The 144,179-nt window shown below is 29.5% G+C and overlaps 4 protein-coding genes and 1 long non-coding RNA gene across 7 annotated transcripts in view; 1 reads left to right on the top strand and 4 right to left on the bottom strand.

Moving 5' to 3' along the window:
* Nucleotides 1-9,604, bottom strand: part of LOC107455713 (uncharacterized) — a 16,259-nt gene extending 6,655 nt beyond the window's left edge. Inside the window, exons 1-3 of the mRNA XM_087165209.1 lie at nt 9,371-9,604; nt 6,221-6,273; nt 2,388-2,492 (exon numbers count right to left, since the gene is read on the bottom strand). Of these exons, the coding sequence (XP_087021335.1) occupies nt 2,388-2,492; nt 6,221-6,273; nt 9,371-9,512 (300 nt within the window). The 5' untranslated portion in view covers nt 9,513-9,604. The remainder of the gene's footprint in view (nt 1-2,387; nt 2,493-6,220; nt 6,274-9,370) is intronic.
* A 13,120-nt stretch (nt 9,605-22,724) lies between these two features.
* Nucleotides 22,725-47,548, bottom strand: LOC107444166 (uncharacterized). The gene is made up of 6 exons (XM_087165208.1): nt 47,355-47,548; nt 36,694-36,746; nt 35,144-35,254; nt 30,952-30,999; nt 23,833-23,889; nt 22,725-22,915 (listed from the first exon to the last, which is right to left on the bottom strand). Exons 1-6 carry the CDS (start codon nt 47,488-47,490, stop codon nt 22,865-22,867), a joined length of 456 nt encoding a protein of 151 aa, XP_087021334.1. The 5' UTR covers nt 47,491-47,548; the 3' UTR covers nt 22,725-22,864.
* A 5,735-nt stretch (nt 47,549-53,283) lies between these two features.
* LOC107443531 (uncharacterized) lies at nt 53,284-68,132 on the top strand. The gene is made up of 2 exons (XM_087163417.1): nt 53,284-53,641; nt 66,990-68,132. Exons 1-2 carry the CDS (start codon nt 53,454-53,456, stop codon nt 67,579-67,581), a joined length of 780 nt encoding a protein of 259 aa, XP_087019543.1. The 5' UTR covers nt 53,284-53,453; the 3' UTR covers nt 67,582-68,132.
* LOC147808564 (uncharacterized) lies at nt 54,787-59,738 on the bottom strand. The gene is made up of 3 exons (XR_015433611.1): nt 59,489-59,738; nt 56,496-56,645; nt 54,787-55,000 (listed from the first exon to the last, which is right to left on the bottom strand). It is a non-coding gene; the product is annotated as an uncharacterized LOC147808564 (long non-coding RNA).
* LOC107455712 (uncharacterized) lies at nt 68,061-137,529 on the bottom strand. Of its 3 annotated transcripts, none has more exons than XM_087163414.1 (16): nt 137,344-137,529; nt 134,416-134,523; nt 129,827-129,946; nt 127,605-127,718; nt 125,082-125,189; nt 123,253-123,366; nt 121,714-121,857; nt 93,120-93,173; nt 90,608-90,673; nt 89,374-89,478; nt 84,087-84,191; nt 80,622-80,855; nt 78,449-78,515; nt 75,266-75,324; nt 73,331-73,421; nt 68,061-68,367 (listed from the first exon to the last, which is right to left on the bottom strand). In XM_087163414.1, the coding sequence occupies exons 1-16, from the start codon at nt 137,420-137,422 to the stop codon at nt 68,316-68,318; spliced, it is 1,620 nt and encodes a 539-aa protein (XP_087019540.1). In that variant the 5' UTR covers nt 137,423-137,529; the 3' UTR covers nt 68,061-68,315. The 3 variants fall into 3 exon arrangements, with proteins under 3 accessions (XP_087019540.1, XP_087019542.1, XP_087019541.1); XM_087163416.1 differs by having other exon boundaries at nt 127,605-127,725; nt 137,344-137,508; XM_087163415.1 differs by lacking the exon at nt 84,087-84,191 and having other exon boundaries at nt 137,344-137,519.
* Nucleotides 137,530-144,179: the final 6,650 nt, after the last annotated feature.

Genomic DNA, 144,179 nt, shown 5'->3' with positions numbered 1-144,179 from the left:
ATCCGGCTTTCAGTAGGGGAGAGTGGGGTCAATTGTAACAGGGTACGATTGTAACAGAGCAAAAATTTCGAGTGTCGGGTTCTAGATTTGGTTCCTAGGTGGCGCACAAGGTGTATTTAATAAATCTACATGTACACCCCTGATGGCAACCATTTTTATGTACTTTTGAAAGAGTTACATCACAAAAGATATTTTCACGCCACGCAAGTACTTTTTTTGGTATTAGAATATTATATTGTAACAAAGTAATTTTGTTTAAACAAATAAAAATTAGTAACCGAATATGTAAGTGGACACTTTAATTAACATCTCAATAAAAAAAAGATTGGTTTTGCTAATTAACTAGCATTGTTTTTAACAAATGAAGATGAAATGGCGTCTTGGGGACAATTGTAACAATAAGTAAAGGGACGATTGTAACAGCTGAAATTAAATAATCTTATGTTTACAAACCATTACTTAACTCTTTAAGAACCACCAATAGTTTCCTATATCATTTATATTATGTTGCATATGCATTATTTTATTTGTCACCTTTCACAGCATAAATTAAGATTTTTAACCCCTTAAAGTTAAAAGTTTAACCCTTTAGGTTTCTGCTCATTATTATTTTTACTCCTAAAATATCACTACTATTTTGATCAATAAAAAAATATATCACAACTATGATAATATGTATAATTAACTATGTTTTAGTTGAATTTTTGAACTGTTACAATTGACCCCGTAAGTGGGGACAATTGTAACAACTGCACGACTGTCAAAAATTGTTAATAACTAATATAATAATATTTAAAATCGGGTATTTATTTTTTTTCTAGTAGAGGGTAGTCTACTTTACTCGTCTGTCAATTAATACTAATAATATATTGGATTTTTTGTTAGTTAAAAATAGTTAAGTAAAAAATGTTACAATTGACCCCACTCTCCCCTACTATTTCATATTGTTTTACAACACATGGTTTTAACACTCTGGTGGGAAAGACTTTAAAACAAAACTTACAACAGTTACTTTTCTGAACAACTGAAATTTAGAATAGTGTGATTAAGAAAAATATGTGAACTGCTTGCAATTTCAAATTAATATTGAAATGCACAGGTTTAGAATTTTCTACAGTGAAAAGTTTTCGGAACTTCAGTGTTCAAAAAAGTATACAAAAGCTAGACGTTAAGAACGTATCCAATGAGCGAGCATCGGATTGCGAAGCAATCCGAAATGAACTGCGAAAGCAGTTCCGGGGGTTGGTGAGCGCTAGCGAGCAGGGGGCGAAGCCTCCTAGTAGATAATATTTTATTAACAATAGATCGCTTATTGGAGATAGAGCTCCAAAAAAATGTAAAACTTTCGTCATTTCTTAACTGTAAGAGAAATGCAAACGTTTCTAAAAAAAATTATAAAATAAGAAATCATTAAGAATTTAATTATTTAAAGTGAATTCTGAAAATTATTGCTACTAAATCTCTAAAAAAAATATTTGTATATAATTTAAAAAGAGACTAAACATAGATTTGTCTTAGAATTTTTTAAAAGTGAACTTTATATTTTTTAAATTAATATTTTTTTTAATAACAGTCCACTATAAAAAAAATTTCTTGAAATTCCTGCAAATTTTGTAATTAGAGATGCCAACTGCTTCATATTCGACGTAATATTTTTAAAAAAACGGTAGAGAACTACAAACTAAGCTGCAACTTTTCAGTTAATGTTGTCAATTTTTTAAAAGGTTCACTCAACATGGGCTGAATTCCGACAAATTGGTCTCTCATATAAGCTCTCGAATCACTAAGATGTAATGGTAATTAAAAACCGTGTATATCCAATTATTAACATCAAGAATCATAAAGTAAAAGACTATTACTCGAGAATATTTATCTTCCGACCGGAGCAAGCTGGCATCTCTGTATATTATATATATATATATGGTATGTATATATATGTAGCATGTATATATATAGACACAAATAATAAATTAAAATGAAATAGTATAAAGAGAAAACTATAAATGGGAAAATCCAATAGTCTTCCTCAAGACACATCTATTGGAATAATATATATATATATATATATATATATATATATATATATATATATATATATATATATATATATATATATATATATATATATATATATATATATATATATATATATATATATATATATATATATATATACCTACATACATAAATTCTCATCACATTCTCTAGCTGTCTTTCAGGAATTATCAATATAAAATAAATCTAATCAACATAAAATAAAATAGAAAAAATACTAAAAAACTGTTTAAAAATATCATTCTGAGAGGTTAATTAAAACAAAGTGTAGTATTCGAAGAGTATGCTCTTCACGAATTCTACAATGAGGAGCATTCTCATACAACATATACCTGTTCTTCTCCATCCATTTTGCACATCTCAAGAAACGCTGTTTCTATGTCTGGCCAATCTTTTGAGGCATAACTCGACACCCGTTTTACGACCTTCAAAAGTTTCTAAGGTAAAAAAAAAATGAAAAATATTTTCAAGATTTTAGAATTCAGTGCAAGATACACCAGATAAATAAACACAAATTTTTATTTCAATTTTTTTTACCAAAAAATAAGGAATAAATCTGATTCATCAGGTTTCATGGATAATTTTATTTAATTATTTATTTTTTTTTAGATATTTTTATTTGCGGTTAAATGCTTTCGTCTCTTAGGAGAGATACAATTGTGGAGTGATTCAGGAGAGATTTCTTTTTTTTTCCTACTAGTAATTAAAAACAAACTTTCATTTCAATTTTTACCAAGCCATTTAAAAGACATCAAGGAAGAAACTGCACCGTCAGATTTTGCGGGCGATTTATTTTTTTTCTAGAGAATGCTAACTATTTCGTTAAGGAAAGATACAATTTTAGAGTGATTCTGAAAATATTTATTTCTTGCTACCAGATAAATAAATAAAAACTTTAATTAAAAATTTTGACAAAGCTGTGTAAAAATTACCAAGGTGAGACTGAGGCAGAAATCTGCAACGTCTGATTTTATGGATGATTTCTTTTTTCTATTCCTTATTGACTTGGCTTGCGCCACGTTTTTTTTGTTAAAATTACAGATGTAGCTTTGAATCGGGAAATTTAACAAAGCTGTTTAGTATAATGGGAAACCTACAAGTGACGTAGTGTAGGGGAGAGTGGGGTCAATTGAAACAGGGCACGATTGTAACAGAGCAAAAATTTCGAGTGTCGGATTCTAGATTTGGTTCCTAGGTGGCGCACAAGGTGTATTTAATAAATCTACATGTGCACCCCTGCTGGCAACCATTTTTAGGTACTTTTGAAAGAGTTACATCACAAAAGATATTTTCACGCTACGTAAGTACTTTTTTTGATATTAGAATATTGTATTGTAACAAAGTAATTTTGCTTAAAGAAATAAAAATTATTAACCGAATATGTAAGTGGACACCTTAATTAACATTTCAATAAAAAAAATTTGTTTTGTTAATTAACTAGCAGTGTATTTAACAAATGAAGCTGAAATGGTGTCTTGGGGACGATTGTAACAATAAGTAAAGGGACAATTGTAACAGCTGAAAATAAATAATCTTATGTTTACAAACTATTACTTAGCTCTTTAAGAACCACCAATAGTTTCCTATATCATTTATATTATGTTGCATGTGCATTATTTTATTTGTCACCTTTCACAGCATAAATTAAATTTTTAACCCCTTAAAGTAAAAAGTTTAACCCTTTAGGTCTCTGCTCATTATTATTTTTACTCCTAAAATATCACTACTATTTTAATCAATAAAAAATATATCACAACTATGATAACATGTATAATTCACTATGTTTTAGTTGAATTTATGAACTGTTACAATTGACCCCGTAAGTGGGGACAATTGTAACAAGTGCACGACTGTCAAAAATTGTTAATAACTAATATAATAACATTTAAAATAAGTTATTTATTTTTTCTTCCAGTAGAGGATAGTCTCATTTACTCGTCTGTCAATTAATATTAATAATATATTGGATTTTTTGTTAGTTAAAAATAGTTAAGTAAAAATTGTTACAATTGACCCCACTCTCCTCTACGTATCGTGATCCTGATTGGTTTTTGAAACTTGGAATTTGTTTACGTTAGCAACTGTTCTTTCCATTATATTTCGAGTAAGCCAAGCCCGTCTTTTAACTATATTTCTTAATTAACACAAAGACAGATATTAAGCGATGTAGAACGTAAGACAACTAATTATGCATTGAAGTTGCCAGGTACACAAAACAAAAATATATCACGGCTACAATAAAATGCATTGAACAAAAAATAAATATAAATTAAATAAAAGACGTAGAAGAGAAAGAATTATATTTCAAGAAATTGGATGTGTGATACTGCGCTGTATTTAATTAATTTCACGTTAATTATCACTCTAACTTATGAGGAAACACTTAGATCAATTTTAACACTCCAATTACGGTCTTTTTTTTTGAAGTGCAAATGCCCAATTGAAGTGAAGAGAATGGTGAATATTGTAGAATTACATATTGTTTATAATAGAAAGGTGAACAGTAGTAACGTAGTTATACTATTGGAATCTCTTCAACACGGCAACAGAGGTCTGCATGATTGTTCATCGGAAATTGCATCAGGTTATATTAGTAGAAGACTTTAAGAGTGTGTACGGTACGCAAATAAAAGACGTTATTGAAGTTATACTTCCTATGAGACTTCCAACAAGGTTGCGTTAAACGTTTAACGCTACATTTTTATTGACCGGGAAATCACGTGGTAGGATCCAGTTTTCCCTCATTCATTTCCATATTGTTTTGGTTCTCACTAGCATAAAAATAATAAAAGTCATAAAAGTATTGTTTTTCTATAAATATTTTTTTAGTTTGTTTTGATACACACACAATTTAATAGGGTAGTATTTTTTATTTTCAAATTTAGTGGATAACAATCGTAAAAAATGAGTGAAAACAATCCCACGGACAATGCGACGGATTTAAGGTTATGTCAAGGTACGTCTCTTGTGAATATCAATTGATTGTTCGGTTTTCTCTTCTGAAATTACATTATGACGCATTCACATGCATTATTAATACAAATACATTTTCCATGGCGAGACGATGAGGCAACCACAAGCACTTCCACTGGTTCGAGAGGTCCACGAGGGAAAAATGCACAATATTACCGTGATTACAGAGCACGGAAGCGAGCGGAGCAGGAAAAAGAGTCGTTGAATAGAACTAGTGATCCTTCTACGACTGCTGATTCTTCTACAACTAACGTCGCAGATTGCGAAGTTTAACTTCTTCCGCGCGGAGGGACTCCACGCACTATTTTTTTAGTCGATTTTTTTTCCTTTTTTCTTATTATTTTAAGTTTAAAAATTAAATGCTCTTATTATTTTGTGTACTTAAAATATTAAAGTAAATTATTCACTTTTAAGGATTTTTTAAAATCAATGAATTCTCTACCGTATTTTGTATTAGGAATGTAGTCATAAATTGTTGTTGTTACTAATGCTACTTGCCAATACCAGCAAGCCTGCTATGGGAAGCAAGCGATTTGAAGGCAGAGGGTGTTTTTTTTTGGTCATTCGTGGTGCCATCTATGGCCAACAAAAAGACTTAAAGCTCACGGACGTCGTATCCCGTTTTACAGGGAAGATCCATTACTACTCCATTTATTCATACACACATCGTAATTTTAAACTGAACCAGAGAATAATCAACCTCTAATTCAGTACCCTAATAGTATTTTATTTTATTTTATGACCGTCGTTGAACATGTCGTTTTGGGCTTACGACTAACAATGTTCAAAACCCGTAGCCTTGTAATTTTGAGCCCAATGCAGAAGACAAGGGAAATCCTGGATCAAGTATCGGGAGAAATTTGTCTTTGTGGGGGACTTTTTGGTGAAACAAACCGGCATTTGCGTCACATGGAGAGGTGAACCGCGAAAACTTCCCACTTGTACCGCAGAGGTATAGATTTGTCATGGGAATTTAAAGGACTTAAAGGACCCTGATAGATTTCGCACACATCAGTCACCATTTAATATACTGCTATTCCGCGGCTGGCGGAATTCAAGCTCATGATCTCACGAGCACGAGCCCAACGTCCTACCAACCGAGCTATCCCGGCTGATATGTATATAAAAAGTTATTCAAACAGTTTAATTTTGCCTTTATAAAGACTGATATCATATTTATAAACGAACTTACCTCTTCTGGTGTAATCTTTACACATGCATCATATTCATCATTTATCTCTTTATCTGAAAGTAAAATATATATTTTATTGGACAGCAGCAATATCTCTAGGTGATTCAATACTAGTGAAACAATCTTCAATGAGCGGTAAACTTCAAATGCAAGAAGATGTGTATCTAGAGGCGGCTAATTTTGGATGACCTTCACAGTATTCCGTCTGCTGCAAACGATATGGGTAATTAAATAATCAGGAATGACATAGTAAGTTTATAATCAGAAAAGTCAATTTATTTTCAACTTATAAACAATTTCAATTTTCACAATGGATTCGTTTTTCTTTCCATGATGTCTGCGCGTGGCTACTGATTACGAACCGGTACCAGCTTCTAAATATGCCATTTATAGCTTCCTGCGATCCTGCTTTGTTACATAGTACCGGATATTTATCTGAAATTCACTCATTTTCGAAGTTTGTTATTTTTCCGTAAAAGAATTAGCTAGTATGGCATAATCCTTTCCTGGAACATACCATATTTGACGCACCGGTCATTTATTTGTATAGCACTCCTTTTTGAAATTTGGTTATCTTTTTTTCATAACATAATAAGCTTGTATGACATAAAAATTTGACGTACAGGGAGCGTACAGGATGAGACGTACCGGACGTTTATTTGTACTGCACTCTTTTTTGAAATTTAGTTCTCTTTTTTCCTTACATAATAAAAGCTTGTATGACATAAAAATTTGACGTACAGGGAGCGTACAGGATTAGACTCACCGGACGTTTATTTGTATTGCACTCTTTTTCGAAATTTAGTTCTCTTTTTTCATTACATAATAAAAGCTTGTATGACATAAAAATTTGACGAACAGGGAGCGTACAGGATTTTACGTACCGGACGTTTATTTGTACTGCACTCTTTTTTGAAATTTAGTTCTCTTTTTTCATTACATTATAAGTTTGTATGACATAAAAATTTGACGTACAGGGAGCGCACAGGATTAGACGCACCGGACGTTTATTTGTATTGCACTCTTTTTCGAAATTTATTTCTCTTTTTTCATTACATAATAAAAGCTTGTATGACATAAAAATTTGACGTACAGGGAGCGTACAGGATTTTACGTACCGGACGTTTATTTGTACTGCACTCTTTTTTGAAATTTAGTTCTCTTTTTTCATTACATAATAAGCTTGCATGACATAAAAATTTGGCGTACAGGGAGCGTACAGGATTAGACGCACCGGACGCTTATTTGTATTGCACTATTTTCGAAATTTAGTTCTCTTTTTTCATTACATAATAAAAGCTTGTATGACATAAAAATTTGACGTACAGGGAGCGTACAGGATTTTACGTACCGGACGTTTATTTGTACTGCACTCTTTTTTGAAATTTAGTTCTCTTTTTTCATTATATAATAAAAGCTTGTATGACATAAAAATTTGACGTACAGGGAGCGTACAGGATTAGACGCACCGGACGTTTATTTGTATTGCACTCTTTTTCGAAATTTAGTTCTCTTTTTTCATTACATAATAAAAGCTTGTATGACATAAAAATTTGACGTACAGGGAGCGTTCAGGATTTTACGTAGCGGACGTTTATTTGTACTGCACTCTTTTTCGAAATTTAGTTCTCTTTTTTCATTACATAATAAAAGCTTGTATGACATAAAAATTTGACGTACAGGGAACGTACAGGATTAGACGCACCGGACGTTTATTTGTATTGCACTCTTTTTCGAAATTTAGTTCTCTTTTTTCATTACATAATAAGCTTGTATGACATAAAAATTTGACGAACCGGGAGCATACAGGATTTGACGTACCGGAAGCGTACAGGATTTGACGTACCGGACGTTTATTTGTATTACACTCTTTTTCGAAATTTGTTTATCTTTTTTTCATAACATAATAAGTTTGCATGACATAAAAATTTGACGTAATTGACGTAAGGGACGTTTATTTGTAGCAAGCAAACTGTTTTTTAAGTTATTATTTCATGTTTTGATAAATTTATCTCTTTTGTATTAAGTAAAGTTTCATGGAGTCATTAAGATAATGTGTCAAGCATTGCACACCAACCACATTTACATCCCAGACAAGCTGGTACACATCGATCGAAATGGGTTAGTCCAAGCAGGTTTTGGAAGTTAAACTACTACCGCAGCTGAAACTTAAGTTCTTTACAATAACTGTTACATGTTTTTGTATTGTTTTTACTATAACAGTTATATATTTTTGTTAAGAGTTATACGTTTTTATAGAGAAAAGGTCAGCTGGTTAAAGTGTGTTAGATGTGTCATCTCTAACAATTGCATGCAGTTCGCTTGAACTTTCTATCTGTTTGAACAAAATCTAGCATTAAAAATATTTTACTAATTATAATTTATGTTTATGTTGTTTTTAGTTATTAAATTTCTGAACTTTCTTGAAAATTTTGAAAAAAAACCTACTTGAAATGTCTAAGGTAAATGTGATGAGAAAAATTTTTTTGAATTACTCCGTGCCTTTTTTTTTCCTTTTTGTATATACAATTTTGCAGTTCCATCAGCACACTAGCCGTGAATAAAAACTAAAATTTAGATGAAATAAAATTAAAAACAATGTAAGTATATTTTTAGTAAATACACTACGCTGTTAGATATTGACCACTTTGAAAAATATTCCCTTTTAAACATACTTAAAGTAGAGTCCTTGCATCGAATTAGAGGTTTAAGAGTAATGAATTCAATCTCTCATTGGCTGAGGAATTGTCTTATCTTAGGGATTATCTATCTTTATCAGCGAGCAAATTATTTTCTCAGAAATTACCTCAAGTAGAAAGCTTTGCAGACGTACTAAAAAAAATTTTTATATACCTAAATTTCATGCAGTTTAGCGTGTCTTTTGGCATCAGTAATAATGATCTAAACAATGTGATACTCGAAACAGTTAACACGATTTTGATCTGGATTACGAAACGAGTTTTTTTAGAAAAGTTTTCATTAGCTGTGATGACTGTCTGCGATACTTTTGGTTTTCGGACAATTTTGAAGCTGCAAGTCGAAACTCTCTAATTACATTAAGTATATAAACTCTAGTTACAAACACTGGAGCAGAATTATTTCAGTGCATTGCATCGAAAAGTTGAACATAAATTTAAAAATTATATTCACCTCCTGAAATGCATTTAATCCATTTCCTGCAAGGTCCAAAGTGTATCACTTCCCCTACATCGTCTGAACGCTGGGGCTTAGGCAGATTAAAACCCCGTGCAGTGTTGAAAACCATGCACATTAATATCACGTTAATAAGCATCTTGCTCACAATACTCCTAATATAATATGAACTTAATTTAGTATCTGTTCTCAGCTATCTATAGATTTTACTTAGCTCAATCATCTTTAAATATGTGAAAAATAGCTGTGTAAACAAAACAGCGAGCGTGCTTAAAACACATATTGGATTAACTGGATGGGGAAGTTATGTTTAAAACAATGCAAAGATCATTCCACGCTGGACTTATTTTCCTGGTACTTTGTTTCTTTTTGAAGAACATTCAGAAATATATATAATAACTTTCATTTTAATATTAAAAGAAAGTTTTTTATTGAATCTTGTATTCTAAAACATGCGCAGCTGATTTCCAATTTCTTTTGTATTGCAGTAATAAAAGAAACATTGCTTTGCTGCTGCGAATTTCTATTGCTATTTTTTTTCCTGTTTATTGAGAGTATTTAGTTTTTTGCGTTTGCTTTACTAAAAATTAGTTTATTATTTACTATGTATTTATTTTACACAGACTGTGATTTATTGGAAAGAAAACTTGCATGGACGGAAGAGGATGGAATAAATTGTCGTTGAATGAAATTATATTCTTTGAAATTTAAAACCTGCATCTTCCAATTTAATATTGTAAAATTTAACCCGTTTTCTTTAACTCGAAGCAGTTGCGAAATATTTTTGCATGCCAAAGTAAGTAACCAACAACTATTATCTGAGATTAAACCATCTTTGTTCATTTGGGTAGTGATTACACATGTACAGAACTCAAAAACTCTTAGAAGTACTACTTGCCCTGCTGGGCACGATTATCTTTTTCGATAACCTAAAAATGCCTATGAATGCTGCTATAATTAATCTGCAGAAAAATATATTATTACGATATATTAATCACATAGATGAGATTTTTATTTTAAATATGAACCTGAACCTCGAAAAATATTAGCAATGAAGCTGAAGTAAGCGAAGATAGCTCCTTCGAGATACTAATATTTTATTGATCATATTTACATTTATATACAAGTTGATTTGAATTACAAGAAGCATCATCACAGCAGGTGATGAGAGAAATACTGACAGGCTGTCATGTGCGTGCTGGTATTTATACAATTCTAATATAATGACGTCAGAACTCTTATTTCAGTTCACTTCAAAAATAAGTAAAAACACAATTAATATGAAATAAATTTGATTTTACGATGAGCAGCGAACCCATCACCACAAAGCATTATTATTAAAAAGGAAGTTTTAAGTATTGTTGACAAGAAAGAAGTATTATTATCAGAATTAATATGTATTATCGGCATGTGTATGCACTTTAACCTGATACTTTAAGACGAGGACATGAACTTTTACTATATTATTTTCTCATGCACCGTGATTGGAGTGATCTTTTTAAAAATTTAAAGTAAGCTTGGCTAGAGAAATAAGAAAAATCAAAAACAAAGTGGGTTTAATTGATTCGTCTGAATAATTTTATTAAATAATGTTTATGTTTTATTAAACTATAATCGATTATCCTTTTTCCTTCTTTTTTGGTGCAATATTTATTTGACTCAAAATTTGAGGGATCTTAGTCGGTAAATTATGGTATCTCTGGTGATAAATTTTAGTCATAGCTACTTCCAGTCCTAATAACAGACCATAGGCAAATTTATTCATTATTAATGATTTACTGAGTTAAATTATGCTAATTTTTCATACTTTTCATAAATAATTGATAATTAAATCCATTGATAACAATTGATTTTTTGAATAAACTTTTGAGTCACTGGAGTGATATGCAAATATTATATTGTTTTCATGAAAAGTTCTGCACCGATTACAGCAATCAATTAAAACAATCGAATACAGTTGTAATCAGTTAAATGTAATAATTACGCAGTAATCAACTACATAACTAACAGATAGTAAATATATGTAATCATGCAAAGTAATCATCACAATTGCGAATTACAAGCTTTTATGATTATTTCTAACCACAACAAGAAAATATAATCAAGTTATTATCATGATTATAGATATTTATTATGTAATCCCAATTCTATGTCACCATAATCATTTTCATTCAAATATAATGCAAGTAAGTAATCATGATTACCTTTATTCATAATCTAATAAGAAATCCTTAATGTAAGTAATATTCGATTACACTAGGAATAAATGTAATCATAATTTCAAGTGATTTTGATAACAATATAATAGCAATTTTAAATAATTGATTACTTTTAAGCAGAATACATAAATTGTACATATAAATTGTATGAGTTCCACTGTTTAGTTTACTAAATGAAAACACTTAACCATTGTATGCAAATGCTATTAGGAAGTCATATACTTATTGAGGTTTTACTACGCTGGAAAAATTCATTACATTGAATATTATTAGGGATAAATTTTATTAGCTAAGTTTACTTATACCGCTTGTAAATACTTGTCGTTACATTGTTTTCTCTGTATTATTGTATCCTGGAACTTACTGGGTTTTTTTTTCTGTTATTCACTGCATACTTTCTTTTAATTAACGAAAAATTTCTGCTCCAGAGGGAAAACGGAATTTTACATGGAATTACAGAAATTTTCTGTTTACCTTGAAGTGATTAACAAATTGTTTCCGTTGATCAGAGATTGAGGGAGCCACAGTCAGTGAAAAATAAAATCTATCCGGAATAGAAGATATTGTCAGTATACTCAGCAATAGCTGACGGTAGATCGGCATTGTTCATTGTTATTATGTCATTATGATTCAAAGAAAATGGTTTGATTTTACTTAAAAATCACCAGAGAGCAATAATTCTTAGTAAGAAGTAAGTTAACCAACATTATTTATTTCAATTTTTCTATTATAAATGACTGTGACGCTAATAGAAGCATTACATATTTCCTAGCTTTGAAAACTTCGTTAATTTGTTAACTTTGATTTTTTAATATAATTCTTCATCTTATTATTCTTAAATTAAATCAATAATTTAATTTTAGAAATTTTTTATGAAAAACGAATTTGAATATTTTTATTATTTCCTTAGCAAATATTAAAATCTATTTTTAACTATATTTTTATTTAAACTATTTTATTTCTCTAACATTAAAAATGTTTCGGCTACCGGGTTATATTGAATTGTAATGGTCTTTTTGGAGATTAAGTTGTAGCCAGATTATTTAAAATTTAAAATTCACAACACGAGCTTGGCATTAGTTTTGACTATATAAATCGTCAAATTTTTTTATCTCTTTCCATGCCCTTAAGCATCGGTTAGCAGCTATGCGTTTACTAGAAATTTGAACTTGGTGTAAGATCTGGCGTATTTTATTTTGTTCATCATTATTTTTTTAATTTTATATCTGATGGCCTCTTCAGCGTTTTTGAAGTCCAATGGTGTCTGACCTTTGAAAGGGTCACGAAGTTGTTTTATAACATTTTGAAAAGAAACTGTCTTGGTATTAAGAGATGGTTTGAGAGATGGCTTAACATTTTATTTTGATAATAAGTTGTTTTTTTAAATTTTAAATGTGGCCATATTTGTTAATTTTTAAATATGTTCCTTAAAAGAAGCAAGCTGTTTAATAATATATCAGAGATAACCCTCTTTCGGTACAAATGCTATATACAAAGAAATTTCACTATTACCAAAAGACATGATAATGAGTCCTAAATTAAACCCCCATTATTTTTAATAAATAATGTGTTTCTATTACACACGCATTATTAAACCCCCATTATTTTGAAACTTAATAAAACCTCCATTATTTTAAATACAAATTAGGTTTTTATTGAACCCGCATTATTAAAACCCCCATTATTTCGAAGAGCTTAGTAAAAAACCCCATTATTTTAAATAAAAAATGCGCGAAAAATCCAGGTTAGATGACTTATGGTTCTTTTTTTTCCCCTTTTTCTCAGAAACACAATTAAAATTAGCTTTTATTATTTTCCTCCATCCAATTTCTTCATGGCTTATTATTTCAGTTTATTTGACAAGGTTTTACAGGTGTTATCCATGTGCAATCTATAGCTCTTAGTCGCACGAATATATATATATATATATATATATATATATATATATATATATATATATATATATATATATATATATATATATATATATATATATATATATATATATATATATATATATATATATATATATATATATATATATATATATATATATATATATATATATATATATATATATATGGGTCATTCTCACAAAAACAGTCATTTTCATGTCCCCAGTATATTTTATGTTTGTTTTACAGCTTACGAAAAAAAAAAATTCAGGGAAAGTGTCCTTCAGAATGCAAGCTAACAAAAGAATAAAAATAAAATTATCAATTTTTATTTATTATTTATTTTAGGTAATTAAAATATACCAATATGTCATTCCCTCACTTGTCCCCACTGCTGATTTAAAAAAAGAAAAAAAATGTTTCTGAAATAAACATTTTTTTTTTACAAATTCGTGTTTTTTATTTCAGAATACTGAAATACAGAATTCAGAAAATCAATTTTAAATTTAATTTCTGATAAAAATATTAACACAGCACTATTTTAAACTTTGTCCCCAGTGTTTCGCGTCATTCCCTCACAACAATGATCTTATCACCTGCAATCTTCTTAGAATAAAAATATTTTAATAAAAACTTCAGAAGTTAACAACTGGCATAATAGAACAAAATTGCAGTATGTTTCCATCTTCAACTTAAAGAAGCTTTGCTGTGGAATAAATTTGAATGAATCAAACCAGGTAAAATTTTTTACATTTGTCATTCCCTCATGTCATTTTTTAGAGTAAAATAAAATACAACTTCATCGAGAAAGTGGATAATTATATGTTGCTTTCTTGTATGAATATAATTGTATGTGATTGACTTCAGAAATTAATTAGGCCTAACTGCTATTTTTAAATTTTATTGAATTCGTCATTCCCTCACTAGTGTATAAAGTGAGGGAATGACGCTGAAGTGAGGGAATGATTCAAGATGGGTATATTGTCAAATTGTTTTTTGTTTAATCGTGCCAGCCAATTTTATTTCTTAAACCTGTAAAAACTATTAAATATATAAGACTAAATTATAATAAATATTAGATATACTTAGTATGTTATCATTTTCAAACTTTAGGTAGATGTAACTTAGATAAAAACATGTATTAAAATAAAATATCATTCCCTCACTATTAGTGTCATTCCCTCACTTTTTAAATAGTGAAAATAATTAATTTACTTATTAATTAATTTGAAAAATAAATTAAAAAATTAATAAATTAATTTATTAAATCAATTTATTTATTTATTAAATTAACTAATTAATTATTATAAATTAATTAATTATAAATTAATTAATTATAAATTAATTAATTATAAATTAATTATTTAAAAAATTAAATAATTTAAATATTAAGTATAATTTATAGGATATATTCTTTCTTTATAATGCCATTACATATTTCTATTAATATAAAAAGTTCCAGAGCTTTTTATTCACTTTACTTTTTTGGGATTTTATGAACTGAAAAATGACAGTTTTCGTGAGAATGACCCTTATATATATATATATATATATATATATATATATATATATATATATATATATATATATATATATATATATATATATATATATATATATATATATATATATATATATATATATATATATATATATATATATATATATATATATATATATATGTTGTGTGTCTGTATATGTGAATGTGCGTATAAAACATTTGCTCACACGATTTATCCTCAAAATAATGTTTTCCAATATTGTATTAATATAGCCAATAACAAAATGTATCAATACAATAGTGTGAAGAGCACGAAAAGAGAGAAAGCGGTTCGTTATCAATTAGACCGGCTCAATTAACAATTGAAAAACCGGCTCAATTAACAATTTTTGATTTTTCTATTTTATTGTTTAAAATCCCTTGTTTCGTTCTTGTGAGAGCTAATATCAGTGAACTTTTATTAAATAAATAAAAAAAATTAGATAACTTATATTTTGTTATTGTTTTTCAGAATCCCATTCTTGATGTGCTTAAATTTCACAATATGTTTGAGAATTAAAAAAAAAATTTTCATTGAAATATATTAACATAGTTAAAAGTTATAAATATAATAAACTCTTAGTTGAACGATTTTTAATTATATTGATATTAGCATAAAAAAAGGAAAAATTAAATTATCCCATTATAAAGTAGAGGAATTTTTGGAATTTATTGATGAATATAATCTAAATAGTATTACTGATATTTATCATTGAAAATTCAGAATAAGAAATTCAACGTGAAAAAGAGCAAATTTTAGATATCTTTACCATATATAGATTCTAAAATACGTTCTAAATGATTCAAATTATTTTTATCTATAGATTATCAATAGATTCTCTCTACGTTTAGGTCTGTTTACAGAATGGAAATGGACAATTTATTAGAGCTTAAGAATCTTTCTTCTCAATTCTGAAAGAATTGTAAATTACTGTAATAATTCGATATTTTTTTAAAGTGATGTTGGTATTAAAAAAATTTTAAAGAATTTTATTATAACCCTCTTATATTAAGCTAACTACAATTATGCTATCTTCTGTAAAAATTCTAAATTGAGCTTCGAAATCAGGAGTAAATAAATAGTAAAAATTTCAAGTTTAACAATGTAAATTATATTATGATTAAAAAACGTTTTTTTGATACCCGGTTAATATTTAAAATTAATCATTTACGCTTTCCATACTCATTAATCTGTCTAAATTCTCGTTACTAATTAAATTTAGTTTCGAACAATTACTTGTGAATCTAATATTTACTTAATTAAACCTGACGTTTTTTTTAGTATTAACATTATTATTAAAGAAGGTTTTTCTTTGATAATTGATAATGAAAAACCTACTTAATACTTTATTAAACACAACTTAATTATATCTATATCGACATTTCAGTTCCAATTTCTCTGTAATGGCATTCCACTTCTCAAACTAATTTTTTTTATTATTATTTTTATAAAATTATCCTTAATCGCAAAATTATTTACTGGGAAATTTTAATTAATCTGCCAGGATGTGGTGCCTTTTTAAAAAGTGCATAAAGGTGCTAATTTTTGACTTACGTTTTTTAAAAGTCCTTGGGGGTGCTTTTTTTTATTTGGGGATTGTAAAAAGAACTTAATTTAAAAAAAGAGATATTTTTCTTTGCCGTGTCGATTGTCGTTTTAAATTACAAAAAATACATGATTTTAATAATTTTCTCGGCAATATTTATGAAAATCTAGTTATATTATCATGATTATGCAAAGTTTTTGAAAATGTTTTTAAATTTTATTGTTTTTATATTTATAAATTAAGAGCCTTAAGCGATAGAAAAAAAATAATTTTTATACCTGCACAGATTCCTATCATGATTTCTTTTTGAAAGTGATTAAAAATATTTTTTGTATGCTTGAAAAGTATTAGAAAGTGCTTATTTTTTGTTAAAAAATCTGGCTACGCATCCTGATCAGCATTTTTTTTAACAATTATCTATACAATGGAAAGTATTTTTTATTCAAAATATGTAACATCGCAAGGATCTAAAGTTGCAATTAACTTTAGCCGTGTAGGCTCAGGGGATAGAGCATTCGCCTTCCCGGCGATACGAATTCTGCACCGGGCTTGCACCGCCCACAGTGCTGACTTAAGATGTCCTCAATGGTAGACGGATCATGGGTACATTGTTTTAAATTTTTTTGGACTTAAATATTCAAAAAGAAGAAACTATCTACATTGTTTTCCTACACGATAAAAAGAATGATGTTAAGTTTAAAATGAACTAATTGCTGGGAAATTTAATATATCTAAAAAGATTTATTTAAATACCTTTGTGATCGAATCAATAGAATTGAAAGAATTTGCCGAAACAAATATGTCCATTTCCAGTAGATATAGGTTAACCGAAATTCTTAAAATTTGACAAATTCAATACTAAATATCATAAAATTAAAAAAAAATAGTGATGTAAATTTTTAAATGCGTTTTTACATTTTTAACAATGTTCCATTTCTGGAATATTGACGTTTGACGTACTTACTTTTTTACTGAGGGAGGGGAAGAACGCTTCGGCTGTATTCCAGAACTAGCCAACGAACTCCTTCAATATTCAATTAAATGTTTAACCATCTATTTAAAATTATTCCACCTTTTATTAAGTGTAAAATTTGAATTATTCACACTACTGTATCATTATCTTGCACAAATGCAGATTACAGTTCAATGTAAGGTAACAAAAAAATCAAATGCATTTCTTTATAAGCGCGTCATAAAATTGTCTCCCCGTAGTCTCTACCAACGCTTTAATTTCATACTTTGTAATCCGGCAATTGAATAACGAAAATATTTTAAATCATTTTTGCAAATTATTCATAAGAACTTGACTACCTTTCTCCCTTCATGTGTTCCTCTTTTGTTTCATCTATAAAAATTTTTGAGTTCTATTGAAAATTTTATGTGAATTTTTCTGGAATTTTCGTGATACTTTCACTTGTTAAAAGCTTGTTTACCAATCAGTCTCTTTCCTTTCTAATGTCCCTCATACTATTATATTAATATATTTTGATTTGTTAATACAATATTTGAAAGCACTATGTTTGTGGAAAAAATCGTGTGTTTTGATAACTGTATTATACCTCTTCATCTAGGTCATTTTGTTAAATATTCTAGTTTTAATTAATTTTGTCTACTTTCTTTCAAATTTTCAATATTTTTTTCTCTTTCAAGTTCTGAATGTTTTTCTTTTTTTCTTTGCTTTTTTTGTGTTATTATATTATATTATTGGCTCTACGTACTTGTAGCAACTGCGTAGTAAAGAAACTTAATAAATTTTCGAATTTTTTAGAATATATATATATATATATATATATATATATATATATATATATATATATATATATATATATATATATATATATATATATATATATATATATATATAGATAGATAGATATAGATATATAGATATATATATATATATATAGAAAGAGAGGGATAGATATACGTTTTTTAATTTCCTGTCTTTAGGACGTTACGTGTGTTAGGACGTTGCTCTCCTGGTAAAAAATGTGTTCAATATTTAAATTATTCTTCATGTTGTACCCGGTACGGAGAGCCTAAATCAGAGGGGAACTCCAGATCGACATCCTGCTACTCTGAAAGCAAAAGCGAAAGCAAACGACTTTTTGAAATGCATCCTATTCCCGAAACTTTACCGTCCTATAAAGTGTGTGGTGATAAAAGATGCAACACTTGCCCTAATATTGACAAAAAACATACATTTCTTTATAAAGTTAGCTCCAAATCTTTTCGTAAAATTAAAAATGTTATTTATATGTTACCCTGTGGTTTCTGTAATATGAAATATGTTGGACAAACCAGTAACTCACTTAACATTCGAATTAATCAACACCGTTCTGATATAAACAGTAATAAGACTATCAATAACCAGGAATTGAATCATTTTAGAGTACATAAATTTAACAGTGTCAAAATTAATATTTTAGATACTATAGAAGATTTAGATTTAAGACTACAGAAAGAAAATTACTACATGCTTTTCAACAAAACATGCAGTTTCGTCGTATGGGCAAAACGATACCTTCCAACATACACAGATTAACTTTAATAACTCCTCAACTTATTCACCTTTTTATATTAAAGATAAGCGTACAAATTGAGGTAAACGGGGTTCAAGAAGTAATAGAAACTCTCTTAATAGTGAAAAATTAAATATAAATTCTCTTTCTAATATGGAAAAAGATTTTAATAAACATTATAACATTTAACCAATTACAGATTTTGTCTTCTTCCTTAAGAATTATGATGTATATAAGTTCTACGATTTTATTATTTACTTTTCTTTTATTAATTTGCATTTCAAAATTCTTTGTTTCGATCTTATAAAGGCCAAAATGAGCAAAATTTTGCCAAATAAAAAGAAAAGTTCAGATAATTTATATTTCGTTATTAACTTTTAAAATCCTATTTTTGATAAGATCAAATTTCACAACATTTTTGAAAATTTCAAAGCTTTATTTCCATTAAAAGATTTTAACATAATTAAAAGTTTCAAATATAATAAATCTCTTGGTAGAACTATATTTAATTATAATGATATAAGCAAAAATTTAGGGAGTAGTAATATATCCGATTATGAATGTCACTGTGAGGAGGATAAATATTTTGATTTTGTTGATAAACATCATAAACATATTATTACTGGTAATTTAAATATTATAGAAAACTTAGAACTTAAGAATTTAATGATAAAAGGCACAAAATTTAGACCCATTTACCATATATCAATCAATAAAATTCTAAAATACTTTCTTAATGATCTCAATAGTTTTTTTTATAGATATCAAATAGATTCTCTTTACCTTTACCAATCTTTATATATCTTTAGGTATGCTAACAGACTGGAAATGGGGTGTTTATTATTACTTTAAAAACTTTGTTTTCAATAATAAGGATAATTTAAATAAGAGTAACAATCCAACAAATTTTTCTAATATTGTCCAATCAATTAAGCAACTTTAAAAAATTTTGTAATTACTCCCATAGACAAAGCTAACAATAACTATGCGATATTCTGTAAAAAATTCTATGCTGAACTTTTAAATACGGAATTAGAAAATAGTAAAAATTTTAAACTAAGTAATTTCAATAATAATATTGTCATTTTAAAATTTTAACCTTTTATAAGAGGTTAAAAATTAAAATTGCCAATGTACAATTTCCTTACTTAATTATCAGTCCTAAATTTCATAAAATTCCTGTAAAATTTAGAACTATCGCATGTGGATCTAATACTTATTTAACTAAACCTGGCACCATTTTTTCCAACTACTTAAATAAAATTATTAACAATATTTCTAAAGAAAGTCTCTCTTGGATTATCACTAATAATCAACCGATTTTAGATTTCATTAAACATAATAAAATTAATTCTATTGCGACTTTTGATTTCCAGGATCTTTTCAATAGCTTTCCCCTTTCTAATCTAAAAGATGTCCCTTTGAATTATTACTATGATTTTAAAAAATATCCTTTGTTGCAATTTTGATTATTGGAAAATTCTGATTAATTTTTGTCTTTTTAATACTTATCTTTACAATGGAAAGGTTATTTTTCTTCAAATTGATGGAATACCACAAGGATCTAATTATTCATCTCTCTTAGCTAACTTATTTTTGCATTATTATGAAAAAAATTATACTCTTAGTATTAAATTTGTTTTTACATATATTGATGTTTTAATTATCTTTAATTTTCAAGATTTTACGATTTTATTGAATGATATTTTCCCTGAGGAATTAATTTTACTTCGAAATCATGATGATAATATTAATTTCAAATTTTTGGATTTGGGTATTATAAAAGTTGAAAATATCTGCTTTGTTGATTTATACGATAAAAGAAATGATTTTAATTTTGATATTAATAAACTAATCTCTTGGAATTCTAATGTTTCTAGGAGCATCTATTTAAATACCACTTTTAATGAAATGAACAGAATTAAATGAATATGTAGTAATATTTATTTATCCAAAAAACACATAGATAAACTCTTTCAAAATGCGATAAAAATAATGGATACCCAACTAAAGTTATAAAATTTTATGTAAAATCATTGAATTAATCGTATATTTTTGTGGATATATTTACTAAACATTTTCTTCGTTAATTTATATTATTTTCCCATGTGCCATTTCGGGCAAATCCGTGGTCAAAATTATTTACTAAAAAATTCCTTTACAAAAAATGTCCTTTGTTAATCTATATAATTTTTCCATGTGCAAATCCATTTCGGGCAAATCAGTGGCTAAAATTATCCACTAAAATTTTTTTCTTTGTTAATTTTTTATCATTTTTCCATGTGCAAATCCATTTAGGACAAATCCGTGGGTACAATTATTTACTAAAAATGTCTTTATTAATTTTTCCATGTGCAAATCTATTTCCGGCAAATCCGTGTTAAAATTATCTATTAATTTTTTTTTCTTTCATAATTTATATAATTTTTCATGTGCAGATCCATTTCGGCAAATCCTTGGCTAAAATCATTTGCAAAACAGGCAATTTATGTTTCTCTTTTCTATTTTATATTTTTTCTTAAATATTTATTTTCTGAAATTATTTATGGTCAACTTTTTTTAATTATCCAGAATAATATTACCTTGCGCATATCCATTTCGGGACCATCCTTGGTAACTAACAAATCAATGCACAGCTTAACAAAGTACTTCAGCAATGCAGTAAGAACGGCACTTTAAAACAAAACCCCTCTAGTTACACTCAATTTGCGCTTTTGTTTTCATATTTTGTAATCTAGCAATCTTGTTGAGAAAATATTTTTAAATCATTCTTGAAAAATTTCCTGTTTATGTAAGTACATCTGATTTCGCTACTCGCCTTATAGTTTTTGTTATATATTGTTTTTTCTTTTTTCTTTTCTTTTATTTTCTGTTTTTGCGTGCTATTTTTACTTATTGTGTTCTATTTTATTTGATGTAATTTTTGTAAAAAAAATTTTGAGTGCTCCTCACACTATTGTATTAATATATTTTGCTTTAGCTATATTGATACAATATTAGAAAGCACTCTGTTTTGCGGATATAATCGTGTTGTTGGGAGATGAAAAGGTTCCCCCATTTTCATATGTCTATAATTTTCCTTCGTTTTATCTTCATATATATATATATATATATATATATATATATATATATATATATATATATATATATATATATATATATATATATATATATATATATATATATATATATATATATATATATATATATATATATATATATATATATATATATATATATATATATATTTCTGTCATTTTAGAAGTTCAAAAATAGCATGTCTTTTTTGCAACCTGTCTTTCAATTTTGATAATTCTTTTTTCTACTCCTTTTTAGAATCTAGTGTTTTCAGCACAGATTTGAAGACCGATCCAGAAAACCTAACTCCGGATCGGCTTAAAGGCTAAAAGCTATAATTATAGTACTAAATGGCAAAAAAAGTATATCAGTAGATATTAATTAAAAAAAGGCAGTTTTAATATTTTTTTTGTTTATATGTAACCGTTTGATGTACTTAAACACTTATTTCAATTTTTATTATCGTTCCTAAATCAAAAAGCTTGTAAAAGTTAAAAAAAAGAAGAAGAAATAAAAGAAATTCTGTTTTGGACGAAACGCATATAGAATTGAAGAAGAATTAGCTTCTTGAACTTGCTAAGGGTAAATTTTATTTTTTCGAAAATAATTAGTTAGCAAATGCTTAAATGGTTGAAGCTCTATATTTGCATTATCGAAGAATATATTAAATCGATGCTATAATTTGAGTCTTCAGCATTTTCCTTCAGCATGAAGTCTGTTTAATATTTCTGTGCCGCAGCTCTATAATAAGAAAAAAACATATGTAAAAATTAACTAAAAAAAATCTTAAATGAAATTTAATATGAATTATTTTTCGTATTTTAAATAATTTTTCGACGAAAATAACAAGTATATAATACTATTTGAATAAATATGTCGACACGACAGCGTGGTTTATAAATGATTAGCAAATAAACCATCCCAGCTTGAAACAATTTTAAATTTAACTATCATAGTTAACGAGCATGAAGTTCGTATAAATAGCCTCTTCCTATCGAAATTGGATGCAAAAACATAACACGTCATCATTAAAAAATATTTATAACAAATAAAGGAAGAGGGGAAAGAAATTTAAAAAAAAAACAATTTTTTTAATAAAAGCTTATAAAAATATATTTTTGTAAAAATTCTTGAGTGTCTATGTTTAATCTTTTGAAAAAAATAAAATTATCATTCAAGCATGCTTGCTGTGTAAGAATAACGTTAAACCAATCAACCTTAGTAAATTATTCAAAAAAGAAAAAAAAAACATTTGCTGCAAGGTTGCTTGCTTTCGGCGCCTTACGTGTCAAAATAATTTCTTTACAGATTAGTTACTATTCCGTTTCTGGAAACTATAAGCAGAATTATTGTCACAATACTTATATGAAATAGCTATTTTAATTTATAAAGTACTTATAACCCATTCCCAATGTATTTAGTGTCAGTAAGTCAATAATAGTTCGAAAAAAATTTTTTTTATTTTTTTTTATTTGAATATCTTTTAAATATAGCATCGCAATATTGATATAGTATGTTTGATACAGTAGAGCAATCTGAGCTAAACTTTAAGAACAAATTTAATTAATTCTTCAGTGATTTCTGGATAACTAAATACTATTTCTAAAGATAGCACAAAATATTAATTTATAATAACATCAAGTGATACTTATACTTACACTTGCTTTTTCTATTCCATCACATGCTTCAGATTTGGTGAAATCAGCACACGTTGACTAAAAAATTATAATTTTTTTTAAGAGAAATACATATTTAACACTAATAATACAAATATATTTCTCTCCGCTTGTGATTTGATTTATTGATTAACTATCATTAATTTTCAAGATTATACAATTAATAATGTTGCTCCGTAATCATGATGATAATATTAATTTTAATTTTTTGGATTGAGTTATTAAAAAAGAAGAAAATAACTGCTTTGTTGATTAATACGATAAAATAAATGATTTTGATTTTAATATAAATAAGCTTATTTCATGGAATTCTACAGTTTATGAAAACAACTACTTAAATACCACTTTTAATCAAGTGAATTGAACTAAAATACTATGTAGTTGTTATATACCTATCCAAAACTCAAATAACCAAACTCTTTCAAAATTGGAAGAAGAAAAAAGCAATACCAAACGAAAGTAATTAAATTCAACATAAAATCATTGAGTTAATTGTATGTGATTATTAATCAATTTACTCAAAACTTCTTTGTTACTTTTTAATTTAACCATGTGCAAATCTAATTCGGACAAATCCATGGGTAAAAATCTCTGCAAAACGGGCAAATGATGTTTTCCCCTCATAAAAGTTAATTTTCCAAAATTATAAAAATTGTATTATTAAATATCAACCTTCTTAATCATAAAATTCTTTAAATTATCCAGTATAATATTATTACCTTGCTCACATTCATTTTTGGGCCAATCCTTGGTAACTATTCCTTGGTACACGCGCTTCAGTACTGCAGAAAGAACGAGCCATAAATAAAATCTCCTGATTTTTTAGCTCTATTTCTGATTCTATTTTCATATTTTTTTTATCTGGTAATCCTATTATGAAAATATTTTGAAACACATTCTTGGAAGGTTTCCGTGTATATAAGTTTATTTGAATTCGCTACTCACTTTATAGATTTCGTTCGGTTCCGTTTTTTTACACGATATATTTTTTTACTTAATGTGATCTATTTTGTATGAATTTTAATTTTCAAGTGCTTCTCACACTATTGTTTTGATTTATTTTGCATTGGTTATGTTGTGTATATATATATATATATATATATATATATATATATATATATATATATATATATATATATATATATATATATATATATATATATATATATATACATATACATATATATATATATATATATATATATATATATATATATATATATATATATATATATATATATATATATGTAATACAAAAATTAAATACTTTTGTATTAATAAAAGCATTTAAAACTTCATTCGTTTTCATAAAATATCTTTGGTAAAGGATAAGGGTAGAAATTCTATTTTGGGACTTCAAGGCTAAAAACATGCCAAAGAATAATAATTAGATTTATACTTCAAAAGAGAAGTTATTTTAAGATCTTTCACTTCCATATAAGGAAAGATGAAACGATTTGCTATGAGTAATAAATAAATTGATGAGGCGTAGGAATACAGAAAAAGGCAATAATGACTGACCTCTTCACAACTTGTAATCATCCTTTAAAACGCAGGACCGAATATTTTTGCGCGGCTTTTTGGTGTATAATGTTTACCAACTAAACTCCGTCAGATCTGACTGTAACTCTGTCTCTCCCTCTCCGTCTGGAGAGGGATGAAACTGCTATTTCACCATCGTTTAGTAAAATAAAAGATTATGCCGAAACTTGACTCGTTAATCATGCTACTTGGATTGTAAATAACTAAAAAATAACGGTGTGGTTCCACCGTTATTACAAGCCAGGCAGGATGTTGGCTTCGCGGAAGAAACTTAGCAATTCTATATATTGAGAACTAGGCCTAACGTGACTGCTACCTCGTCGAGAAGGAAGGATCAGTTTTTCACCCCCTTGGATTGAAGAGAAAAACTTACTTCATTGGATTCCTGATAGAGATAAAAATGTTTTCGATTAGAAATCCCATCCCTTTACAAGTGACCTACGGAAAGTTTAGTTATGCCTGTGCTACTCTGGATTAATCGTCGATGAAGTGTTTTCTCCCCCGGAATGGTTTACGATGGTCTACTTAGATGTTCGACATTCCCTAACCTCCTACTCAGAACTCAAAGAAAAATAAGCTTCAATTTCTCCTTCACTATCGCATTCACTATAATTATGAATCATTTTAACGAACAGAAAAAAGAAGAAAAAAATATTTTTCTCCTATCAACTTTTATCTGATGTTGTGGCTATCAAGATATATTTTGGATTAATTCGAACTTTATCCAGCTACATATCCTTTGAGTATTTTTTTTTAAACAGTTATTTTGTTGATTTTTAATGATTAATAAGAAAAAGAAAGTGAAGTGCGCGAATGATTTTTTTTTCCTCTTCGCCAAATATTGAAGAAGAAAAAGTGATATATAAATTTTTTTTTTTCTTCTTTCTCAAAATTTGTGATACTGTTATGATTACATATTTTAGTGAAGAAAAAAAAATTTTTTTTTTAAATTCTGAATAATTGAGTATATTACTAATGTTGGATTGCATTTCTTATATTTATATTCGTTTTATTTTTAAATTATGATATTTTTTTTTTTCTCTTCAACGAAATTGATAAAGGTCGACGTTGGAGAGTAGGGTGTTCATTTTTTATTGAAATTAGATATGAGAAATGAGAAAACTTTTTATTATGAATAATTGAATAGAATGTTTTTAAGAGTTAGATTGCATTTCTTGTGTTTATATTGCTTTTTTTTAAAAATATGATACGTTTTTATAGTGCATTTAAAATGTTTTTGAAGGAAATAAATGCGGTTCAAACGTCAATTAAATTAATAATGGCAAACAAAATTAAGTTATTTTTTTAAGCTTTTGTTTCCTAATGATTTATCACGATTAAATCGAAAAAAAAAAAACTTTATAGAAATTTGTAAAAATTTTGCTTTATAGGACTTGGTCAAAACTAAATATTCCTATTAAGAAATGTGAAAACTTGAATGCTTCCCAAACAAAAGGACAGTTAACACTTAACAAAATTTGTGAGTTTCCCTTATTACGATAGGCGAAAATTTTAACTCAGTTAAGTTTTTATACTTGATACTGATTTTCCATATGCTTTAGTAGGGTTGTAGACTTGCAAAGATTTTTGTTTGCTTATTGATTGTGTCGGGCCAGTTGTTACTTAATTTGGTAAGAGATTGATCACCTCAGCTAATTCAAACAATGACAACTTAACTTTGCACATTAGACAGCAAACTTCTAAAAATGTTAAGGTTAAAAATTGTGCAAAAAAAAAAGTTTGATGTTTCAGTAAAAGTAAACATCGAAAAAATAAAAAAGTTGAGGATGTTTCAGTAAAAGTAAACATCGAAAAAATAAAAGGTTTGATGTTTCGGCAAAAGTAAACATCGAAAAAATAAAAGTTGAAGATGTTTCAATAAAAGTAAACATCGGAAGAAAAAAAAGGTGAAGGGTAACAAAAAGAAAAGAAAAAATAGGAAAAAGAAAGAATGACCAAGAAACTGATTGATTATGAATTAAATAAAATAAAAATGTAAGAAAACGAAATTTTGAAATAGTACATTTATCAAAACTTAGGAAATATCACAGCCCACAAATGTTAAAATTAAATCATGAATAATGTCCAAAATAAATGTTTTTACTTTCTTCAAAGAAAGAAGTAATCCCTATATTTTTGAGAGATCCGAATCGCGTGTGGAGATGTTTGGCGAGGAAACTTGAACTTTTTTTTCTCAACACAGTGAAAAAAAATAAATAATTAAAAAATATTATAAACTATTTTTCTTTATGTCCAGTCTGGATCTCTCATTTTTAATGTGCTTCATGAAATTCTGTTTTCCTCCATTTCAACGGGGAATGCTGAATTTCATCTAGTAAATAACCCCCATTAACCATACAGAATCTTAAATTCTGAATAAATGACACTTGTTGTCCAGTTCGTTTTGCATAAAAATTTTGTATATTTTTGTGTGGAAAAATTTTTGAAAAGTTTAATAGAAAAGTTATAAATTTATGTTTAATTTTTCTTTCTGTTTAGTTCACTAAACATATAAATTTTATTATTATGTTTTATTGTTGCTACTGCAAATAATTTTTTTTCACATGTTGAAAAAAGGTTATTTGTAAGAAAGAGGACAGTCATACCAACATAAAGTTTATATTCATAGTATTCTAAATTTTTATTTTGGCTTACCAAAATTTTTTTTGGGGGAGATGTAATACAAAAATTAAATACTTTTGTATTAATAAAAGCATTTAAAACTTCATTCATTTTCATAAAATACCTTTGGTAAAGGATAAGGGTAGAAATTCTATTTTGGGACTTCAAGGCTAAAAACATGCCAATGAATAATAATTAGATTTATACTTCAAAAGAGAAGTTATTTTAAGATCTTTCACTTCCATATAAGGAAAGATGAAACGAGTTGCTATGAGTAATAAATAAATTGATGAGGCGTAGGAATACAGAAAGAGGCAATAATGACTGACCTCTTCACAACTTGTAATCATCCTATAAAACGCAGGACCGAATATTTTTGCGTGGCTTTTTGGTGTATAATGTTTACCAACTAAACTCCGTCAGATCTGACTGTAACTCTGTCTCTCCCTCTCCGTCTGGAGAGGGATGAAACTGCTATTTCACCATTATATATATATATATATATATATATATATATATATATATATATATATATATATATATATATATATATATATATATATTATTCAATGAGAAATTTTTTTTCTTTTTTCTAACTGGAAAACTTCTACAAGCAACAAAATTTTTCTGCACACATTTATAAAGAAAAATTTTTTTAAGAATCATTTAGAAAAGAGAATCATAAAAATTAAACAAAATGGCTGTGTAAAGAAAGGTACTTTTTGAACGAGATTTAGAAACTAATAAATAATTAGGGAAAGAAGAATAATTCTACAAACTGTGTAACTTCAAAACTGTGTAAAATGGGAAATTTCTAAAATGATTTAGAAACATAAAGATTTAAGAAAATAACCAAATAGATCAAAGCTATGAATAAAAATGAATGTATGTGTGTATGTATCTCCTTTATAGACTCCTAAACCATCCGACAGAAAGCGATGAAATTTAGCATACAGATAGTTTCAAGCACGTGGGAGGTCACTGTCAACATTAGAACATTCTACGACAAATCGTTTAAACAAGAGGAGCGAAGAACCAAGTGAAATTTTCTGATTGGTTAATCGTTAGTGGTAAACGTGTTTCTGAAAAATTACTTATTTAAAATCAACGGTAATGGAATAGAAAAAAAAAATATGTATTCAAAATCAAAAATTAATGGGAAAGTGGTACTAATTCAATTTGGAGAAACATGAAAAAATTTCGCCAATGAGGCTTAATTAAGCCAAATATGCTTATTTAATTAAGGTCATATATGGATACTGAAATAAAAGAAATAAGAAATATAGTAGAAAGCAAAGGAAATGGAGTAAAAATATTTATTTGTCTTGAAGAACAGTAAGAAATCGTCATACTATCATTGACGACAATGATGCTTAATTCATGTTGGTAATATGTATTAATTGAAATAAATACACTGTGGCATGTCTGCGTTTTAAATGCATATGGTGTCAGAAATATAAATCGATTTTTATTTTTTCATTGTTACGGTTTTTTTCCTGTTATAGACTTTAGTTTCAAATTTGAATCACTTGAGGAATATTTTTATCAAAATAAAAATAATAGTGCGCTAATATTTTTCTGATTTCGTTTTTATCGTTCGCATTCTTTATTAAAACCCTCCGCGTGCGCCTTAGTTTTTATACTTTCCGGTCTTAAAATATGGAGCGATATTTTTTATATATTTTTTATCTACATATGTTACGATTCACATCTTCATTAGTTGTTTTTAAATGATGCAAGAATTTTAATAGATTTTACGTTTTCAAAAAATGTATAATATGGCGCCCACTATTTCAGTGTGCAGGAATTATGAGTGAAAAAATTGATGCGCTATTTTTATTTTCAGGTGAATATAATTTGTAAGCATTTTGTCTCAAAAAATTTTACAGAAATTTTGTAATAAACAGAAAAAAGAAAAGAAATGCCCTGATTTGTGGAATACTCCGAATCCGAATCACTATTTTCATAATCAAGATATTTTCGTTTTTTATTCCCACATGTAACACCGCTGACACTCGGCAAATCTATATCTTTCAATAATGCTAATCGCGTGAAAGAAAAACAAACAGCAAGCAAACTCACAAATACACAGGGGACATGTATCTATCAAGAGAGGAAGCAAAATTCATGAGCTCTCTAGTGCATACCTGCCAACTTTCACTCTTTCCGAGAATGGATTTTCAGAGTGGCAGTAAAACAATAAACGAAAAACAATCTGCCTCAAAAATATACCCACATTTTGATTCCGTTGAAATTCGCTTAAGCATTGATTATTATGCTTTCATATATTTATTATAATTATTTATATGTAGTGGTGATCAAACTCATTTATAATTATCATTATAATTCAAAAAGTTTATTGGAATAACCTGAGTATTGCTACCACTTTAAATGTGAAAATAAAATCTTCGGGAAAATCCGGAAGAGTTGACAGGTATGCTCCAGCATACCTGCCAACTTTTACGCATTTGGCGTAAAATTTTATTTTTATATTTAAAGTGGTAGTAAAAATGTACTATTTTTTCATTTATAAACTTTATTTTTAAATGATTTTGATCACAACTATTCTTTCAAAGATTAAGCATATATATTAATATTCGTTGTTATCATGATTGTCAGCTGATGTTTCTTCAAATACAACGTATTTTTCTGCTTACAATCGAAATTTTAATTCCATGTTACTACCACTGGGAAAAATCATAATGGAAGAGATTAAAAGTTGGCAGGTATGCTCTAGTGTCATCCAGCAGCGAAAATAACCATCAAATAATGTTTTTTTTCTCTCTTTTTTTTAATCTACACGGTGAAATAGCGGGATCAGTATTGAAACAAGGGAAAAAATTTCTTCGACCCCGCTCAAATCGCAGGAGCCGGACTCGGACAGTTAAAAAAATCTGTTTAATCTCATCGGGATAAGTTAACTGGCTCAATACTTACTACCCCAACTTCTGTTGCATACTGAACAGCTTCTACAAACAGTTCTGCCTTAAAAAGAAATAATTTAGTTTAATTTGGAGACGACAATATTTTTTTTAATAAACATTTATAACAATGATTTGAAATCACATTTTTCAAACATCACTGTTTCTAACACACTTGAAAAATTTTACTTTCCTGACTTACGTTAGAATAACCGCCGCAATATGTCCATCTACAAATCATAAAGTTTACGTAAAGAAAAGTTTTTACCTTTACGATTTTGAAACCGTGAACAACTAGTATGGTTAAAAAAGAAACACGAATACAAAACTGTTCTGTTCCTCAACCATTTGCAATTGGCATGGTTTCAAAACAGTTATAAAAAAAACTCTACTGGGCATTGGTCTTTTTGTTAGGTAATAGGCATTAAAGTTACATTTTAGTTGAGTTGTGTTTCATGAAAAAAACCATGGGATGTGATTTTATTAGTTTATTTGATTGTTTCCTCTCCCGTAAGAGATTGGAATTGCAAGTCGTTTTTGTGTTAAGCAGTTTTAAGGTGCTGGCGTCTTTGTGTGAATAGAGTTTTATATTATAATAGTCCACGGTTACAAATAGGGAAGTGCGGGGCACTCTTTAAGTGTTGAAGGGAATGGAAAAAATATAGTGGAGTCAATGCTGGGGCTCGAACCCAGTTGTAATTTGTACAAAACTGCAAAAGAACTAATCGGCTTCATTAGGTCAGCTGAGTTGCTGCGATGGTTATTTAACTTCATTAGGTGAAAGGCCGATATTGGTTGTAAAGTGACTGTAAAATATAGGGAGAATCGGGCAAATCTAAATAGGATATATAGACCAATGTGACTATAGGAAATATTGGCCTTTTCCAAATATATAGACTGATATCGGAAAATAGCAGCAATTTGAAACATTTGTGAACTAAGATTAGTGAATATTGGCCCGATGACGACCCAAGTCATTTTGCTGCTAGGGCGGTTTGAGCTTGTCATTCCGCCTTTTGTTGTGGTAAGAAGAAACGTACGATTTCTTGAAGAATTTTGATAAATATTCTGACATTTTCTTTCTAACAAGTGCTTATGAATGGAAAAATGGTTGTTTCTTTTCAGTTTATGATATTTTCTGCGCAATGTACGTTAAATACATAAATAATCTTCCCAAAACCATGAGACAGACATGCGTGTATCTACCACTACAAAAATACAATCCCAATCCAGTAGTACATAACGCATGTTAACTCGAATCTATGGTCTTATTAATTGAAGACTCCAATTCCTATGGAGAGGTAAAAGGCCCCTTCGGGGCCTAAAAGCCTCGAGCAATCCGCGACGACGACGACGAATCTATGGTAATTACCAGAATGAACCACCCTAAAGATCACAATTGAAGACGAATGGGAAAAAGGCGGCTAACGGCTCCAGGCGCTCAGATAAATATTGATGATGATGATGAATCTATGGTGGGGTACCTTTTCATAGAAGAAGGTTGACATTATCGATAACTACTTTCTCCACATTGGTGACCTTCGGTCGTGATGTGAACACGCCTACTTTGATAGAAACGCCTACCTCGATAGATATTCCACATTGCTACATTAGCCACTTCCACGCACTGGTGCTACTCAGTCTCGTATCAATCTCACACAATGTTAGTTTGCATACATTCGACTGCTAATGGCAACACAGGGAGCAACCACGACCGTGAACATAATACAACACTTACAATCAGCAAAAAAGTACGGTGATCTTAATACAGTTCACCCGGCATCTCACAAAAAACAGTAATCAATCAACTAGTGGTATCCGTTCATTGAACTCTATAACAGATATAATTCTGGTGGGGGAGTAATGTAGTGTATCTACCATTACAAAAATATAGTCCTAACTCACTAGTGTATAAAACATGCTAATCGATACTATAGTGTGGTACCTTTTCATAGATGAAGCTTGACACTGTAGATACCAACTCACTCCCCGCAGAAATTTACATTACCATGCATTTGTTTCACTTCGAATGTATGTCGAAAATGGTTTTACTATATGTTTATTTTTATATTATTTTTGTGAAGAAATTCAGAAGGAACATCGAAGATTACTTGGACCATTTAAAAAGTGGTTGTCTATCAGAAAATGCTCTTGATGACGAAAATTCTGAAGACAAGCGCCGCGTGGTAGCTAAAATTATATGAGCGTTGCAAAAGAATAATAATAAAAATATTTTTTTTAAAATTATCATCAGGAAGAAAAAAGATGTACAAAGATATATTATTTTTTATGCACTTTATACAGTTATTGATATTTTCACCATACTGTTTTGGATTTATTTAATATTATACATTTATGATATGATTTTTTTAAAACATTTTTCCTTCATGAATTATGTAGATCAATTTGTTTTATTTCACAAAAAATAAGAAACCATGCAAAGATGGATTAATAATTATCCTAACAACAATTTTACCTATGCCCCAATTGGGTTTAAAAATGCATCCTAGGTCCTATAAGAACATGCACTGAGGGACCAATATTGCGATTTATTAGACTTTTTAATATTGCTCCTATAATGGCCAATATCGGGCGTAAGTTGGCCAATATAGAACCTACGTTTTCTAACTAAGGATATAAAATATCGGATATAGCAGTATTTATATGATATAGCAATAATTTTTTAAAGCACTTTTCCTTTAATCTATTAGACCATGAATTAGATCAATTTGTTTTAATTCTTAAACAAATAAAAAAGAATCATCTAAAGGAGGGTTAAATAATTACCCTAGCAACAATTTTACCTATTCCTTAGTTGCGTTCAAAATTGCCTCAACATGGTTGATATATTGAGATTTGCAGACTTTTTAATATTGCTCCCGTAATGGCCAATATAGGGCCTAAATTGGCCTTTATAGAACCTATATTTTCTAAATAATGGATATAAAATATTGGGTGGATCTCATAATTTACATGGGACTAATAATGGTTGTAAAGTGACTGTAAAATATGGGGTGAATCGGAAAATTCTATCTACTGCCAATATCAGAAAAATAACGACTATTTGAACATTAATTGAGCCAAGATTTATGAATGTTGGCCCAATGATGGTTCAAGTAATTTTTCCTGCTATTGCAAAATATATTTAATTTATTGAATTAAGTTTTACATAGGATATAAAACAAATCATTTAGTAACTTTGTTACTTTTAAATTACAGTCAATTTGAGTTTCCATGGCCAATTTTATAATTCGAGAAAAAATTTCGTGTTCATGTTAATTAGTTTAAGAGAGGGAAAAATGTATAGACTTGCTTATGAGCTTAAATAATTTATGTATTTATTTTGATTTCTCCTAAAGTAAAAATTCCAAACCAAAGAAGTGAAAGTTACCTTAACGGGGACTCTTTTGTCACCAGGACAATTTTTCTATTATACACTGGTCCTAATTAAATAAATAATCCATTCTTCTCCCTTTGCACTCATTTTGAAATTTTAGTCTATTACTCCATTATTATAAACTATAAAAGTAAATAAATGCATCATATATTGTAATTTCATGTGATTCGAAAAAAAATATTCAAAAAGATTTGTTTGAATTATCCACGCTTTCATGATAGTTGAAAAATCTTCGTCTTTGTGTACCAAATCAATTATAAATGTTTAAAATGTTTGTAAAGCAATATTTTAATTTTTTCTCGTTAAATTTCTCTGCTGTAAAATTTCCAGAAAAAAAGTTCAGATATCCTTCATCAGTTTTAACATTTAGTTCCTATTACAACCCCGCAGCTTTTGCGCAAACTGATGTCAAAACAATCAGTAAATTTTTTAAACTACTTCAATAATGGGCATTCCCCGTCTATTTTATGAAATGTCATTGCTTACTCATTTGTGCAATAGACCTTCTTTTTTTATTCACGGGGCATTAATCTTGGATTGCTGCTTCTCTGTCAAACCTGAACCAGTACAATATTTTAACGTTTTTTTTTCGGCGAAATTTCCAACGACAAAATATTCCGCAAATAAGTTCCGATATTTTTTATTCATTTTTATATTTTTTTCTAATTTCTTCGTGGAGCTTTTTTTCAAGCTGAAGGGATAACTTTGAGAAATATTTTTCTTGTTTAAATTTATTCAATAATAATTGCTGTCATTCCTTATCTATTTATATTTTATAAATTGTCATTATTAAGTCGATTGTGCAAGGTACCTCTTTTTCTTCATCCATGGCACACCAATCTTGAAATAAGGCGTTCCAGTTTGGCCAGGACCAGTCCATTGAAAGAAAATCTGCGAAATGCTTTATTGCGCTCACACCATACTTTAAAAAAAAATAAGAAATATAAAGCTATTGTGAATTTTTACATTTTCAGTAATTTTACATGGAACCAAAAGAAAAAAGATCTTAAATAATTATTGTTTATCGGGCCAATGCTGCCGTATTTTCATTTACAGAGTGCATGAAAAATGTGCAAACCTGAATAACTTTTTATTTTATGGTTAATGCTTTCACGTTCTTTGACTCATTCTTAATAGGTTAAAGCATCGACCTCAAACATGCTAATTACTAAGTGTAGACAGTATTTTATGCGACGTAATCAGAAACACAAACATACTTAATCTGTCAGCTAAATATACCTTTCATTTGACGAACTCTGACTTCTTACCTCTAACGTGCAAGGGGGTTGCTGCAATTCAGAAAATATGATCCTCATAGTTTAGTCAGGAGAGCAGTCCGAACGTTTTACCCCTTAATCATAATATTACTTTTTGTGTATGTTGCTATAGCTCGAGAATAATTATAAAGATCGTTTGTCCAGAGATGATTCAATGCAAACGGATTCTACACAAGCATTGTGGTCAGTGTGAGCCAAGCTTCTGAATTCGTATCGACCAGCCATTGAAGGGATTCGATCGTGGTTTACCTTAATGGGACGCTAATGCTCTATATTCAGAGCCACCACGGCATTTACAAAAATATTTTTTTATTTTATGACCATCGTTGAATAGTCGACTCAATTTTTGGGTTTACGACTATTAATGCTGAACTCCGTAGTCTTGAAATTTTGAACCCAATCCAGAAGACAAGGGAACTCCTGGATCAAGTATTGGGAGAAGTTTGCCTTCATGGAGTTTTTTTTAATGGAAGTACACCACATTTGCGTTTTGGAGTTTACTGATGTATACGCTATTTTTGAATGAAAATTGTTTACATCGGATATGGCGAGAGACATTTCTAAATAATTATGTCTACAATGGTATGTGCATTGGTATGTTACATTGCTTTTTGTCCCGCATTGGACTGATCGTTAAGCTACGGTTCCCAGCACCGACGTCAAGCTTCACTGGTTGCTGTCAGTGTGCGGGTGGGTGGCCACTTGAATCAGTCTGCGTAGGGATCCAGGGTGTGCCGCATTGGTCCTCGTTAAACTGTTCTACCATAAAGTGCCCGACTTCGCACGCAGGTTGTCGTGCTACCTAAGCGAGGGTACCATCCCCTCTGCACAAGATCAAAATTGTTATGGCATGTCTTCGGATCATCCTAAGGGATGTTTCCCAGACAGTCGCCAATAGCCCGTTGTGCCACTCTAGTGCGACGTAAATGAACAACTACTACGCTAGATTGGTTTTTAGTTTCTCACGAATTTTATTATCAACAAAGAATCACCAATTTATTGAGAATTTGATCATAAAATGCAATATATAAAATAGTTTAAATTTGCTTTAATCAACATTGTTCTACGATATATATAATCATACCTCTTCTGGTGTCAATATGATGCATGAATCCAACTTATCATTAATTTCCTTATCTGAAACAAAATGTCTTCAGATTATAAAAAAAAAAAATAATAATAATACAAGTGTCATTTTCAAAAATTAACCGATTTTTGTGATTTTATATGAAATAGAAAAAATTAAAATGTTAAAAATATTTTGTTCACTGGATTCAAAACTTTTTGGTTATAATAAGCTTATTAAAAAATATAAGGACAGTGTGGCTGAATGCGACACGATTTTATCTATTGCCATTTAGGTCTAACTTGGTTTTTATGGGATGCATTCACTGAATAACTGGAGGGAGACGATTTCAGTTCCAAACGAATTTTTTTTGATGAAATTGAATGACACTCCTTTGGCCAATAAAATTGTTACACCAGCAGGGAATGCAAATAACAGAATGATATTTATTGGGCACATACGATTACAGTTGGAAGAAAAAGTGATTAAATTTTCAGGATATTTGGATGTATTGATCCTGAGGAATCAGTACTCAGAGTAGCCTTCCCAGGCAGCAAGTAACAGCAGTTATTCTCCTGGGCATCGAGTCGAACAGAGATTAGATAGCATGGACGGATACAGCATTCCATGCAGCTTCATCATGATGCCTTAATTAATCGATCGTAGTGACTGACGAGCAGTGGCATGCCAGTCGTTCTAAAGCCATTGACCAGATATTTTCAATTGGTGAGAGATCTGGAGAAAGTGCTGGCCAGGGCAACAGCGAACATGATCTGTGTCAAAGAAGGACAGGACAGTGCGTGCAACATGCGGTCGTACATTGTCCTACTGAAACGTAGCGTTATGGAAGCCTCGAAGACAAGACAGAGCAACTGGCCCTAACACATCTAAAATGTAACGACTGCTGTTCAAAATGCCGGCAATGCAAACAAAAGGTGATCGAGACGTGTGTCCAATAACACCCCATACCATTACTCCAGGTGATGGGTCCGTATGACGATGTCGAATGTAAGCAGCCAATGGGCATTCTCCACGATGTCACCTAACACGGATGCGGCCATCATGATGCTGTATACAGAAGCTGGATTCTTCTGAAAGACGACGTCAAGCAATTCCTGCGTCCTGGTTCGTCGTTGATCACACCATTGGAGGAGCTCCTACGTGTGATGCTGCGTCAAGGGTAGCCGAAGCCATGGTTGCCGTACTGACAGTCCATGCTGCTGCAAACGTTGTCGAACTGTTCGTGCAGACACTTGTTGTATTGCAAATGATCCTATTTGATGACTCAGGGTTCGTGACGTAGCTGTGTGATCCCTTAAGGCCATGTGGATAACATGTCTGTCTTCTCGGCTGTTAGTAATAGGGGGCCACTGAGATCCTAGACGGTGTTCATATGATCGTCATGAACCCATCGATTCCATATTCTGCTAACAGTCATCAGATCTCGACCAACGCGAGAAGCAATATTTCGGTATGATAAACCGCAATCCCGATAGGCCACAATTAGTCCTCGATGACACTCAGACACGGGCTGGTTCTTACACGAGACATAACAAACACTTTTTAACCCCAAAGCAACGCTCAAATTCAATTTCTGAATGAGAAACGTACTGTCAAATCTCTTGTTTTATACACATTGTAGGTGTTGCTACCTCCACCTGCTTTGAATGAATGCGCTGATAAGCTTCAAAATGTTTCAACTGTTTTAAAATGAAATAATAAGAAATGTTTATTAAAAATTGTATTTTGCAGAGAATTACCTTTACTTAATTGAATTTTGCGATTCTATGCGAGATATGGAGGAAGACGCAAAAAGTAAAATTAATATTAAAGTGCACAAACTTCGGACCGATCTCCTGACCATATATGGCAGTACTTTTACTTTCGTTACTTGTACCGCCGGTACAAGTAAAAAGTACGTACTTTTACTTGTACTTCGTTACTTTTTAAATTTAATACTTTTACTTGTACTTTCGTTACTTTTTTTGGGAAAAAGTACAAGTATTTGTAACGGAAATGTCGAATGAAATCGTTACTTTTTTCTAAAACTCGGTAAGCTTTCTAAAAAAAAAATTTTAAAAATGCTGTCAAAATGCAATTATTTTGGAAAATGAATAAAAATATTAATTAAGAAGTTATTTTCATTCATTTTCGAGTTTTATGCATTTGTTTAATACATTTTAAATAAAAATTGTTGGATTTTGTTATTACGTTTTTCAATTTTCTTTTTGATCTCACTAATAATACATTTTTGTCTTAATACATTTTTTACTAAATACATTTTTACCTAGTACATTTTTTCCTAAAATTATGTTTATGCCCGACCTTGTCAAACAACGCCAGTCAAATCTCTAAGAACTTCGGAACTATTTGTGCAACTGAAAACTATTTTACTATTTTAACTCTTGAAAACTCGAAGGTATTAATTTTGCCGCTGATACTAAAATTCGTTTACAAATTTTAATCATTCCGTTTGGCAGAAATGTTCGGAAAATGATTTTCTCGCATGACTTCAGCATAAGCCATTGTTACAAATAAAACTGTAGACTGTTCTGTTTCAACTTATACTGCACATTCAATTATTTTTTACCAGCTCAAAGATCACAAAGCTATCTGAAACCCCATGTTTGCTTTGTTTATTTTTGTGCTTTTAAAACGCGTTTCTATAGAGTAAAACAATTTTATATCAATGGTAATTTAAATAAATAAAAATAATAAACTAAAAATTAAAATCAATAGATAAAATTTCTTTTTAGTGCAAATCCATAACAAGTTTGATATTAAAATTATATTTGATTTTAAAATTATATTATACGATTATATCATAAAATTACAGTGGTGGCCAAAAGTGCGGACACTTTTTGAAAGTTTCATGTTTTTCAACTTTGTGTGCTTGTAGAATATATTAATTTTCACTTAAATACAAACATTTATATATCAAATTGAAGGTAATTTAATGTAGAATTCAATAATAAATACAGTATTACAATATCTGTATTGCAAAAAAAGTTATGCAGTTAATTTAAGATCTATCTTAGATTTGCATTTTTTTAAAGTGATACTTCCACAATCAATACTTAGTAGGATAACCCTTATTTTTTGAGACAGCTTCACAGCGTCTTTTCATCGAGTGAACGAGTGTTTGGAGTTTATCTTTCGTAATCACATGGTGCCAAGAATCAATTATAGCTTTACTTAGTTGTCTTTTATTGGATGGACGTTTTTTTCGTACAAGAATTTTCAAACGTTGCCACAAATTTTCAATTGGATTGAGCTCAGGGCTGTTTCCTGGCCATGGTAATATATCTATGTCTTTATTTTGAAAGCATGCTTTGCATACTTTTGCTGTGTGGCATGGAGCTGAATCCTGCTGAAAAATAAATGGTTCGTTGTTCGGAAGAGATTCCTGATGGATGGTATCAATTTTGGTTTCAGGACAGTTTCGATGTATTTTTTGGCATTCAGGATGCCAAATCAGGCCGGAAAAAAATGCACAAGTGTTACTACCGATAGAAAAATTAAATGGATGGCCATCAAGATAGAAAAATGTCATCAGATGCCATTAGATGTGAAATGAATGCAGCTGATATTGCAGTAAGTTCAAGAACAATAAGAAGAAGCTTATCAGGATTTGGTCTACAAGCTAGAATTCCAAGGAAAAAACCATATTTAAATCAAAAGCAACGCGAAAAACGAGCTAAGTCGGCAAAAGAACACATTAAATGGTCAGAAATACAATGGAAGCAAGTAATCTGGAGTAATGAGAGTAAAATATCGCTCTTTGGAAGTGATGGTAGAAAATACGTGAGACGTAGAGTAGGTGAAGCGCTTCATCCTAATTGCATTGAAGCAACTACTAAAAATCCAACAAATGTCACGATTTGGGCATGTATATCTGCAGATGGTGTGGGCCGAATTCAAGTGATTGATGGTATCCTGAATGCCCAAAAATACATCGAAACTGCCCTGAAACCAAAATTGATACCTTCCATCAGGAATCTCTTCTCCAACAACGCACCATTTATCTTTCAGCAGGATTCAGATCCATGCCACACAGCAAAAGTATGCAAAGCATGGTTTCAAAATAAAGGCATAGATATATTACCATGGCCAGGAAACAGCCCTGATCTCAATCCAATTGAAAATTTGTGGTGACGTTTGAAACTCCTTGTACGAAAAAAACGTCCATCCAATAAAATACAACTAAGTGAAGCTATAATTGATTCTTTGCACCATGTGATTACGAAAGATGAACTCCAAACACTCGTTCACTCGATGAAAAGACGCTGTGAAGCTGTCTTAAAAATTAAGGGTTATCCTACTAAGTATTGATTGTGTAAGTATCACTTTAAAAAAATGCAAATCTAAGATAGATCTTACTATTAATTGCATAACTTTTTTTGTAATACAGATATTGTAATACTGTATTTTTTATTAAATTCTACATTAAATTACCTTCAATTTGATGTATAAACGTTTATATTTAAGTGAAAATTAATATATCCTACAGGCACACAAAGTTGAAAAACATGAAACTTTCAAAAAGTGTCCGTACTTTTGGCCAACACTGTATACTATAACATTCCTCCGAATTTGAAAGTAAATTAATGTCCATAACTTTCAAAATTAAAAATAATTAAATAAATAAAACCAATTTTGCAAAAACATTGAAGAACATAAGAATATTATTCAATGAAATTTTAGGTTACTTTGAATTTTCGATTTCCTAGAAATGTACTTTTAAATCGTTACTTTTTTTGTTTAGTACTTTACTTTTACTTGTACTTTTTACTCGTTACTTCTTAAAATAAGAACTTTTTACTTTTTACTCGTTACTTTTTTTAAAAATACTTGTACTTTTACTCGTTACTTTTTAAAAGTAACGTTGCCATATATGCTCCTGACCCATCAATTGAGATCATATTTCCTAGAGTGTGACTGCTCCATATATTTTGAGATTTGTAAACTCGAATCAGTAGAAAAAATGTATGTTTTTTCAGGGAAAGTACAATAATGTGCTTGATTATGTTACTTGAAATATCTTCTTCACTTATTAATTAGCATACTTTAAATAACCCCCTCGAGTCATTAAGTTTGAGTTTTTGACCGTTAAAATCCTATCATTAGATCAAAAGTTATTTAGAGTAGTCTGTTTATTTATTTCCGCAATGAACATGCATATGTTTTGTGTACATACATACATTGATTGGAAATACAATGTACCTGGATGTATATGCACGATGAATGTGCCAACGTACATTTTATGTGCCTGCATACATGTATATTCTATGTAGTGTGCTAAAAAAAAACGGACCATCCTGAATGACTTTTGATCTAAAGATGGGATTTTCACGTTCAGGGACTCAAATGTATAGGGAGGGTGGCCTCAATTTATTAGTGCAAACGATATTCTAAGTTACGAAATCAAACTCTAAAATAATATAATAAACGTATTGAATAAACGCACCTTTTTTTCGATTGTTTCGGATTTCTGACTCCTATAGTACGGGGATAGCCGCAATCAGGGAATTAAGATCCGACTAGTTTGGTCAGGGGAGCTCTCCATGGTTTTGACCCCTTAATGTTAATTTTATTCTTTTGCGTATTGCGCAAAATCTCGAAAGCTTTTTAAACGAGTTGAAGACTTTTTTCACACAATTATAAAATTCATTTATCCAAGGATAATTATTTTCACGAAAAAAATATATTTCAGTAAATATTTATTATTTTATATAAAAATTATAAGAAAAATTTTGTATTTTAAGGTACACAATTTTTGACCATTTTAAAAAATGTAATTACGCATGGCGAAATTCTATATCTGAGCAAAATTGTTCGAATAGTTTTGAGATATAAAATTATTTTCATAAGAAGAATTTAAAAAATTATATACCTTCAAAAATTATTATATAAAATAGTAAAAAAAATTATAAATATTTAATATAGGCTACTTTTTGCATGAAACTATGTTTGGGTAAACGAATTTTATACATGATATTTTTTTAAACTTCTCGTGATGTAACAAAATGCGCAAGAAATGAAATTAACATTAGGGTGGTCCAAACTTTATAGCGTTCTTCTGTCCAAACTATTTGGACCATATTTTCCAGATTGCGCTTATCCCTACATTTTGAGAATCAGAATTTCGAATCAGTCGAAAAACCGGTATATTTATTCAGAGAAAGTACATTTTCGTGTCGGATTTATATAACTCAAAATATCGTCTGCACTTATTAATTAGAAATACTTGAAATCCCCCCCTCGAGCCATTCAAATTTAGTTAAAGAACGTGAAAACCCAATCATTGGAACAAGAGCTATTCTGTGCGGTCTGTTTCTTTTTGCGCACTGTACATACAATGTTTGCATGTTCGCTTATTCAATAGTACCATTATATGCATGTACGTGTTTGGTATAAGTTGTTATTTGCAATAAACTGCAATAAGTTTCATAAACTTAGTCTAAATATTTATGAAAATCTAGACATTTTTATTTATAAAAAAATATTTTTTTTTATTCATAAAAACTATTTTTTTGGTATAACTTCAAAAATGTTGAATAAAATTAAACAAAATATTTGGAGCAGTTTAAAATTAATTGCAAAATTGTTGTTTTAAATTGCGGAAAAAATTCGTTAAAAACAACAAAAGATGTGAACATTTAAGATAAAGTAATCTTTAATACTGCACATGCGTGGAAAAATGGGCGAATTGTTTTTTGATGGTTTTGTAGTGAATCGTAATTTGCAACTAATAAAAAAAAGTCTGATTTGAAGATCTTGAAAGTTTAAAACTCTTTAAATAATTTTCTTTGTAGTTTTTGTATTTTTTAAAAGTAAGCTCAAAATGATCACGGATTTTCCATAAATTTTATTTTTAACTAAATTTTATTAAATTTTGTCTTATGATACAAACATGCGTTGTATATATGGACATTATAAACACACATACGCTTTCCGCTCTATCGTGGGCCAGTTTATTTGGCTCGGCGTTAACTTTTTACTGAAGAAAGCAATTGGATGCTCTGTTCCATACTCGTCATTTTGTGCAAGGCAAGCTCCAACGATGGTAGCCGAAGCATCTGTATACAGCTGAAATGGGAGATTCAGCACAAAAGGGTATAGAGACTACGCATTTCAACTAAGTTTTCCTTTAGTAATTGAAAAAATATTTCGGCGTTATTGTCCCAAGGAATCTAATTAGCTATCTTCTTTTTAGTCTAGTTTGTCAAGGGTAAAACAATAGAGGAACAGTTTTTTGTGTAGTCACGATAATAACTCGCTAAACCTATCAGTCCTCGCAACTCTTTTTTAGTTGTAGGTCTTAACAATTTGGACATCGTTTCCATCTTTTGTACATCAGGGACATGCTTTCTGGAACCAATCGCATGACCTACAAATTTTACTTTGGTTTTCCCAAAATCGCACTTCTCTAAATTGACGGTTAGTCCTACTTCTCTCAAGGTCTTAAAAACATTTTCTAATTGTTTCATGTGATCTGACCATGTTTCTGAAAACACTGCCACATCGTCGATGTAGGATTGACAGTATTTCTGAAGAGGGATCAACACTTAGTTCATAGATTTTTGAAATGTGCTACCCGCATTTTTCATTCCGAATGGTAGAACTTTCCACAGATAATGTCCAGTATGGGTAACGAAAGCTGTAAAGTGTTTTGATTGTTCTTCCATAGGGATTTGCCAGTACCCTTTTGTGAGGTCTAAGACTGATACAAAATGAGCTTTGCCTATCTCGTATATTAAATACATCGCATGCTTCATTGGATATGCATCAGATATTGTATAACTGTTCAAGAGTCTAAAGTCTATGCACAACCTAATGCTTCCATCTTTCTTCGCAACACACACCAGAGGATGCGCCCAATCATCATCACTCGGTTCTATCAAGTCCATTTCCAGTAATTCTTTAATTTGACAATCAACATCTTTCTGGAGGGAAATAGGCACTCTATATTATTGTAATAGTTTCGATGAACAATCTGCAGTAACTTTAACAGAGTGTCCTCTCACTTCGGATTTTCCAGGACGCTTACAAAATATATCTTTTTATTTTCGTAGCAGACTTTTTAACTGGTATTCCTGTTGGTCATTCAAGGTATTAGTCATTTGTTTTAATTCAATGTCATTATTTTTATTCAAGGTGGTTTCTTTATCCGTTGGAGTATAATACAATTCCCCAAAATCGCTATCTTGATCAAATATAATTCCAAATTGTTCAACTCTAGCTATATAAGGTCTCAATTTATTTACATGTAATTCTCTTGTACTACCATCCTCCATTTCCACTAAACAGGAGTGAAATCTAGCGAGCTTGACTACTTTGGCAGGTCCTATCCACTTATTAAGCAATTTATGAGTTGATGAAGATATAAGAATCAGCCCTTCCTCGATATTTCTGATTTTTAGAACTATTTTCTGATGCTATTAAGTGGGCATCTTGCAGTTTCCTTTGCAATTGTTTCAAGTGATCTTCAGCAGAGCGAGCAGCATTAGTAGGAATTCCTCTTTCACCAGTCCGAAATTCTTTCAAAATGGCTAGTGGTCCAGTAGGTAACCTTCCATAAGCCAATTGATATGGCGACCCTCCAGTGTTTCATGAGGTATTTCTCTGTATGCAAAAAGTAAGCAAGGAGCATTCCATCCTTTCCCATATTCTTGGATATTTTTGCTCAACATGTTTTTCAGAGTTCTATTCCATCTTTCAACTGCTCCCATACTCTCAGGATGACCTGGAGTGGAAAATCTAGGAGAGACTCCCAGTATGTCATGAAAAGCTTCATTTAACTGTGCTGTAAAATTTGTTCCTTGGTCAGTACATATAGTCTTGGGGAAGCCAGTTTGACAGAAAATCTTGACATCAGCACATCGCAAGTAATATGTTTCATATTTGTTTGCAGTAATATGTTTCACCCGTATGGCTTCCGCCCATCTTGAACACAGATCAATAGCACATATGACGTACGAGTGTCGTCTTTATAATTGGGGCTCTAAAGGTCCAATACAATACACGCTCCAAACCTCAAATGGATTATTAGGCCTTACAATTGGCTGTATAGGAATTCTATTATATGCAGCACGACTACGCCACTAAAACTTGCTGGTTCTTTTTCAAATTTTCATGATGTGAAATAATTTTCTCACTAAACCTTTTTCGGTATAAAACAAATTTATTTAAACACATAATTATGCCACAGCACAAACATAAAAGGAAGTATATAGAAATAATAGTAAATAACATCGTCAAAAACGATTCGCTCCTTCCCACCACATTCTAATCCTTTCAACACCAAGCTAATCAAAAGAGAGATATTTTTTTAAAATTAATTCTTAAGTTTTGCTTGCATCTCGTAGCGCCATCTTGTGGTGGCAAGCCTTACACTTGGTTGCTAAGAAACCAAGCTCTGACTGTAAAAAAAAATAAATTTAAATAATGTTTTGTGATTGCTCAGAGAGGTTTAAATAATAGTTGATAGATAATATCTCGAAGTTTCTAGGCAATAGACAATTTTTAACAATATTCTATCCAAAAAGCAATTTATTTTTTTTTACTTTAATCACCTTTGAAAAAAAAAATTGAATCTATTTATGAAATATTTATGATTTTCTAATCTTTCAGAATTTAAGTACATGAACTTTTTATCTGACATTATTTAGATTATGTTTTTTTTCTATATTTATTCGAGGATTTCATTCTAAAATCAATGTGATTGGACGAGAATATAAACGGTAGTCGATTATTTGACAAAATGTATTATTTTGTGTGAATGATTTAACAAACTAGGCAATGAAACTATTGTAAAAAGCATGTATACATTTTAGTTACATAACAAAGATAGATATAATTTCATAAAAAGATTTATATAAATCTGTCAATTGTATAAAACAATTATCTAACTGCTAATCATTTCAGTTATATCAAGTCTAATTCAACTTCATATTGTTATTATTTCTGCTAAGATTGTATATTTAATTAATAAATAAATTTTATTTAAAGAAAGATGGTGCAAATGCATCCTAATTTAAATTTATAAGCATTCTTAGTTTAATATCCAACTTAATATTGTATCGCAAAAATAATTTTACTGGCTTTTATGCTTATCATATCTTACAGTAATTATAAATTCAATGTTATGGAATGATGACAGAAATAGTGGCGTCTATTTTACGCCAAATAATATAAAAGATCATTGCTGGAGCTCCTCTACACCAAAACCTATCATTGCTTCTTGATGTAGTGAAATCCTTAGTGGAACACCACTTTGTAAAGAAGTTGATACCCTTTCAAGATACTCGGAAATATTTTACTGGGTAGAAGTTGATGGAACAAAATAGCTTGAAACAAATTTATTCGATACATTAAACCTATAAATATTTTCAGCATAAAGTAATTAATCTGTCTAAAAAAAACAATTTTTTTCCTATAAAAAGACCAAAGAGTTTGGCGAACAAAGGAAGTAAGGTATAAAACATCTTTGAGTTAAAGTTCAATTTTTTTCCACTTTCAAACTGCTCATGAAGAGTGGGTAACAGAAATATGTAATCGAAGGAAAATTATGTAACATTCAAATCATTAGAAAAATCATTCTGCTATCAGTCCTCAACTCAGCTTTAAATACGAAAAAAACTAGGTGCTGTTACGCGTAGATTTAAAAATATTCTTACCCCTTGATATGCACTTTATCCATTTTAAGCAAGTTCTTAAGTGCTCACCGTTACCCACGTCAACTGGATCTGAAGGCATATTAATACCACGCACAATATTCAAAACAGCAGCAGTAAACAAAAAATTAAAAAGCATGTTAACCGCAATAGTTTTTACAGCCTAACTTAGCATCTTACCTATCAAAACTGCTTTAAATACATAAAATTAGCTGTTTAAACAAGGAAATTATTTTTGGAACGCAGTGCTGATTGACTGAATAGTTATGTTTAATATAAAACATTGCAATGCTCCCGTGATTGCGGTCTCTATTTCCCTGTTCTTTGTTTGGATCCTTGGATTTCAAAGAAAAATCTGAAGAAAAAAATATGAACAATTTACATTTGTGTTACATTTTAGTCAAAATATAATGTATTGTACTTTGTTTAAACTTTTAAAGTTATAGATAATGACATATTTTTCCCTTTAATTCCATTTCCTTTTATTACTATCACAACATTTGTTTTTTTTATTTACAATGTTAAACATATTTTATGTTACAGTTTATCTTTCAGTTTCCTTATTCCTTTCTTTTACAAATATTTTTTTTAAAAATACTTACCGGAGAATTTTTAAACAATACAAACTTCAGATATCGCATGATCAAAGATGGCATGATCAAAGATTTTGGTAAATATGTAGATTTTCAAGCGTTTCGAAAGTTAAAGTCAACCATTTAAAAATCCAGACAACATGTAAGTATAAACGAATATTGCATATATAACAGTTTATTTTTACCTTTTCATGTGGATTTTAGAAGTAGATTTATTATTTGTTTCGCAATTTCAGTTCTTGGGTGTTTAGAGAAATTTTTCAGATTTTAAAAAATTGGACAGTAGAACCAATTAGAATTTCGTAGTGTTATTCAGTACTGAGAGTTGTTTTTTTTTCATTCACCTCGTATGAAGAACGGTTATTAAGCATAATTTGAGTGGTACAATTTACATAATTAGTACAATTTTTTGAATTCAGAAAAGGAAATTTGTGTGATAAATACTTTATTTTAAGGATTAATTCGGTTATAATGTATGCATTAAAAAGATCGGTATTTTAGAAAAAACATTTGGAAATCCGATAATAACCTCTTAAAACACGATCGAAAAGTCACTTAGATTAACTATAAACTGGACACAAATAAAGGGCTTTAAAATTGATTGTCAAAATTTGAAATTCACGCATTATAATTTTGTCGAAATAAAAATATTGGGAATTTTAAAATTTCGCTGGTCAGAAATATGCCGCGATAATCACTGAAAAAAGCAAATGAAAAACTACATTGATTTATTAGATTTGACTCGAGAAAAAATGCGCAATTCAAAATTTCTTATACTATTTTTATTTTCCAAAAAAAATTATAAATTTTCTTATTATATTCTGGAGTGCAAGGCCGCAAACTGGGCACCCTTATCATTGTGTATCATTTCTGGATCATACGCCCCCCCCCCCTCGGACCACGGCGGTAACGGGTTTATTATTTATATAGAGGGTTTATTATTTATTAGTGGATTTATTATTACACACATTTAGCGGGTTTATTATAGACACATTATATATAACCCTTAGATCAAAAGGTATTGAGTGCAGTTTTTTTGAGATCGCTCACTATATAAAGCTTAATTTCATTGAAAACTTTAATACTTAACTGTAATTTTTAAAATTTATCACTTTATTTTAGCTACGTATTTTTACTTAGTTAGAGATGATAGTTTTTAAAATTAATAATATTAGCGTTTTAATAAAATTAACTAGAAAAATCACTAGTCATTTTGGTTGAAGTTGTGGAAATATTTTAATTATTCTTTTTTGTATAATTAATATTTGTGATTTTCCTGCGTTGACTGCAGTTTTCCATATTAAGCACCAGTCTTCTATTTCGTATATATGGTCTTGTAGTTTTTGAAGAGCATGATTTGAGTTTCTTTATTTAAAAATAATATCGGTGTCATCTGCGTAATAGGCTGTTTTGCTGTTATAATCGGCTTTGTTTATAGGGAAATCATAAGTATATAATATGTATAAAATCGGTCCCAGAATGTTGCCATGAGGTACTGCGATGTTTCTCTTAGTAGATTTTTTGTTTTAGATGGTGACTTGAAATGTTCCATTAGAAAGATAACTGGATAGGAGTTTGATTATGCCTGGCGGAAAATTCAGCTGAATGAGTTTATATATTGTGCATCTATTATCTTTATAAAATTCTTTGGATATGTCGATCATAAGGAAGGCTATTATTTCTTCATTTATGATTGCTCTGCCAGTATAGTCTATTATTCGGAGTAACTGTTTGGTGGTATCTAGTTTTTTCCGGTATCCATACTGCTTGTAGGGAAGAGCTGTAAGTAGTGGGTTTATTCTGTTGTAGATGATTTTTTCGTATATTTTTCCAAGTATGTTAAGTAGACTGATTGGGTGATAACTCTCAGGGCAACTTAGGTTCTTGTTTTTCTTGAGAAATAGAATGACTGATACCTTTTTCCAGATTTGTGGGTAGTAATTGTAAGCAAGGCAGACATTAAAAATATGCGTGATTTTGCAAATGTAGTTGTTAGGTAATAGTTTAATCATTTTATTCTATATCCCGTCCTCACCTGGAACTTTATTGTTTTTCAGTTTTTGTATGATGCTGCTAACTTCTTGATTATTGGTTGAATTTATTGTTTCTGAGTCGAGGAGTTCAGTTTGTAAATTATTAACTTCCTCGGTGATGCTGTTGTGATGATTTTGGCTAAAGTTTCTTTTTGATGAAAATTGATTTTGAAGTGAATCTGCGAATATTTCGATTTTTTCTGCTATTGTGTACGCTGTGCCAGATGGTCCATTTATTGGTCTGTCTATTTGAGGAGTTGTTTTCAGTTTCTTGGCCATTTTCCATGTAGAGTTGTCAGTGGTACAGAGGGAGACGACTTTTGCTTGCCACAGTTTTTTTTAATACATTTTTACTATGTTTTTTAATCTGATTATTGAGTTGTTTTATTTCGTCTAGGTGTGCTGGGTCGTAAGTTCTATTTCCTGTGCGAATTCTTTAATCTTATTATGTTCTTTATTTCAGGTGATAATCTGTAATGATGGGTAGTATACTTGTTTTCTGTGGAAGCATTTTTAAAAGCATCTGTTATTTCATTCTGAATTTGCTGTATATATTTTTCTATTGCAGTTTCGTTATCCAAGGATCGTAGGTTTGTTCCATTGATTGTAAGAATATTTTGATAATGGTTCCAGTCAGTTTTATAATTTAGTTTTTCAGATAGTTCTATGGTTTCCCCGACGAACAGTTGAAGTGACAGATGATCTGATGAGAAATTTTTATGAGCGCAGGTGACCATGGGGACTTGCATGTTTGTTATTGCGAAATCTCGTATGCCCGGTCGATGGTTAATCAGATTCGGAATGTAAGTTGGAGATACTGCTACTGTTAATTGATATTTTCTGATAAGATCAGTCAATTTAGCTGCACTGTGGTTGAAGTTGTTTCACCCCAGTATTGGATGCTAGGAATTAAAGTCGCCTGCAACTATTGTATCTATGTCAGCTGGAAATTGGTGCAGCATATACTCTTTTGGATCGTGCGCCTGTAAACTCTACATTCAATCAATCAATCAATCAATTGGCTGGAAATAGGAGAATCATGTCATTATCTGTTAGTTTATTTTTTGGATAATCGTAAATACCTGTAATTTCGATGTTCTTGTTTCTGTAGTTTAATAAAATTGAAATTTGTTCATATCCATTGTCATCTTTTGAGTTATATTCTGTTGTTAATAAGTTGTTTTTTGCTAGAAGTGCTACGTCGCTCCCTCTGTACCTTCTATCACATTTGTAAATTGTATAGTAATCTGTTATAAGATTTTGAGTTTCATTTAAATGGGTTTCTGTTATTATGAATATATCAGGATTGTGTTCTATTATAAAGTTTTTTAGTTCATGCTGTTTTTCGATTAGGCCATTAGTCATCTGTGTACCTTTTCTCGGTGTGAATCCATATAATATGAGGTTTTGTTTCACTTGTTCTTCTGTAATTTCTACCAGAATACCTTTAATGACAACTCAGATTGGTGTTTCATCATTTAATTGGAAAATATGGTATTTAATTTGTTTTCCATCGACACTGATTGTTTTTTTTTGTTGATAGTCATTTGTATTGGCTTTTGTTGAACTTTACTTTAGATTTTTGTTTTTCTTACTAGAGTATCTATGGAAATCGTGGAATTGCTTGGGATTATTATTTCTGATTCTGTATTCTGTTTGTTGATTTTTTATAGACGTCTATTTTCTTTTTTTAATTCATCATTTTCAGCTTGTAGTTTATCGATACTTTGTTGCAATGTAGTCATCTTATTTTCAAATATTGTATTGATGTCATTTAGTTGCTGAGACAGCTACTTATTGAGTTAGGTTTGTTGTTGCAGTTGGTGTTTTAATAAAGCCATGGTGTCCATTACCCAACTGGGGACGGCACTTTCACTGATTTTCATAGTATTGGACATTATAATGTTATTGTAAGCACAGAGATTTAAATATAAAGTTTATGAAATTCAATCTGCACTTACTTGAAATAAATGCAGCTACCGCTGATTAAAAATGATATCCAGTAATGTAGAAAATGAAATTGTGGTTCAACGTGCACTTTATGCTGCCGAAAAAATAAAATAGTCTTAGCGGAGCTCATACTTTGAAGCTGTATTTAGGGAATTAGTTTTGCAAAATTACACGCTTCTGTATCACTGTTGTAGCACAAAACACAAATAAATCAGTTTAAATAATAGTTCACGAAGATATATTTACAGTTTCAATTGTTTGTAAACGCGGCATAAACACACGTCATCAACACTCCAAATTAAATGGTCAATAAATTATAAATGAATATCAATAGCGATTCAACTTACACATGAGAGCAGAGCGCACGTCGATTTGGATCCAATTTCTTTCACGATTTCAGCTTCATAAACCACTTTCGCAAAATCAATTTCAATCCGAGATCAAAAACAATGAATCTGCAGCTATCAATTCCAACTCGAGATCAAGAGATAACTGCAATAAAGCTGGATTTCATACGATAGTGTGAATTTTAGATATGTGGTGGTGAAAAAACTATTTAAAATGAAAAATACTAAACAAAAAATAACTTGAATTTTTCCACCCTCCAGAAAATAATTTTTTTACCAAACCGGAACAAGTTGGCTTCTTTGTGTAGGATATACTAAGCAAATGTATACTGGGCTGTTTTACCCTACACTTATGTCTTTTTTTTAAAGCTAAATGACACTCCCAGGTATTCAATAATGTTCGATATACCTTAAAATAACTACAAAGGTAGATCGCCTGTTGGAAAAATACAAATTTTTGTCGAATTTTTTCTTCTTATTGAAAATACAAAATAATTCAACTACTTATAACTAATTGGATTTTTTATGGCCTTAAACCTTCTTAACCTGTAAATAATGTCATTAAATCTATTTAATGCATGTAATTCAATTAAAGAAAAACTAAAGATAGCAGACACGAAACGATTGAAACTTGCTTCCATCTGACAATAATCGAAAATTGTGAAATTTCGACTGACAATAAATTCTGCTTATAGCGATAAGGGAACTATTGACGCGAAACTCCAGCAGACATTTCACATTGATAAACATGGAAGGAAGTTAAAACGTGAGGAAACAATATAAGAATTGCACACTGTTCATACAGATTACTAGAATTTTCCTAGATCATTAAAAAGGTAATTACTCTTTCGGAATGCGTGCTTTTCTTCTACTTTTTCGTGCTGTCTGGAACTTTTCTTATTACCATACCGCTTGTTAAACCACACATCACGATACAGAAATATGTAATTTAAAATTTGTTTGCACAGACACCGATGCATTCCAACTTTAGAAATGCTTCACGTAATTAGTATCCAATCAATACTCGTGATTTAGGTTGCAAAAAAATTTACTCCGTTTCATATAAGAAAACCCACATATTTAAAAGTTACAATTACTAGAAAGAAATTCGTTTGTAATATGTATGCACGATTTTGAAATATTTCACGAATATTTTTAATATTCTATTTCGATTTTGAAATGAAATTGTTTCATGTCTTATTATTCACAATTTTAAGTTTACATTTTACTAATGCTAAAAGTAAAAGTAGAAAGCTAATTGATATGACTTATGTATATGATGAAACTACGTTACGTTATCCAATATACAGTAAATTCAAAATTGAAAAATTAGTTAAAGGCCCCAACAAAGAGTTGGTAACAAAATGGTAAGTATTGTCTTCAACTCTCTTACGAACTTTTCATAAACGACTTCATTTTCCCCCATTTCAAATTCTAAAATTTAGATAATTCCCAAATATTTTTTTAATTTTTAAAATACATGTTACAAAATGTGTTTTGTTGCTCTTTTTAATGTTATTTTATGTTATACCCAAGTAGCACAATTCACAAAAACGATATCGTAAAAACGTAGCTTTGAACATTGTACAATATCGTAGCGAAATATTGTACTATATAAAAATGGACCCCTTTTATGTCGTATATTCAATATTGCAAACCAATATTGTACGGTATTGTAGAAACGTTGGGGAACGTCGATCGACATCTCTCTGCATTTACAAACGTTGTACTATGTCAACCGACATCGTCAACACGATATTCAAAAAACGAATGCTGTGGAATGCAGACAATCGCCAAAATTACGTTATTTGAGAAAATAAAAATTAGTTTTTGAAATATTCATGCCTGTTTGTACCCTGGAAAAACCGAACAAAACCGTTCTAGCTTGTTTAAAATTAAATTATTTGTTATTACCAAAGCTTGTAGAATTTTTTGATTATTAATATTTAATAAGTTTGGGTAGGCAGGTATATTTTACTATTATTCTAGAAAATAAGCTAGAAAGTAAATAGTTTTGTTAAGATATTTCTTCGCTTTTTCAGGGTACAAGCAGCCATTTATATTGTGAAATTATTTTAATATTTTAAGTGATTTGTGCAATAATTTTTAAAGCATCTATATTTTACTATGTAGATTAAAATTACAATATGTTTAATTTAAAACGATTAACTTTTTTGTTGTGACGTTTTAGTATTATATAATCTGTATTTTACTAAAATAGTATCTATGGAAAACAAAACTCCTTATCTTCACAGCATCAGGTTCGATTTTAAAAAAACTGATTAAAAAAAAAAAAAAAGCAATATTTACACTGATATTGTCATAATAAAATAACAGGAGTCACTTCCTCAGATTTCTGACTTAAAAAAGGGCAAGCATGGTACAATAAGCTGCGATCTAATTTACTTATAGCCTTTATCCATTAAAGTGTTGCCAAAATATTTATTAGGGCTTGAACGGTTGTCAAATGTGTAAATGAAATATAATTTTTATTAAACAGTAAAGAATAATATACTAATTTCTATAATTTATTGTATTCTTTAATACAATCAATTGTTTCTAAAACAAAACTGTGGCAGTTGAGGCGCAAACTTAGTCTTCCTGCCTTCCCGGCCATTGGCGGTGGCAAGAACTTCACCAAATTTTTCAGCTTTTTCTAGTCAGCTAGTTTCTTTAAACAGTCTGAAGGTAGCAGCTAGTCTCTTTGAACAGTCTGAAGGTAGCAGCTGAAAAAAAATAAGACATAAACTGTGGTTAATTTTAATACTTTTAAATTAAAAGACAAATAGTTATATTGAAAAATTACATGAACTAAAGTAGACATGAGCACAATGCAAGTACTACTAACAGCCCTAGGTTGACAATTCTTTTGTATAGAATCAGAGCAGTTTTTATGTTTCCAGGAGCACCGGGCCTATTTTTATATGGGGGCCCTTGACGAGTAAGTTAATAACAAATGGAAAATATTATATTTATATTTTATAATATGATAGACGGAAAAAAGTTTTTCCTTGAATAATTTTTAAAAAATATTTGGTCACCTTTCAATGAGGTGATCCGGGTTCCAATCCCAGTATCGGCTGAGATTAGAACCCGGCTAGTCAATACAAATTCCACATCTAACATGAGGTTACCACAGTGCTGATTTAGATATAGTGAAGTATTTTGTAAAGGTACTGCTAAGTGGAAATAAATTTTTAATCTTATATCAAAATAGATAAGCTAAGCTAAAAAAAAATTTTTAAAAATCTATGTACTTATTGGAATTTTTTTTCACAAAATTTCTTTATAGAAAATCTGATTATGTCAAAGATACTATAAACATATTATGAGAAAAAATTACCAGTTAATAACTCTGCTGCTTCAAATAGACTTTGAAAGGGAAGAATGACACTATATCAGGAAAAAAACATCTGAATTCATCAGCCCCCTTTTCTTTCCTCCTATTTTTGACATATTAGGGTAATTTCTTTCTAATATAACCCATCTTTCTACTATAGCTTTAGAAATAAACATTTTCCACTAATAAAATATAATGTAGATTTTAATTCCATGCTTTTTTAATCAAAAGGTAGAATTTTAATTAACATTATTTGCATTTTTTTTGAAAAAATTCATGTTTATTAATTACTCTCTACAGCTATGGAAGTCTATATTAAGACAGCATTAAATGTGTACTTTAATTTGTACATTTAATGCCATCAATCAATCTCAAGAATCAAAAAAAAATTTTAAAAATGCAATTTCAAATGTGTTGAAATTTAACACACACCAAGAAAGAAAGCAATTTGAATAACTAAAATTAATTAATGCAGCAATTTATTTAAAATAAGTTTTAAAACTAGAAAAAAAATAATAAAAGCATCAATAATTTAAAAACACTGTATTTTAACTTTCAAAATCAATGCTTTTTTTCTAAAAAAAAATCATTTGATTTATATCATGTAATAAATCAAGCTGATCTAAATCAACAAACCCTGATAACTAGAAGAAGATGCCATGAAAAACATTACAAAACCTTAAGAGCGGCTAACTTTTGAACTTTGAAACATACAATGCTGTAAATGTATTAGAGTTCAGAATACAAACTAAGCAAAATAAAACAGGAAGGACCAGGGTAGTTAATTTAAGGAATAACTGATCCATTTTAGTGCAAGATAATGACTCACGAAAAAGTAAAGTCTAATTACAAATTTTAAAATTCTAAGTCTATAAAATTACCTAAGATGGCGTTTGTAACAGCTGAGAGGCTTTCAAAACACTGTTTCCTTTTTCATTTTAATCTACAATACATCATCGCCAATTCCAAGATGGTGCTGAAGTAAAAGAACATAAATAGCCTTCTTTACAGATGGTTTCAAAATAACATATCTGAAAGAAAAAAAAGATATATATAAAAATATAATGTTTTAATAACCATTACAAAATGTACCTCATATTTTATCATCAATTAAGACCACACAAGTAAAACGGGCATAGGATTGCTGAAGAAAGGAATTATCTACATTTTTCATTTTTATAATATATTATTTCTTATTTCAGTCACTTTATTCTCAAAGAGTTATTGCATTAGTTCTTTACTTTGTATATGAGAAGCTTCCAAAGCAATGGCCTGTGCATAAATATATTGAACATTGCAATATCAGATTGTATGTTAACGAATCCAATTATCAAGAATTCTATGTATAAATAGTGTGCGGAGAAATACCCATACCATTAAAACACTTATCACAGTCATATTTGACTTAAGAATCACATAAGTTAAAATATGTTGCAAAGTTGGGACATATTCAGCTATGGATTGCTTTTCATTTTGATATGTACATGGTATCTGCGACATTTTAGATTTTAAAACCCTGACTTTCCATCAATAACTCCAAAAAGTTGTCATGAGTTACCGAAGTTACTATTTTATCCGACAAAAACACTACAATAAATTCAAAAAAGCATTATAAAAACATTAATTGAAATGATAGGTATAACCAAAGCTGTTATACTCTGAATCCTTGAAGCAGAACTTTTTCGAGCTATCTGCGACAAAACTCTCTAGCACTAATATCTTTCTGCAAGATACTTTTCACAATAATAAACAGTTATGTTACTAATTTAAAATAACAAAAGCACTGTGTTTAAAAAAAAAAAAAAAACTATGTATAACTTTTTTTAAATTGAGCGTATAATTTTTATTATAACATTACATGCAACATTTTCGCATTTTGTTGGGAGGCAGGGGGATATAGAAATTATTTCCTTCGCCTTTTGTCATCCCAGTAAAAAAAAATTGCAAATTATTAAATCCGCAGTAGTACTCGGCGAAAAAAAAAGATTGACAAAAAATTCACACGAATTGGTCACCTCAAATGAGTGTTTCGTTTCTTGATTAGGCTGTTGTATAAAAATATCGTATAATAAATATCAGATTTAAAAACTATGGAGAAATCAATAGCAATAACTGATAAAATTCGACAGAATTATTGACCTAAAAAGTAAATACCCAAATACAAGATTCGAATTTTTCAGGTTGCTTATCGGGATATTTAAAATCCACTTGAAAATCAACATCAATAACTGACGAAAATACAACAGAAAAAAACCCATCAATTTATGCTACTATTGGCGTATATTGAACACGCCAAAAAGTTATTATTCAAATGCATGATTCAAATATAACTGGTAAATTTCTGTCAAAAAATAAATAAAGGTAATTTTTTTTTTTTTCAAAAGAAAAATCTTTCTGCAAGAACTTTGTAATGTTCAGTGAAAATGTTGCTGTGTCTCTGCAAATCTGCTACGAGGCTCTAAATCTTCTCATTTATTGATATTAAACTTAAAAAATTGAGTAAAGAAAGAGTTAAAGCATTTAAATAGCTGAATAAAAATACAAAAGTAAATAACTTTTATATAGCTTTTTTTCTTCTTAAAAGTAAGTGTAACATAAAAAGCCTAAACAAGAATTTTAAATTCATTATAATAAAAAAAAAATTAAACAAATAAAATAATTAATAAGATTCTGAAATCACTGAAGTTTAAAAGATTATTCGCTCTAGAAAGGATGTTCTTTCCTTAATTATTTTAAAGAACACAATTGAAACATTTTATATTTTAATAAAATATGATTAAGATTGGATATTTTGTTACAAATTCAGATATTCAGAACGCTATGAAATTAGGGGGATTCCATTTTTAAAATTAAGATTTTTCAATTACCTAAATCTGCAATTTTTAAAAAAATAATAGTTAGATCATGACAAATTTTGTTCAATATAGAAATCCATGACTTTCTAGGTGTACTGATACCCTATATGTACCCTAATAAATACATATATGTACCCAAAGAATAGTATCAGGAGAGATACCCTATTCTTTGGCAGGAGCATATGGGAGGAACGTTGAACAAGTTCGTCTTTTTTAGTCCGAGAAAAGCAGATAAATTGTTATAGTGCACAGAACCAATAAAAGTAAACAAGATCTTTGGGAATATCAGAATTGAATAATGTGATATAATTTAATAGTTAACAAACTTCAGTTTATGTAAGTTAAAACCCCTTCTGAAATTATGAATTACTTGATTAATGAGCTACTCGGTTCGGTAAATAAGATGTAGACATATAAAATTTTCATGATTCAATTCTTTTTTTTTGTAATTTAAACATTATATATTAATTAGATACAGTAAGCATAATATTAAATAATAATTAAACACACACACATATATATATATATATATAAATATATATATACTGCAAACTTGTACGGTTGAGAAAAAAACTTCTTACTAGCAGCAACATTAGATATCTTATTAAATCTTCAGTATACATATTAAATCAATCTAGTAGACATACTAAATCTTCAATTTAAAATTTCGAAAAAAAAAAAAACATTTCAATCTACCATGACAAATTAATAATTAAAAAATATGCAAATATGATCCATTTGTTAGCTCACTTAGCTCTTAAATTTTTAATTAGTTCAAGTATTAAAAAATATTTTTCATCAAACGTACAATTTGGCAGGTGTGAAAAATATAAACATAAGCATGTCAGAAGGCTTAACATCTCCCAACATACTATAAAATTACGCCACTGTTTGTGAATATGAGAATTGAATAACGTGATATAATTAAATAGTTAAGCAGCCTGGACAAGATAAAGGTGGAAATCAATGTAATTCTGGCAATATATAATTTAATTATATATATTAAAAACAGCACATACCTGCCAAGATCAGAGAATTCGTTCATTTCAACAAGGTGCATTAATTCCCCTTCATCTTCAGCTGGTTTGAGTTTTCGGGCTCGCTAAATCGGAATAATTTTCATTCCATTTACATTATGAGCTAAGGTATAAATTTTATGAGACGAAATTAGATTTAAATATAAGTAGACAAAAGATAAATAGATCGCAGGTGGTAGCGGTAAATGATAAACAGCATCTTAACGGGTTATGGTTACGGTTCCGAGTGGTATAGATCGTAGATTTCAGTATTTAGAGAAAAAATCGATGTCGTGACAAAAACACGATTGCAATATTGATATCAAATATTGTCCGGGGTTGTTCGGATATTTCTAAATTTATATTTTAAACTTATTTTTCGGAATTATAACAATTTGACGTCATTTTTTGTCTTTTAAATGATTAATTTTGATTTAAGGACACAATAAAGTTTTAAATGATAAGTTGTACAAACATATTTTTATAGTGAAATCGACGGGAATCGTACAATATCGTACACACAATTTCGATTTTCGCCAATATTGACAATGTCGGTCGATGTAAACTAAAGCTGTTACAATATCCCTGTGCTACTTGGGTAATTGCTCATATTTTCTTCTCGAGACTGTGCATTTTTCTAACCGATAAAACTTTTTAAATATTTATAACAAAGTAACTATAAAGTAAGTGAAAAGGTTTTTTATCGTCTTTAGAAGAAAGCAGTTTTAAAAATCGTATTTAAATTTGTTAAATAAAAGTAATTTTAATAATTATTGTCCCCTTAACTTTTATTGAAATACAACATTAAGTATTTTACGAGGGTTGCTATTTATATTTCTGGCCTAATAATGAAAAAACAAATATGTAGGATCGAAATTGGTTTTATTGTTTTTCAAAATATTCTCTACTAGCCGCCTAAGGCGGCCAGCTGTCCGCCACGCTAAAGGTTTTCACAAATAAAGTTTTTTAAAACATAGCAGGAAATCTGAAGATTAGTGGACAATTAAAGTGTTTCTGTCCTGCAATTTTGTCTTCATATCCAGTTCTGCTGCAGATGTGTTATAGCTCTTGAGGATGTTTGAAGATGTAACTTTGCTATGGTAACCTAACCTATAATATAACTATCAGGTGGAGACTTGTTTTTTTTTTCTTAAAAAAAGGCCTCAGAAATTGTAAAAGCATACAAAAGTTGCTTTAAATACATGAAAAGAACACGAAAACGAATTAATTTTTTATGGTATCTATTTCTCTATAATTTTTTTATGGTATCAATTTCTATTTCTATATCGCTACAAAAATTAACGTCGGGTAGACTATATTTGAGGGTGCCCCTTGATTCTCGCCAAGTTGTGATCGCGGTTGATCGCCAAGCTGGGCGATGTTGAAACCCAATCGTGATTCTCAACGGTTTAGATTTTAGCGTTATTAATGTTCAACGGTATGCGTAATTTCAGAGGTCCATTAGTTCTTCGTTAGATACCGGCTGGTAAGGTTACTTTTACTTCTGGTCAATAAGATCGAAGGTATGTGGGCAGTCGTAAAAAGGGACTTTATAAAAAAATGTCATCACCAGATCGGTACCACAAACGCCATTTTCGATTCATATTTCGCCGAATTTATGTGACGATGGAGGTACACAGATTCTATTCACGATAAATTTAGACAGTATCTAACTGTTATTAGATAATTCTGTGCACCTAAATCTGAGTATATTCAAGCTTAATGAAGAAGTGAGTTGTTTTTTTTTTTTCATTTTCTTTCCGCACCTACTCCATTAATCTTTGCTTCGATTCAAAATCCTTTTTATTGGATTTATTAATTTTACTTATATTGGGTTCATTGCAAGCTTTATCCGATGTTTTGTTGAAATTTTCCAATGTTTTTTGAAATATCATTATGTTTTGGCCGTTATTTCTGTTACCACGGTGTTCCGCGCAAGCAGGAATAGCGCCAAACATAAGTCACCAATTTCGCCAAGGGGCATCCTCAAGTATAATTTTACCTTATCGTCTTCGCTTAAGAAAAAAAAAGAGCGTGGAAAGAAGAAGAAAAACTTATTATAACAATTATGAACAGCGATAAATATATCAAAGCGTAGCGTTCTATTTACGTACCTAATATGTTGCCACATTTTTAGTACAAAAGTTAAAGTTTTATCCACTTTGATAAATGTAAACTAATGCGAATCTTACAATTAAATTACTAATTCCTTCGTATATCATTGGTTTAAGTTGTCGAAAATTAATATTTCAATTGTAAGGTTCGCATTAGCATACATTTATAAGAGTGGAGAAAAGTATATGCATTTTTTAATAGTTTCTTGAATATGGCTCTTTGAAGACGAAAAAGCATAGATTTTCTTACAAAATGACTGATAACTAAGAAACTAATCCAAATTTTTGAAAAAGAAAAAAAATACTTCTTCATTATGTCAAAACACAATTATGTGCCGAGTTTCGTGCCTGGGCGAGGCTTCTGGGGCGATATTTTGTGATTACAGACACACACACACAGACGCGTTTATTATTATGTATAGATGATGATCAATACACTTTTGCATGCGTTTGAACCAATTTCCAAAGCATTTTTTCCAGTCCGATTGAGGTAACTCCAAAACATGCGTTTTGAATGCATCAACCGCTTCTTCGGGGGTCGAAAATCGTTGTCCACGTAATTTATTTTTGATGTGTGGGAATAAGAAGAAGTCATTGGGTGCCAAATCAGGGCTGTACGACGTATGACCCATCAGTTCGATCTTTCGCTCCGTCAGAAATGCCTTTGTTTGAGTCGATGTGTGAGAGCTCGCATTGTCATGATGAAGAATGATTCGCCTGTTCTTCTGCTTTTTTCGAATTTCTCCGATGACTTCTGGCAAGCAAATGGTCGTGTACCATTCAGAATTGACCGTCCTGCGCGGCTCTAACGCCACTGTTGCCACATGACCGTTAATGCCGAAGAAACAGGCAATCATTTGTTTTGATGTGCTTCTTCCTCGAACAACTTTTGTTGGTTTTGCCTCGTCTTGGAAGACGCATACAGTTGATTGCTGTTTTGTTTCCGGCTCATATACATAGATTCATGATTCGTCACCTGTGTAGATGTTATACACAGCCTTTGAAGTACCTTGAACGTATTTTTCCAACATTTCCTTGCACCAATCGACACGAGCCTTTTTCTGAGCGTTTGTCAGATTACGCGGGATCCAACGCGAACAAATTTTTTTTACGCTCAAATGTTCATGCAATATTTTATTGATGCTAGTCATACTAATGTCCAAAGACGCCTCTATCTCACGGTATGTCACATGACGATCTTGCTTTATCAGTTCACGCACAGCATCGATCTTTTCTCGCACAACAACGGATTTTGGATGACCTGCACGAGATTCGTCCTGGATCGAACATCGACCATGATAAAATTCGTTATACCAATTTTTTACAGTGCTGTAGGATGGCGCTTTATCGCTGAATAAAGAATTAAGTTCATCGAAGCACTCTTGTCTTGACAATCCATGTCGAAAGTTATGAAAAATAATGGCACGAAAATGTTCACGATTCAATTCCATTTTTTGAAAGAGAAGAACTTTTCAATTTACTGTCAACAACACAAATGAAGCTATAATGGTAAATCGACTGCTGAATTTATGTTTAAAAATATCAAACTTTCGATTAAAATCGTCTGCGGTCACCTAGCAACACTTACTGTTGCCAAGGCCAGAAATATAAATAGCAACCCTCGTATGTGACATAATCAGTGGTCGGAAGTAGCACACTACAATTAGTGAAACTACTGTAGTCGCTAATTTTATATTCGTTTGTTGTGTAGGGTGACAAAAAAATATAGTTTGTAGAGATTCTTGAAATCTATTTTTTTATGTTCATTTAGTAAAGGAACAGGAATCTAACGCAACTAATTTATAGAATTTGATGGGAGCAGATTTTCGCGGTTTTGTTAGTGAACGCAATTTAAAATGTCCTGTGACTGTGAGAGAATTGTGCATTCAAAGAGTCGCATAACTAATAATTAAGCTAGCGATAACGAATAATTCATAATTTATCAGTTTGGTCATACTTTCGCACACATGCGAATGTATGCTTGTGAAACGCAGATGTCATTTCAAAGGTGGGAAACATATTTTCGATGTCCTAAATTTCTTAGAGGAAATAAAAGAGCATTTAGAACTTAACAAAATTGCTAATATTTGATGATATCCTAACATTTCTCAAATCAAAACTTCGCTGTCGAGAAATCATAAAATGTTGAAGGGCTACTCAACAAATTGAAATAATAATATCTCAGAATACAAACTGGCTCGTGTGAACAAGAATAAATATTTTATCATAATTCCTTATTTTTAATGCAAGCCAATTTTTCATTCAAAGCATTTTTGAACATGGCAGTAAATTGTTTTCTCCAGCAAAGTTCACCTCCTTAAAGTAATGAAGTAGTTGCTATTTCGAAAGTAGTTTGAAGTAGTTGAACTACATTTGAAAAAAAAAGTAGTTGTAGCTGTAGTTAACTGCATATGTAATAAAATAGTTGTAGTAAACTACAAAAATGTTGTAGTTTTTCCGACCGCTGTACATAACAATACTAACTGTGTATAAGTTATTTGCACAAGGTAAAACAAATTAACTTAAGCATACACTATCTACCAATAAGTATTTGGACACGTGTGATTGAAAACAAACTTTATTCATAGTCAATAGTTGGTGAACCCTCCGGGGTATACTTTCCACAAGTCCTTGTGTGACGGCTTGTGGTATTTTCTTCCACTCGGCTAGGAGAAGACATGTAAGTTCCTTCACCGATTTTGGACGGGTAGTATACCCCTTAGTTCGGCGATCCAACTCGTCCCAGAGGTTCTCGATAGGGTTCAGGTCTGCGCTCTGGACCGGCCAGTTAATTCGATCAACCTCATTAGCACCATGCCAAGCCTTGGTGACCCTCGCAACATGACAGTTGGCATTGTCGTCACGGAAGTAACAGGGGTCCACCCCGTTAAACTGCCACAACGTAGGAAGCACATTTTCTTCCAAAATAGTGCAGTAGGAATCGGCGTTGAGTTTACCATGAATGGAGACCAAGAGTCCCAATTCATACTAGGAGGGCGTGACGTATCTCAGGACCGCAGATAGAGTCATTTGCATATTGGTAGGTAGTGTAAATCAAAACTATATAAGAAATGAAATAACTTAAAATTTCATTTTTTTTTTTAAGAATTATTTGTTGCCTTATCATGTAGATTTACATTATAAGTTTAGGAAAAGAACTCTAACGTACCAAAAAGTGGATTGACTAAACTCAGTTTCAAAAGGTACAGTATACAAATTTAGCGAAACAAATTTTCAATGAATAAAATGAATCGAAAACTAATCAAAAATCTCAATTAGTTACTTAATGCCGGACAGATAATTTATCATAGGTTAACTTGAAAAAAAAATCCTATTTCTGTCTAAAATGGTTCTTATTTTTATTTATTTAGTTCTAAAATTTCAAATACTGCAATAGGGTCTATACTTAGAAATTAGAAAAATTCTCGTTAAATTGAGGTGATTGCTCAATGCTAGTTCATGATTAGTATTATAACTGCATATTGCTTTCAGATTTTTTTTTTTACTGAGAATTAGAAATATATGTTTATCTAACGTTGATTGTTTAACTTTAAAAAACTTTCTTTCTCTTCTTTTTGTCGTAATACAATGCTCCAAATGTTTATTCATCTCTATTTTCTTCAGTTTAAAAGAGTTGTTCAAAATTTTGAAATGATTTTACAGCATTAGAACTAGGCGGTATTTTAAATAAAGTTTCTTAGTCTGAGTCAGTGCCTTCCTTTTCATTTCTTTGTTTTCAAAATTGTTTTCAGTATTTTTCATGCTATTTTTCTCGTTAATTCCTACCGGAAATGAAAAATGTGACTGAAAATTGCAATTATGAAAACCTTTTACCTCGCTATTAAAAATAGAGGAAAAAAAGCTTTACCATTTTTTCTGCCCCCTTCCTCCGGGAAGTTATACATTTCATTAAATGAGGGTGTGCATTTCGTCAAGGCTTTATGAGAGCCATCCTGGCCAAGTAGTGACCCACCAAATATTCTGTTTAGTATGGAAGTGACGATTTAAATCTCGTCCAAATTTCGTAATTGCCTTCTCTAATTTGCTCTATCTGTTCTTCTACATAACAAAGGGTTATAAACATTTATTGAACAAGCAAGCCTGCTAATGTTTGTATCACTAATGTAATATTTATGTTTCATATTAAATTAACAAGAATTTTTATAAATGTGAAGTCATAGCTTAAAAAGCGTTATTTCTCTATAAAATACTCTGTATTTTCATAGAGAAAAGTTCATCACTTGCGTGCAAAACTTTGGTAGTCCTGTTAACTTCTTTGAGATGGTTGAGTCACCTATGCATTCTTAGGGTGGCGACATTAAAGATGAAAATGATGTAACTGATAACAAGTTTTTTTGGGTAGAATAATAGTAGTTTGACTTATTTAGTTCACCTAATCCAATACGAAAATTATATTGTTAGACTATTGCATTCATTAGATATATTAAAATTGAAGTGAAAGAAAAATAAGAATGATAAGCCCACATGCAATCTAACAATTTTTATTTTTTCCCATCAGAAGTCTGTTCGAATGCTCGACCGTCCCGAAGAGGTTAAGCAACTAATCAGATAATAAAAGGGAATTTGTGTGATTTTTCAAGTTCTGCAGGGAGGCTAATTGTTCCGTTTTCTGTATAAGGTTTTATTACGAAATAGAGATTTACAAACCAAACTCTCCGAATAATGGTGAATGTCACCCTCTCTTTAAGAGGCTCATTAAAAGATAATTACAAAAAAGTCTAATTTTATTAGAATTTATAGTTTCCGGCGGAGAAAAAAAATACTAAATTTTTAAACCACTAGAGAACAAGATTGTTGACAAAGCGGAACAAGTTGGCATCTCTGTCTTGATACTTGAAAGGTGTTCAATATACAAGGATGATCAACTTAACAAATATGCATCTATCATGCCGTGGTGGGTCAGTGGATAGAGCTCTCGCCTCAAAATGAAGTCACCCCATGTTTGAACACTAACGACGGCTGGTCGATAAGAATTCTGAACCCGGTTTGCACCGACCACAGTGCTAGCTTAAAATATTCTCAGTGGTAGAGGGATAATATGTTGGTATTATCTTTCCATCAAGCTAAACATGGGAGGTTTCCGTGGTTTCTCTGACCATGTAAGGAAAGTGCGGATTAATTCCATCAAAAAAACTTCCACGCATTCAAATTTCTTCCAATATTTGATCCAGGAGTTTCCGTGTCTTCTGGATTGGTTTCAAAATCACAAGTCTTCGGAAATGAATTGAAATTGAAATGAATTGAATTGAAATGAAATGAATTGTTGAAATATTGGTAGTTGTAAGCTCAAATCTGGATCGGCTATTCAACGACGGTTATAGAAAAGTGTCTCTGTCTTTCATATAATTTTATTTTTTATTTTATTTTAGGGGTCAATATGAAGATTTCTACACCTCTACGCACACTGGTACGCACATGGATGCTCCGGCACATGTTGTCAAAGGAGGGATTACCGTTAATGAGATACCAGCCCAGTCCTTCTTCGGGAAAGCAGCTGTCATAGACATAACTCGAAAAGCATCACTTTGTCCGGATGCTGTAGCTACCGTTGAGGATGTCAGGAACTGGGAACGCACTACACAAAGGAGTTTGAATGGGACTATAGTTTTATTGAACTCTGGTTGGGGGCAGAAGTGGAACGATCGTGATGCTTTTTTCGGCACCCCAAGCGATGACCCCACAAAACTGCACTTTCCAGGATTCTCAGCAGAAGCTTGTAAGTGGTTAGCAGAGAATAGAAGTGTCATGGGAGTAGGCGCTGACACCGCGTCCATTGATCCAGGTACAAGCACACATTTTCCATGCCACGGTTATATTCTAGGGCGTAGGTCTTTTATTTTAGAAAATGTAGCCAACGTTGGTGAAATTCCAATTGCAGGTGCAATGCTTTATGTATTTCCTATGAAAATTGGTAAAGGTAGTGGAGCACCAACTCGAATAGTAGCATCGGTGCGCACTTAAAAATTGATGAACACGAGCAGTTTCAATCCGAATATCTAAAGATTTTTCAAAAAACTATGAAACGAAATCTTGTAGCACAATTAAGAATTAAATTTTTTTTTTTCATGAAACTAAATTAATTTTCTGATATTTGTCAAAAAGGAAATAAATTAATTTTGCTTTCAAAAAATTTGTATCGTACTCAATACATTTATATACAACGTTTGAACAAAATAGTGTAATTTTATTATATATAAGCAATAAAAATGTGTAACAGTTTCTGTATTAATGAAATTAAGTAGTTTTGGAATGTTTGTCGAAAATGAAGTCAAAAGTACGCTTAAATTAGAAGTTGTATACAAATTTTTAAATGTGAAAAAAAAAAGTTTCTTCAGAAATCTAAGGAATCAAATTTGATGAGGAGGGAATTGAGAACATAAAAAATTTCCTGAGAAAACAGAAAAAGGCTGTAAGGCAATTATAAAAAACAGAAATCGAACTGTTTTTGTGTCTTTTATTCTGCTTGCCTTTCTAATTTTTATTAAATTTCTATAAAAGTTTGTTTTCATCTATGTGTTTGCTGTTTTGTTTACTTCATTTTTAACAGGGTTTTGGTTTGAAAATGTATATTAAGGGCAGTGATAACGAAATACCCTATATACATTCCAAGAGCAATCTGAACAGTAACAAAAATGAACTCTTTTCTATGAACAACATATGAATTTCTTGAATATTCTTAGATGTCCGCATATATCTCATATGAGATTTACTTTTTCGGGATCTTGAGTGAACACCTTACTTTTCATTCTGAAATTAAAAGAAGGCGAAATTAAAACACTTTTCAATGAAAAAATTTTCTAAACTCAGTTTTGATGCACATTTCAATATGGGTTTATTGAGTCATTTGCTTATTTTTATTTATTTAATAATATAATTTTTATACAGCAATTAATAATTTATAACAATGATTTATTTTTTACAGCATAGTTAAAGTCAAATTTTCCAGATTAATAAAAAAATGCAATAAAATGTAATCATAATAAAATAAATAATTCACAAATAAGTGCCCGTGTTTTAAATATTTATATTCCCAAACCCTTCACACTTATAACTGTTAGTGATGAACAACAAAATAGAAAAAAAGGTCTTGTTTCAAATGAACAAATGTTTGATTATATGCCAACAAAAGAGGCTCTTTTGTTTGCGTTTATAAATTCATGCAGCGTTTTTGACATAAGTGATTCCCTAACAGTGTCTATAAATTTAAAAAGAAATAACTTTATAAATAAATAGTAAAAGAAATAACCCCTAAAAAGAAATAACTTTTAGCAAGGTTTGAAATGTCATGAGTTTAATACAGAATCAGTTATAATCCATGAGTCCGAAAAAGTGTACATAAGCTATTGAGAAAAAGAAGACAGTACAATATATATATATATATATATATATATATATATATATTTATATATATATATATATATATATATATATATATATATATATATATATATATATATATATATATTTATATATATATATATATATATATATACTAGAGGGCTCCGCCCCCTGCTCGCTGCGCTCGTCAACCCCCGATAATTGCTACGCAATTACATTTTTGTTCGCTTCTCGAACAAACTTAAAGTCATTTTCCTGGCAATTTTTCATCCTCCAACATCCCATAGAGAGAATATGGTTGGATTGTAAAATGTCACAGGTGCTTATTATAAACATTATAAACTAGTATAAAGCAATTTTAATACAAACAATGTTACAAACTTAGATAATGCGAGGAAGCAATATTATTTAGCACATTACAAAATGGCATTAGCCGGTGATTAATCTCCGTATTCGAAGCACGCGTGGCAGAGCCTAACTCAAATCATTGTTGATCTTATAGGATGCCGGACGCTCCCTATATGGTGCTTCATCTCTACCCCCCCCCCAGGAATTTAAATTTTAAACTGAAAACAATTAAAATTTTAACAATTGAAAAAAAATTGAAAAAAAACGTTACAATATGGCAAACAAATTAAAATATGTAATATTAATAAGTTGAAGCTAAGTAATATTTCAAAAGCAAATACCATTGCAAGTAATTGCCCAATTAAGTTCAATACTGGTAACTGACAAAATATTTTAGTTTCCATATGTAACTGAAATTCGACAAATTAAATTAAGCAATTCAATTTTTTCGTCATACTGAATACTAATAAAAAAAATATAAAATGAAATTATTATTATGTTATCAATAATCAATAAACATTTTTGTCAGAATTGTTATGAAAAAATGGGTAGACTATATTTGAGGATGCCCCTTGATTCTCGCCACGTTGAAACCTAATCGTGATTCTAATAGGTTTAGATTTCAGCTTTATTTTTAAATGTTCAACAGTATGTGTAATTTCAGAAGTCCGTCAGTTCTACGTTGGATACCGACTGGTGAGGTTACTTTTGCTTATGGTCAATAAGATCGAAGGTATGTGGGCAGTCATAAAACGGGACCCTATAAAAAAATGTCACCACCAGGCTGTACCATAGACGCCATTTTCGATTCGCATTTCACCGAACTTATGTGGTGATGGAGGTTCACAGATTCTATTCATGATAAATTTATATAGTATCTAACTGCTATTAGAAAATTCTGTGCACCTAAATCTGAGGATATTCAAGCTTAATGAAGAGGTGAGTTGTTGTTTTTTTCCTTTTCTTCTTGTGCTTACTCTATTAATTTTTGCTTCGATTCAAAATTAATTTTATTGTGTTAATTAATTTTGCTTATAGTGGGTTCATTACAATTTTATAAAGTTTTGGCCGCCATTCCGGTTACCACAGTGTTCTACGCAAACAAGAATGGCGCCAAACATGAGTCGCCAATTTCGCCAAGGGGCACCCTCAAGTATATTTTAACCGAAAAAAATAAGGTGAAAACAATAAAATTAAAATTAATTACAATAAAGCTCTGAATATTAACAAAACCTAGTTATGTACATTTTTCATTGATCTTTCTTTTCACACTATTTTCTAAACCAATGATTTGCTCTTTTATGCATTATTTAAGTAATATCTAAAACTAGGAGGCTCCGCCCCCTGCTCGCCAACCCCCGAGGATTGCTACGCAATCCTATGTGGTTCACGCCGTGAACCATGGCTCGCTGCGCTCGCCAATTAACACAATGTTTTAGCACAAAGACATAATATATTATCATCAAAGACATAGTATTTTATCATCAAAGACATAGTATTGTACTTATGTAGAAGAATTCTACCAATGTTCTTATTGGCTTTTAAAAAAGTATATTAGCTATTTAGATTGTACATGGTGAAAAAATCAAAACATTAGCTAAATAGGAAACATATTAGCAAAATAAATTATCAAATATTGCTTCACTAATATTCTGCATTTTAAAGCGTGAAAATCCAATGCATAAATAAGCGCGAAATATAAAAAAATTCAATGCATTCAATACAAACACTTAAACGTTTTTTAGATGTTTAGGTAGCTCCCAGTAGAAAAATATCAATCAACAGCGGCCTTTTAAAGCATTCTCACTTCAATTAATTAATTAATTCCTAATTGGGTATAATATGAAAAAAACACAACTACTTCGATTTAGTAGGAACAACATATGACGCAATGCTAAACGAATGGAATTTAGTTGTTGTTTATTTAGTTATTGTTATTAGTAGTTGTTGTTATTTGTTTTAGTTGTTGTTGTTTATTTAGTTGTATTTAGTTTCAATAACTTTTCTTTATAATGCAATAAAATCTGGCGAGCAGCTATTTAAACGATCGAACACTTCGTTTGTTTATTTGTGGCTTGAAGTTAGGCTCGCAGAAAATGTCGTTCATGGGTTAAATTTAGTAGGAACAACACAACCTGTGACGTAGGCTATATTATACCCAATTGAGTTTAAATTAAATATTGTCATGTTTTTAGTGCATGAATCTGAATTGAACAACCTGATAATGCTCACTCTGGTTATTGTTATCTGGTTGCTCACTACGTGCTCTTGCGCACCGAATCCAATCAATTAAAAATGAAAACTGTTGCCAGCACGAGAAAAGAAATATCATCGGTTTTATTGATACATACATACATACGTACGTATTAGCGTTTTATATAATATAGATATGAACGGTTAATTAATATTTCTGGTTGAGCAGTTTTTTGAAAGTAAGTAAAAAACAATTAAAAGTAAGTAAAAGATATTCATGCCTAAGATATTCACGGTGATTCATTTTATATAACAAAGATATGAGTATTATAAAGTAAACTCTGATAATAGAGGAATCTACATATTTCACACATTCAATACAAAATAGAAATCGCAACAAGATTTAGCTGATAAGTTTCGTTGTAACGCTTCTGCAGGCAGCATTATTAGAAATTATTACCTTTTACACACACATGCGTTCTCAATTTTGATTGGATATGTGTTATCATTCCATTCTCTTCTTATATATATATATATATACTGGGAGAGAGACAGCCGCATGTGCGTTTATTTGCCACTGTATTTTTACCTGACTGTTTAATCGTTACTGGGTTGGGTAAAAAGCTAAAAATTCGGTGTTCCGCAGGGCTATAAGCGTAGGGAGCTGGTTATGCAGAGAAGTAACGCATGACAGGTTTTTGAAAATTAATATTTAGCTTTTCTGTAAAACGTCCTTATCAAAGCAGACCAAATTAACAAAACCATTGACGCACCTAGAATTAATTATTCTCTCATGTATAATGCAAGCTAATTTCTTTTTCAAAACTATTTAAAATATCGATGTGATTTTAGTACTCCAGCAAAGTTCATCTCCAATAAGAAATAGAAGTAGTGACTACATTATAAAAAATAAGTTGCAGTCTCTACACAAAAAAAGGAGTTGTCGTAAACTACATTTGTAACAAAGTAGTAGCAGTAAACTTCGAAAACAATGTAATTTTCCCAACCTCTGACCGTAGTTTATTTATTATTTTACTACCACTTGGAAAAGTCATTCTCGATAAGATCAAAAGTTGGCAGGCTAGCGTGAATTAATTTTATAAAGTACAAAATAAATATCATACAAAATGAATTCCTCAGGAAGATCATTGGAGCCACCAGATTTTTAAGAACAGAAGTCTTGAGAAAAAACTTCAAAGGTGCCAGCATTAACGAGTATATCGCGCAGCAAAGTGCCACATTCTTCAAGGACGCACTCAAATGTGATAAATGTAATTACAAAAAAAAAAACTTTGAACTATTGGAGGACAATATAAAATAAATTCCAGCGACTGCATTCTTCCTATGGGTACTTTCCAAAAGATTTGGCAAATAACTGCATATGCTATGATAATTTCTCCTTTATTTCAAAATTGGCCAGAATATCTCCTGTGTACCTCGGGGTTTGATTCCCTGGGGAAGTCGAGGCAAGAGACCGTTGTCATTTTATTACCACGTTTATATAAACTTGCCTTCGTGTATGTCTGTCCGGGTGGAATTTTGCAATCGATTTTAAACTAACTTCCCGACTGGCCACAAACTTTAAATTTGGCGCATAGTTAAGAATTGGATGACAATGCATGAAAATGAAGAGAAAAAAGTAAAATAAAATTAAAATTTAGAAAAAAATTCATTTTCGAGATTGTCTTTTGTTGTCGATTCCATTATTTCAAATTAGTATTACATGTCATTAAGTTCTAAAATAAATTCCAAACACGCGATGAACATAGAAAAACATTTTATTCTGGAGGAATTTGTACTTTCGAGATATATTAATAAATATAACCATTACCTTATTAAAGTCCGCCAACAAACTATTCCGAACATAGTTACTGCAGTCATTGATATGGTGATAGCAAATATAGTTACGATCAGCTCGTTATCTGAAACAGAGAAACAAAAGTATAAAAATAATAAGTAAATATTATTAGTAGAGTAAAAATAGGACTTCGTCTGCGCAGTCAAAAATAAATAAAGTTTCCCATTGTGATCATTTGTTATGAACACATTTTTAGGAAAAAGTTACTACTGGCAGGGTATCTTGTTGTGGAGAAGACTTTAACCGTTAACGGGCAACACGCTTGAGTATTTGTTTGTAAAAATGATAAAAACTCATTTTTTGTTTATAATTTATAACGATAAATCGAAGGTATTTTTATTGGCTTAAATATATTGTTAGGTCTTCCTAAAAATTTTGCTTATGAAGAACCCATTCCATTAAACAAAAATGCAAAGGAAATTAGACCGAATTTTAAAAAAAAATAAGTTGCCAGAAACTTGATAAGATTTGTCACTTTTTGCAATTTTCTATGCATTTTGAATTTTTACAGAACTATGCTAAAAATGAATAACAGAGGACTACTCTGTAAGCTTACTCTGTTATAAATACACAATTGGTTCAGAATATACTATGAAACTACATTCTTAATTGGTTATACACAATTAAGCATTAAATTTATATTTTCAAGTATTCAAGCGGTAATAAATAGAGCTTTAAAAAGTAGTAAATATTACTTGCAAGCTGATTAATTTTATATTTTTATGCTTGCTAAAAATACTCCTATGATATAAGAAAAAATAAATAAAATGACAGCGTAAAATTAAGCCATACATTTTAGAAATATCGATTTACTGATATAGCAACATATTAAAGGTGTAATAGGTTGCTATAATCTCAGTGAGCATCTAAATTTATTAAACGGTTGCAATATTTTTTTAAGTGGTAACACAGTCCATAAAAAAACGTCCCGTAGACCACAGGTAGAAGTTAACGCCAAAAAAAAATTCTACTGAAGAAAAGCATTGGAAGAAGAAACTAGGATGAATGACCGGTAAAAACTTACCGGAAAAAAGTACCTCAATAATTATTATACAAATTTAGCGCTCGATTCGATTCGGCTCGGGTTCAATTTAACTGAATAATTATTCAAGAGTAATTCTATAATGTTTTTTAAAAAAATAATCTTCATAATTTTAATATGTTAGTTGTTGACGTATGACCTTTCAGCAAGATGGGTGCCATTTATGACCAAGAATTAAATTTTAGCCACACACATTTATCACAGTCCGTTTTATAGAGAGGACACATTCACTCACCATTCATACTTTCGCAGATCGTAATTTTAATCTCAACCAGCACATGATCTATCCCGATCCCGAACTCCAATAGGTATTCGTTATGTGAATTTTGAGGTCTTTGTGACCCTTACAGATTTAGCGTGCACCATTCACCATATTATCCATGGGGAATCTTCACCCGGCGGTGATCGAACTCACGACTTCTTGGACATGGTCCCAATACCCAACTAATCAGAATGTCCTGGCAACTCAATGTGCAATAAATTTATTCTTGGTAAATTTTAACATACCAATGCAATAAGCAATTTTTTGTAAATGTAAGTAATTGATTTTTTATATATAGAAAAATTAAACTATAAAAACGTAAGATAAAGTACTTATCGTAAACTTTGAGCTCGGTCTTAAAATCTACAATAACGAACAAATCGCAATAAAAAGTGTAATAAGCAGCCAAAAAACATGTTTGATGACTCCAAGTAACATATTACTTAATTTACATCTAGTCTATCTTTTCGCTAAAAGGAACTAAGGAAGGGATTTAGATAGAAAGTGCTGCTTTCTGCAATGGATTTTTCACATATAGTCGAAGGATGCAAAGAAAAAGCTTCGCAGCTCTTCTGATTTCTACTAATTCTCGGATTAAACTTACCACGTGATTCTTCCAATGATTTTTTATCACAATGTTTTCCAGTATAGTCAGCAAAACACCTGCAACGACAAAGATCATATTTAGGAAAAATCATAGAGATCATATTTACAGTAAAAAGCATAGTTATAACAGCAACATTGGATAACATTTTTCTTTTCTGTTGCATGATATTTTTGAACAGATGTTAGATGCTTTTGAGTCTCTGATATTAAACCTGTAACCGGTTTCTCTCCACAAGCTACAATTTTTTTCGCTAATTAATTAATAATACATCACTAACCAGAATTTTTTTTGAAATTACCTCCAGTAATTATTAAGTGTCCCCACTTTTCCGCTGTTTAGGGAGAGGTACGACGAAGGCGATAGTAAATTTTAGTTTATGATGCGATGCGTTACAGTCATAATATTTTTGCCTTCAGTTTCGTTTTCAAAAATAGACAATTGTATAAACCTATAGGGGAGAGTGGGGTCAATGGTAACAGGGTACGATTGTAACAGACAAAAATTTCGAGTGTCGGGTTCTAGATTTGGTTCCTAGGTGGCGCATAAGGTGTATTTAATAAATCTACATATACACCCCTTCTGGCAACCATTTTTATGTACTTTTGAAAGAGTTACATCACAAAAGATATTTTCACGCCACGTAAGCACATTTTTGGTATTAGAATATTATATTGTAACAAAGCAATTTTGTTTAAACAAATAAAAATTATTAACCGAATATGTGAGTGGACACCTTAATTAACATTTCAATAAAAAAATTAGTTTTGTTAATTAACTAGCATTGTTTTTAACAAATGAAACTGAAATGGCGTCTTGGGGACGATTGTAACAATAGGTAAAGGGAAGATTGTAACAGCTGAAAATAAATAATCTTATGTTTACAAACCATTACTTGACTCTTTTAGAACCAACAATAGTTTCCTATATTATTTATATTATGTTGCATGAGCATTATTTTATTTGTCACCTTTCACAGCATAAATTAAAGTTTTTAACCCCTTAAAGTTAAAGGTTTAACCCTTTAGGTCTCTGCTCATTATTATTTCTACTCCTAAAATATCACTACTATTTTGATCAATAAAAAATATATCACAACTCTGATAATATATATAATTAACTATGTTTTAGTTGAATTTATGAACTATTACAATTGACCCCGTAAGTGGGGACAATTGTAACAAGTGCACGACTGTCAAAAATTGTTAATAACTAATATAATAACATTGAAAATAAGGTTTTTTTTTTCTAGTAGAGGATAGTCTACTTTACTCGTCTGTCAATTAATACTAATAATATATTGGATTTTTTGTTAGTTAAAAACAGTTAAGTAAAAAATATTACAATTGACCCCACTCTCCCCTTCATTCTGTATAGCATTGTACAGTACGCAAAAAAAAAATGGACCAACCTTTAATAACTTTTGATCTAATGGTCGAACATACCTTTCTAGGACTCTATCTTAATGGTTTGAGGGGGTGACCACAAATATATACTAAGTAATGAGTGCAGACGATATTTTAAGTTACGAAATCAGACACAAAAACGTACTTTCTCTGAATAAATATACCTTTTTCCTGACGGATTCGAGTTTCTCACCCCCAAAATATATGGGGTAGCTGCAATTTGGGAAATATAGTCCATACAATTTGGTCAGGAGAACGCTCCAACGTTTGGACCCTTTAATGTTAATTTTACTTTCTGCATATTTCACCGAATTGAAACATTTTTGCACAAGCTTATAAAATTTGTTTAGTCACAAATAATTCCAGGCAAAAGATAAGTCTTTGTGAGTATTTATTATGTTTTTATTATTTTATTTTTACTGGTCGAAAAAATTTTGAATTGACCTCTTATATCATATTAAACAAAGTATTTTTACACGGCAAAATACTTTTGGCAAAATTGGTCAAATAGTTCCTGAGAAATCAAAATTTAAATAAATTAAAAATAAAATTAAAAAAAAATAGCTTCTGGAAACAAAACTATTTTTGGATTTGAAATTTCCACACCCAAATTGGGTTATAATGGATAAGGTAGTTGTTGCCCAGTGTCATCTTAGTTGATCAGCTCATTAATAAAGTATAGTTTAACCCTTTTTCTGCAGATGGGTGAGAAATACTTTTACCTCAAAGATGATAGAACATTTGTCCTTAAAACTAGGTATTATGCAATTAAAAAAATGAAATCTCATCGTATTAGATTGAAATCAAAATATTTTGATTATTTACACAAGGCTGCTAATTTTCGACGCATTGCGAAAAAAATTTCGGTTGTTAATGAATTTTATATTTAAATGTTTGTTTCTTTGTTTAATATATTTAATTTAAAATTAATTTTGATACCGCTACATGTGATTCATTCAACAGTTTATACAATGAACTACTTTTCTTCCGTTCTATCATGGCATTTGAAATGCAGTGAAAACTCCAGGAAAGGCCATCAAAACCTCTCCTAGAGATCGGGCGATTATCTGCACGAAATCTGGAAAAGGTCAATAAAGTGAACCGTGTTCGAATCCCAGCTTTGGCTGGTCGATACGAATTCCGCATCCGGCTCTCACCGACCACAGCGCTGACGTAAAATATCCTTGGTGTTGGACGGACACTGGGTTAGAGTCCTCTTGCCATCTAGTTACCGTGGTAGGTTTTCGTGGTTATCCTCTCCATGTAATGCAAATGCGGGTAAGTGCCATCAACAAAAGCATTGCACGAAAGCAAATTTCTCCCAATACTTGATCCTGGAGTTCCCTTGTCCTCTATATTGGGTTCAAAATTACAAGGGTAAGGAAATGAACAGTAATAGTCGTAAGTCCATAATTTTGTCGGCTGTTAAACGATGGTTTTAAAATTCCGTATCCGTTGTATCTCATAGGAAATGTAAATGCGATTTCTAATTTGTGTCTCGAAAATATTAAAAATGTTTAACTTTAGCTTTCCAGCTATTTCTGGAACTCAGACACTTCAATTATTCATTGGCTGGAAAATAAGAAAAGTTTATTTGGGCAATTAAAATGTATATAATAAATGATTTTTTGAATAAATGTAATCTAAATTTAATTTTATAAAAATAAATTTAAAACTAAATTTTGAAACTAAAAACATTAAATTGAACCAAAATAAGCCAGGAAAACTAGAATAGAAGAAGAGGGGCAATTAAAATGGGTATAAATTTAAATTTTACCTGCATTTATAAGAGTGGCCAAAGATTTCACATTGTCCATGAATACATTTTGATGCATCACAAATTGCTGGAAAAAAATATATGAATAAAATTAACTTTATTCAAAATACATAAGCATGTCCTAAAATGCTATTACTTTATAGATATGAACCATAAGCTAAAAATCCTTCATTATGTAAGGGTTGCCATGGTTTAAAACAATTAAAAATTACTGAAAATCTAGGGAAAACAAAATCTTTTATCTCCTATAAAACAGAAAATATTTTTATATTATGAGAAACAATCTAAAGTTTAGAACTGTTTTCTTATAACATTTTTAGTGAAATTAGAACCAATGAAGTTTCAAAAAGTTCCATAATATTTTTCTAACATTTGCTTAAAATTATTTCCATGCCGTAGCAATCTATTTATATTGAAGAGCTTATGCGAGATATTGATATAGGCAATTTTTTTATAGCCTGTTAATATGTAAAAGTTAAGAAATTTTTTATCATTTTTTTGCCGAATTTATAAAACCATTGATGTGGCAGGATTCGAAGACGCCACTTCTGCTCTATGGAGTGTTTGGCGAGGCAAGAAGGCTCGGTAGTATCGGTGAACTGCTGAGATAATAGACACTTTATCAGAATATTCACAAGGGTTCACACAACCACATCCCAATTCTGATATGCGTAATTGTAAGAAACATATGCTGCCAACTTTGCCTTCTCTCATCTCCAGCACAAATGATAAATGTGTCGACCACTTCTTTTTTTTTTTGCGTTCTTAGCACATTCATTGTAACCCTTACATTACAAACGTGTTATGACCAGCTGCTCCGGCCTATCTTCCAGATCTCACCAACTATGTTTTTAAGCAGGAAAATAAACTACAGCATCTTGCCTGCACTGTCCTGACTTTCCTTAATCCAGAATATATTTGACTGTTGCCATGACCGACACTTTCTTCTGAATAATAGAAAACGTGTGGTTAATGGTTGTTGAATGATTGTCATCCCATCTCTTACTAATAACTCCGGTCAATAAACTTTAGCATTTAATTGAAGCTATATTGACTGAGGATCCCCGAATCTCCATACAAACTCTGTATGTGATGTTTCAAACGAATTAAAGCAGTTTTTTTTTCTACCAGAGTTGCCAATGTTTACTGACCGCATGTTTCTTGCAGTGTCTGGCCCTTATTTAATTGCATAACTTGGTAGACCATCCAGGACCCTCAATTATTTTTGAACAATCGAAAACGTCTGCTCAATGTTTGCTCATTGATTGGCGCATTATCACTTACTAATATTTCGTGCCAATGAAATGCATTGAAACTGCGTTCACTGAAATACGTGTGTTCATTGGTTGCCGATGAAGTAGTGCTTCATTACTTTCTATTAACTTATGTCAATGAATTGTGCATAGCGGTGAAGCTGTGTTAATAAGTTTCCTAGAAATGCCATACAGTCTCAGTATGACACCCTGAATAAGAAGATTATAGCAGAGATTCCAACTTAGTATACCGATTTTCCAATATCTTTGCATCCTAACTCTGAGTAGTTAATCACTTGTACTATAATTTTAGTTCAACTAAACATAATTTTCTGATTTTAAAATTATTTAAAGGGTAGAATATTTAATTACCAACAGTTTATTAAGTTTAAATTTAAGCCTCGTTGAATGAGAAACCTGTTTTTTTTTCAATTGATTCTGCAATTGAAAATTTAAATTAAATGTTTCTCTTAGTATTGATGTATCAATCCGTTTAAAGAAATAGAAATTATTATAAATATTTTGTGGGTGTTGATGATGAATCAACACCTACCAAACGCCATGCTCCGTTGGTTGATTTTCGTCACTGTATTTATCAAAATATGATGATATGTGATTGCAAACTAACAATTAATAAAAAGCTAAATTTCATATTTAACAATGTTATTCGTAATAAACTAAACCAGTATTTAAAGATAGTTTTAAAACAATAACTATTTCAATTGAATTGAAGCCTGATAGTTTGATTTTGAAATCAGATGCAATAGCTAGTTAATTTTAGTTAGGTTTAAATATATAACTACTTTTAAAACTAAGTAAGTTCGTCATGCATACATTTTTATAGTACATAAAAAATATTTTCGATTAAGCACTAAATTCTAATATAGAAAACTTGCATTACGAAAAATATTTTTTCTTACTTTTACAAACCCCTTCTTGGTATTCTTTATCAGGAGGACACTCACACTGAGGTAATCCATCGTGTATCACACATATGCCGCCATGTTCACCACAAATGTGGTCTAAATGCCTACAAACATTGTTGACTTCACATCTGTCTCCACTGTAATCCGCATGACATTCGCAAAAACCATCACTGCTATTATGTTTACAGATACCACCATTTTGACAATCTACATCATAGCTGCATGTTTCTGATAAAAAAATAGTTTTATTTAGTTATAGTTTTATTTAATAATTTTAATTTTATTTATTTAGTTTCCGGTTACAAAATTTTATGAATTCTGGTTTTAAATTCTGGTTAGAGTTTATGTGAATTCCACTTTTTTAGGTTGATAACACTTGAAGAAATATCACCTGAATGTTTATCGCTCACGTAATCTCTTCATCGCTACCAGCACTGAGCATTCGCCCTTTTATTTTATTTAAATAATACTTTGGAGCACTTTCTTCTATTGCGTAAGAATTTTTAACGCTTACGCATCATAGATTCTGACTCTACAGTCAGTTTCTCTAAACAAGATACAATTTTTATGCAATTTAAAACTGTATATTCCTAACAAGAAATTTTTAAAATTCAACCAAGTTTCCTCACTTATCTGATAATACATTCCTGATTGTGAAGCGATAAGTTAAAGTCATATTTGTCTTGTATTTAACACTATTTTCACCGCAGCGTTATTTTCTTCCTATTTCTCGTATTTAGCACAGCAGACAAGATTTATATGTATATATAAATCTATACTTTCTTTATAAACTTTTACATTCAAGTAAAAGATAAACTAAACTAAAAAGAATATTCTTAAAAAAATATTCATATTTCAGGACAAAACTGATATTACACTTGAAATCCTCACACTGCAATTAAGTAAGATTAATTGCTTGTTTAAATTCACCAAAAAAAAAAACTGGTTCCTATTCTAAAACGTTATATAAGAGATGGTGGACGTAATTCTTATATTTCAAATTGATTAAAATATTAATACTTTAACTATACTACCACTCGCACTCGGCAAGGTATTTTCTGAAAATATGCATATTTCGCTATCACTTTTTAACCTGATAACACCAATAGATAACTTTTTCACTATCCCAAATAAATTCAAACTAAATAAAATTGCTTAATGCATTATCTCTCTATATTTGTCTATGTAAGGCTTTTCTATGTAGCTCATTGATTTCGAAGCTGCAAAGGTAGTTCAAATTTTTAGTGAGACTTTCAAAAAAGTAAATGGCTGGTTTTGACCATCATATCCTACATAAAAAATTCTTCACTGGGTGTTTTATAAGTATAGTCTGATCAGACTATCTAAAAACCAAACTCTGTTTTAAAAGTACCGATTTAAACATTTGATACGGAGTACGTAGCCAGATGGGCTATCTGCTCCGTCACCTAAGTTAGGATAAAAAGAAATTAGTGAAGAAGGGGGTAGGATATATTTACGTAAACGTAAAACTTAATGGGAATTATTTTTTTTAAAGTAATTGAGAAAAACTTATATAATACAAAGCAATCATATTCAATAAATTAAACAAATTTTTAGACATGTATTTTCTATCACTTTCTTATTTTCATTAGATTTTATAAAAAACTAGTGGGCTGTGCCCTCTGCTCGCTAACGCTCGCCAACCCCTGAAAATTGCTACGCATTCTTATATGGTTTCCTTTGAAAAACCAAGCTCGCTACGCTTGCTATTAAATTAGGTACATTGTTTTAAGTTCTTAGAATTTTGTGTATTTGTAATCATTCAAATACATATAACAACTTTTTTTTAAAAAAAAATTACATCTTTTCAGCAAATACTAAGTCATTAAAATAAATTTGAAGCCAAATGACATGCAATTCGTTAAACCTATTAGAAATGTGCTATAGTATAAAATCTTAAGATAAAATTTCTGAAACTGATATCTCTTTAAAAAGGGTAAAATTTTGGCTATAATTACGTCTATTAAAAATTGAAATAAGTGAATTGCAATGGAAAAACCTGCATAAAAAAAAAATTCTAGTAAAACAAATAAATATGTGATGTAAATCAAAAATCGTCAAATAAATTCGTAATATATAAATTCGTGAAAAAAAAGCGTTTTCGACAAAATACTAAAATAGAGATCTATCGGGAAAGACTACTCACTTCTGCCTAGCTTATGCTCTCTCTGGTTATTTTAGTTTTCGTTTTTAAAAGCGCTATATGTTGAGCCATCTCAGCTAGATTTGGCATGTGACATTTTTAGCGGCAATCATTGGTCGATTTTCTAGCGTTGCCATTCGGGAAGTTGTAATGAAGGTTTTTTTTGTCGCCGTGTAAGAGAAATATATATTTAGATAGCTCTTCCGTTAGCTTGTTTACCTTCATAGTGGTATGATTGGACTACCTACAGGAAACCACGTGGAGGCTTTCAGTTGACCTATTTATGCCTACCGTCCTTACAAATGGGACTTTTGCTATTTTTTCACTTTAAAAAGTAAAAAGTGGTAGCACAGTTTATTCGCGTAGCATTCATTTTATAATAATTATTATTTTGTTTATGTTTGTATTTGAAGTGAAAACACTAAGTATTTTCAAGCTTTATTGAAGGTAAACCTATAAAAACATACTATTACATAATGTACAGGTACCAGCACTTTCCTCAGAAAGGTAAGTTTTAAATCATTAAAAAATTTGTGGTTGAGCATAAATGAAAAAAAAATAGAAAAAAAAATATTTCACGTGCTTCATCATTACACGGCTTTCGTAAGAAACAAAAAGGACACTACTGATATTTTTATACGATCGTCTTATTGTGAGACTACTAAAAAATACTACTAATAATAATCTTATATGTCGGAGTTTTATTATTATGTCTTAATGTGTACTTTTTAATTGTGTATGTGTGTCATTAATTTTTCATTGCATTTGCATTTCAAATTTTCGAATTGTTTGTTCTTATTTTGTTTATCCATTATCGGGTCTCGGAACACAGTCAGTTTTTGGTATTACCACTGACGATAGAAAGGTGTGTTGACAGGCTGTGTGTCCCCTGATGAAGTACTATCTTGCTAACACACATATGTTATTACATTTTTAGTTTTCTGCAAGAATTTCTGACCTTCTAAAATACAAATTAATACACTAATAATTAGTTCTAATAGTTGAAAACTGAAATTAAAAAATATAGTTTATGTGATATTGATTACAAATGAGTTTATTTTACAATTACTTTTTTTCGCCTTTAATAACAGCGTCAAAAAAAGTGACTCGTACCAGTTTTACAATAAATACTTTATTGGTACTGCAAATATATATTTAAAAAAAATATTTTTTCAGTGTTACAGAATATATAAAAAAATATTGTTATATTACTCTGTAAATAATATTATTTCTTTACAAAAAACATGGCAAAACAATAAATTTTAGCAATAAATATTTATAAAAACAGAGCTTACTTTTACAAGCTCCATGCATTTGGCCATAACCTTTATTGCACCAGCATTTCTTTTCCAAGTTTCTTCCAAAAGAACAGTTTACAGATTTCTCACCACAATAGCAATCTGTTCAGAACAATTAAAAGCTGCGTTTTTGTTACATTTTTACGCAATTATGATACGTTACTGGAAGCTTAAGAAAAGCTATCACAGAAAGCTACAAAAAGCGTGCAGGAAACTTGAAAATTTTTAGTATTTGCTTGGCAAACTATTTTTATTCTGTCTTTAGAAAGTCTTTATTCTGTATTTATTTTTGGTCGCTATTAAACATTACTGCTATTAAAAGAGTTTTTTTTTTATCAAATCGTTCAAAATTATATTGAGAATATTTTCAAACTTATTAATATAAATTTTTTATTTAGTTTTTATTATGTATTAAATATTTATTTTAATTATTAATGGATTTTTAATTTTTAATTATTATTTACTTTTAGTTTTTATTATTTATTAATATCTATAAAAAGAGTAAAACTTGCTCTGCGAAGTACAGAATACCTCGTCAAGAAAAGTTGCTTCTATTTTATCAAGAGACATAATAAAAAAATAATTATAAGTTAATTATTTACTTAGAGCTTCCAACTCAGGAGTTCTTGCACATAAAAATTAGATTTTTGAAATTTTTTAATCACTCAACCTTTTGGAGACGGGTGAGTTCTCAGGGTGGAAATAATCAGGGTAAAAAATTATAACTGGTAGCCAAATTATTTTGTTAGCAGTTTTGTTTGTGGATGGCGGCAATTTAATAATTAGACATAATTCACCACTGCTTATTTTAAAATAAAGAATACATATTTACACTATAAGCAAAATTGCGAACTCATGCTCAAGAAAAAAAAACCCTAAAAGGTAGAACTCATAATTATTTTAATTAGTTTTTGATTTTTTTTCCACAAGTCGTGTTTATATTCACCTCCCTCTCATCTAACTTATGCTTCGTCAATTTTAACTGTATTTCAATCAAATGAATGAGCTAGAGCCTATTCACGGGGCTGGGACTCAGATAATTAACATAGATGAATAGGGGATGACAACTTGCTACAGACAACAAATAAATATTTTCGAGTGGTAGTCTTTCAATGAATTATTCTTATTTTAATAAATTCAATTTATATGATTTTTACTCATTAATAAATTCAAATTTTCTAAATAATTCAAAGGCTTTTGCGATATGCCACTTTGTTTCGGTAAGCCCGTATGGAGCCTGTTAAAAAGTTGGCAAAATTAACCGCCAGTCTGCAAATTTTAGTTCGTACTTCTCTACCGTTTTTTAAAATATTTTGTCGAATCCGGAGCAGTTGGCATCTCTGTAAAAATTAACAGTTTCATGTCCGGTGACACCAACGTGTTGTCACGTGAAAACCAAACGTTAGCTGCCCGTGACTAGTGATGTGCGAAAAACGAACGAATCGATATTTTAATCAACTCTTTCTTGTGAATCGATTCATCAAGTTCGTTTTTGAAAAAGAATCGATTCTTTTTTTTTTTTGACAATATTTTGTACTCTACTTTTTATAAGCTTATTCAGAGTTAGTACTTATACTTACTAAACATCAGCATATGCATTTGATACAGCATTTCGTTTATACAATTGGAGCTTGCTAAAATCCCAACTCAGTCGAATAGACACAGGTACATTCTCACTCGAGTATCATGTGAATGACAATCTGATTGGTTGAAAATATTTACATGCGAACAACTTGCCAATAAGTTACTCGTATGTGTGAGAGTTTTCGCAAGCGGAAAAATCGCATCCAATGAGAATGACCCCGATGTCAATGCTTGCGCACAACCGGTTTCCGGAGGTGATTAATAAAATGAACTCACTTGAAGGATGAAGGGAATTGAAAATGCTATTAATGCAATGCATACTGCATTCTGATGCAGTGAAAGGTATGCATCACTCTCTTTTTTTTCTTTTCATCTACGAAATTAATAAATTCTATTGATAAACAACAATTTAAAAATGGCAACAGCAACTGAAAAGCTGTCTTCTCCAGTTTCGGTTCTTACTTTCAAATAAAAAAGATATTGATGCTGTAAAGCTCAGATATTACTTTTCAATCCTTAAATATTAAAGAGCGAATTTTTTCATTCGTACGGTTAATTTTCAATTTATAAATTTCAGTAAATATGAAGCAAAGCAGAGTTTTATGTTATCGTTTAATCTATGCCCAGGAACGAGAGCCATAGAAAATGAAACCGTTGCGCTGATTGGGTAATGAACTTACGTATGAATGCAAATGTCTGATTGGTTGAAAATGAACTGAATGAGAGAAAAAGAGTCGAGAATCAAATGAACGATCCTCTGATTGGTTGAAAATGAGTTGAGTCGAATAAAAGACTCACTGAACTGTTTGCCTATCTCTTAGCATTATAAGAATCATAAAGCCAAATGAATCGATTCTTTTGAACTGTTTCCTATCCCTTAACATTGAAATCGGCTCAAAGAGTTGAATTGAACTTCTAAACGATTCATTTGAGTCGTTTCGTATCTCTTAACACTGATATCGGCTCAAAGAATTGATTTGGATTTCCAATCAGTTCTTTTGAGTCGTTTTCCTATACTTTAACATTGCATTCGATTCACTGAACTGTTTAAATGATTCATTTGAGCGGTTTTATATCTTTTAACATTAAAAGAACTGTTTTGAGAAACGAATCGATTCTTTTCGCTATTATCTTTTTTTCTAAAATTAAAAGATGCCTTCAGAGGGATGGGGGTTATGAAAAGGGGCAAGTAACTAAAAATTTTCAGAAAAAAAATTGATTTTTTTTTTTTTTTTTTAACGAAAAGATAAAAAAAAATATTTATTTTTTTAATGATTGAAAAACTGTTTATTGCGAAAAATGTGAGTATTTAGAGTAAATATTCTTTTACTGCTGGGGGGAGGGATATTTTTAATTATTTCATTTATTTATTTTTTTTCCCCCTTTTCTTTTTTTTTTTGTAGGAATACTTTTAGACAAACTTATTGAATATCAATTCATATCCTCTCACTTTTTCAGGTTTTAATTTTTTAAGTTTTAAAACGCAATTTAACTATTTTTTTATTTTGTTTCACGTTATACAATTTGAATTTTTTTCATTATTATAAGTGAATTTACCGTTTTATTTTTTTACGAATATCTTTATTATTCATTATTGGTCTTTATATTAACAATTTTTTTTTAAAAAAAAGTTATTTTTTAATAAAATTGATGAATCAAACAAATATTAAAAAAAATAAAAATATTAAAATTCCAAAAAAATTATTAGCGTTGCCTAGATTAGCAGTTCCTAAATGGTGTTTCGCGGAACCCTTGGGTTCCGTTTAGAATTACAGGGGTTCCACTAGTTAGTACTTTTTATAGCCACATTTAACTGGACCACCCAAGTGGAACATTCTGCTTTTGAACCCTAGAGCCCAAGATCTAGATTAATGGTCCCCATTTGGTGTTCCGGAAAGCTCAATGGTTCCGTGGAAAAGTTACAGCGGTTACACGAGATAGTACTTTTATAGCCAGCCAAGTAGAACATTCAACTTCTGACCCCTAGAGTATAGGATCTAAAAGAGTGGTTCCCAAATGGTGTTCCATGGAACCCTAGAGTTCCGCCAAGAATTGCAAGGGTTTCTCTAATTGGTACTTTTTTTAGCCACATTCGACTGACCACTTAACTGGAATATTCTGCTTCTGCACCCTAGAGCCCAAGATCTAAATTGATGGTCCCCAATTGGTGTTCCGGAAAGCTCAATGGCTCCGTGGAAAAGTTACAGCGGTTACACGAGATAGTACTTTTATAGCCACCCAAGTAGAACATTCAACTTCTGCCCCCTAGAGTGTAAGATGTAAAAGAGTGGTTCCCAGATGGTGTTCCATGGAACCCTAGAGTTCCGTCAAGAATTGCAAGGGCTCAGCTCGTTGGCACTTTATTTAGCCACATTCGGCTGATCACTTAACTGGAATATTCTGCTTCTGCACCCTAGAGCCTAAGATCTAAATTAATAGTCCCCAATTGGTGTTCCGTAAAGCCCTATGGTTCCGTGGAAAGGTTACAGCGGCTACACGAGATTGTACTTTTATCAGGTGTTCCGCCGAAAGAACGTTAATTATTTAGAGTTCCATGGCAGAAAAATATTGAGAGCCCCTGACCTAGATCAACTAATTCAAATACTAAAACAGTCTAAACTAATTTGTACGACCACCTTTTATAAAGACTTCCATTATAACGACCATTTAAAAAAGAATCAAATAATCGATTCATATAACCGTTCATTTTAGTGAATTGATTCTAAAGAATCGATTCATTTAAATGAATCGATTGGCACATCACTACCCATGACAACACGTTGGTGCCATGTCCAAGCGAAACGTTAGTGGCCGGTGACAACACATGGATGTCGCGCGTTGCAACCTGATATTCATATGACCTTTTGTCAAGGGACAATAGATTACAGGGATGCCAACTGCTCCGCTTTCTGGAATAGTTTTAACAAAGTGGTAGCAAATTATATAGTAAAATTCGTTAAAGAAAGATAGTTACGCCTACTTTTTAATATAGTAACCAGTAGTTTGATGCTTAAACGTTGCATTTTATATCATACTTATAATTTTTGATATTTAGTGGTGAAAAAAATTACTTATAATGAAAAATACTAAACTAAAAGTAACTTAAATTTCGCTACCACTAGAAAACACTATTTTACAAAGCAGAGCAAGTTACACGGAACCGGTCACATGGTAAACTTATCACTAAAATCTATGCAGACAGCATAGTGTTAACGTGTTAAAATTAGACGGAAATCAAAAATAAGTCTGACAAATTAACTACGTCCGTTTTCAACATAAACACATATTCACATTATTTAGCCTAACAAGGGTAAGAGAGATGACTATTTTTCCAGTTATTGTCTCATATGTTATAATCATTTCTTCCCTTTCGAATTTTTTTTTTTTTTTTTTTTTTTTTTGTAATTTAGCATAATAATCGAATGCATCAAAAATACACGTAAATTATGCTGAAGCATGTTTTCATGATTGTCATGATGAATAGATTAATTTTATGACAAATTTCAAAAAATCAGTTTTCTTTATAAATCAAATTCTATGCCCTTGAACTTCACATTTTTCTGAGGAATAAATTGAAAGGAGTGTAAAATTAAAAGGAGTACACGAATAAAATATTACGTGTATATCATTGACAGATACCGGTTTTAGACAAAGTGAATCACACATACTGTAAACATGATTTAAGAGTTACATAACTTACCAACGCAGACATCAGTCATTTGTGAAAAACCAGTCTCACAGGAACAAATTTTATTCCCTTCGTGATTGAAATCGCAAGATAAAGAATGAAGTCCACAATCACATGCTGTAATTGAAGATAAAATTGATTGAAACTGCAAGATAAAGATTGACAACCACAATCAAGAGATCTCATTAAGAACAATTAGTTTGAAACCGCGGGATAAAGTATGACGTCCTTAATCACACGCTATAATTAAAAAACAAAATTGATTAAAGAGGCGAGATACATGTCTTGAATCATAAATTGTAACAAAAGCAAAATTAATTAAAAACAAAATTGTTTGAAAACATAGTATAAAGAATGACATTTTCAATCACACACTTTAATTAAAATAAAACTTGAACTAACAATGAAATGTTTCACAGCTCCCCCTAGGTCCCTACGCAGTCTGATCAAATTTTAAAATTTTCAGTTCAACAAAATAACCATTAGCTGTGGTAAGTATCATTTAATATGATGCTGCTGATTTAGGCCTTCTCATGGTAGTTTAAATTCGCCAGAATCAAACAATTTCCTCTGGAAATAGCTCTTTTGTTGGACCCTAAAACGACTGTTGCAAAAATAATTATATTTATAAAAAATCACATCCATTACCATAATACCTGTATTAGTCGTAACTAAAATTAATTAAGCTTAACGGAGTCAATAATAGCATAGGGATTTTTGTACGGTATTTATAAACTCAGTACCATTTTTCTATTAACCTTTGTCGTTTACTGCATAAATAATATTTCTTTATTTCAATCACTATTTATTTTAAATTATTTATTTTTATACAAAAGTGTTTTAAAAGCACAATTATAAGCAAAACAACACATGGTTTCAGATAACTTTAGAAATACAAATTCATTGACATAGCTTTCAAATTCGATTTACGATGAGTTGATATAGTTAAATATTATAAGGAGTGAAATAAATTCCTGAACAGAATTGTCTACAGTTTAATTTATTACAATGGCTAATGTTGAACTAAGGCAAATAAAATCATTTTTTATCAGCTTTCCAGAAATGAAAAATAATTAAAATTTTTAAAAGAGTTTTAGTATATGGGGATATGATTGCTTTTTGTAGCCTATGTCTTAGTTACAGGGCCCAAGTATAATTGGTTTTGGGGTTATAGCAGATTTGATATTAGTACAGCAGACAAAAAATTTTCAGTAGACACAAAAAAGATAAGAAAAGATAGGCTTACTTGAGTATGTTGTTTTTAAGGAAATATCCGTTTTAGGGGGAATAGTTGATTCAGTTGATTCATGAGCTGAAACAGAAAACTTTTTAATAGTTAAATCTGAACAACAATAAACCTACTTACTTATCATACATTACAAAACATTTTTATAAAAGCCTTGATTTAAAGATCTTTAAAAAAATTTTAACGTTTTTCTGATTTTTTTAAGAGTCAATGTAAAATAACTGATTGCTTATCATAATTATTGCTCGAATTATCTTCCAATGTAATTGCAATTGAAATTGGGCGAAGTTTCCAATACTTTTGTGATCATTGCTTGGTAATCCTTAGTTATTTGCAGCTGTCGAAAACACGTGTTTTTGTATTTTCTAAGTAAAACTGTATAAAAATGCACGTATTATTAAGTTTTACCATAGATAAAATATATCTTTAAAACATCCTGGCCATTAAATTTTTAAAGTAAGGCCTAATTATAGCTAAATTATATCAGATAATATGCTAATTTTTAGCTGAATGTAGTCTTAAAAATTTTCATACATTAATGATCAATTTGAAAATATTTAGTAATCAAGGTTCTCAATAAATACATTCATTGTAATTTTGAAGCAAAATAAAAGTTTTGTATGCTTTAATTAGAATAAGATATTTTCTGTTCTTGAGAAAATGTAATCTTGTAATTTTATCAATCTGAAAGTCATGACAGCTTCAACTGGTTGAGAAATAGTGACAAAAAAACTTATCCTCCAAGACAAAGGCAGCAATCCTTAGTAATAAATTTCAATTTAGAACAGGCAGTTGAATTTACTCCTTTATCTCTAAATTTCTTATATAATAAAGGTAGTAAAATGAAATACACATAAGTGTTGCTTCTGTTTTAATGTTTTCCATTTTTTTTAAAAGCAAAATTGCAAATTTTAAGTTTTAATAAGTATTCAAGTTTTACTTAATTTTATACTTGAACTAAGCCTTGAAAATTATTGTTATCAAAATTATTGTTACCAAAAGTTTATTCATTCCATAATTCATGATTTATTCGATTTATGCGCGTTTTTTTTATTTTTATTCAAGGCAAGAAATCTTTCATAATCTGAGAATGACGCTGGTACGAAGAGATTGAAATCATGGAAACGGTTAAATTACTCGAATAAAACCTAACATCAAATCAAAAACCTAAAAATGCAATCAACCTCGATCCGATCCCCTGATGCTGCGATGACACTCTGAGGGTAGGAAAAAACCCTGAGAGTGGGACAGCTCTTTGAGAATGGGGTGAGGCTCGAAATATGAAATTAAATATATATTTTTAATAACATTTTTCTCAAAATATCCCTTATGTTTTTATTATGTTTAACTTTTTCATCCGAAATTTATTATTTTTAAAAAATTTATGATCAGAAGAACTTAAAAGCACAATCACAATCAATAAAGTAAAAACTTCCTAGAAAACAGATATAATAAGAGACAAAAATTAAATAAATTAAATAAAATACATATGAAGAAATGAACATTAACAAAAAAAACTCACTCTAAAACTTAAAATTTGTAAATCTCAATATTAAGTAGCCAACGTGTTTAATGAATTTTAGAAATAATTTTTTTAAAAAAAATGTAAGGAAAAGTAGGGTAAAACCGAGTATCTAATATTCGAAAGCGTGTTGAAACTAAATTGTTCGACCCAAAAACTGTCAGATTTAATCAAGATATCGCACCCTTGCAAAAAAAGTGACTCAAGTAAATAAACAGCAATTTTGAAGTTATGTCAATAAAAAATATGTTTGAAGTGTTCCTTCAAGCTCAAAAAGTGTCACATCTCTAACTCGCAATTTATCCAGCTGAGGGCAGTTGTGTCAGTTCTGAGTCGAATTCAGAATAAGGGTTATCGTATTAAGTTGATTTGTCTCAAATGCTGCATTTTAGAAATATGACACTTGCCAAGGTGCGATATTATTTGCTTAGTTACGTGTAATGTATCATTCTTAAAAAAGTCATAGATGCACGAATTTTTTTTTATAAGTGATTTTTTTGAGGGAAAAATCAAGTCAAATTACCTCATCTTACCCGAAGTATTCGCAATATACAAGAATTACTTTCATTACTCATATTTCACTAGGTCTTTAAAAAATATTTTTTTAAATTTTAAAGCAATAATTTTGCAATAATTTTCAATTAGTTCCAACAGTTTTATTTCATACCTCTCTTTCTCTGTCTCTCATATAACTAAAGATATAACTATTTGCAAATTGATATGTACATTTCATATCAAGGGTTTTAAGGGAAATTTATATAAAAGTATTACCAATTAGAATACAATGGCATATTTTTGCAAATAACAGTCTTTATCCAATTGTGAATATTTAATATGGAAAATGTGAGCGCAATTAGTTGAAAATTTAGGCTCAAAATATGGTTTATATATTTCGACAATGAAGATGCAATTTTGTGACACATAGCTCATTTTAAAATGAAACAGATATTTATAATTTGAAGAGAAAGAAATATCCGAAGGCATACTCACAATTTGTTGAAGTAATCCTTTCTGGTTCAGTTGCTTCCGGTGTATTTGAGACTTCTAAAAAATAAACTATGTTGGGTATAAAGTATAGAATTAAAACAGAACTATAGACACGAGATTTCCATACTTTGTCAAAGATAAATTTCGTTTTCTAGAGATTGATGAAGTACATAAATATTATTTAGCTTAATTATTTTAAAATTAAAACTATAGACTTTAATTTATTTTAATAGATTTTCACAATTTATTAGGCAATTATTAAGTCTATTAGGTATCCTTGAATAAAGGATCAAAAGAGCTTAAATTTTCCCTCTCGCTAATGCATTAAAAAGGGTACCCTACAAATCAACTCTAACAAACTTGCATATTTTATCAATTTTTGAATTATTTAAATTTAACGATGAGCAATGTAACTTTGAATAAAATTTAAGAATTCGAATTAGATGTTTTTACTACCAGAAATAATATTTCCTCAAAGTAAAACTAGGGGGCCTACCTGGCCGAACGGTATCTCCCTCCAAACGCTCTGTTGAGCATAGAGGAGGCGGGTTGGAATCACGCCGCAACCCTGGATGAATTGTTTGCCGTGCCCTTCTCTGTATTGGGCAAACCTGTCCTACTTGACAATGGTTTGTAAGCCTTAATTGAGCTTACAAGCCTGCAAATGTTTGTTGCACTAATCCCCACTCTTATAAATGTTTGCTAATGCGAACCTCACAATTGAAATATTAATTTTCGACAACTTAAACCAAAAATATACGAAGGAATTAATAATTTAATTCTAAAGTTCGCATTAGTTTACATTTATTAAAGTGGAGAAAAGTTTAACTTTTGTATTAAAAATGTGGCAACATATTCGATACGTAAATAGAACGCTTCGCTTTGATATATTTGTCGCTGTTCATAATTCGGTATAATGGGGCACGGGCGCGTGACGTCACGATCTTTGTTTACAATCAATTGGGTGGCGAGCACTCTAATGTAAGTCTATGGGAATTTGATGTCATTTTGTAATAAAGTAGCAAATTTTATATTTTCCTTAAATTTTTGAAGTATAAAAGGTCGATTTTCGTGTAGAATAGAGTTCTAATGAACTGTATAGTAAGTTTTGGCTAAATTGTGACAGTCTTTAAAGGAAAAAAATTCAAATATTTATGGGTGGTGAGTGAGTTCTGTTTCATTTTGCAGATGTTGTTTATTATGATACGTACTATATATTATTGTTGATGTTTTTTGTTTAGATCTTAGTAAATTAGATTAACTGTGATGTCTGCTTCATAAATAAGTCAGAATAATTGTCAATTTTTTTTTTAAATATGATGAAATAACTTTGTTTTATGATTATTATCTTCTGGGTGGCAAAATTGAAACTTTAATATCTTGCTGACATTTTTAGGAATACACGTTATTATTTTATTCTTATATCTACTAAAAGTAGAATTAATTTATTTTTATGTATGTCCCAATAATAATAATATATTTTAGTAAGGTTTTGATTATTGTGTAAAAAAATTCGTACGTTCTGTGGGTGAGTGCTATCTCCTTAAAAATAGTGTTTGTTTTGAATCAAATTAGGAATAGTTGTTGTTTTTTACGAAAGATTTTAATTAAGTATAATGCCTGTATTATAGATAGGTTCAAATAATGATAAAGAGAATGTTTCAGTGCGTTTAAATTGCTTTGTTTTTGTTAAATTGCTTCTGGGTGGCAGAGCTTTGAATGAATGGATTTTTCTGATATTTTTGCTACTATACATTATTATTTAATTCTTTTGTTTATTAACAGTAGAATTTATTTATTTTTTGAAATGTCTTAAATCTATTAAAATAATTTAGTTAGGTTTTGATAATTGTTTAAAAAAGTCTTTTGTTCTGCGGGTGAGAGTGTGCTCTCTCCTTAGAGATGTTTGTTTTGATTCATATAAGAAACAGTTCTGGTTTTTTGCATTAGATATTAATTAAGCATAATGCCTGTGTAAAAAATAAGGCAAAATAGGGATAAAAAATTTGCTACAGTGTTTAAATTGCTTTGTTTTGGTACATAAACTACCGGGTGGCAGCTTTGAGTGAATGGATTTTTTTGATATTTTTAATAACACACATTATTATTTAATTCTTTTGTTTTTTAACTGTGGACTTAGTTATTTTCTTTAAATGTACTAAGCTTCTTAAAATGTTTTAATCAGGTTTTGATAAAATTTGTGAAAGAAGTCTTGTATTGTGTGGTTGAGCTTCTGGGTGGCAGAGCTTCGAATATAAGGATTTAGATGTTATTTTCACAAATACTCATTATTTTGTTTATTAAGAGTAGAATTAATTTATTCTAAACATATATACCAAATATTTTCAAATGTTTTAATTAGGTTTTGTTAATATTTGTGAAAGTAGTCTTTTATTATGTGGTTGAGCGTGCTCTCTCTAACGATAATATGTTATGATTCATATTAAAAATAGTTTTTGATTTTTTACTCAAGATATTAATTAAGTAGATAAAATATAATGCTTGTTTCATAAACAGAGCAAAATAATAAACAAAATTTTTTTAATGTACATTAAAATTGATTTGTTTTTATTAATGAACTTCTGGGTGGCAGAGCTTCCAATAAGGATTTTGCTGATATTTTCACAAATACACATTATTATTTAATTATTTTGTCTATTAAGAGTAGAATTAATTTATTCTATGTATCAAATTTTTTCAAATGTTTTAGTTAGATTTTGATGATATTTATAAAAAAAAAATTCTTATTTTTAGGTTAGTAGGCTCTCCCCTTAAAGATAATGTTTGTTATGATTCATAAAAGAAATAGTTGTTCATTTTTTACTTCAGACATTATTTAGTAGATTACGTATAATGCCTGTTTTATAATTCTCCCTCACACTTGTTTCCTTTCAATTTAGGATGCAACTTTGTATGGAGAAAACAATTCAAAAGAAATTGTGAAGAAGCAGATGAAATTATTTAAAGCAAGACATGATGAAATGAAAAATATTATTCAATTGGATCTTCAAAGGATGCAGAATGGCTCAGTGGGGCTTTAGTGAGGAAACTTGTTTCTTATTTAATATCAAGTATCTTTCCGCCTATTGCCCCTTCTAAGCCGCATCAATCCTTAAGGACACTCATGAAGACTTCTTTCAAAATTAAGTCTGACTTTAAGGTACTCCACAACACGGTGATAGCATAGTATGAAGGTGCATATGTTTGTATTGATTTGTTTTCTATAAATTTTCTTAAAATTTACTAGTCATTATGCATGTTTGTCCTAAACTGTCTATTAAACAACATTGAATTTAGTGTAGGATTTGTATGCTTTCCAGCCAGTATAATGCATCAATTGTAAATAAAGGGGAAAAAAAACAAAAATGTAAAGAAATTTATTTAAAGATTAAAGGTTTATTGTAAAATAATTTCTATTCTTGCTTTCGGAATTTAAGCTATATAATATTTTATAACCCAATTATGTTGAAATGATAATTTTTCTTCGGAAATTATTATTTAAATAATTAGTTGAATATCCATGAAGTACATAAAGAAGAGGTTTGAGAAAGATATATAATAAATATCCTGCGTAAATGCTTTATTTTTTTCTTCTTCTTGTTTTTAAATAATGTGTTAGGTTATTTTTTTCTTTTTTTAATTCATTGCCACTTATCTTATTTCAAAGCATATAATTTCAGGTAAAAACTTATCTCAGCTTTGACATAAGCATGTGAAAATCTAATATTTCTTGCAGTTTTTCTTATAGCTTGTATTGGGTGATAAATATTTCTTTAAAAACTATAATTTATGAATCCGCTACTCTATCTCAGGACCATGAGGCTTAGCAGCAAGTTCATTAGCCAACATTATATGCAAATGTTTTACATATACGAGTGACTGTTTAAAAACTACATGTAAGAGGCACGCCTCGTGCATGTGCAAATCACATGCTAAAAGCATACCTGTTATTTGCTCTTCTAAGAATATAGTGTCTGTTTTACTTACAAATTTCAGCTCCCCATTTGTAGAGCACCCTGTTGATATCAGTGAAATAATGTAAAACTTATTATAATAGTAATTAACTCTTCTTACCTATATAGCTAACTCTATCAGAGATGACTTATATATTATTTGCTAGAATTGAACCTGTATCAATCAAGATGATTTCTAATGCAACTGACCTGGGCATTAAATGAAATAAATAAAAGTACATCGATTATCGCTAAATGTCAAGTTTACCAGTATGTTTTGCAAATTTATTCAATTTCTTTTATTCTTGCTACTTTATACATCAACGAAATTGTTAAATGAAAAGGTTCACACATTAAAGTGTTAGCATAGTTTATAACACTACTTAGGTAGCATGCATAATCATACAGGGGTAAAAGCATTATAAAATACCATTTTGATAAAATATTTGGAAAAGCAACACTGATTCCCTTTTTAAATATCAAATTTTTTTTATTTTTTAATTAGAAAACATCAAAATTATTGTATTAGAATATGTCATGATAAAGCTATCTATATTTAATAATAATTACTCCAATTTAATAATAGCTTCTCTCTCTTTCTTTCTTTAAAAAAAAAAATAGTTTCATTGAAATAGATAAACAATGAAAATATAAACAAATTTAATCAAATCGCCGCTTAAAGACTTTCTAAGAATAGAAAATTTAAAAAAAGATATTTCTATGTACACAGCTTAATAGTCATCATAGTGAATATTTATCGGTGATGTCTTATTCAAACACCTTTGAATTGCTCATTGCTGTCAGGCTAACAATCGACTTCCATTTTAATTTTGCCATTACATAAAGCAAAATATATTTAGTTTAATTCATATGTCTATTAAGTATGTTAATTCCAAGTGTATTTTTCTGAGTTTTAACAGTTTTGAATTAAAAACATAAGAGAGTTTTAGTTATATTCTTCTTAAATAATTCAAATGCTGTTTAGTTTTATTTACTAAGAAATATCCTTCGTGTTTCAAGAAAAGTTTAATCAAAATTTTTTATTTTGCTTAATGAGAAGGAGAAAGAATAACAAATTTTAAATAACTTATAATGCAAATGATTGATCACACAAAAAAATAAATAAATAAAATAAAAGATGTCTCCCTTTGCTTTTTAGTATCACTTGGAAACAATAATCTTACAAATGGTATTACAATGGATAATGTGATGATCATCCATGTCAAACTGACCATGGAGTTAGAACACATGCCTGAAGTAATAGATCTTTTAGCCATAGAAATATGTTAGAAGTGTACACGGCGAGGAGGTAGATCACTCCTCAGTATTATATTTGCGATAAAATTTGCTAAATAAATACATGTGATTCAATAACTTTCAGTATTAAATGTCGAGGAGGTAGATCACTCCTCAGTATTATATTTGTGATAAAATTTGCTAAATAAATACATGTGATTCAATAACTTTTAGTATTAAATGTGTGACAGAACATTGCATATACTTTCTATAATTTATGTATTTGATTTACATTTTAATGTGAATAAAAACTTATTCTCATATAATTAGCCATTATTTAACTAAGAAAAGCTTTAAACACTAATGTAAATACTCTTAAATAGGATCAGAATAAGATTTTTTTTAATTTAAAATTTTCTTTTGTGAGACACTCATGCACAAAAAATATTTTTGTATAAGCTCTGCTTTAATGATTTAAAAAACATAAACAAAATACAAGTAATGATATTAATTTTAATATATGTACATCATTTTGATGCATGCATAGTAAGTATGTTAGAGTAGCAACAACATTATAAATAACATGTAAGAAGTAAACAACATGCAACAACATTTAAAATATGGTGATTCTACTGGAACCTACAATTTACTAAATAAAAATGGAATAAATGAATCATAAATCTATCCATCCCAATTCAAAGTTCAGAAGACAAGTTTTCTAAAAAAAATAAAAGTCAGAAGTTCCATTCAGAATAAAAATACTATTAAGAAAAGTAACATGAATTAATAAGATTGATTGACTAGGATGTACTCAAAACTGTGTTTAATATATATATCAGCTTTAAAATAAATAAAAACATACACACATAAATAAAACACTAAATATTAAATAATATTATTCATTTTAATGCAGATATTTTATACATTTATTTCTCATCAAGTTGTGTCATAACATTACAAATCACACGAAATATGTAAACAGAGTGATCAACTATAAATCCTCAAATTGCAGCATTTAAAAGGAAGTTTTCAATTAAAACGGCATCACAATTTAAAGTTTAGTACACTATCCTTTGAAAAATGTATGTAATATTCTAAATAAATTCAGAATATAAGTTAAAAACACTTTATTTTTAAACTTCGCTATGTTAAGTCTATGACAACCTCGCCACCCAGGCACCCGCAATTGATTGTTTGTTTACAATCAATGCCCGTGACCCATATGGTAGTGTATAGCGTGAGGATGCCTGTGAATCCTCAGGAAACAGGATGATCCCTCAAGGCATGTTTTCAAGCATGCGCAGTATACTAATCATAATGAGTAACGCCTCCTCCCTGTCCTTCCTAGTCAGATGACTACGCGATAGAAAATGGCGAGAAATGGCATTTCAAAAATGTGACTACTTCAAATTTATCCAAAACTAATCAAGGATTACATAAAGGGTATGTGACTATACTTTATTCAAAATATTTATTATCTGCCTTTTCACTAGAAATTTATACCTCCTTAAGAGTTGAATGATCATTTCTTTAAAATATTTGACTAACGAAAATCTTTATTTGATGTCAAAATGTGCAATGACTGGTGGATTACCAGAGGAAACCCGAATAGAGAATGATTTTTAAATTTAAATATGTTTATGCAATCCTTTGTAATAGTATTTAACGAGCATTTAATAATATATAGAGAAAAGGCAGCAATAAATATATAGAATAAAATATATTTACTACTCATAATACTGTGTTCCCTTTTGTTCACTCATTGACTCAATAGAATATTCATAAGATTGCCATAAATGACATAAGAAAAATAAATAAAAAACATTTCATCAAAGCAATATATTATTTAAGCAATAATGAACTTCTACTCACTGTTATAAAAAAATACTTTATTTTCTTATAAAAAACATTAAATTTTCAGAGTTTATTTCTTATTCCCAAAAATTCGTTTGAAATTAAATATTTATATATAAAAATATAGAGGTTTTTTTTTTCATTAATTTTACTTCATAAAACTTTAAAATATGCAAATCGATGTCTTTAAAATTTTTACTTTAAACTTCAATTTTTTTTATTGCTATTACAATTAAGGTGACGTTCCCATTCTTTATTACTAAAAGCATTCCGAAAACAAAAAATCCAAATAAATATTGAAAAAAAATACCTTTTAATTTTACCTTAATCTAAAAATATAACTTCTTAAGAGACATTTGAAATTTTAATTCAAGTACTTAAAAATGTTTCAATCTTCATAATGCATTTGTTTTTTACTCAAATTTATCAATTTCATTTCATATTTTGTTTTTATACTCTTTCATTCAGTTGATAACAAAATATGTTACAATATAAAGATTTAGTTGAATTAAATCATAAAACAGAGTCTTTGCTAGTGTGGATTATATATTTCTTATTCTGTTAATAGATGGCTGCACCAGTTATTTAAAATAAATAATAATAGTTTCTTTTTAGTTAGTGGAGACGTATATCGCCAAAAGATGGCACTGAGATACATTGGAATTTTACTTTTTGTCTGGACAGTCAAATCTAGTGGGAGGGGAGGGGATGTTTGACGGATGCTCCTAAATTAGTGGGAATAGTTTTTTCTTCTTTTTTTTTCTCTCCGTTTTTCCCTCTTACTCCTTTCGGAACACTTAGCAAGGAAAAAAGAATGATTTCTCGTACTTTTTGTATCTAAATTTTTAAGATGTCTCATTTCACATGTTTCTGTCCTTAGATTTTTGCTATGATTTTTCATTAATAAAAGCACTAGCATATTATCTTTTGGTTATAAAATTAATAGATAATGATGTAAAGGATCATTAACTGGAAAATGAACCTTTTATTAATAAAATTATTCTTTATGTTTGTTATACTTTTTTAATTAACATGCATGAGAATTAGTCCACCCACAGCAAATGTTTGTTTCACATCAGTGTATCATAAATATTCATCGTAGAGTTAAAACCTTTGTTTATTTTATTTAAGAAAATATTTCACAATTTTCTCCAATTGAAAACATTTGATGTTGCACGTGGTACTTTCATTTATTATTTATTCATTATTATTATTATTTTTTCGTTTTTTTTTTTTTTTTTTTTTTTTTTGGAAATTCGATGAGTCACGAAAAAAATTTCTTAAAATAGTCTATAGTGATTTTATTTCCATAATTTTACTTTTTACTATTATAATAATGCAAACTGAGAAAAAAATCTGATTTAGGAACTTTGGATAAATGTTTTGCTTACTCTTTTCATTATCTATAGTACTCATTGTAACTTTAACAGTAAAACGTATTTCAAACTGTTAAAAAAATTTTATATTATAACGTTTTATTTATTTATTATTTATTTATTTTTTTATATATATAAAAATCAACTGCACATATAATATTGAAACTTGAAATATGGTTCTTGCTTGAAATATGGATAATTCAGAGATGCTCTCTGTTTCCCTAATTCCCCATCAAGAGAGAAATCATTAACCCTCTGGCGCTGGCGAAGCTGTAGTGATGCCAGCCGACGCCACTTTCCGTCATTATTAACAAATCCAGAGCCGTTTTTAAGGATGGGCCTGGCCCAAGGCATGTGGCAAATGATTGAATTAATACGTTCTTGTAGAAGGGGACTCGAAACTTGATTTCTAAAGGGGTGGTTTGTTTTACTCAATTACTGCACCAGCTATACAATTTTTGGAAAGGGGATTTTTGTATGCCAGCCAACAACAGTAGAACAATACAAATGTTTCTTTCTATACATACATACTAGAACATACTTTATGTTTCTTTTTATTTTTAAAAAATTAAAATTTTTATATGACAGAAAATTTGAATTATGTGTTTCTAATAATACTTGTTTTCTTAAATGTATTGACCACACCTGTTTTTTGAGAAGCAAGTTTAAAAAACGAAATTAGTAAATTGATATTTTTCTTTTATATAAAAATAATACAAAATTATTATTTGTACAATTAAAATAATTATTATGAATATGTAATTATAAATTTAAAATTTTTAAATTTAGCGAATAAAAAAATATTAACGATAATTCTAAATTTATATTGCAAAAATTCATTTATGAAATCAAAATTCATAGCTACTAATAAATATATTATTATTAAATAAAAAAAATTCCTTTACGATGACATTGTTTGCTTAGAAAATATATTATTATTATTGTTAAATGAAATTCTCCCTAGTGTAAATTCAAAGAATAATAATGAAGGAATTATGAGACTGAAACACTGAAAAAAAATTTAAAACAAATACTTCCATGTAAATAGATGGTATAACAGGTGAATGAAAAACTAGTTTTTGTAAGAAAATTATGAAGTAATTTTGTATTGTAAACAACAAAAATTCTATACCAACCTATCCTTTATAAAAAATTAAAGCTTCAATCTTGATTCAAATTCTTCATTTTTTTTTTTTTTTTTTTTTTAAATTTTCCCACGAAAAATCATCTAGCTTCTCTTTCTCACTCTCTCTACTTTTAACTGAAAAAGATAATTTGGAGTTCAGTAGTACAATTAGTTTTTAAATTTTCATTTTCAATGTGAAAAAAGTGCTTGAACGAAATACTTGAGTAGTGCTTCGAAAACAAAAGGTTTCAGGGCATTGAGCTATTATCCCTTTATATTTTCTTCTTCATACACTTCTTTTTTTTTTTTTTTTGATTTAAAAAAGATTTAATTATTTGTCAATCATGAGCATTGAATATGATGTCTGGCAGGAAATGAATTTTAATGATGTGACAGAAGACTCTCAAAAACCATGAAAAGTACTGTTACCTTAAACTTTCAATACTAATTATGTATTAACGCTTTTATAATAATGTATTTGTTTTTCAACCTTAAAGTAAAATAATTTTTTAAAAATGATTTAAACTAAAAAATTTTTATACTAAAATTAATCATAAAGGACTCCCAAATAACGACAGGCCCAGGGCCCCGAAAAACATAAAAACGGCTCTGAACAAATCAATGACGACAGTCGAACAGCGGCGCTGCCTCACCGATCCAGACTTTACTTATGTTCCCTTATAAAGACTTTACTAATAGATGTTTACAGCTAATCTTTTGTTACTTAATTGCTAGCATGTTATCTTGTTATAAATATGTTTTTTGTTGGTTTTTAAATACACTTTTTAAGTTATGATTCTTCATTTGTCGTCAAAGATGCACACAGTTTAAAAGAAAGAGCGACGTCCCTTTTATATATTTTTTCAGACAGTTTAATTACTAATAGAAACATAGTTTTTTTATTTTTTTAAATACATAAGAAACCGTCTAATAGTTACTAAAAAAATCTGTTAGATTATCGGAATTATATTTCTATTAAAATCCAAAAAAAAGTAGTTTGAAAAAATGTTTTTTTATTTACATTCAAAAATTTATCAATAATTAATTTTGAAAATTAAAGAAATTTACATGTTGAATTACTTATGTTCCCTTATGTTTAAATGATTACAAATAAGTGTAAATTTGGAAAGGCATTGTTTGGAAGTGCGCCGTCAGTCCATGCTTCGCAATGGACACTTGTATCCTTATCTACATTTAGTTTTCTCTATTTCATAACCATAAATTATTATAATTCAAAATATTAAGTTTTTTACTTATTTTGACTTTAATTATTACGAAATAATAAAAAATATTTTGAATGAAAATTCTGCGTCAAAGGGTTTAACCTTCTACTCTTCACCTGACTGTTATCTGCCGTGGAATATTATCTCTTTTGCATTTCTGTGTTTCTTTTGTTATCTATTTTGTATTGCTTACAAAATTAAATGATATCTTTGGAAAGTTCCAGCAAAATATTTTTTTTCAATTTCATTATTATTCTTTAATAACTGGTTTGTTCAAATGTAATTTAAAATTCCTATTGTAAATGAAATCTGCAAATTTAAATATAGAACAGCAATGTTTATATAACGAAAAAACGTTTATTGAAACTGTATTAAAAAAGTTATTTTATTTAGCTCTTTTAAAGTATGTGAATAAGCACAATAAATTAGTCAGCTAAAATGCTTGTTAATTATGGTGTAAGCAAAATATTGATTGCACAGCAAAGATATTGCTTGTATTCAGTATTGTCACCTGGAAGAGTCATTCCACAGTATTTTCAGTTAGGGGTTGAATAAATTCAAATTAATGCAGCGAAAAAGCGAGAAAATTATTACTCTCATGATCATTATCTCCACTATTTTCATTTTATGATCAATAAAAAGCAAGGTCACAGAAAGGGATGTTTTATAATATATTACATTCTCCTTTTTTCCTGACAACCTTAAATATTTCTATAAAAATTTTAAATAACTACTAACTATTGCTTTTTAATTAAATTGTGATTAACTATTACTCTATTATTTTTCGATAATTACTATTACTTAAAAAATTGCATATAATTTTACTTATTAACTGCTTTTTTAAATAACTATTACTCCACTTAGGCTCCATCATTAAATTCATGCTTGTTTTGTAGAAGGGAAATAAGAAGACTGAGTCGCAACGAACATTATGGATCTATATCCATGACCATAATGTCCTCGCAATTAGGCCGTTATCTGGTAAAAAATAATATTGCTCTCGGTTTTTTTTCTTTTTCTTGTTTACATGATATGTTACACGATGTACTAAAAACTGAACTCAGTGGCGCGACAGCCCATAGAGGAATATCTAACTCTTCTTCATGTCAAAAGCAATAAACTATGGTATAGTACATAGGTTCTCAACCTTTTTAACGCTGCCGCCCCCATAAGGAGCAAAAAAAAAAGTTTAAACGCCCCTTTTGTGAAAATTCAGTTATTTGGAGCATAGGGTGAGCTGAATTATAAGAGGTAACATTTTTAAGCAATATTCTTACGCGTTAACATTGTTTGGTTTTTAAAAAAAAAATAGTGTGAACGTTAACTCGATACTTTTCTCCCGACAGGTAATCTATTTATTATAATCAAAATAAATACGGTAATGAGAAAACAAACAAAGAAATCTATGCTAAAAAGAGTTATTTAAACTTAATTAGATAATTAAAAAAACATCAAAAATAATTTTTTACACTGAAACGTGGTATCAACCAAGCAATCAAGTAACTATGTCAGTGGGATGATTTTGCTTGATGGTTCAGAGCTAGTTTCTTAACATTCGGTTCAATATTTTCAGTGAGGTGAAGACGCAAGTCCCCTCGTTGCACGATTTCGAGTCGATTTCTCTTTTTTGTGACTAGATCCGTCACAGCACAGTCCAGGGTAGAGACGACTTATGTTATCTTGAAGCCAAAATTCTGTGAGACGATCACCATTCTGGAAGCTAGCTTTCAAAGTTTCATAAGTTGAAAGTTCGACCAATTCCTCCTGAATATGAACCTCTACTGCTTCAATATTCACGTAAGGGTTCATAACCCATTGAGGGACTTCCAGGGTCAACACATCTTTAAAACGATTAGAAAAGCCCATGTAAAAAGACTCAAGATGTTGACAATATTACTGTATATCACCAGAGGAAATTTCACCATTCTTTTTAAGATCCGATAAGATCGGAAATTGGCTAAACTCATTCCTACCAAAATTCTGCTTCCACAAAATGAGTTTTTTTAGAAAGGCAGAAATAACTGATTTTGAAGTGATCAAATTGAGTTCGTTGCCTTGAAATTTTAAATTAACACCATTAAATTTTGAAAATAAATCCGTCATGTAGGCAACGTCTATCTTAAATTCTAGCAATCTGTCTCTCAGAGCTACATCTTTGTCTTCCAGGAACTCAAGCACAGAGTCGAAAAGATTTCAAAACCTATTGAGACAGGTCATAGCTGTCTGAATAATCGATCGTTAAGAGCATTACTGCGAATTTTGTTCACAGCAGAGATAACGTATTGCAGTGACTGATGCAAGCGGTCACTGAGATTTTTTCCAACTAAATGCTGTCTGTGAATCACGCAGTGAACAGCTAAAATATCTGGTACCTCCCTCTTCAAAAAGGCGATAAACCCACCATGTCAACCCACCATTGCTGGAGCTCCATCAGTGGCAACAGACATAATATTCGTAAAAGTAATGTTTTTCTCTTTAAAATAATCTTTGACAGTGTTAAAAATAGATTCTCCTTTGGTATCTATAATCAAGCTTCGTGCAAAGAGCCTATCTAGAAAAAATTCTCCTTCCTCAACAAACCGGACATACGCCAACAATAAAGCCTCATTACTTGGCAAAGTTGATTCATCAACTTGCAGGGAAAATTCATTCGATATCAAAAGTTTGCATAAGGAATCCTCAACGTCTTCCGCCATCTCATCAATTCGTCGCCGCACTGTATCGTTGCTTAATGGGATATTTTTTATTACATTAGATGCGGCTGGATGATGTAAAACTGTTTCTAAGACTTCCTTAATAGATGGAAGTATCAACTCTTCGCCTATGGTATGAGCCTTGGCCAGATTTGGCAATTAATTTTGATATATTATAAGAGGCTATCAGACCATCGTCGCATTTTTGGGACGAGGTTGCTAGTAAGCAGGGTTGGCAAGTTTTTGACACATGACGGTTTTTACCGGTTATTACCATGGTTTTTACCGTCATGTCAAAAACCTTTCTGTCAAATACCCATAGTTTGGATAAAACTGTATTTTTATTTGGGTTTAACTGCGTATAATTTAAAATTAATTCATTTTTTTGGCAATAAAATTTAAAACAAAGTTGCTAAAAGATATTTAAGAACAGATTTCTGCATTTTCCCCAACATGATTATATCAAAACATACTATTTGAAGTAAAATATTAGGATACTAATCAAAATTTTCAACATTTCCAAGCATCATTTTGTTTGGCATATTACGTTACTGAAGAATGTCAAGATTGATTACTTTCATTCATAAAATCTTGCTGTGAGAAACACATGTACACATAAAAAGAAAGCCTCATCAAAAAAAAACTTTTCTTATCATTTTTGTTTTCAATATTTTACACAGAAATGAGACATGAAAAAGCCTGGGAAATCCTTTTAGAGTTTCCTTGCAACATTGCACTAACCTTTTGTTATCATTATCCTCAATGATCTCGAATCCTCATTATTCTTGAATTTCAGACTCATTTATACTAAACTCAGAAATCGACTGGGCAATGAAAAATGTGCAAAATTAGTCACTTGCTATCGTATGCTTCGGCACAGTGACCCCGACTACTGAACATATAATTTTGTTTGTAATTAAGTTTTGTTTAATGTGCTTTTTCAACTGAATAAAAGCTTTTAACTTGACAAAATAGCAGTAATTCTTGACATAGAGTTTGTTAGTAGTTAGAAGTTTTGTTTAGCTTATTTCTAATATTTAAGAAATGCCAAATTTTAAATTCTTCATTTTAGTTCCTGAATTTATTAATAGTTCCAAGCTTTTTTGTTTGTTTGTTTATTTCTAACAATTAAGAAGTGCAAAATTTTGAATCCTTTGCAAATCAAGCTATAATGATAAAAGTAAGTATCACTATTTTCAATAAGTATATTACAATATTTCTGTATGAATGTATATCCTTCCATAAGAATACGTGTATGTAGTTGCAAAATCAATAGCAATCATTTACAACATTAATTTATAAAGGCAATTATGTGAAAATAATATATTGTCCACCATATGCCATAAATAAAAGAAAACAGTAGGTTTTTGACAGTTTTTACCGGTAAAAACACGGTTTTTACCACTGTCATGTCAAAAACCAGTTTTTGACGGCAAAAACCCAACCCTGCTAGTAAGCCCGAGACCGAAGGTGCCTTCAGAAACTTGTCCTTGATGTTCTTTAAAAATGACAAGTCTTTATTCTGTTTGTCAGGGTGAATTTTTTGCAAATGCTCCTGCAAACGAGAGGGTTTCATTAAAACTTTGTTACAAAGTAAACACATAGGTAGTTGAGAGTTCGACGGTGATTAAACAAATCCAAACTTCCAGTAAGTGGCATTGTATTGACGACACTTCTTTTTGTTAAATGACATTGTTGGCGGCAACAAAATGCAAACGATGAAAAAAAAATAACTATTTCTCAAAATTAATGAATAATATACTATGAAAAACTAATTCACACACGTACCTGGCCAAAGAAATAATGAAATCGAATTGAAACCTGGGAAAAAACTGAAAGGAGTGAATGAAAACGATCATAAGAAATACTGATCAAATCAAACATTCTTACTAAAAGAGCATGCACTTCAATTTCGCCAAATGGCTTGAATGAGTCAGAGCTATAGGAGACAGTCTTAGAAAATCCGATAACAGTAACGGCAGCTGTCTGCCAAAATCTTAATTTTGAATTAATAACCCCCCTAATATTTTTGAGGATCCTAATAAAGCAAAAATGGAATACACTCGAATTTTAAAAAAATAATAATAATTTCCTCTCGTTCTAATAATGATTTTACTCTTAAAAAAAAAAACTAAACAGCATAGCACTTTCGATTTAAAGTTATTAATCGAATATGAATATCAAATTGACGCCTATCCGTCCAATAGTTCAGAACACAGTAGTCACCCCGCACTAAAATCTAAAAATAGATCTAATGAATATGTAACTCTCGAAGGTCTGTGCCAGTCTGAATTTGATGAAATAAAACCGCAAATTTATTGCTCGATAGTAAAAAAAAAAAAAATAAATAAATAAATAAAGTTTTATTCAAAATAAATAAGCCGTTCCCAGAAATAAGAAATTTATGAATCAAATTTTCGCCAAACGGCTTAAATGAGTTAGAACCATACGCCAAATGGTTTGAAAAAGTCAGAGGCAAAAATAAATGACTCATGCGCTGTGCAATACTGTTTCGAAACGGAGAAAAGGTGTCGTACAAGTTCGTCTTATTGCTGGTGCAAATGATGTATCGAATATTCTTATTTTTTCATTTAATATTAATTTAAGATTTATTTTACTTATTAAATTAATCTTAATTTAATAATTTTATTTGGGAGTTTTAAAACTAAATTTGAATGACTAACCATGCTCATTGCCCCCCTACCGCCCATAACATATCTAACGCCCCCCTACAGCCCAAAACAAGTTCCCTGACCCTCAGCATACTCCCACCGCCCCCGTAGAGAAACAAGGGTATAGTAAAATAGGAAAATTTGCCCATTTTAGTGAAATATATCAGGAATATTCTGAAAGTGTTATTGATGCAGAAATAAGTTTTATAAGAGTTATTTTAACTCTAAATTTATTTTTTTATTTGCTTTGAACGTGAAAATATTAGCTGTAAAATGATGAATTTTTGAAGCCACGAATTCGAATGGTTCAAATTTGAATTTCTGCTTGTATAAATTCTAAAATATTAAAAAATTAAATACTATAAAAAATTTTAAATATGAAATTTCTTAAAATAATCGTATGCTCATAATTAAATTAAATATTGCATAACATAAAATTCCGAAAACCGCATTATACGTCAAAACATAAATGATCAACGTCGATGGATAGACAATTGCAGTGTCTGCCTGAAAAAGGCAAATTACGTTTCAGCTTATGTAATGCTATTTAATTAGAATTTTTGGTAACGGTTGGCGTCATTCGTTTCGCTTTTTCTTTTTTAGAATTTATCTGTTCCTGATCTTTGATTTTAAATTATTTTAAAAAATAGTTATTTAAAAGTTAAAAAATATTTACATTGAGAAGGAACTATTGATATCTCCGAAAATATTAATTGTAAAAGGGCATTATCTATCGACCTTTTTTTTTTAAGAAATTTTTACACACTTTTTGTTTCTAGAAAACTGTTTGTCTACTTTAAGTTTTATAAACACACTTATATATAAATATACATACGTATACATATTACGTTCGTAAACATATTACGTATCCATAAATATGTATACATGTGTATAGATATACAAATATGAATGCGTATGCATACGTATATGCAAAAATACTTAAAATAAACTAACAGTTTTCTAAAAAAAAAAAGGATGTCCCCTCCTATGTGTGTTGAATAGAATGAGATATGTAACAGGAATCGAATAGAGGGTTTTAAGTTTTTATTCATGCATTTTACATTGCTTATTCCTAATCGTATTTAATTATAAATATTGTTCCCAATGCATTTTTTCTTGCTTATTCTAATGGACTAATATTTAAAATGCGTTTTTTTTTATAAAGTATATTTATTTAAAAGAAACTTCTTACAGCTTTAAAACCAATTATGCCACACACTTGAATTTTATCTCATGCAATTAAGCATTAAAAACTAGATCGAAAAATGTATCTAATGTCTTCAGATAACCCCTATATAGCGAAGCAAAAAGTGTGAATAAGTAAACGTCAAGAGTAGTTTTTTTTATACATGATTGAGAATTTTGAACTATTCGTTCTATAGCTAAAGTAAACTTTATAAGCAAAATAAATTTCATAAAAATTAAACTAAAACAAATATTAAATTTAGAATAAAGTAAAATATTGATCAATATATTATTACAAAAGAGTTTAAAATTATCTCATGCATTATTTAATATTTTTAATGTCATTTAATATATTAGAACATAACTAAAACGATAAATTAAAATGCCCAAACTAAAATAAGTAATTATTATATTGTAAAATTTATCGTTAAAATGATTTACGTTGCAAGAAATGTTAAAGAAAATATTTCATAAAAATACATAAAATAACACTGCAAAAGAATTAAATATCTCATTAAAGTCCCCATTTTTTATAATAATCAGCGAATCTGAGTTATAACTGTTATAACTAGAACTTAATATAACTAGACTATTATAAGTTCTAGCTAGAAATTTCTATATAGTATAGCTAAAGAATTGATTTCAGATTTTTTTTATTCCCCTTCTAAAAATGTTTTTCACAAATAATTTCAATCAGAAATCTCTAGGGATGTTTTTAAAATTTTTGTCTATATTTGATATCAAAACAATTTGCTATGCTCTAGAATTGAATGTATTTTAGTTGATTTTAAAACTATAAATTAGATATCCCAAAGTTACTTCACCCAAGGCACCCTAGGTGCTCATGTGGTAATTTTCAGTCACAGAAGTTTTTTTTTTTTTTCTTATTGTAGGCAACAGAAATCAATTATGTATTTATGTTTTTTTGTGTTATGTTTTTTTTTTTCAAGTTCATGAATAGCTAAAAAAATAACTTCATAAACACATCATGGATATTGCTCTAAAAATTAATAATAACAATTTAAAATAATTTGAAACATTAGGTGATTAAGTTTTAATGAGATCTTTTAATATGATACGTATATTAAGATGTCAGACGGTAATAAGTTTTTGAGAAAAAGTGAAAATTACTTCTCCCATAAACTAACATGGATGTAGATTATAGCTAAAAACGATGCCAACAGTCTTAAATCAACTAACAGAAACCAATCGAATAAAACTCTTTTAATTAGACACGCTTTTCTATAAATAGCCTTTTAGACTAGTAAAATTTATGGTCCGTGTTCCTTTTACTTGCCCAAGGGCGCCCCTGGGACTTCATGATGTTTTTGGAAGTGCGAACAATCAAAGGAAAAGAGGGGAGCAAATTGAAAAGGAAATGAAAGTTGAGTGCCTAAACACCTCATTGAAATGTAGAGAATTTGGTTTCCGGTCACTTTTTGAGTATCACAATTTGAAAAAAGAAAAAAATATATACTCTTTATTCAGTATAATATATTTATTTTAAAAGATTTACAAGGCAATGTGTTTCTTCGTAGATTTTTGTTTTAATACAATTAATTGGAACTCAAATTTTCAAGAGCTAATCCCACCCCCCTGATTGCCTGGGACCCCAGGCGCCAAAGAGAATTTAAAAAAGAAGAAGAAATAAAAGTACATGAAATGCTCTTGTATGTTCTAAAGCATTCTAAATGGCATTTTCTTTGCAGCTGTCAAATCTTTAAAGAAATAAACCACCGTTTTGTTTTATGCAAATACACACTTCAGTAAATGAAATAAAATAACAAATGTTCTTAAATACTAATTATTTTAACTAATAACACCTCATCTACCACCGCGGTGCGGGGGGGGGGGGAAAATACACACGAGGTTTAAAGGACGCACGATTCCAGAATTAATAAATTTCATCTATATTGATGAGCCTTGGCCAAAGAATACCTAAGGAGGCCTTTTCATTTCAATTCTAACCTTCAGTAAGGATAGGTTCGAAAAGGGACGAAATATATTGCACCTCCAAAACCCGTTCCACTGTCTCCCCTACATTTTTTGTGGGGGTGCGTGTGTTAAGTAACCCGAAACTAATCGACTAACCACTGTCACAGAAGGGGGATTGCAACCTGCGGGGGTCAACTAGCTTTCAAAAGATATCAGAAGAAACTCACTCTTCATCTTATATTATGCTTTTTCTCTTTCTAAGAAAAACTTAAAAAATATTTTTTTAACTCTAAAACGACTTTATTTATTTTCAAAAAAGTTTTATCATTTTATTTAACATGCACTTTTTCTAATTATATCTTGAATTGTTTATTATTTTGATTTGATTATTTAGAGAACTAATAATAACCAGAGTATTTAAATTTATAAAATTTTACTATGTAGTCATATGAAAGTAATTCATATAAAGTAACTACATTAAAAATAAATTTATATATTCTCTATAGATCAAATAAAGTTTGTTTACTTTTTTAAAATTGATTTGCTAATTTTTAAAACTTTTTATGTTAAAGTAAAACCTTGAGTTCAAGATTTTATTTTTTTATTACGTATTTAATTTTCTTCTTTCAATTACAATTCAAATACAAATATTTTTCGCAATCTTTTTTTAATTTTAATTAATTTTTTTTAAAGATTGTTACACCGTTTTGAAACTAATTAAATTCTACCACTTTAAAAAACTATGTTAGCATTTAATCCATTGTTTAAGCAAATATGGTTGCTTACTATGTAAATTTGATTTAGACTTAAATATTTGAATTTCGCAATTTGAATGAACTAAATTAACCTTCACTAAAAACTCACTTCATTTTAATTATTACTTTTGCTAACTACAATTATTATTGTATAAATAACTCCGAACTGGAATTATGATTCGATCTTAAAAAATAAACACCGGGGTTATTTGTCACAAACAAATTGAAGCATCAAAATTGAAAATTATTCGATTTAATTATCACAAAATTTTAAATCATATTAAGACAGATCTAGTTTCCGATTATGTCACTTAACTTATTCAAATAATTTAGCTCGGATACATTTAAAACTTCACCCACAAACTCATATTCATCATTTTTACTTACATTATTTCTTCTCAGTTATAGTTACTTTAAAAACTTATCGCCAGAGATATTATTTAACAATAATACAAAAGAAATTCCTTATTGATCTAAAGCAGTTATTTAGTATAAATTTATTAAACTGCATATTTTGAGAGCGCAGTTTTATATGAAGTTTATTTTAAAGGAATAAAGGAAAATATAACTTATTAAAAAGTGAATATATTTTATTTATCAGCTTTTGCTTGTTAAAAGGTATTTATATTTTATCAAATAATTTTTATCAAGTAATATCTTGTGATTACTTTATATAATAAAGGAACTTCATTTTTAATTAAATTATTATAACCCTAATAACAAAGAATAATGGTAAAAGTGGGTAATGAACGCATTTTATTTGTAAATGTCGTAAATAAAAGGACAAATAAATAACTTACAAAAGTATAACTTATTTCTAAGAAATTCCTTAAAAACTATCTTTGATAAGCTTTATAATTTTCTAAACGTAGAAGTAATATTATAAGAAAATTGATGTAACTCTTTCATTTCAGTTTTGAGGATTCATAAAACAATACCATTATTTCTGTCGTAGAAATAAATTATAACATTTTCGACTAATAAGCTGAAGTGACAGTTTAAATTTATTTTTCCAATAGATCATTTCAATGGATCATTAAAAACAACAAAATAAAACAATTCTATGTTATTTTACATTTTAGTACATAGATTTGTGAGACTGCTCACTGTAATTAATATAAAGATTTATCAAAAGAATCGAAATTAATTTATAAAAAGTACGATAACGAAATTTTTGAAAGAAAAGGCATTTATTGGTTTTGATTAAAACTTACAACATAATAACAGATTGAGACAAGTTTACTTTACAAAATTTTTTCAAATACAAAAATACAGAAAATTATGGTTATCTAGGAGATATATTCATATAGATGGCATGCTGGCTAACCCTGGGAGGTTTTCGTGTTTTTCCTCTTTATGTAATGCTAATGGCGGTTAGTTTTCTTATATTTTAATTAACTATAATTACACTAATTAAAGTTTGTAGTATAGAAATTTCTACTAAAACTCTTCTCCATGAATGGCAAAAGAGGGTCAGGGAAGAGAAATTAAAATAACACATTGATTACATACTTTGTTCTAGCAAAAAGTTATGAATAAAAATTACATTATACACTTTTAATATGAATTCGAAAAATTTTTCGTTATTAAATACATAAGATATTGCATAATTACTACTCTTAATATATATTTTTAGAATATTGCGAAAAAAAGTTTTAAAAAGTGTATTAATTAGGAATTACAGATCAGGGAATCAACTAAGGAATCAGGTCTGAAAACATCAAAACCAGTTTGACGGTCTGAAGTAACAAAGAGTAGCTTAACTCTAAGTATTACAGCTTATTTTTATTTTTTAATTTATCGTGATGAAATTTCGTGGTGTTTATAATAATCACATTTCTCATTCTTTCTATTTCATCTGGCAATCAAACTGGTTTCAATATTTTCAGTGTTGCGTTCCTAAGCATCGATTCATTATATTTTGATACCGTTTGTATTTTTCTCTCTTGAATATTAATTTTCAAATTATGACCACTAATGTTCTTTTACTTCTTTTTTTTTTTAAAGAATTTTACAATACATGCGTGTATTTTCATATTTTTCTTCATTTGCTGATTAAAGTGAAAATTTCATAATACTTTAGTGTTCTTGTGTATTTACATTAAAGCCCTAAAAACAGGGTTAAGTGCTTGTTCATGTTTGGATGATGCGTGGTCTTGTGTACTAGTTATTTTTTTTCCTTACAGTGAAAAAACATACTATCCCAGCTATTGGAATAATTAAAACTATTTGCGGAATGAAAAAATTGGAACCTTTTAAATTTTTTTAATGTAAATGTTTTTTTAAACCTACAAATGAGTGTACGATATATTTAAAAAAAAAAAAAAAGGAAAACTGCAGTTTTGTGATGCTTTATAGTATATTGGAAGATCTTTACGTCATTTATTCGATTTTAATTAATCTCACTTTATTCAGCAGCTAATTTTTTTAATTCTGAAACATCTCTAAAAAACAAGAAACAAAGTTTAAAAAAAGGGGAATCATGTATTTAAAAAATAAATTCCATTCTCAAAATGAATAAAAACAAGAAAATTATTACTACTAAATAATTAAAATGTATATAGAATGAACGAATTATCAGCAAATATAATTTTCATAATAAATTACAAGCTTATAACTAAAAAGAAAGCTATCGGTTTATAAAGCGTTCCCCATATCAGTTCTTCAGAAGGACAGGGAGAGAAAAAGATTTTCAAAAGGGAGCAAGACCTCCCACCGAGAAGATTAGTGAACTTGGGGGTGGAAGTTGCCTTCCTCCCTTACTCAAAGGTAGAAAGTGACTTGTGTTTCAAAGGCAATATTACAAAAAGTAATAAAGATTAAAAAAATTAACCTACATTTTCGTGGATAGGAAAGATTGAAAAAATTATTAGTATTTTTTTTAATTGATCACTCCGATTCTTGAACAAGAAAAATCGATTCAAAGTATGACAAGCCCGCCATAGACTTTACATGTTAAAAGCAGAATTGAGGAGTCTGCTTGGTGCAACACTTTTCTCCCGGCAACCACGATTGTGGACCCGACTTTCTGATCATTTGAGCGCGCCCCTTGTTTTTTGTTCGCCAAGTGATGAGCCTTCTACGGCCTGCGGTCTTTCTTAAACATATAAATAAAGTAAAAACATGAATAAAATAAAAACTATACATTTTTTTCACAAAAAAAGGAAGAAAAAAATAAGGAAGAAAAAAAGATTAGGAATTTTAAATTGCAAATGAGTCTTTGAACGCGCCAAATCTAAATCATTGTAGTTTTTTTATAGCTCTTTTCGTTGTTTTCTACTACAAATTTTCATAGTTTTTAAAATCCCGATAATTTTACCTCGGCAGAATTAATGCGTGAATTTCGAATTTTAGTAATGCTTTTAAAGCTCTTTATTTCAGTCCATTTCAAAGTTAATTCAAGTTATTTTCGATCGCGTTTAATCGGAAGTAAAATTTTCAAGAGCTACCCCACCCCCCTGAGTCGGATTTCCAAATGTTTCTTGTCCGATCTCTTAAATGCAATATTATAACGGCTCGAGACTTTCAAATCGGGCAAGTAATAATCTCTTTTGAAGTACGTTATTTATGTCAGTCTTATCGTAAAAACAGGCTATTTTTCCATTGCTTGTTTTCGGCAATACGCATTTTCTCATGGTTTTGAAAATACCATACTTTTAATATATATTAACACGACACTAAATCGCGAATATGCACTTGATTTGTGCCAAATTCATCAAAAATCTAAGAGATTTTTTATTGTTCTTTCAACTGTTATTGCTAGACTTCTCCACAGGGTTTCAAAAATCCTGTTATTTTTAATCCGGCAATAAAACGACTTGCAACTTTCGAGGCATTTTAATCATTAATTTTGATGTGTTTTACTACTGCCGATTTCATCGTCCATCCAGCATGTTATTTTACAATCTTTTTTTTTTTCTTTTAAAATAGCCATTATTTCCCTTTTTTGATTTTTTCAATACAATAACATTATTACAAAACGCAAAATTCGACTGTAGGATTTAATGCGTTTTTAATTTTTTGAGCTTAATTTCTAATTTTTGGTAGTTTAAAAAAATAAGAAGAAAAAACTTTTATGATTTAATATTCATGAAATCTCTTATAATTCACTAATTAGCAATGTCCTAAGGTTAAGAATATATAGAACTTAATCCCAAATTAATATTAAATCTTATTTTGAGCAATTATGCGTGTTTTTTCTTAAAAATTTTATTTTAAAATTTAAATTACCCCATACGATTTCTTTACTTAAAATATTTACTTTGCAGTTATGTTCTCAAAAAATATTTATCTCTTTATTTTTTACTTTCATTCAAGAACATTACAGTTAATTGATTTTAAATTATACTTTTATGTTACTTGATGTGATATAAAACCGTCACTTTTTCCCCATCTTTATATTTTTCGATAAATCTATCTATTTATTCATTTATTTTTGATAAAAAGGAAATATTTTTATTTATGAGAGTATTATTTTGGTTTTCTTCAGTTGTTAATGCTTAAGAGAATTTAATTTTATGCAAATATATTACAAAGCTAACTGATAAAAAAGAAAGAATTAGTTGAATGAATTAAGATAATAAAAAAGAATTATAATTATTTAAAAGAATTTAATTTAATAGAAATTTATCATTTAGTGACTGATGAAAAGAGCTGTATGTAAAACACTTATGTTTACATTAAAATTATATCTAATCTATTCAAATACTTGGAACGTAGCCCTTCATTCAGAATGGTAGTGCACTCTACTATAGATGAATTCAATGTTAATACTCAGTAACAATGTACTTTTCTAAATTTCGCCTTTTCATCGCGATTATTAATTCTTTGCTAATTCATATAAAAATATTTTAAATTAAAATCTATAAATTTTTATAAATTAGAATAAAATGAATGATTATAAATTAAAAATAAAATGAATGACTATAAATTCCCGATTATCTCTTCACAGTGTTCTTGTCTCATATAATATATTTTTCAAAAAATTGTGTTTAGTCTAAGATTGAGTGCATTTATAGTTTTTGCTGTGGAGGGGGGGCGCACCTAAGTCTAAAACATAATAAAATAATATTAATTCTCAGTCTTTAAGCCAGGATGTAAACATTTCCATTACAAAAATACCTGTTAGAAAAGTATATCAATTTTGAATTTTTTCACATCAAAACTTTAAAATAATGAATGTAATTGAGAAGCAAGAAAATATGGACAATAGGAATTTTTTTTGATCAGTAAAACAAAACTTAATGGAAAAATTATTTTTGATATAAATGTGGCATGTGTACAGATGGATGGAAATTCTGAAGTTGAAAACAAATTGTAAAATTTGTATTGGAATTTTTTTTTTTTAAAGATTACGTTACATTTGAATTTTCAACTGTGTAAGAATTAATCACTTTTAATGAATAAAACGTGGAAAAAAATGCAAATAATTATTAAATACAATCTAGTTTAAAGAATAAATGTGTTAGTCGAACAACATTATTATCACAATAAAACTTAATATTGATATTTCAACTGTAACTGTTGTACCTATTTTCGAACTTATTAATTATTCTTACTGTTCATGTATTTCATTTCAATTTTCAAACTCAGCTGTTTACTTGAACAATAGGGCAAAAATCTTAAACAATTTTTATCACAAAACATATTTATAATGAAACTACATAAATTATTTATGCTACGTCCTGTGATTGCTTTTTTTAGGTGCACCTAAATACTTTTCATTTTTGATTGCTTATAAGTTTAATTTTTTTAACTCTAATCTGAAATATTTAGGATCCTCTCAATCATCTTATCTTTCAAAATTTATTGCTACCAGCTGTCGAGTAAACAGCCTATTTTGTAAGTTTTTCGTTCATGCGTATCCTTTCTCAAAAGGTTGGTGAAGGGAAGGGAAGCATCAGTTAAAAAAAAGTTTAGATAGAAAGATAGTGGTGGTGCCATCTACAGAGGCGTTATTGAAATATAAGAAATTTTTAAAATGATTTGTGTAAATTTGTAATTAAATACATTGAGTTTGGGAAAAGAATACAAAAATTTTTGTGCTAATTAATTCGAATTATGTTAGTCAATTTAATGCAAAAATTTCCTTATTTTGTCGATGATTTTAATCAAGTCTATTCTATTTCGCATTGAAGTTAAAAATATTGGCCCAAACTTTTTAAATTCATTACTTTGTCATGAACTCATACTCCCCTCAAATATGACGGAAAATTTACCTACACTCAATAAATAAGTGCCTCAAATTTTACATTATTTCTTAGTCTAATTAAGGAAACATGCTTTATATTAGTCACACCAATTGTATCACGAGTATGCTTGGGTCACATTTTGTTATGATTATGAAATATTTCTTTTGTATTTTTTATTAAATAATCATGTGAAGACTCTTGAGTCAATGAAAAACGAGTGAACAAAAGAGATCTTATTATGAGCAGTAAATATATTTTATTCAATACATGAAATGCTGCCTTTTCTTTACATTGAATGATCGATAAATACTAAGGATTGTATAAATATATTTGCACTTACAAACTATAAATAATTTATTCGGATTTCTGTTCGCAATTTTTGCATTTTAACGTCTTAATCACCAGTCATTACATTGTACATTTAACATCAAATAAAGAAAATAGGAAAGAAACTGAACATAGATTCTTGCAAAGCTTTTTATTTATTCAACGTTAATGAATTAATTAAAAAAGATGATCATTCAACAATTAAGGAAATACATATTTCTAATGAAAAGGCAGAAAATCAATACTTTGAATAAAATATAATTACATACCCTTTTAATAATCTTTTATTATTTCTTGATAAGCCTTGATTCTGGAAATGAGCGCGCCATTTTCTGTTTTGTAGACGTCTGTAAGAAGGACAGAGAGGAGGCGTTATTCATTATGATTAGTATACTGCGCATGCTTGAAAACATGCCTGGAAGGGTCATCCTGTTTCCTGAGGATTCACAGGCATCCTCACGCTATACACTACCGTATAATATAGCCTACGTCACAGGTTGTGTTGTTCCTACTAAATTTAACCCATGAACGGCATTTTCTGCGAGCCTAACTTCAAGCCACAAATAAACAAACGATGTGTTCGATCGTTTAAATAGCTGCTCGCCAGATTTTATTGCATTATAAAGAAAAGTTATTGAAACTAAATACAACTAAATAAACAACAACAACTACTAATAACAATAACTAAATAAACAACAACTAAATTCCATTCGTTTAGCATTGCTTCATATGTTGTTCCTACTAAATCGAAGTAGTTGTGTTTTTTTCATATTATACCCAATTGTTATAATAAGTTTTTCTTCTTCTTTCCACGCTCTATTTTTTTTTTCTTAAGCGAAGACGATAATTTTTATAGCGATATTGTAGTACTTTGTACAACTAAAAATTCTTTTCACAACACTTTAAAAATATTTACTTTATTTTCTTTATATATACAGAGAACAGTCGGCAAAGAATTCGATTAAGTTGAAAAACATTTCGCTAAAATGGAACGAATTCCAAAAGAAAAAATAAACAACTTAAAGAATAAAAATGCTGATGCCAGCCAATTTTTTGAAAGTTAAATTAAATAACAAACCAAACGATGTTAAATAACAAACCAAACGATGTTAACAAAATGACGTAGAAAGCGCAACTAGATCAAAATTACACAAGCACAACTAGATCAAATTATAATACCTGAGTGCTTGACGTAACAGATATAGAAATATAATTTGATACCATAAAAAATTATATGGAAATAGAAATTGATACCATAAAAAATTTATTCGTTTTCGTGTTCCTTTCATGTATTTAGCATTTTAGTTTTTTTTTTCTTAAGCGTTGTAGCTATATAATTTCAAACATCCTCAAGAGCTATAACACATCTGCAGCAGAACTGGTTATGAAGACAAAATTGCTGGACAGGAACACTTTAATTGTCCACTAATCTTCAGATTTCCTGCTATGTTTTAAAAAACTTTATTTGTGAAAACCTTCAGCGTGGCGGACAGCTGGCCGCCTTAGGCGGCTAGTATATAAATAAAATGAAGTAAGTTGGCATTCATGTTGAAGATACCTTTTTGCTACGAGATTCGAAGTATTAAGATAGTGGAGAAAACAAATGACGCACAAATAAGAAAATACCAAGAGGTTAAGTTTCAAAGATTCAGCTTCTTCAAAAAGTGCCAAATAATTTTTTTAAAGAAGAATTTATGCTAAAAATTTGCGTTAGAGGTTTTCAATTTTTATTTTAAATATTAACAAAACATAATATTGATGCATAATATTGCATCTTCTTGAAACAATGGGGGACATTTGCAAATGGGTTGATAAGTTTCGTATATTATGCAGTTGGCTGAGAGTTTTATGCATTTTTCTTCATTCTTTTTAATACGGCATTTGTTTGATATAAAAATTAAATTAGATTTCAAGATTTCATGATTTCAATTTACTATTTCATGAATATAAAAAAAAAATCTGCTTTTATTGGAATGAGCTTTCATAAGTTGCTTTACATGCAACCTGATCTTATAGCTGAACTCAACAATTAAAAAAAATAAATAAATAAACAATAATTGAAAATACTTACGAATGCAGAAACCCGTTTCATCTTTATCGTACCCGTTTTCACAATCACAAGCATAACCTTCACTTAAATCTAGTCTTTCAATACATCGAGCATTAAGCTTCAAGCATTCTTTGTTTTTACCTCCTTCTAAGCACATTCGTTTAACTAAAAAACATAAGTTATTGTTGAAAACCATCAATCTTAGGGGGGATACAGTAAACATTCATAAAATACTCGAAGCTTTATAATCGCAGTTTTTTATTTTGTTAAATATAATCTGCGTTTTTTGTTTAAATATTGTCTAACTTTTCATTATTTTCACTACTTCCGCTTTGGTTTTCATGGATTATTTTGTTTCAGGTAGAGTTATAAAGGTTTTATTTGTAGATTCTATATACATTCAAATATCCAAAAGAAGTGTACCTGATAAAAGTTATTTGGTTTTCGAAATTTTCAGAAACTTACAGGTGAAAAAAAGAAAGAGAAATTTGTTGCAAAAGTTGGCAATGTAAAGCTCTGAAAGCTCTACTTTGTTGTTCACATAAACGAAAGATGACACTGCACCGTAAACGACAGTTTAAAACGGAATTCTATTTTACTGCAATTGCGCACAGTTACATTCTTTGGGGAATCGTAATTTATTTTCTAAGCTCTGTGCTGATTACAGCACTTCCAGTTTGAAATTTTTGTTAATAATTGTCAATCAGAACTTTCACCTTTTCATCAATAGAACATTTAAATTTTGTGTACGTTTGCAGTCCTGTTAAGCGTATAGTTTCATCTGCTGTAAAATGTAAAACTTTACTAGCAAAATGCGATTGTTAGCCTTTTAATGCTTTCATTTTTTTCCATAATAGATCTATTAGTTGCAATCATCAAGTTATGTGTGGTGAATTAAGTTAAATGAGGTCTGTTCACTTATCCGTCAGTTATATGAGATAAGTTTGAACATTATTTTCCAACAGTTTACGGGTCAGAATGCTAACTGAAGCAGGAACTCAACTTTAGACTAACATTTAGAAATTGATGTCCAAGAAGAAGATTTGACTTTCCTTGGAGGAGACAAAGCAACAAGGGGCTGTAAGAACAATTAAGGTATTCCTACATCCATGTCAGCAAGTTTTCTCGATTTTAAAGTTCATAGATGAGATTGGTTAAGATTTGTAGTTATTTAAACAACTTATTGGGATTAAACAAAGTTCAAAAGTTCAACGATTTGTTCAAATTTTATTCATCTAACAAATGTAAGTATCTTCCCGGCAATATTAAAAAATGCCTTTGCTTCAAAATTTTAATAATAAATTCCTTGTGATATTAATTATTTTAATTTTTTGTTGTTTATCGAAATTTTAAAGAAAAAAAATGTAGATCTATCCCCTAACAAGTACAACTTAGTGAATTCAAATATTCAATTTTTCTCATTTAGTAACAGTCTAGATGTGTCGCAGTGAAAAATGCAATGATACATTTTAAGTAGAATCTGCTCTTTAATAATTTTAAAAAGTCATAAATGTATTAAAACTATTGAAAATCGCTTGAAACATCCAATTAAAATTTTACCATTGTCGCAAAATGTTCCGTAATAATGTGGCCTACATTCACATTTGAACTTGTTGGTTCCATCAGGTCGGCACGTACCTCCATTCTTACAAACATCTCTTAAGTAGCAGACGTCTACGGAAAATAAAAACAATTGTTAATGAAAATATGCACAAATATCTATCCATGTTCAAATAGATTAAAATACATTCTTTAAAAAAATAGCAATCTGCTTTGTCGCATTTTTAATTCATATTATTATTTCTTGAAATACGATATTATACCAAATGCAAAAAATCAAAATCGTGCTTTAGCGCCTACCATAAAATATTTGCCATTTTTTTCCAGATGTAGTAAACTAAAACAGAAAATTTTAAAACAAATAATTAGAAGTTGCAAATTTTTTTCAGTAGAACCCAATTCAGAGATCCCTCCGAAAAAGTCCGAAAAAAAGAGAGAAGAAGTCCGAAAAAAGATATTCAATCTGCAGCAAACAATCCTATTTCAAAGCAATTCGCAGAATTCCGAATTATGCAACTACATCAATTTAAATAATAATCGAATATGCGTACATGCCAAGTCTTACGCATTTTGAGTAAAATTTTATTTTTGTATTTAATGTAGTAGTTTTACATTTAATGTATGCTAGCTATTTATTCTTTGCAGCCAATAAACTAAATTTTAAATGATTTTGACCACCACTACATTTAAATAAATTTTACATATATATAAAAATATGGATTATAATATCACGTTAATTGTTATAATTTTACACAAAATAAAATGTAAATTTTTGCTTATGAATGTAGTTTACTTTTAATCTTACTACCACTGGGTGTATATCATCTTCGGAAAGATTACAGGTGGGCAGATATTAGTATGTACCAAACTTCCATCCAAACAATAAGTGATAAAGAAAAATTTAATGATACATTTATAAAAACATGGAATGTGTTTCAAAGTGTCAAATTTACTGCCAGTTTAACAATATTATCGACGTCATCATCAAACAAAATAATTTTTTTCTAACATCCTCAAAACACTAAATTAAACTGATAGAAAAATCTTTATGTGAAAAAAAATCTGCTAGATAATTCATGCGAGAAATCTCTTTGAGAACGCTGGTCAGAATTACATTTTGTTTAAACATAAAATAGAAATAAGACATATATAAAATCTTAACAATTAAAAAAACTAAAATATAAATGTGTGTTTGCAGAACAGTACAGTGTAGATGCCAAAAAGGAAGAGAGAGATTATATGTTGCCAGTTACAAATTTGAATATTTACACTGAAATTTTTGAAATTAAAAAAAAAGAAAAAAAAAACTCACTAAAGTCTCATCAACGGGAAATATTAATTCACATTTATTTCTGCTTATCGATTCACATAATCTGGATTTCATAAGCAAATTTTTTTTTATAAATGCAATCCGAGCGATAAGCAGGAATTGATAAATCCTACATAATCGACTATTCTGTTTCGATTAACGTATTGGCAAAATGTTTTTATATAAAACTTTAATAATTGTGAACCATTGGAGTATATTGCCCAGCACTGGACCCGGGACACAAACCGGTGCAACAACGCCTAAACGACTGAGAATTTTGAATCGGTGGCTTTACGAGGGAAAGGATGAAATTTGCAAAAATGTAATTCTGTGACCTGTTATCACAGTGAGCGCATTACTTCATTGCTCAGTTACGAATACCCGCGTCTTAATAAGCATACTTTTTTGTTCATGGGGAGAATTTTAAAAACAATCTATACTACGAAGGATGACTACGGAACATATCCTTTTTGTAGATTTAAAGAAAAAAAAAAGACGTGCTAGGAAATTTTAAGGTTACCTTTTTCACATTTCTCTCCATAAAATCCATGTAAGCAATCACATTTTGGTATTTTTGAGTACATTGTGCACTTCCCTCCGTTTTTGCACGGATTGTTTGTGCAAGGCCCTATAAGTACATAAAAATGAGATTTTTTTCAAAAATTAATATTTTTAGTCGCGATAACATAAAACTAATTCATGACATTGTAACCATTTTCAAAATGTTTTGCTGTATATTAATAACAAATCATACCCTATATAGCATTTGAGATTATTTTCGAAAAACTTTTTATACTGTTAGTGAGCTAAAAGAGAAATTTTGAAATCGTCAACATTGAATTTTGAGACAACATAATCAAAAGATTATTTGAATATTGATATATGTGTTTAAACTATTTATCTGTAATGGTGAACAAATTTGTTTTAATTTTACCTTACGAAATATATGGGGTATTTTGAGGTTGTGATGTTTAAAAAAATACACCTTAGGTAGAAAATGAGTTTATAATTTGCACTTAAAATAACCTCATCAATGAGCCTCAATTTCAGATTCATTTTACGTCATAAAATTTAGGCTCGTAAATAGCTCAGCAATGCTTTTAGCTAAAATCCGATATCATTCACATCCTGAATATATACTTATTTATTTGAAGTGTATAAAAAATAACCTGTACACCTCAAAAACAAAATCTCTATGCTGGTTGCTCTATGGTAGATTTCTATCAACCTCAATACAACCTCAAGAATTTTAAATTAAAAGAATTGGCTAAAAGATTACTTGTATTAGAAAAACTATAAGACGAAACTAGCAAATATTAAAGATACAATGCAAAATTAAGAAAAGTAATTAAATTCTTAAATTAGCTCAGTGTCTAAAAAAAGATCTTTACAAATGTACTTTTTTTCTGAATGCTAACAGATAAACTAAATCTATGATATTGAAATGATGAACTCGATATATGTGTTTCTCTCTTATAACTCCTAAACCGTTAAAGCTAGCGTCACGAAATTTAGAGACTGGTCTTGATAGTGGCCATTCTATCTCCCCTGTGCTAAAAATCGTATTAATATTTCTTTCATATCTTTCGGAAGAGTTGTTTGTAAAACAGATTTTTTTTAATTGATTTAGATGATGCCATTTATAAAAATTAAACAACAGGCGACTTTTTTTTCAAATATTTTTTAAGATAACAACAGTAAAGCTTGCTAGCTTCTAACTCTCAAAAGTATGATGCACATTCTTTAATATTTAATTAATTCTTATCCGTTATGTTAGATAAACTCAATTATTAATATGAAGGTGGTAGCATATGCTGATTAGCTCTTCCAAAGCTCCTCGTGAGTTAATTTTGTGTATAGTTATTTTAAAAAAATTTTCTATGAAACTAAATAATTTAAAACCAACAGAAATTGTACGAAGAAACGTAAAAAAAAATCCTCATATTGTTATTGAAGCCGATGATGCTTTATTAATATTGGTAATAGGTAATACTTAAAAGTTAAAATAAAATAAGCTATGAACTAAAAGGCAGTTATTTTTGGTAACATGCACTACTGATATTATGATAATTTCTGCAGTTTAAAAGGGTACTAAATATACTAATATAGGAATTATGTATTTTTCACATATTAAAACTTAATTAAAAATATGGAATTTTATATTAGATAATGCTTTTTGTTCTTCTAAATTTAAGGGAAAACCAGAAAAAAAAATTGATTGAAATTATGATTAGGTCTCGGCCAATAGCATCGTGATAAATGATTCTGATTACATTTAATCTTAATTTTTATTGATGACCAAAAACGTGCTTTGCTTAATATAATTAAGGTAAAGCCACCTAGATGGGAAAAATAATTATTTTAGCTCTATTAACAATGTTGGTATAAGTCTTTGAGTTTAGAGCATGATTTCGAAGAGTTGTTTATTACTAATTTATTGATTATTTACGCTTTTTCACCCCGTACGAACATCTAGATATTGCAAAATAATATATTTTTGTTCAATTTAATAATAAAAAATACACTTAAAAATTTAAAAGAAATGAATAATGAAAAATATTATACACTAAATTTATGTAAAGAATATAATAAGGAGAGCATAGTATATATATATATATATATATATATATATATATATATATATATATATATATATATATATATATATATATATATATATATATATATATATATATATATATATATATATATATATATATATATATATATATATATATACATACATATATATATATATATATATATATATATATATATATATATATATATATATATATATATATATATATATATATATATATATATATATATATATATATATATATATATATATATATATATATATATATATATATATATATATATATATATATATATATATATATATATATATATATATATATAATAATAAGTTAATTAAAGTAATTAAAAGCAATGGTAAAATTTTGTTAATCGTTATTACTGATTTAATAATTATTAATAATTTAATAATTATTAATTTAATTGTAAAAGTTAAAAGTACCTATTTCACAATTGTCTCCTCTATATGGTGATTGACATTTGCAAATTTCTTTACCATCTTTAACAATGCATGGAAATCCATTTTTACAGGGATTCGGATGGCACAAGCGAATGTCTGAAAACTTTTAACCATTTAGAAAGCTAACAAAATTTTAATATACCAATAAAAAATAAAGCAACACATTTTTTTTTATGTACCTAATAAGCAATAGTATGAAACGGTAATGAAGGAGGACTGAAATCCTCAACTTATTAGGTATATAACAGTATCGTTTTGTCGATAGAAAGGACTCCCCTTGCCACAACCTCGGAGATTGTCTGCTGCTATGGAAAAAAAAGAAAAAAAAACAAATTTCAAAGAGGGGAGCTTCTATTTCCCCATATTTCTTTTCTTCATCTGACACGAGCCAAAACATGTCTTAAATATTGACCTAACACCCCGACTTGAAATAGTTATACCTTGTAACCATAGTTACCGCTATTATGCCAAATGAATGACGAGGGGAGTTCTTTCCATAGACAGGCTGCAAGTTAGGCTTATCGGATAAAGGTGATCATCAGACTCAATATTCTGAAAGGTTTTGTGAGTACTCCCTCTTCTTCCTGAGATGTAAAAACTGTGATATTATATCTCCCCAGATATGACCTTGAATAACTCAAAAAAAATTTGTGAAGAGACACTTTATTTCGGGCTAATACTAAATTTAGAATTCGAATAAAATTTAAAAAGAGTAATTTAAATCAAGCATCTAAAATCGTAAGATGTATAGCTCATTGTAGTGGAATTCATTTTATTTCTGACTTTGGTTCTCTCTTTTATCAGCAGATGGCAGATCAGAGAAGTTATGATGTAAGAGGAGGACTTCAATACTTCCGGTTTTTCTTTTTTAGGATACTGGGTGAATAAGTTTTGCATCAAACTGTCATACCAATACACCTTTCGAAAATTATTTTCCTTTCCGAAAAAAAAACAATTTTGGCGCGAAATAAATATCAAAAAATTCAAAAGCCTCCAAGAAATAAGAGTTGTGCCTGGTGTTTCACTAAACAAATTCGGTACAAAGTAATTGCGACCCTTTTTGGCGCTGAGATGCTCCAAAATGTTTTCACACTGAGTGCGTCACTAAATATTTTTGTTAAATAAGTGCGACAATTTTTGGCGTTGATATGCTTCAATTTTTTCTTACATTGAGTGTTTCACTAAACGACTTTGGTGTAAGGTAATTCCCCCCATTTTCGATACCAATTTTTTTTACACTAAGAAAGTTTGGCAAAGTTGTGCTTTATCGAGTCCAATCTGAACCATGAAATGGATCAGCTAATTAATCTATCTTCCTTTTTATTTAAAAAAAAAAACAATTTTAACAGTAAAATTTATTATCATTATTATTATAATTATTGTTTTTCCACTTACAATGGATCCCATTACATGTTGGGGTTCCTAATAATAAAGTCGCAGATCGCCAAGCTAAAAGGGGACACTACTTAGGCTACAACATCTGACTACCTCATTACCAATGAAAAAAATTTCTCCCTGAAGAGAAACTGCGACAGGCAACTCTGGTTAATCCCTCCTGTGGCAGAAAAAAACCTTGGAGGTGCTCCAGAGTTCAGGTAAGATATATCGGATCAATGGGCAGTTTCACAGTTCATCAGTAGCCATTTAAAAAGTTTGACTTTACTAATTTGGCGAAAAGTCTTCCCATCATGTAGCAAGTGCAAATTGAAGCATTCTTCCCCCGAACACATGAATGATAATCTCGCATTCTCCTTGGATAACATTCTCTTGCGACCAATTTTGGTGTGCAACTTTGCCAGAGAATTTGGACTCATGAATTTGATATAGCTGAGGCTATATTGTGAAGGATTGGACACAACAACAACAAAGGTGCCATTTTAAAATCGGCATAAAAATTGATACTAGGGTATTATAATTTGGGAGCTTTGCACATATGTCATTAGAAGCAACCAGAAACATTCCTTTAAACTTTCAGAATTCAACTTTTCATACTTTCTAATAGATTCGTGAAAAGTGGAGGAGGACATTTTTTTCTGTGTGATTACTATTGCTAAAATTGTGCCAAATTAAATCTTATTGTGAATTTTTCTTTTATCAGAAAAGTGCTGTCTACAATAACTTTTACTAATTTTCTTCTTTCTGCTATCAAACAAGTACTTTTTTCGCTTAAAGTGATTAATAAAACAAAAGTCAAAATAATTTACCAGTTTCACAATTTGTCCCATTATAACCTTCCAGACAAACACATTCGTACGTAGTCGCTCCAGATGAAGATACACACACTCCATCATTTTTGCAAGGGTTCGGGTGACAGTTTACTGTTACTAAAACAGAAAAAATAATAATCAAAAAATTAAAGTTACAAAACATCCAAAGTGCGAACAAAGTACTAAAAGAAAATCTAAAGAGCTGCGAGGAACGTCATCGTAGTAAAAACGTAGCATTCTTTTACGACAAGATTCAGAAGCCAATCAGGTTCGACCTCAGGGTTAAAGAGAATAGAAGGGCTGGTTCACTCCTTTGAAGTATCTCTTGCCGCTCCGATCCTCCGACGTCACTCTAGTGACGTCACTTTGGCGCAAAGCTCGCACTTTTACTTCAAGAACGGAGCGTTTGGCCTTACTAGCTCTAACTAATATTGGATCATTTCTTTTTGCGAGATATTCTAAGACATTTGTTATTTTCTATAATGACTTTCCTCAGTTTTTGCAGTGAATTTACAAGAATTTAAAACTATTATCGAAATGCCAGTTTGCGCGATTGCAACTTGCAAAAATTCTGATATGAAAACAAAAGGAAAAAGTATAATTTTTCGCGTGTTCCCTAAAGTAAATGAACAACTATGTAAAGAATGGATTCCGAAATGACACAGTTAATATAAAACCGCAATACGTTTATTCTGTCGTAAAGAACTTTTATAAAAATTCATTATCTAAATAGAAACCGCCTCGCTACTTCATAAAGAAAGGCAGGTGAAAAGAATTAAAAAATAGATAAAGTCAAAGAAAATTAAAATGTAAGTAAAAAGTATAAATAAAATATATAGTATATAGTTGAAATTCTCCTAATTTCATAACATATTTTTTAATGTAGTTATTCTAAATATTTATGATTTTTTTTAAAGATTATATTCTCTTCAATTTAAATATCTAGATATTATATCATCGTAAATTTAAATGTCTATAAACAATTGTAAAATTTCTAATGTCATTATGAACCTAAATTATTATTTTGCTTCAGTAATTAGCGTTTAAGGTTGATGTTTCCTAATGGTTAAGTATGAACAAATTGCTATTAACGACATATTTTAAAATCAGGGATTCTAAATTTAACTTAACTTATCTTTATAAAAGAATATGTAGATAAAAAAAAAGTGTCGATATATGCCTTCATTTTTCTTAATAGTTAAACTTAAAACTGAACTTTTTGAAATAAAGTATTTATCGTGTTATTTTCACCAACTAGCAAAACATTTTTATAAGTTTAAAATGGTATTTTTTTAATATAATAACCAAGAAAGTTTTTTTTGAACTATGTTTATGAACGGAAATAATGTGTTAATTACGTAAAGTTTGAAGGCTAATAACCAGAAAAAGTCTAACTTACTTTTACAAGAGAAAGATGCAAAGTTATCATAACTTTGCTTGCGATCTCCGAGATCTGTAGACAGAGTGACGTCATGAGGAGGGAAATCGTAGCTTCAGCTCTATACAGGTGTCCAATTAAATTTGTTTCGAAAATCAATTCAGCGTGATAATAGACCAAGCTTATTTGTTGTAGCACTAATCCGCCAAGCACGTTCACGTGTACAAGCGAAAACAAGTTATTTAAATCACTGTGTTAAGCCTAATCACGTATTCTACTTCTCAAATTGAAAATACCCTATCCTTAGTCACAAAAATTAAAATTTTAAAATGTCGTAAAATCTTTACGTTGTCAAAAAAAAACTACTATTTTTGTCAAAATATGAACACAGCGATGAGTATGAATATGAGACAAAATATGAATATTGAACAAGCATAGAAGAAATTTCAAAATCCAAAATTTTCTAGAGGATGGCAACGATAACTTCTCAGCAATTCATAATGATTAACTAGTTTATAGTATGGTTTGAAAATACTTTATAGTGAATGGTCCTTTAACTTGCATGTAAAAGTTTAGGGAATAACGTAGAAGTGTTAACTGTTCAAAAAGGCCCATAAAATACATAAAATAAGTTATTTCCCCGATTAATCTGTTTATTAAGAAACAATAAATAATATACATTAATAGCATTGCCCGATATCCCCTACATTGATGTTAATAATAATAGCAGTTATTACATGGCACGATGCAACGATAGACGACAATGTATTTTTTTTTAAATATTAAGAATAATTTCCCGGTATTCTCTGCACTAAAAATTTCCTGCTTTACCATAAGTAAACAATAAAAATGTCCGCAAAAAAATTATAAAAACCTAAATAACTTAAAAAAAGGAATGAATATAATGAATATATAAAATAAAATAAAAATTTGGGAGTGTAAGAAAAACGTCGAAATAAAAAATTAAAATGTTGTATTTCATTTTACTGCAATCTGTTATTATATATTCTAAAATCGAAGATAAATTCTGTCAGCTGTATTTGTTTGGGGAAAATGTATTCATGCATTTCTTATCAAGAAGAGATTTGAGATAATTTACTCTCGTATGAAGCGAGATTGTAAATGTATAGAAATCTACTAGACTTATTATTACCCTAGTTCCACGGCTTATTAGACTGATATACACGTTATTAAATTCTGAGTTACATTTGAAGGCAACTAAGCTTTTAAAAAGACAATTATTTTTATTTACTTATAGTTTCTATATCTGAAAGAAGTAATGTGACTTACAGATCAAAGTGTATGATAAATAAAATCACGAGTGTGCGAAAGGTGCTCGATAAGTGTACGAAAATTAACAGAACGGAAACTATGCAAAACACTTTCCCTTAATATTCATTGATTCAAGGTTAATCTATGACATGGAATTTGTTACTGTAAAAGTGATAAATCCGGTTATTATTAATAATTACCGATTGTGTTTAATAATTATCGGTAATTCTTAATAACAACCGGTTATTATTAATAATAACCAATGAAGTCTTATAAATGTGATTAAACGGTTTATTTTGAATTGGGACATGGGTGTGCGTCTTTGTATATGTGTTACGGTTGAAGAGATAAACCGGTTATTATTGATAAAAATGCCAAAATTAACAATTATCGCTTCTTTTGGTCAAAGTGAAAAATAAAAACGCGAACTTGCACTGCATTCAGTGTTAACTACAACGAGAGAAAAATTTTAAACAGCATTTAGAGACGCTGATGAGTATGCTGAAACAGCTTATGGTTTGGCTATACCGGGAACAGCCTATACTATACCAAGCAGTGGCATTTCAAAAACATCAGTATGGGGCATACCGGCCAAATGGGTTCCAGGCAGCGATACTAACTTTAAAAAAAACCGGTGTAGGATATACCGGACAAATGTATTCCGGGCAGTTACATTTAATTTAAAAAAACATCAGTGTAGGGTATACCTAGAAAATGTATTCCGGGTAGAGGCACTTAATTTAAAAAAAAAAAACAACATTAGTATAGGGTATACTTTAATTTTTAATCACATCACTTTTCAAAAAAATAATAGAAATGCATAACTGCTTTGAACTGAAATATTACATATTTTTAAACAAGTTATTTATTTTGGCAGGAAAAGCTATTGTGACATTCGGAATAGATTTCATTTTTACCTTTTTGTTTTGTTTTGTTTCGAGCATGTCTAAGTAGTGGTTAAAACGTGATTTCATGACTTCTCTAAAACGTTATCTATTGTGCAGCTGCAAAATATGTTAAATAAACTATCTTGTATTGTGAAAAACTGTAATATACTCGCAAGAAAATGACAAAGAAAGAATTGGGAGCCTAAAATCTAAACTAAACAATCAGTTTATTTATTCATGGTGTTGCAAAAGCTTGAAAATATGCGAAAATATTACATTTAACAAACTTCATTGGTTATTATTATTAATAACCGTTAAATGTAACAAATTAGCTTAAATTAATCACTTTCACCCTCTTCGTTGGTTATTATTATTTATTGCCAGTTATTATTCATCTTAACCAATTAACAGATAATTTATAAATGGCCTATTTTATGAGATTAGCAATTTGAGTTTGCTGCCAATTCTTAACAGTTCATAAAATTTTGAAAACCTAACCGACCTTTCCATCAAATGTTGGTCTTAAATACCAAATTAATTTTAGGTAAGTTGAATAATGAATTTCTTTTTACAAATAAAAATCTCATTCTCAAAAACATTTTAGTTGGAAAATGCTAGAATATTTTTTACTTATAACGGGCTAAGCTAGGCAAATTCAAAGGGCAGCTTAAAACAAAAAATATTTTTATTCAGAAATAAAATAAAAATAAAAATATAAATTTAGTAAAAAAATTATATTTACGCCTAACAGTTCTTTCAAACACTTAATATTTCAGCTTTTGCGAGCAATTTTAAGGTTTTGATAAAGAATTATAACTTGGACATCCAATTAAAAAAATGTGTCTAAATCATTTTTAAAGACGAAAATTCTTAATAAGATTTTAAGGAATTTACGTCAAAAAAGATTACACTTCATATTTCTGCCTACATGAACAATTTAAGGTTCTGCTAAAAAATTATCAATTGGTCATCCAGTTAAAGAGAAGTGCCTAAATAAAATTATTACTAAGAAGTCATAAATTAAAGAAAAAGAAAACAAATTAGAATACCACAGTTTTCAGCGTAAGAAACTCCATCAGCGGGACAAATGCACGTATAACTGTCACCAATCTCTACACAAGCTCCTACTCCACAAGGATTAGGATGACAGGGAGATTCTATAGTGAAAGTAAAACCAAAATAATATTGAATTAATTCCAGAGAAATATTTTATTCGTTTGCTTTGCATAAATTAAGCACTGGAACATTTATTTTTCGGACGGAGTTTCGGGATTTTTGAGTCATTGACTCCTAATCCGTGATTAGTTTCTGCATGCTACAGATCTTAAGCAATTTAATAATATAATCACAGACAGAAATTTTTGAAATTCACTCGAGTGGATACTAAGTATCCCCACTTCTCCACTACTTAGAGAGTGGTAGAATAAGGTAATAAATACACATCAATAGATGACAGCTAATACAATTTCTTAAACAGCTGAACACTTTTTTTTAACACAATTAAGAGCTAAACTTTCAGAATTTGTGGAAATTTTGATTTTAAAAGCCTCACCACAAGAGCTGGAAAAAAGCCGTGTCTCCTGTGAGGTTTGGAAGAATTTACAAGTGGTGTGAAAAATAACTTTAAATTTATATCAAATTTATCAAACATTCAAAGACAATCCGTAGCTACAACTAGAAGACATTTTCTTAAAAAAGCACAGAGAAATTTTTCTTTCTGTATTACTGTATTGAAGTTCTGATGCATACGTTCAAGTCCTACACGGGTTGGAGAAAAATATTTTAACACTTCTAGACTTACTATACGTAAACATTTTTCAGCCGTAAATGCTTTAGAAGATTTCATGTAACTAAACTATCGGCACAATTTGAAAGAACATTCTTGAAGCTCTTAGAAATAATGACATTTTTAATTGCGAAATTCACTTTAATACTTTAATCAAGCACAATATATATATATATATATATATATATATATATATATATATATATATATATATATATATATATATATATATATATATATATATATATATATACATGTAACATAAAAAGCTTCAATTAATATTTTTATGTTAGTTTCCTTGCTATAAAACTTCATGCTAATTATTATTCTAATCGAAATACTTTCTCACACTTTTAAAAGCCACATCCTGTTCTTAAATCTATTTTTGGCACAAGTATGCATTTAATTCAAAGCAGGACATATTTCCCTTTGCTCTGTGTGGGAAACATTCGATCTATTTCATAAACTAATAGCAACTACTAAGACTTCCCTCTTTCCCTAAATTAAAACAGTTTACGGATTTTACTTTGCAAGCTTTTCCCTAACATATAACCAAGGAGCGCAACTTTTCGTGTTCTCTTTTACTCACTCTCATGACTGCTGTTGTCTAATAATTAATAAATAAATTTTGTACCCTCCTTCCCAGCCTAAGACCTGCTTTAATCCTTCCACTCGGCAACGACGTTATATATATATATATATATATATATATATTGTGCTTGATTAAAGTATTAACGTGAATTTCGCAATTATTGTAATTAGTTTTTTTTTTTTTAATTTCTAATTACACACACTAGCTTTAAAAATACTTTCATATTGACATCTGGTTAAAGTATAACCATTATTAATATATATACTACTAATATATACCACGTGAAAACCTTTACTGTATAGCTTAAATTTCAATGGACCTATACCTTGTATAATGGCACTATAATACACTGGACAATCCTAATATAGGAAAAGATTGATAAGCGTTGACAAAATCATTATGATTTGCATTAAGAGAATGAGAAATAGAACCTGTATGGTTAGTGTGAATGGAAGAGATGTTAGAGAATAATGAATGAGATGACAGAGAATAATTGTACTAGGGGCGTACAATACTGGACAAACTTCACATTCGAAGTTTAATTTTTACTTTTGAACTGTACTTTATGTGTTATTTCTTACTGTATTTTTATGTATGTAACTACAAATGGCATCACTTTATGTGATACTACATGAGAAATTTGCTCATTACTAATTTTTCTACTTTCAATTTTAGATTTACAGCACCAGAAGGAAACACCTCCAGGAACTCATCTCACGATGAAGGGGTAAAGGGCCGTTCCGGCCTCAGGCACCCCGGCCAACCAACAAGACAAGACAAGACATGAAAACCTTTTCTGGGTTCCGCAAAGTAAGAGGAAACGTCTTTTTACTTTCAAAAAGAAAATTGTATTTTTGAAAGAAAAAATAAGTTTTTTTTAAAAAAAAAAAAATTCCAATGCCCACCTGTGTTAACATCCGTCAATTCAGGCATATACAGGGCGATTTTGTTGGCCTCTTTCAGGGGCACGTCTCTCCCACAGTGAGGACATGTGGTACAGAGAAGGAAAGAACATCCATGCCTTTCCCAGGATTCGAATAAAAAACCTTTCGGATGCAAGGACAGTTCCCTTCCCCTTACACAGACCGGTCGGCCATTTTTAAAAAGTTGCTGAATACATATATTTTTACTTGTAAGAGATGCATTGGTTGAATCAATAAGTTTCATAGAAATTGGAATCATTCTAATTTATTAAAATGTTTGTACGACTGGTCATAATAGGATTTATCATGTCCAGAATGAGCGCAAAACATGTTTTAAATTAATGATTAAAAAAAAATTCTTTCATAAGTTATTAGTTTTTTTTTTCTTCTGGAAAATTTGTTGTTGGATTATTTTTCTTAAAATATAAAAGTTATGTAAATAAGAGTATTAAAAAAATATACGTTATTGCTTGCTAAAACGATAGATTACAGATTTCATACAATATGGTAAGCTTTGTATGTTCGATTAATTAAGAAAGTTAATATCATTGTTTTTCTTCATTAACACAGTCAGCATTAGACCTTTAAAATATAAATATCATGAGAATAATAATTTTTATTATTCGCAAATAAATTAAAATTACATCTAAAACTAATTAAAAAATTACTTCTTTACCTTTAGAAGTCTGAGAAGCAGAGCAACAAACTAAAGAATAAATAATAACCAAAAATAAGTATTCGTTTACATTGGTCATTATGTGAAAATTGTTTTATTCTTAAATAAGTATCAATTAAAAAAAACTCTTTTTCAACCAAACTTCTAAAAAAACATTCTTTAAAGAAGGTTAGAAAGAAAGCGTTCAAAGTATCCAAAGATCACTAATAATGTTTATCTTAAAAAAACACCTGTTTTTCTCAACAGATTAAAAGCTCATTTTATTCTTCTGCTGCAGAAATAAAAGACTGCGCAATACTACCGGCTTATATTGATATAGGTTATTTAGCTATATATCGTGAATTTATCTCTGCTAATGTAAGTGCAAGGAATCTCAAAGTAGTTGTGAAAAATTAATTAAAATACAATTGTACGAGAAGAAAAATTATTAATTTGTAAGAGCTTAAGCATGCTATCATTTAAACAACTTATTTTTTTCTGTATGGCTGATTTATTTTTTATGGTGGTCGAAAACATTTCAAAGAATTTAAAAATACAATAATTAAAATATTATTTATATAAAGCTTTACCCCTTTTATATGAAATTAAATTAAGAACGCAGAATCCGCAGTTGTTGACTGTTCCGAGCAAATTTTAAATCTGTAAAGTTCGTGGAAAGACTGACCTTATTAGTACGTTGAAATATTTTAAATATTTGCAAGATTTATAGCATAAAATGCGTTCTTTTCTAGTTTCATAATGCATCTACATTGCATGGCAGTCAATTTTTTCGAATTTTTCATAATATTTTAAAATAAGTTATTGCTCTATCTTCTCCAATTTGTTTCTGGCATTTATAAAACTTGTTTAAAATCATTTCAACCACCACTAGAAATGAAAACAATAAAACCAATTTTTAAACGTATGATTATATAATACTATGATTTTATCCAATTTTACGTTGACGTAATATCTTCTCACTCCCCCTTTTTTTAAATAATTTTATAATGTAATTTCGATGAAAGAGCAAATAGCTCTGCGGACTAGGTACTTTGAACTTAATGTTTAAATCGGTGTGTATTTTCTGACTAATATGAAAATATTTCCGTTCACAATTGATTACTTAACTTGAATTCCACTTCCATTTAAGGAAATCTTTTATGATATGCAAAAAATCTGCAAGTATTATATTAAATTCTCTTTCATTAAAAACCCACTAATTAAAAAGAAAAAAAAGGGTGTTTCTTCGCAAAACTTAATACCGATGATTCTTTGAGGATGCTATGCTGTTATAAATGCTACCTAAAAACTCCTACAACTGAAAGCCTCCACACGATTTCTTGCAGTTAGTTCGATCAGACCACCATGAAAGTAAACCAGTGTACGAAAGAGTTCTTTAATACAAAATCTAGTAAAATAAAAAAGTGGTAACAAATATATGCTTAAAAAATTTTTTTATTTATAACTATTGGTTTGACTTATTTATTTGTCAACCGCCAAAGATTCAATTCTCAAATATATATGATAAATTTCTCTCAATTATTTTTAAAATAGAATTTGGGTTCATGCTCACAACTGGTTCATTTTTAATATAGTCTGCGCAGACTATTTATAAAAACTATGTGGAGACTTTCTGATGTAGGAGGTGATGGTATAAATCACCCGTTTTTGGAAGAAATGGTGGTGATTTGAATGGAGCATTGAATTTCTGCCCGACAGGCGAGTGAAGCATTTGTTCCCGATGTATACGTTAAATTCAATGCTACTACTCTCGAGTTTAGAAGCAATTTGTAGTTTAAAAGTAACAAGGGTTTTATAATACAAAAAGTAAAAAGTTGTGCTTGTAGCTATTTACGCCTTTTTTACTGCATTCTAAACAAGTGGGATATTGTTTCCTATGTATTTTTAATGGTTAAACGTATGAAACTATTTAAAGATTAATGAAACTTATAGCTAAAAAGATTGAATAGTTTTATGCATAAAAAGTATTACCTTTGGCACGTACTAATGTATGCATTAAAAATTTCTATCCAAAATCCATCTGAACATATTTTTCGATGTAATTTTCTCAAATAAAATTAAGTAATTAAAATCCGAGTTGATAGGATTAATAGTTTTGAAGCTATAAGGGTTTCCTTCCAAATAAATGCAGTTCAAAAATAGAAAATTTTACATAAAATAAATCCATTATAGCTTTTGAAGTATTAACCCTCTTGATTCGGGTTTAATCTCATTCGTTTAAGCGAGCGAAAATACATAGGAAACAATACCTCACGTGTACAATATTTTTGTACGTAAATCCTATAATTTCTTAATAATTTAGAGTATTGCTTAATGTTTCTCCTCATTCTGTGCTTCCTGAGAAGTTACATCGGAAAATATACTTTATATTTTCAGATTATTACTGGATAGAAATGTTAAGCTTAAACATTTATAAATAAGTGTGTGCCGAATTCCTTTGTGAACTGATGATGCACTGATAACAAATTCCCTTAGACGATAATTTGGAGATGAAATCTGCTTGTAAGACGCTGGAAACAATTGAGACATGAATTGATATCAGGCCTGTCGTTTCAGTAGAGATTTCATGTTTATAAACATAGATGTTAGTTAAAATAGTAACGTAATAGGATAAAATTTCCCTCAAGAACTTGTTTATGAGAATTACATACTGTTCATACTGATAAATTTATCAGTAAAATTTTCTTTTTTATCACGACTACGTCAAATTCAATAGTTGGTAAATTTATGAACCACGATGTCACTAATTTTTTAAATTTTTAACCATTTTTGCCTTGATTTTGCATAGAATTGAAGAGTTTTTATTATCCTCTGAAGTTCGTGTTCTTCATTTTTTCGTTTTCGTGGAGCCAGGATTTTTATGTTCAATACCATATCGCTTGCTGCTTTTTCTATTCTAAACTGGCACATCTGATTTATTCATTTAATACACATACTATTTTCTGCAGCATCAACATCACGACACATATGGGTATTTTAAAAATATTTGCACAGAAGGGTAACAACTCAGTTATTGTTTCATCATATTTACTATGCTCCAATCAAAACTCTCTATTCCTGTAATTGAAATAGTCCTTTATGTGAAATAAAACATACGAAATCAGGATTTGCAAATGCAAGAAATATTTGTTTTGCGAAACATGTAAGATTTTGGAACAATTCGTAAACAAATTGTTTTCTCTTTCGCCTTTAAAATGAAAATGATATTTGTCTTCTTATTCATGTTTTTAATTTTCCATTCCATTAATGCTAGACCTAAAAATAAGGAACTAATTGATATGACTTATGTATTTGATGAAAATACGTTACGTTACCCAACATTTAGTGGGTATAAAATCGAAAAATTAGTTAAAGGCCCCAGTGAAAATTTGATCACAAAATGGTAAGTATTGATCTTAATCTTAAAGTTGTTTGCAAATCTTTCTTTTCATAAAAAAAAGTAAATAAATAAATTTAATCTTACTCTGTATAAAAATCTTATGATGGTTTCGCTGTTTTCCATTGTTTTCCGTGCATTTTTAATGATCAAAAAATGTCACTTACCCTGGAAATGTCACTTACGTGCTTCATCTGCTCTACAATCAGTATCATAAGGCAGCAAAAATGAAATTAATGCTACGAGTCGCGGCTAGTACTTCATTGCCAGCAGTGATTTACCATAACCAAGAAGTTTTCAAGATAAATCTGCACTTAACTGTACTTACCTCTATAAGGTTTTTTAATCATTACTATAGTAAGAAAGTAAAGAAAATATAATTTGATTTAACTAAATATAAAATATTATTTAACTAAACGGTCCTGAAACAGAAAACTGCTCGTTAAATTCATATTCAAGATTGGTTAAATTAAATAAATAAATAAAATTATTTCGTATATGACATATTTAGACACACTTTATTGTGAAACCGAAATATTTAATTACTTGACGTTGATTGTTTAGCTTTTCAAAACATTGTTTCACTTTCTCGTAAAACGTTTAATGCATTTAATGTTTCCTCGTTTACTATTTCTGCAGGTTTAATTAGTTCCACAAGAATTTTTCGATGCTTTTAAATAGTAAAGCACTGTAATAGGTCATCATTCATCCCATTAGTGTATAACATCTATTTTAAGGGAAGGTTTATCTTTATTAAAAAAAAAAGCGCATGTCCTGTAACTAATGTGACAGGGTAAGTGATTTTAATCAGGATTTATTTTAACGAGACAAAACAAATCTGCATAGTATAAAATAATAATGATCAAAGTATTTAGATATGATTTAAACACGCAGTGCTTTTAAAAAGCTAAAGTTTTAATAGCAGTAAAAAAGTGGATTATCACTTTTTTTTCATATAAGAGTCTTTCATTTTACGACCTTTTTTTAAAATTAATTCGTAGTCGGTACATTATTATAGACAATTTTATTTGTGGACTTGATTGTGGTCAGGAATTGTTGAGTTAAGTAAAGTTTCTTCTTCTAACTCACTAAATCCATTTTTTTTTCTTTACTTCTAAAATACTTTTTATCATTTCTTCAGACATTATTTCCTTTTTCTGTGAAAACCAAAAAAAAAAAAAATTATCATAAATTAATTGATAATTTTTTATCCCCCCGACAAAAGTAAAAGGCAAAAAAGGTAATGGTCTAAACTGACGATAATTTTTCATTTTAAATGAAATTCTCAGCCTTGGCACACCATACTCGTCTTATGATGCAAATTACTCTTTCAAGATTTTTTAAATGTGAAATAGCAGCTTAAACAAGAAATCTTTCATCTCAGTACACAGTGGAACCTAAGCACGTTGGTCATCACATTTGTAGTAAATATTCGAAGTTCCACTAAGTCAAGCATTTATTAGCTTTTACTAGATTTTTACGTACTTTTATTAAATCAATTTGGACAGATGATCAGCATAAAGAGAAGGTCAATTTGAAATATTTCCTTGTGTCATAAATTATTAATCATATTATTATTTTTTCAAGATTGCTTTTCTCTTACAGGCATCAATACGAGGATTTCTCAACCTCTACACACGCCGGTACACACATGGATGCTCCGGCACATTTTATTAAAGGAGGAACTACAGTTGATGAGATACCAGCCCATTCCTTCTTCGGGAAAGCAGCTGTCATAGACATAACTAGAAAAGCATCACTCAGTCCTGACGCTGTAGCTACCGTTGAGGATGTCATGAACTGGGAAAGCACTACACTAAGGAGTTTGAATGAGACTATAGTTTTATTGAACTCCGGTTGGGGGCAGAAGTGGAACGACCGTGACGCTTTTCTAGGCTCCCCAAGTAATGACACCACAAAATTGCACTTTCCAGGATTCTCAGCAGAAGCTTGTAAGTGGTTGACGGAGAATAGAAGTATCAAAGGAGTAGGTTCTGATACCGCGTCCATTGATCCAGGTACAAGCACCAGTTCACCCTGTCACGGTTATGTTCTAGGGCGTAGATTGTTTATCCTAGAAAATGTTGCCAATATGAATAAAATTCCAATTGCAGGTGCTAAACTTTACATATTTCCAATGAAAATCGGTAAAGGAAGTGCAGCACCAACTCGAATTGTAGCATCTTTTCGAAATTAAAAATTGATAAACACGCGAGCTGTTTCATCTAGAATAATTAAATCTATAGCATGTGGTTCAAATAAATTTTGAATCCCAATGAAGTTACATACATATTAATTGAAATTTTATAGCCTGATAGATAATGATACGAAAATATTTTCATTTTGTATCTTGCGTTATTGATTTAAAAATACATACTTTCCATTTCATTTTTAAAACTCAAATTAACTTATGAATAAAAGGAAAATTCCACACTATTTAAAATAAAATCAATGCAAAATCTTTAAAAAGGATCATCCTAAATTTATCATATTCGATAAATGGTATTGCAAAAAATCGTGTAATAATTGAGATTATTTAAAATCATTCCACTTGCGTTTGTCAATAATTTGCCACCATTACCACCATAATGCATAATATTTTTTTTAAAAAAATGAAATTTATCTGCATGAGAATTCAAAACTGTTAGGCCACTATAATATTAAAGTGGTATATATAAAGTATATAAAGTATATATATATATATATATATATATATATATATATATATATATATATATATATATATATATATATATATATATATATATATATATATATATATATATATATATATATATATATATATATATATATATATATATATATATATATATATATATATATATATATATATATATATATATATATATATATATATATATATATATATATATATATATATATATATATATATATATATATATATATATATATATATATATATATATATATATATATATATATGATGTGCGTGTGTCTGTAATCACAATATATCACCCCAGAATAAAGTGACCACACGTCCCGATTTTGGCGGGACAGTCCCGCTTTTTAGTGGACTGTCCCGCGTCCCGCCGATTTTTAAAAATGTCCCGCTTTTTAGAAAATATCTGCATTTCTTATTTTAATTGTACTGTAAAAATATATTACCTATTATTTATTAAGTATTATGGTGAATATAGAGAAATAAAAAATACATTAAAAAAAGCACGTAAAATGCATGCAGAGTAAACTAAATTAGGCAATGTACCGAGTTAGATTTACTCGGTGGTATTCGATCATTGTCGTTACGTCTCGGCTTTATTCAGATAAGTGCAGACAGTGCAGTTTGTTGTTTTCAATTTGACGTTCGGTTTGACTCATTATTTGATTGACGAAGATAGTGGTAGAGCAATAGTCGCCACAACGTAACGGTCAATAAGGCAAAATTTAATACTCTTTTTTAGCCTTTGTTGTAAATTTT

This window comes from Parasteatoda tepidariorum, chromosome 5 (assembly GCF_982258835.1).
Source record: "Parasteatoda tepidariorum strain Cologne lab strain chromosome 5, Ptep-v5.0, whole genome shotgun sequence".
Taxonomy (NCBI): Eukaryota; Metazoa; Arthropoda; class Arachnida; order Araneae; family Theridiidae; genus Parasteatoda; species Parasteatoda tepidariorum.
The sequence above is the reverse complement of the archived record's forward strand: the minus strand, read 5'-3'. Positions and strand labels throughout refer to the sequence as shown.

What these genes read in the sequence shown, in the direction of transcription:
- LOC107444166 (XM_087165208.1), bottom strand. Translation starts at nt 47,490, where the DNA reads ATGCTTTTTAATTTTTTGTTTACTGCTGCTGTTTTGAATATTGTGCGT. An exon ending in GATAAAGTGCATATCAAGGG is followed by an intron (nt 36,747 to 47,354) that starts GTAAGAATATTT and finishes ATTTTGTTTCAG; the next exon opens with ATAAGGAAATTAATGATAAG. An exon ending in CCATGGATGAAGAAAAAGAG is followed by an intron (nt 31,000 to 35,143) that starts GTACCTTGCACA and finishes TTTCTTTTTAAG; the next exon opens with GCAGAACTGTTTGTAGAAGC.
- LOC107443531 (XM_087163417.1), top strand. Translation starts at nt 53,454, where the DNA reads ATGAAATTGTTTCATGTCTTATTATTCACAATTTTAAGTTTACATTTT. An exon ending in AAAGAGTTGGTAACAAAATG is followed by an intron (nt 53,642 to 66,989) that starts GTAAGTATTGTC and finishes ATTTTATTTTAG; the next exon opens with GGGTCAATATGAAGATTTCT.
- LOC107455712 (XM_087163414.1), bottom strand. Translation starts at nt 137,422, where the DNA reads ATGACCAATGTAAACGAATACTTATTTTTGGTTATTATTTATTCTTTA. An exon ending in TGCTTCTCAGACTTCTAAAG is followed by an intron (nt 134,524 to 137,343) that starts GTAAAGAAGTAA and finishes CTTTCACTATAG; the next exon opens with AATCTCCCTGTCATCCTAAT. An exon ending in TGTTGGCGGACTTTAATAAG is followed by an intron (nt 68,368 to 73,330) that starts GTAATGGTTATA and finishes TTTTAATTTCAG; the next exon opens with AATGAAAAGTAAGGTGTTCA.